This window comes from Mixophyes fleayi, chromosome 4 (genome assembly GCF_038048845.1).
Source record: "Mixophyes fleayi isolate aMixFle1 chromosome 4, aMixFle1.hap1, whole genome shotgun sequence".
NCBI lineage: Eukaryota > Metazoa > Chordata > Amphibia > Anura > Limnodynastidae > Mixophyes > Mixophyes fleayi.
In genome coordinates this window covers 147,097,695-147,241,873 of record NC_134405.1, presented here as the reverse complement: position 1 = coordinate 147,241,873, position 144,179 = coordinate 147,097,695, and the positions used below count along the sequence as shown (strand labels likewise).

Here is a 144,179-nt window from a genome sequence, read left to right as displayed (position 1 = left end):
ATACTTAAAAATAAGCTACATGAACACCAGCACTCTTCCAGAGGTGGCCAAGAAAAGAACAGAGCTGAACCCCCTGGAGTAGATGGCCTTGGCAGGTATTACTGCTCAACAAATGCCCCCACCCCCACCCCAATGATGGGCATTGGGCCCCTGCTGCTTCTTACTTTGCAGGCTGGAGGTGGGGGTGGTCTCCTTGGCTCCTCAGACAGGAAGTGCAGCGTATAACCAATCACCACACTCCCAGCGTAACTCTGGCATGGAACAGCAGCAGCCAGCTGCATAAGAACAGCAATAACAATTTATTTGAAGAGAGACGGGGGCTATTTAATTTATTAGGGGTGTCATGGTGATTCCAATTCATTTATTGGAACTATTTATTTTATGTTTGGGTGCTTTTGGGATATTAATTGAATATAAGGATGAGTTTGGGGAGAATGAGGGCTATTTATTAAATCTGAATCCTAATTATTTAATTCCTGACCAGAATGGAGGGAAATAGCTTTAATTATTAAATGTGAATGCTATTAAATTAATATTGGAGCTGTTTGGGGGTTGTGGTATATTTATTTATTACATGTGAATAACATTAATATAATATTGGGTTTTATGGGGGGTTACTTATAAATGTAAACACTTATTACTTAATCCCAAAAATTTCAAGCTGAATGGCGCTTCAAAGTGCAAATACAGTGTAAAATTATAAAATCAAATGGTTTATACTTAGTGTATGAGATGGCAGCTCCCAATAACATTCAACATCTGTCTGCAGATGTCAGCCTAATACACAAATACAAAAAGAAACGGGGCGCCAAACATAGTGCATTAAATGTATGACATAATAAGTAAATTCCACATAAAGATTAGTCCCGTACCAAAGATCCAGATATAAACAGCTTAATCAGTGCTGATAGGTCCTCTCTGGATACCATCTGTGTTGAATCCCTGGACCATAGATATAATGTAGACTCCTCACAATAGGGACTCCACAGTGACTAGAACTCAAAACATATCACAATAGTGTAACACCATCACAAATTGAAGTATGATAAAAAGATATGTTTAATAAAGGCAACAAGCCTAGATGCTGCAACTTTAGTAAAATGTTGCTCGTACATAAAATCGAATGAAAAGCAGCTTATCTGTCCTGTCCACGTGTAAGATGTAAATCTAGCAGGGCAAATTCTGGCCAGTATGTCCACGCTATCACGAGTCCAGAGACAGTCAGCAATCCACGTCCCAACGCGTTTCGTCTACTTAAAGACTTTCTCAAGGGGTAATGCTTATTACTTAATGTCGAATCTATGTGTGAGGAAAATTTAGTCAATGTGAACATCATTATTTTAATGGCAGTGCATGTTGGAGGGGGGGTTAGATCTAATTATTCACTCTGAATAAAGTTAATTTAATGGTGGGGTTGATTGGGGGATATAGATCTATTTATTGAATGTGAATGCTATCAAATCTATCTCAGTGGTAGTTGCAGCGAGGAGAGCCTAATAATTAAATGTGGATGCTACTGATTTACTGTTGGGTCTGGTTGCGTAGAGGGGAGCCGAGACTTTCCATATTTCATGTACCAATCCTTTTATCCAAACAGGGATCCAACATTTTAAGATCCAAAGAAGCAGCACCTGAGCTTTAGACATGAACAGCAGCAGGTGTTGAAAGCAGCAAGAACAGGTAGGAGAGAGCAGGATAGTTTGCTAACTGTCCTGGTGGGACAGTACTGACTTTGGGTGACTTTCCGCTCAGTCATTACTGCAAGGACAGTTGGGAGGTATCTTCCACTTCACACCGCTCTGCTTGTGAAAGGGGAGTTGCGTGGACCTAACAGTAGTGCACGCAGCATTGCCTGTGTATTTGAAGTGGATGGGAGGGGGTTGGTCATGCCCACTCTAGCAGTGAGAAACGCTTCTATAGATATCCTGTGTTTGCTCTTGAAGAGAGACGCCTCCTGTATATGATTCTGCATCAATGTCTACTGCAATTGTGAATATGTGAAAAGTCATACTGTATTTATCCTACACTTCCCGGCCAATTCACACACCTGCTCTGCCTCTTCAAGCAAAAGACGGTATAAGTGTAAGATGCAAAAAAATCTGCATATGGACATATGTCAGTGGTGGTCAACAGGCGGGCCTCCGCGCCTTCACCCGCTGCCGCCAGCTCCTTACTGCCTTGCCAGATATGTTTGTTATAACATTTGTTTATTTTACACTTAAATGCCTGCAGATGTTTTTACAGATTGTTGTCTCTTTCATTTATTAAATATATTGTTTTAACTAACTAATGAGACTAAGGGTAATGTGCAGCCCTGTTGAAGGTTAGAGTTCTGCCGCTGCGGCCCCTGATGTGGGAATGCATGTTTGGTGCTTATGAACAGTACAAGAAACATATTGGTACACCAATTATTACATGTTGCCACTGCCTACATGATGGAACAGTATCACATACTGATCACAGAGAGCTTTGCTGGATATTGGTCATCAGAAAGTTTTATTGTATACTGATCAGATGGGGCTGTATTGAAGAAGGTAGATAGTAAAAACAGAGTTACGTCATTTGTGTCAAGCACTGGCTAACTGCACTAGCATCAACTACCACTTGCAGACATATTGGTCTGCTGTGTCATCCAACTATTTCTGTGCATTAGCTTTATATTATCTTACCCTGAATCCCTAAATTCTGAACCATTTCAAGTCACCCCTGACCCTTAGCTATCTTTATAACAACTCCACACCACCCATCAGGAGCACTGATAGAGGGTGAGTACAAAGTACTGGGCGTCCCTTTGGGTCCCAGCAGTGGGAGGGATCTGGCAGATTATAGACAGGGTAAATTAACTGCCTGTCCAATAGTTTACTCCTAGGCTATACACACCGCACCTGCTTTATCCTGTGTGGTAGGAGAGAATGTGCACAACTTGGAGGGGAGGGTGGGGCGGTGGAGGTGGGAGGGGGGGGCAAGAAGCAGCTGCACCAGAGCATGAGATTACTCTTTGTGGCCATGTCTCCTAACAGTAAAGAAACTAAATCAGGAGAAAATACGCCCCACCATGATCCAACCAGGCACTACCACACTTAAAAGTGAAGTCATTCCCACATTTTAAAAAGCCACACTCTTTTCAGGGTCTGTGAATCTGGACTATTGGAAGGTAAAGGCAGATATACATAATACTGTATGCTTATCCACTTAAAACGCCAAAGATAAATTGCATATTGTTATAATTTTTCATTATATAGGTAAATGGTGAATCAGTATAAAGCGGTGTCATAGTTGTAGAGCCTCAAATGGTCCATAAATAGCCAACATAAATAAAGTTTAGTAAAATCATTCTTAATTGCATAAGGCAAGGCCACAACAGTACATAATTAAAAATGATTTGAGTATTGGTACTGATGGAAAATACTTCAAGCCTCTATGGACTTTACCACTTAGTGCACCTGTCAAAAGCGTGGAGACATCAGACTCAGTTCGAACATTGGTGGTAGAGCAGTGAATCAGTGTGGCTCAGCAGCTGGAAATATGCTTCAGGAGGAACAGTGACTATAAACTCCTTTATGATAAGGCTATGAAATATTAGTGTTATGCTATTAGCATGTTGAGCCTTCAATCCCCCTGTACTGTGTTGAAGGCTGGTCTCCTGGTAGTTATGCCCTTCATATGAGTTTTGACTTTGATATGGCATTTACACTTTTACACAGTGTTCCTCTTCAGATATTTTCACCTCTCAGCAATTCAAGCAGAGAGTAGACATGCCCTTTGAACTGTTAAGATGCACCAGTACAAAGCCAAAGTGTTTTACAATGCGCGCTCAGTGCACTTCGTAAACGAGGTTCAGTGGTGAGGATTCTCCAGAGTGCCAGAATAAAAAAAGTGATGGAAACTGTAACAAAAAATTACAAGTTTGGAACCATATTTTCAATTTCTATAATGTAAAAATCCATTTGAAATCCACCTTAAACTTAATTGTTGCTAGGTGGATAGATTTTAAAAACCACTTGGCTTATCTAGTCTGACCATTGTTTAACCTATGGTAACCTCCAACCCTATCTAATCCTTATTTCTTTTTAAGGAAATGCTTATGTCTATCCTACGCATGTTTAAACTGCTCTACTGTGTTAGACTCTGCCACCTCTGATGGGAGGCTATACTATTCTGTGAAGCAATTTTCCTCAAATTTCCTCTGAACCTACTTCCCTCCAGTTTCAGTGGTACTTCCTTCCAATGAAATTTTAAAGTGGATGTTAAATGTGGGCTTGACTTAAAATGTATTTAACATAACAGAATAAAAGAGAATACATTAAAAAATATTAATAGACATTAATAAATCATTAATCTTATTGTGGTGGATGTAACCAGATTGGCAATATTGGTTCTTTTGGACATTTCAGACCAACAACAAAATAACTGTCAGACGCCGTCCCCGCTGATTCCCTGTCAGACGGGGAACGGACGTCTGATCTCCCCGGCGGCTGCCACGGACTTCCGGATTGCGGGCGCATGCGCCCTGGCCTCAGTTCCGTTGCTAGGCAACGGGACGCTGCTGCAGATTCCGCCTCCGCTCTCCACCAATCACTTCTGTTTGGGCTCTATTTAAACCTGCCTCTGGCGCCATTAGGGTGCCAGAGTAACAGGTTCACCACCAGTGTTCCTGGCTTCCCTATTCCTCCATACTCCTGAGTATTCTGATTCCTGATTACCTGTTGTGACCCCGGCTTGGCGACCATTCTACTCTTCTGTGTGACCCATTCTCTACTGTGACTTCGGCTTGGTGACTATTCTTTGGATTACCCTTTTGTACCTGATATTCCTGATTGCTGTGACCCGGAATCGTCTGACCTCTCTACGCTACACTGGTAACTGGCTAACAGGACAGCGACCTGCGTGCTCTCTGCTGCAAAGTCCAAACCTCCTTGCGGGGGTCCCTGGTGAACACCAGGGGTACGTTAGACTCTGCGCCTGTTTGACCAGTGGCACCAATACCGGTTAGTGTCATATCATCTTCAGCCTCATAGGCCTACAGCGTGACAATAACAATCATTGTAATACTGCTTACAAAATAAGTTTATTTATGTATAGAAATGGGTACCAGTGGAAATAACTGATTGTGAAAACAAAAATAAGTATAACATATTATAGAAGAGAAGTCAAAATTGTAATGCATTTGATACAGTTTATTTGAGTTAATATAAGATTATTCAAAAAATTTAGATGTGCTTTCTAAAACCTGTAATTATTTCATTTGTATAATTTTAGACTTCACTAGTTTAAGGCTTTTCTTGATAATTTTAACAACTACAGAATAAGTTGTGTTTCTTGACCATCACTTCTTTCTTCCACTTTTTTTTCTTTTGCAATAACAATCCTTCTTAAACCAAACAGAGGACAAAATAATAATACTGTACAGTTTACCACTACTTTACACTTTTGAAGTGATTGTTCCTACTGTACATTGCTTTGTGAATGTGCAATAAAATCATAGTTTTGATTTTGCCTGTTTTCTTTTGTAAAACATATTAAAATGTGCTGCATCAGAAATCTATTTCAGTGCAGTTACATTAGTATGTTAGTCATATGCTATCATGTATTTGTTGCTCAGATGACACTCACTCTGCTTCCAGTAATTTGAGATTTTGTTTTTGAAAATCACTGCTGGAAATGAATCACTGGAACTCACAAGTATATTCAGTGACTCACCGTGTGTGTCGCAGGTTAAAAGTTGAATCAATCTTAGAGCAGGCTAGTATTAGGGCATGTGTGTCACTGTAGTGAGTGCATTTATTAATGATGAGGAATTTAAAACACAATTTTAAACTTCATAAAAAAATACAATATTATTGAGGTTAGGGGTTAATGTCCATGCCGAATAAATGTGAAATATTCTTGTCCCTTATATTACTCTTTTAAGAATCCAGCATCATCTTAGTGATAATGTATAATCTCCTTTTGTCCATTTCTCTGGTGCATATAATATGTTGTTACTTTTTTAAGCTCTAAGAAGTGAAAATAACCTCTAAATGTGAAAGGTATGGCTGTCCTTTTTTTGCCAGGAGCTAAAGTAGGATATTATTGCAGTAATTTACAGTCACTGAGTAAAGCTTAGTACCTTGTACGTCATTAGTTTTGTCCCATGGGGTTGGAAAGTCACAAATAATATGCTGCTTCCTGTAAAGAGGAATTGTAAATAGAAACAGACTCAGCAAATTTAAATAAGCATGAAAATATATATATGCCACTGATGCGATAGCAGTGAGAAAACATACACTAGAAGCAGAGACTTTTTAGTTAGAACAAGAGAAGGTTTTATTTGTTGACTCGATTCGATAAACCCTGGGTTAAATGGATAATCCATACTCACCATTGCCTTTGTGTAGTCCGTGGGTAAAAGTGATGAGAAATGGGCTGTTGCAGATGCAAATTTGAAAACTAATCTGTTTGCTGATGCTGTAGAGATGTGCCACGCTGCTGTGCCCACGAAGAGGGTGAAGAAGATGAGCCCCACTGCTGTGCCCGTGAAGAGGATGAAGGCATAAGAAATGAAAATCTTCTCTTCTCCCGCAGGTCCATGCAGCAGTGGGTGGGTTAGCCAATCAGGGTTCACCTTCCCCTGCTGGCCAATCGGCGGCCAGATGAGTGAGCCAATCCTGGCTCACCTCCGGCCATTTAAATGATTGGCACCGCTGTGAGCCAATGAGCGCTTGCAGCGGCGCCGACTGACGCCGCCATGTTCAGTTCAGTCCGCGGAGCCAGAGAGAGAGGACGTTGTGGGATGTCCGCTGCCCAGAATAAGGAAGAATACAGCGGAGGTGGCAGGGTGCCCTTGTCAGGGCAAGTAGCTAACCTGCCACAAGAAGAGAGCTCTAGAGACGTTAGTGGGGAGCCCATGTAGGGGCTAGGAGCACCCCCACCCAGAAGACAGCCACACTGAACAGTGGCTTTGCCGGCTGGGGGGTCGGGAAGACCCGGAAAAGAAGGCATCAGGAACAAGCTGAGTATCCTGCGTAGAGCAGGTAAGTATACTCTGCATAGTTAGGTCAGGCACAAGGACCGTGGGCACTGTCAGGCACTAGGCCCGTGGCTACCGTTAGTGGGCACAAGGCCCTGGTATAGATAGGCATAGGTAGGGAAGCATAAGGGTACAAAGCCCTATTTAGTTGGGCTCAGAGCCCATAGTCGGGAGGGCAAGGCCCTAGTTAATTGGGCTCAGAGCCCATAGTCAGGAGGGCACAAGGCCCTAGTTAGCTGGGCTCAGAGCCCATAGTTAGAGAGGGCACAAGGCCCTCTAGTTAGAAGGCACAAGGCCCAGTAATTAAAGAGGGGCACAAGGCCCCAGTTGAGAGACAGGGCTTCAGGCCCATGGAGTTAGAGTGGGCATGAGAGCCCTGAGTTAGAATAGCGCGCAAGTCCCAAAGAGTAGTGTGGCACGAGATACTGAGTTTCAGGTGATAGTCCTGAGGTAACAGTTGAGCAGAAGGCTCATGTTGTTTTTCTACCTAACCAGCTGGTTAGGTAGCAGAGGTAAGTGTATCCCGTTGTTAGCTTTCCAGATACAGCAGCAAAGTGTTATTGAGCCTGTGTGGTGAAATACAGTATCGTGCATTGTATTTGGTTGTGCTGTGTATGTTTATTTACAGGTGCAAGACGTCAGGCCCCCATTAAAGGTAGGCTCTTGTTTCCTTACTGTAATCCTGTGATACTCTGTGTCTGTGGGGACAAGGGGTAAATAGAGCACACACGCAGTGAGGGTTAGAACACACAGTAGTCTTCCCGTCCTGTAGATCCCCGGGGTTACAAAGGAATTCCTGAGGCAGTGCTTGGGCCCCTCACTGGCAGTGCAGCACAGCCCTTTTGAGTTCCATGGTTTTGCGTCCCGTGGTTCCAATTGGGTGTCCCAGTCTGAGTTCCGGCAGGTCTCCTGGCGGTTCCAGATTGGGGCGGTGTTCCACTAGGGTTAATGCGACCGTCTCGAGTTCCGGCAGTGGCCACTGACGGTTCCGAGCGGAAGCCACTACCCTGGTGGCGTGTTGCTCCAGTGAGCCCCGGTCATTGAGGTGGCAACTGGTCATGGGGATTTTGTGAGTGACCCCATAGTGAGAAGATAGTCTTCTCGGTACAATCTGGGTGAGGGACAGGGTCAGCCCCGGAGTAGAAGGTGAACACCGGCTGGTGTTCTCCGCAGGTAGAGGGAGGAGGTCTAGGGAGTGTACTACACCAGTACTTAGCGAAGTTGCGTACCCGACCATTAGTTGTTTGTTTTAGGGTCAGGGCGCCTGTTGTTAGCTAGTACCAGTTGTGTGGGTGGTACATTTAGCCTCACCTGTAGAGTAGAGGGAGGACGTGTTGTGTTCTGTTTTCCACATGTGACGGCGAGGAGCAGGAGAGCAGGGACCGGAAGTTGGAGTGCCCCGGGTGAGTATTGCTCTTGATTCTTTCTTCCGGTTAGGCCCTCACCGAGAGAGGTGGGTGGAGTATTTGGGGTGGGTCTGTTCCTGGTCCCAAGTACTCGTAGTCCCTGAGCAAGTTTAAATAGCTGAGGTAAGAGCAGGGACGGTCACAGGACAGAACACATAATCACAGGTTCAGAGCTCTTAAAGGGCCATGCACCTTCTGTTGTGCTAAGTATTATTATTGTGGCACAAGGTTCGGTGTCTGGAGTGGAGGGACGAATAGAGGCAGCCTGCCGGACAGCAGGTTTGAAAAATAACTGTTGGACTTCGATGTGTGACAATTTGTTTCCTATATCTGCATGCAAAATCATGTATAATTGCATAATTTTCCATCACAAATTGTGGAGCCAAGTACAAATGAAACAGACACCCTCTTCTTTCTCGACCTGATACCACCGCCTCTCCCCCAGTTCACCCAAAGGTGTAGTGCCAAGCCAAGAAGCCCAGCGCAACCACATGCCACAATGACCTCCCTACATGACCCACAGATGTCTCCACATGCCCCTTACATGCATTATGGATTGTCACAGAGTGAAACTGCTTCACACCTGTCACTGGTGACAATGATAAGTGACTAGAGATCTGATGCTGCAATGCAACTAGTCACTGATGTGGTGGCATGATTTTCACTGTTGTGGGCACCCTGCCCCCGGATCTCCCATCGGGGCTGATGATTCCCTGCCAACACAGGAGGAAACAGAAACATTTTACCTCACTGCCATCGGGATTGGCCCTGGTGAGTTCAGGCCCTTTACACCAGTAGCCCCTGTATGACTGCCTAGTCGATATCCAACTGAAATAATTTGTTCTCCTTATCTCTCTACTAGGCCAATATGTTCAGATATTTGTAACATAGTTTTGATACAGTTTATGTATATTTATGTGCTATGTAGTTTTTTTTATTTAATTTATTTTTTTTAATTTATCATGTTGGAGCCATTTTCTTTTGTCTAAACTCTGGCATATATTGATATAAACACAATTAATTTTAACAACTATTAATTAAATAACTCTGTCTTTATCTTGTGACATATATTTCACACTACCAGGAGCTATTTCATGTCAAACTTTTTGATGTACTTGTAAAGTTTGGCATTCTTCTTTTAAGACTAGCTGAAAGGCATGGAGGTTCATTCCATTATATATATATATATATATATATATATAGAGCCCACGGAGATACCTATTCCAGCACCTCGGTGTATATATATTTTATCCTGTCTTTCTTAAGATTTTTTGCCACTTTACCAGGGCTGTCCCACAGTTTATGTTCCTCCCAGAACTCATTTGTTTAGCTGAAAAAATAATTATATGTCCAGAATTTATGTGCTTTATTGAAAGGCAGAAAATAAGAGAAGGTTACATTTTTATGGTAAAATGAGACCTCTACAACTGATTTTAGGGATAACCATAATATCTACCATCCTAAAAGATTGATATAAATTAAAGAACTTATTAAAAGCAAAAATGTGGAATGGGTGGGATAGCATTTCCTTAAAAAGTATTTACAAAATAAAAAGATCCCTATTGGTTTACAGATTTTTAAATCTTTAGCATTAAATGAATGCCTTCACTTACAACAGATCCCAAAAAGATCAAACACAGGAGATAAGAAACAAAAATATTCTTGTTTGGGGGAAAGACTAAAATCAAGATTCCCCCCCAAAAAAAATTCAAAGAGGGGTTCCCAAACATTATGGGAGACTATTGTGACTAACATCTATTTTAACCCTTTTTCTTAAAAATACCAAAAAGATGAAAGGAATGAAGAGAAAAAGGGGTGGAAGTAAGCTCACCTAGAAAACTGCTTGTATAATACCCAATGGAATTTTTAATCTCTTGCCAAAACAACTTAATAAAATTCAAATATTAGTTTTAGACAAAGGGTTGAACTTCACACTAAGCACTGGCTGCATGTTTTTTTTATCTGTATGTAGAATTAAAACATTACATTAGGGATCTTTGCCAAAAGTGTTTCTTTGCTACAAAACAATAAACGGGAGAGGATTGCCTCCCCGTCATAGTAGGTGAGGCAGACAATCTGTACCTAGAGATATTGGAAACCCATTTGGAAGGTAATAACACTGGTGATAGTTCTATACAAGAGCTAAAGCCTATTTTTGATCTGAGCAAACCCCTCTCTGTATATCAATATACCCACATATCACAGTAGTGCCTCCATTTAATGTATCTATAGGCAGGGGCACCGTGGGAGCGGGGTGGAGGCACGAGCACAAATTACCTGGGCCCGGTCCTGTCTGGGGTGCCCTGGGCACTATAGTTAAAAAAATATATATATTTTTTTAAAGTACTTTTTTCTGTCTGCAGGAGGCACGAAGTGTGTAATGACAGTGTGTGTCATCACACATTATCCAGCAGCCTGCAGAGCAAGCCAGGAGCTCAAAATCTTGCGAGACTACAAAATCTTGCAAGACTAACAGCTTCCCTGCTCACTCTGCAGGAAGTTTTCTGTTAGGAGCATATGTAAGTAAAGTGAGCTGGGGGGTCTCATAATGTGTCTGGGGTGTTATAATATGTCTTGGGAGTTATAATATGTCTTGGGGGGCTATAATGTGTCAAGGAGTTATAATGTCCCTTGGGTGGGTTATAATAGGTCTTGAGGGTGTCATAATGTGTCTTGGGCAAAATGTGTCTTGGGGAGCTCTAATGTGTCTTGGAGGGGTTGTAATATGTCTTGGGACGTCATAATGTGCCTACTGGGTGGCATTATAATATAACTGGGGGTTTTGCATGATGTGTTTGGGGGGTGGCATCATGTGTCTGGTGGGTGGTGTGGTGTGTCTGGGTGGTGGCATGGTGTGATGTGGCAGGAGGTGGCATGATGCATGATGTGGCAGGGGGTGGCGTGATGCGTGATGTAGCTGTGGGGTGACGTGATGTGTGATATAGCTGAGGGGTGGCGTGATGTGGTGGTGAAGGGTTTGATAAATGTAATATTTTATTATAATGTATGCATTATATACTGTGTGATCTGTGTTATGCACGGTGTTCACTTATTGCTCGGTTTTCCATATTTACATTTTCCAACGGGTCCCAACATTCCATGCAAGAGTCCAGTACCAGGTTGTGACAGCTGCAATTACAGGTAGGTGACAGTAGCACCATTTTAATACACAAAGGGGGAATTCAATTAGCCGTGAAGTGTCTCTGGAACGTCCGTGAAACACTTTGCAGCAGAGATTTGACAGAAATCTCCCCTTTTCCTCACACATCTATGGGGTGCAAGGGAAAATGAGCAGAGATTTCTACCGCAATTGCCGGCAATCTACGCTGCGCGATGTCTGTGTGTCACATTGCCGCCAATTGTATCTTCCCTGTTATGTCATGTCTAGAAGCGCAGCCACACCCCATGTTGACCATGCCTCCCACATTATGTGGCCATGCCCCTTTTGTAGCACCACCATACAGAGGTGGCATACAGCACTCTTACTAATTGCCTGTGGAGGGGGGGGCAAAAAATTGCTGTACCGGGGCCCCAAATTCCTCTTGGCAGCCCTGTCTATAGGGCAACTATGGAAGCTTTTAAGCTTTTTTTGTCAGGAGGAGGGGGTTCATGTAAACACAATGCTAATGAGGTAGGATATCAGCTAGGCAGATAGAAGCATTGCTATCTAATAAGCTGATAAGGGTGCAGGGCAGGGCCAGATTAACCATAGGGCTAACTGGGCTACAGCCCAGGGGCCTTCGGGCATCCAGGGGGCCCTTGAAAGTGCTGAGCAGCAGTATCGATTCGATCGGGGCGGGGGGCACCCCCGGCGCGATCAATGCTGCTGAGCACTTTCACTGCGGTCCTTCCCCGACGCGCTGTAGTCTCCTTACTGAGATCTTGTGAGTCTCACTCTCACGAGATTTCCTCAGTAAAGAGCGTACAGCGCGCCGGGGAAGGACTGCAATGCAAGAAGGAGAAGGAGGTAAGTGCCTTGGAGGCGGGGCGGCTCGGCTCACCGGGGAGGGCGGCTCGGATCATGTGGGGGGGCCCTCACGGGGGAATGGAGGCCCCCTTAACCCAGGGGCCTCCATTTCCTTAATCCGGCCCTGGTGCAGGGGCGGGGTGGGAGGTGTAATTATACTCAATAATACAGATTATATTGATTGAGAGGTACAGTACAACATTCTATAAGTGCCTCTCTAAGGATTCAACAGTTACATATCAAAATTGAAATTGCTTTTGGATAGTGTCCTGACAGATGGGATCAATTGCAAGGATTTCTGGTTATTGGACACTCTAATATCCCTATTTTTTGTAACATCCCCAAAATTAACAAGTCCCTCTCATCACTTCATGAGCAGCCAATTGTCCCTGGTATGAGGTCACTTACCACAATTTTTCACAGTATGTTGATTATTTTCCTTCAGTGTCGCATTGCCTCTCTTACAGCCCACACCAGTCTAAACTTTATTAATGATTTACAGTTAGACACAATGTTACAGATTTCTAACTTCGGATGTCCAAGTGTTATGTACAAACAACCCATGCTGCAGGAGTGGAAGCCATCAAAGATTCTCTTGTGGTCGATGGTAGGGTCTTAGAGAGGCAAGCCAACTTCTATCACATTTTAGGTTTTGCACCCAGATTTTTTATTTGATTCATATATATTTCTGCAAACTCTAGGGATGGCCATGGGCACAAAGTTTGCCCCAAGTTTTGCCAATCCTAATACTGGTTATTTTGATCAAAGGTACATTTGGGATGGCCCCATTGAAGCAAACTCAGCGCTCTTTAGCCATTACATAGGTATCTTTTTTTTATCAGAAGGAGCTTTAGATTTGTATCAGTCTTTTTTGTCACATCTTAACTCTAATAACTATAACTTTTCCTTCACATTCACTTAGAGCAAGACATCACTAATTTTTTGGGGATTTGACCCTGTCGAACAGGAAACAGAAGTAATTACTGCAAAAAACGGTGGACTCTCCAAGGTTTGCTAGTAGACATTACAAACATTGGTTAACCATAGTTTCAAAGGGGGAAATTAATAGCCTTAGGATGAATTGCTTGCTAAATCTCTGTCCTATCTTGTATCAGACCTGCAGTACCTCTATGTTACCAAAGGTGCTGCTGTTATGATTTTGGGCACTTTACTACACTCGCTGGAGTAAATCTCCTTTTCCTGTTGGATCACCTGCATCTTCCCCCCCAACTATTTATTCCTCACCATGCACCTTGCTAGTTATTGATTATTGTTTTCCCTGATCATTGGGTTTCGTATCCTGTGCTTTGGACTTTCTGCTCACCATTTTGTTTTCCCATGTAGCTTTGGCTCTACCATCCACAATGCTTCCACAGTTTACATAGGATTCCTTCAGCATCTTGTTGGAGCATTTGCCTATGCCTAAGTGTTCTACTGCATTGCACGTTTTGGTTTGTGTGTTATACAAGAATCCATCATTTTCTGCAACCAATTGTAATTCTTGCAAACACCCAGTAATCATAACATTGCTCCATGGATTCTACCTTACATAACCAAACATTGGATATGATTGAAACTTTTAAGGAAAGTAGATACCCCTCCCTCTTCAGTACAACATGCACATGTGTATGTACAATCTCTCAACAGATAAAATTAGACATAAGATTAGCTTTGAGTCCAAGTTTTATGGTAAATGTCAACAAATTAAAATAATTATTGATAAAAATGATCACCCATTAGAATAAGATCCCTTTCTTAGTACTTTTATTCCTGATTGACTAAGTATTGGTTTTAAAAGTAACAAAACCTTTTAGAGTCTTCTAGCTCCAAGTTTTTTAAGACCAGCCAGTGTGAATGTTGATAATAAAGAATATAATATAAGCATTATTGAGAAACCTTATTGGAATTTTCAGCATAACAAACCCAGATACACTATGTATGCATATATGATCAACAAGCGTTACTTTCATAATTTCTCAAGAGTGCTTGCAATCACTAGTTTTTCTAATTGTTCACATGCGATTTACCTCCTACAGTGTTCCTGTCAAGTACAATATATTGGCATGACAACTAGACCTCTCAAGGTGAGATTTATGGAACACAAGAGGAACATTCTAAACAGTAGGTTGACATTTTAAGGAACAAAATAATGCAGATCCATTATTGAGCAAGGCGGAAGAAAAGGGTTCTGTTAATACAGATCCAGCAAGCCTCCTGGTTACAATCTTACTCAACAGGTTGACTGGACAGTTTTAGGATTGGCACACTGTGAGTCCCAGCATGCCCATAAATGCTATGCCTCTGCATCGCTCGTTAGTCTCCCACTTGGAACTCTGCCTTTCCAGAGCAATTCCCTCGCTGTCCCTAGTACCAGTCCACAGCTCCATGTACCTCAGTCAACAAGACAAGGTCAAGGCTATCACAATGGTCTATGGCTAGGGTACTAATCATACAAATATATAACTACAACAAAACATGCTCACAAAATTAATAGTATCCACAAATCCACAGTAGCATACAAAATCAGTATTATTTACTACTTTCTGACAAATATCATTACATGATTATTTGTTTACAGCATAGTATTATGGATTCTGAATAATAATAATAATTAAAACAATGTTGAATTTGTGGTAATTTAGAAGAGATGGTGTTTTCTTTTGGTTCTTAGTGATTATCACTTAGTGCAACAACTTACCTAGTCTCTGGGTAAGTACACCAATATTCCCACAATGCCATAGTGCATTGCTTGCTTCCTATATGAATTGGGAGAAACACGTGATTGGTTACCTGACTAGCCAAAAAGATCTGGTCACATATAAAATACAGTCTGCCCTGCAAGTAATTCACAAGTATACTGTATGCCTCCAGCTTCAGACTGTCACAACCTTCACAGGATTGCTAAAGAATGGTGAAATCCCAGGTTTAAGCATACACACTAAACTCACTCAGGCAGTAAACTAAACACAGGTGTGAATGAAATAAAATGTTTAATCAATAAGCATGAGACGGAATATATACAAATAGCAATAATGAATACGTTTATTACAGTTTAACACAGAGCAAGGAATTAATATGGAAGCACACAAACTGCAGAGTGCTGGCATACACAATAAACAGGGGCTGGGGAACAGGATAAGAGCACAAGATTAAGGGACAGGAGATAGTGAGCAAGGCAGACACTACCTGGGAATTTCAAACAGACAAGAGACTGTGATTTAATAGCAGGTTGCAGTCACACAAGTAAGTAAAAGACTTGGGAAATCACCACATCATACTGTATAAGCTGGTGTATACAATGCAAGGCCCTGAATTTCTAGACGGGTAAGAATACTTGTATGAGCAAGAAACAGGTGCAAGGAATCAGAGCTATTGGCTTGATATACAAGATGCTAAACATCATACAATCTTGATCTACCTACAGACCAGATGGGAGACTGTAAAATATGTATATGAAAGTGCTGCTACATAGAGGCAGCCACAAAAACAAGAAATACTAACACCAAACTGCCAACTCTCACAGGTCACATAATGAAGTACAACTACCACTATTTTTTAGATCAGGGAGCTTATTGTCTGAGTTAAGGCTCTGTTATGTTACCCACTCCCTAAATCTCCCTAGCACACATTACTATTATTAATAGTTATTTATATAGCACATATATATTACCCAGCACTTTACAGAGAATATGTAATCACTCACATCAGTCCCTGCCCCATCTATTATTATTGTTTATTTATAAGGTGCCACAAAGTGTCAGCAGCGCCGCATATAGAAGATACAGTAAAACAGAACATTACAATACAGGCAAAAATTACAAAAAAGGCAAACTAGCAGAATGCACAGAAAACTAATAGCCAAACAAGCAAGAAATGAAGCGCTTGGCAGGGAATTGTCTCTTACTTTGACTAAAGGAAATAGGCATAAGAAGTAAGGGATTAAATTAACACAATCTAAGCCTGTACCCAGGATTGTGGGCACAGCAAGCAGGATCAAAGGTTATGGGTAGGTGGAAAGACACAGGTGAGCTGGTGGCATGAGTAATGAGAGGAGGAGTGCATAAGGAAAGAGGGCCCTTCTCATGAGAGCTTACAATCATGCAGAAGGAACAGGTGAAGGTGGGAGTAGGGGTGAGTTAGGAATAAAGCTTGTAGGCTTTCATGAAGAAATGGGTTTTTAGAGCCAAGTTGATGTCAGGATCTGCCTGCAGCCCTCTGCACTGCATGCTGCTTTGCATTTGCAGCTCCTGCCTCCAGGACTATAGGACTTTATATTTGTGTTCATTATATAAATTCTGGCAGTACCTCTGTTCACCAGAGGTTCTGCTTTTGTGCCTATTTCCTTTGTTATTGCTAGAAGTTTACCTGTGTCACTAATTATCTCCTGCACCTGGGTGTTACCTATTTATACCTGCTTCTCTGCCTCTCTGGTTCTCCTGTGCCCTTGGACTTCACATCTCCAAACTGAATCCCTTTTCATTTAACCATTCCTCCTGTATCTGCAGTGTTCCTTGCAAATAGTATCAAGCCATCTCAGTTATTCCTGTGCAGTTTCAGCATTGTTTGGTTTGTACTATTTATCTGCATTTTGATTAATAAACACCTATATTCTTACCACATACTGGGCTCCATTGCTGTTACTTACTTTGAAGTATGACATTTGAATCCTTGAAGGGAGGTGCAGAAAGAAAGAGAAGGGACGCAGCATGGAAGAAGTCTTGGAGGTGGGAGTGAGAGGAAGTAATAAGTGAGTAGGAGAGGTGGTGTTTGCTGGCAGAACGGAGATGGTGGAAATGAGTGTGGAGGAAGACAAGGCTGAAGACTTGTGGGGGATAGGATTGAATGAGGGCTGTAGAGCTGAGAATAAGGAGTTTTAACTGGATTTTGTAATGGAAAGGAAGCCAGTGTATCATCAAGGAGATAGTGGAGGCAGATGCACAGTATCAGGAAAGAAAAACAAGACGAGCACCAGTGTTGATGATGGACTGGACTTGGGTGAGGCGAGGGGAAGGAAGGAAGGCCAGAGAGAAGGAGGTTACAGTAGTCTAGATGATAAATCACATCCTGGAGATGTTTTAAAGGTGGAAGTGACATGATTGGGAGAGGCAATGTATGCGGGCAGTGAAAGAAAGAGAATAATCATTAGAATGTATGATATAGATTTATATGACTTGTCTTCTTATTGCTTTGTTTTCATTATTTAATAGGCAAGCGAAGTGCTTGCCAAAATTTACTCTGTACTATGAATGCATTGTATTACATATGCAAACAAATGTCTTATACAAAATACTGCATATTATTTATCAGGGTTTTTGCCGGGGCGAGCTCAAACGACCCGGGTCTTGGTGCAGTATAAATGGTACAAGTCAAAAAGCCCAGGTCTAAAAACCCGGGTCTTCAACCCGGGATTTATCGAGGGGTAATGCCTGCACTATAAATGGTGCAACCCGGGTTTTTCAACCCGGGTTGCACAGAAAACAAGCTGATTGGCTGTCTGCCTGTCTCTGGAGGATGATGTTTTGCATCATCTTTATGCGTCAAAAAACCAGTCACCTTTCAATGACATCACCATTTTTCAGCCAATGAAAACTGCTCTGGTGATGACCCCCACAAATTGCCAGGGCACAGACTTGTGCAGTATGAATGGGGTCAACCCGGGAAATTCCCGGGTCCGAGGTGCAGTATGAATAGTGTTTCTGAGCTGGGACGACCCGGCTTGAAAGACCCGGGATATTGCCGGGGCGGCAGTATGAAAGCGGTATAAGCCTCATTATGCAGCTGCACAAATATGTTCAAGATAGATGCTTGTAAACAAAGTCAGTAACAAATTATTTAGAGAATGACTTTTGACATTTGTCCAAATGCAATTTAAAACCATAACTTAATCTTGGCAGGACACACAAGTTAATGAGGTAATAAATGTATTAAAATTGTAACATTTTCTCCCACTCTAGTAGTTACAGCAGTGGATCCTGTCATTCAGTCTATGTATCTGTTATTACTGTACTCAATCACTGCATCAAAGATTTGTTCTGAAGATGATCAGCACACATTTGCAGTGTTAAAAAAGCTTTTAACAATCTCTTTTTCAATTTTGCCCCACCCCCCCCAAAAAAAATAAAGTGATCTATGAACCAGTGTTAATAGCCAGGGCTGGTTGCAGGAATTGCAGGGGGATGGACAGCGTTGGGTCCCCTTGCAAAAGCCACAACTAGCACCAGGCTATTACAGGCTCGCCTAGTGATACTATAACAGGCAAATTTACAGCATCAGGTGCCCCTGTCCCACAACCCTGGCTTGTTCAGCACAGGCCTTTATTCCCTAGGGCAATTGGGCCCACTCAAAAACAAATGTGCTCCATTCCTTTGGAGAAAACAGCCCCACCCTGAAAATACTGCTGCTATTCCCAAAACCCCTGCTCAAAAGTAGTCATCCTAAAGCCAGGGGTCATGAGTCATAGAGATAGTCGTCCCAAAGCCATGGATTAGACACAGGAAGGCAGTCAGGTTACAGAATGCTGGTTCACAAGCTCAATAAAATTGACAATTTGTTGCTCACAGGAAGATGCTTATATATCCCTGAATATATGACAATAAGTCTCAGGTGCTGGCAACTCATTACTAGCAGCAGGTCATTAGGCCATTCCCGGTTACAGGTCTGCATAGATGAGATGATAATGAAAATGGCATGGTGAACTTAGCCAGTGGCTTACTGTGCAGAGGCTGTAATGCTGCAAACCAGAGTTCACAGTTTGAGTCCAGCAACACCACATTCCTGTGATTTTAAATGTTCACACAGAGAATAACTTTATCCCTTATTAATGTGCAAATAATATACAATACATTATAGAATACTAAAATTAAGATGTGCATATAAACAAAGTGTGGGTAATTGGTAAACATTACTATAGAATAATACACTGAAAAGTGTCCAAAACAGATTGAGGAAAAAATGTCCATTATGTTGTATAAGTATCAAAATGACTAACAAAAAATTCAATTTGTGTTTAAATAATGTTACTGCCTTCAATTTTTTATGAACTCTTTATAAAGAAATAATGTTATTGCTTGCATAAAAACTTTGAATAACAGAATTTATAATGAGGTCTAACTTTGCAGTCTGAAAGAGTGAATATTTCTGCACTGATTAAAAAAAATCCATGTTGTCAGCTGTATCCCGTTATAAAATAAAATAACCTTTTTATGCACTTCAGGTACAAACCTTGATAGACCTCCAGCTGAACTGCTAACCCATTTTTATCCCTGATACAATTTTGCTACCAACCCTAAAAAGATACTGTTTTGACATATGTAGGTTTAGGTGGAGATTCAATTGCTGGTGATGTGGTGCACATACATCACTGTGATACCTGGTTGTGCACATTGTCAGCCATTACAGTAGGAACCGCTGCTCATTTTTCTGCGCACATCTATGGAGTGCGAGAAAAACTGAGCGTAGAATCCTGCCATAACATTGGCGTGATGTATCTCCATGGACCTTTCTGGAGACACCTCGTGCCAAATGAAATATCTCTCTAACTGTGGCTTCATTTGTTCAGCTTGAGGGGTCACATCCTTGCTACATTTCACATTGTCTGAGAGCAGTTATATCTAACAATAAAGGGGTCTGGCTGATTGTGTAAAGAAGTAGTACCTTCATTCGAAATAAGAACATTTTTTAAATCTTTTTTATATGTCAACAACTCAGTTGTTCTGGGTACCTTCTAGGAATACATTACTTTTTGTCGATGATTTTGTCTGCTGTTCATTTTACTCATACTGCAATTTTGTCTTAATTGCACAAACTAGGAACATAGTACATTGTCCGTCCAATTGACAATTTGATGAAACTGTGAGCATTAAAGTGTTTAAATACTGTATTAGTAATTATTTTTACATTGTTGCTTCCCAGCATCAGTAGATCTACCAAAGTCAATCATCATCATCATCACCAGTTATTTATATAGCGCCACTAATTCCGCAGCGCTGTACAGATTTTAAACAAACATATGTACGATTCCAATAATTTATATTTAAACGGTTATTAAATTCAATAAGCTCAGATTTGTTGCATGCCCATATAGCTAATTAATGTAATTCCTATAAAATATGATATTCTCTAAATGGGCAGCACGGTGGCTTAGTGGATAGTACCTTATCTGTGTGGAGTGCTCCGGTTTCCTCCCACAAACATACTAGTAGGTTAATTGTCAGCTATCAAATTGACCCTAGTCTCTGTGTATATGTCTGTTAGGGAGTTTAGACTGTAGGCTTCAATGGGCTGAGTGACAAATTCTCTGTACAGCTCTGCTGAATTAGTGGCACTAAATATACTGTATAAATGATATTGATGGTGATATTGTTTGCCTGTATTTCAGTTTGTTTTGTTGTAAATGCCTAAATTGTAAAAGCAACAGTCATGCTGCTTACATTTCAGCCAATTGCAATAAATGTAATAAAACTCTTGTACACACACAAACAGTTGTTCAAATATACTGCATTGCACTACGATTCTTGCAAAATCACTATGCATAAATAATAATTTGTTTCAGAGCAGGGGTCGGAAACCTTTTTCTATCAGTGTACAGCTAAAATCTCTTCAAGCCCAGGCGTGCCAGTTGTGTGTATGTGTGTCTATATATCTATATATCTGTATCTATAGTTGTCAAAATGTTCTGTATGCAGTGGTAGGCCACACTGCCAATTCTTCTACTGCTTTGATTGTAAAACTATAAAATCCCATTCACTTACATTTTTCATACTGCCACTACTTAATTTTCACTTCAACCACTGTGTATGTACATGCATGCCGCACAATAGTGGCCCCTGTTCATATTATGCCACAGCAATGCCCCCAGTTTATATTGTGCCACAGTAATGCTCCCAATTTATTTTATGCCATACATAAGTGCTCCCAATCCATATTATACCACATAGTATTGCCCCAAAGTCATATTATTCCACATAGTATTGCTTCCAATACATATTATACCACTACAGTGCCCCCAGTTCATATTATGCCACATAGTTGTGCCCCCAATTCATTCTCACGAATATAAAGCATTGGATATTTCTGAACATCACAGCAGCTCTGAGGCTTCGACTTCATACCGAAAAACAAGATTGTTTTAGGATCTACCATCTCTGTTCAGTTTTGGGACCCACAAAGCTCAACTGTCATTGCTGTTTGTACATCTGTTCAGCTGCCCACTGAGCTCAATTGTGATTGATGTTACCATCTCTGTTTGGCTGCTGGACCCTCTACACTCAACTGTGAGCATCCTGGACTTCGTTGTGTCAAAGCTACAGAGACTGCCTACTCTGTTAACCCCAGCCAGGGGTTAACCCCTTCACCTCTTAAATTGCCCTGCACCATTTGGATAAATTGTTCATTTCCACTCTCTCATTTCCTACCCCTGCAAATACACATTCATTCACACCTCTCGCATCATGCACCTACTCAATTTATACTAGCTAATATTCACTGTCACCGCACTTCTATTCAAACTCCTCTTCTCTCTCCATCACCCTATTTCTACCTCCCTTATTATGATATCCCCTTTACTACTACCCTCTTTACTTGTCTGCACACATGAACTGTTTTGTCTCCTGCACCCACTACACTCAACAGCCATAAACAGAAATAAACCTCACACCCACAAATCCTCCTGGCATTTCCTCTTCCTCACCCTGCTCCATTTCATGGCACCTAACCCTGGACCCAGTACAATCCCTACATTCTCTGCTCGCGGTCCTCGCTACTCCCCAAATCTTTCTATCCACCATGTATTTTCAATCTCGCCAACCTTCTCCACATATCTCCACTACCCTCTCTTCACTTCTCTTGAGCACCATGGAACACCAGAATTGTTTGTAACAAACTTGCATCCATTCATGATCTATTCATTTCTAATTCCCTCAACCTCCTTGCAATTACAGAAACTTGACTCACCTCCTCTGACACTACATCCCCTACAGCTCTCTCCTAGGGGGGACTCTCCCTTAGCCATACCCCCAGCCCTGGAAACAGACAAGGTGGTGGAGTAGGCATTGTACTTTGTCCAAGTTTCATTTTGCAAGTCATGCCGTCTGAACCCTCACTTTCATTCACTTCATTTAAAGACCACACTATCAGTCTATTTTATCCTCTCCACCTTCGTGCTGCTGTCATTTATCACCCCCCAGGTCTAGTTTCCAAATTTCTTGACAACTTTGCAGCCTGGCTTATTTCCTATCCTTTGACCTGCCTACTCTCTATACTAAGCGATTTCAACATTACCATTGATAATCCAACTGTCTCTTCTACCACTAAATTTCTTTCACTTACTTTCTCCTTTGGTCTCTCCCAGTGAACCTCATCTCCCACCCATTGTGATGAACACTCTCTTGACCTTGTCTTCTCCCGCTACTGCTCGATCTCTAGTTTCACGACTTAGTATTCCTACACTCCAACCACAACCACCTTTCCTTCAGCCTTACCTTATCTCATGTCATCCCCCCTGCATCCAAATCCACAAGTACACAATGGCATCTAAATACTCTTAACCCAATCCACTTCTCATCTTCACTAAAACAACTATTTTCTCAGATGTTTGCATTGTCTTGTCCTAATCCAGCTACCTCTTTCTACAACAAAACACTCACTTCAGCTCTAGACAGTGCAGCTCCAGCCACCACATACAGTCTCCGATGATCAAATCCCCAACCAAGGAATACCAAACATACCCGCTACCTGTGAAAGTGCTCCCGCACTACAGAGCACCACTGAAGAAAATCTTGTTCCTATCCTGATTTCCTCCACTATAAACTCGTCCTTTCATCTTGCAGCACTACCCTTTCAATTGCCAAACAAACCGTCTTCAAATCTTTAATATTCACCCAGTCTTGTAACCAACGTCGCCTCTTTGCCACCTTCAACTCTCTTCTCTGCCCACGTGCACCTTCTCCTCCTGCTTCCTCCTTTACAGTCCATGATTTTGCCACATACTTCAAAGAAAAAAATCAACATATTTTGATAAGATTTTACCTCATGCCAAATTTCACCTAATCAGCCTACTCTACCTACCTTCACCTACACTCCTCAATCCACCCTTAATTCATTCTCTCCAGTAACTGAAGACAAAGTCTCTACCCTCATCTCATCATATCACTCTACAAACTGCTCTCTCAACCCTATTCCCTCCCAACTTTTCCGCTACCTCTCCTCTGTTGCATGCCCACCTCTATCTCACCTTTTCAACTTGCCTCTCTCCACTGGCACATCTCCATCCTTCTTTAAACAAGCGCTCATCTCAACAATTCTAAAGAAACCATCCCTTGACCCAGCCTCTCTCTCCAACTACCGCCCTATTTCTCTCCTTCCCATTTGCCTCAAAGCTACTTGAGCGATTAGTGTACAAATGCCTGTCTCACTTTCTCTCCTCTCATTTCATTCTCAACTCTCTGCAAGCAGGCTTCCATCCCCAATATTACACTGAAACTGCTCTCACAAAAGTGATCAATGATCTATTTACTGCAAAGTCTAAGGGTCATTTCTCCATACTCATTCTCCTGGACCACTCTGCTGCTTTTGACACTGTTGATCTCCCTCTTCTCCTACACATCCTTCACTCCATTTGTCCACACATTCCTAGTTCACTTTCTACCTATGGAATCGTTCCCTTAGTGTTTCTACCTCTGGCACATACTCCCTTCCACTTCCACTATCTGTTGGGGTCCTACAAAGACCTTTACTTTTTCATTGTACACCTCTTCTTTTGGATCACTAACTTGCTCATTCAGCCTCCAGTACAACCTCTATGATGACACCCATATCTTTTCCCCTGACTTCTCCCCTTCTGTACTATCTTGTGTAACCAACTGTCTTTCAGCTATCTCCACATGAATGTCCCAATGCTACCTAAAGCTCAACATGTCCAAAACAGAGCTTATTATCTTCCCTCATGGCAGAATCACCACCTCCCCTCAAATCCCCCTCACTGTCAATAACACCACAATTTCCTCAGTCCTCCAAGCCCGCTTCCTTGGTGTTGTCACACTTAAATCACCACTCTGCTTTATTTCTCACATCCAGACTCTCTCCCAGCCCTGTGAATTCTACCTTAAAAACATTGTCAGAATATGCCTTTTTCTTACTCAACATGCTACCAAAACTCTTTTCCATTCTCTCATCATCTCCCATCTTTATTACTGCAACCTCCTGACATCTGGCATTCCCGGAATTCCTTACCATGGAATTTCTTACCATGCCCAATCACGCTTTTCCACAGCCTACCTTATCCCTGATGACACCAATACACCCTCACAGCTGTCCCAATCTCTACTCTAAGCCACACTCACTCCTCTTGTTGCAGCTGTGTCCTCTTCCACTTAGAACGTAAGCTCTCTAATGAGTAGGGTCCTCCATACCCTTTGTTTTCATGTCTGCATTTATTTTGTCTGCCTTGTATGTCCTTGTTTTATGTATATCCTGTTTTCCCTACTGTACGGTGCTGCCGAGCACTGTGGTACCTTACAATTCTACGATGATAATAATAATAATAATAATAATAAAGGCTATCTTTCTGCTTTCACAATACTTGCTACTTCTTTTTCAAATTACACTGGCTTCCTTTTCCTTGTGGTTTTCCTAACACTTATGATACTAAGGTCTGTTGCTTTTAGTATTGCACTTTTTAATTTTTCCCACCTCTCCTGCACTCCTTTCAAGTTTCCCCACTTTGCCAAAGATTCGCTTACACATTTTCCCATCTCTACAAAGTCAGGGTTCATAAAATCAAACACCTTTGTGTTTGTGTGTTAAAAGTCAGTCTCGGTCTTTATATTGAAACAAAGTGCTTGATTGTCACTGGACCCTAGGTTCTCACCCACTTTTGTCAGATATTCTGTATTCCAAAATTGCGTCTTTAGGAGTGGGCTCTCTCACCAATTGCTTGAGAGATGTTCCCTGAAAGGAGTTCAGAATGTCCCTACTTCTAGTGGAACTAGCAAAAGGGCGCTCACATTTCACATCGGGTAAATTAAAGTGTCCCGAGATTAATATCTCTTCTTTTAATGCCATTTTAATGATGGCCTTCAGTAGGTTCCTTTCCAGTTCCTCTTGCTGACCTGGTGGTCTATAGATCACCCCAGTACGAAGAGTAGCCTTCTCCCCTGTTTCTGTGGTCACCCAAAGGGCCTCAGTATTTTTCTTCAATACTTTGTATTAAAGTAGTATTTATTCTTTTTTCTCACATACATTGCTAGCCATCCTCCAATTCTTCCTACTCTGTCCTTCCTAAATATAAGTATATCCCGGTATAGCTATGTCCCAGTCATGATTTTCATTGCACCATGACACTGTACTAGCCACAATATCCAGAACATTCCTTGTCATTATGCAATTAATTCTGGGATTTTATTTCCTAAGCTCCTAGTATTTGCATTTGCACACATAGCTCTAAGTGTTTTGTTTGTGCATCTCCTATTCCTAGCTATGTTCATCTTTCTGCCAATGTTAATTTTGTTTTGATCTGCATTGTATTCTGTTGCTGTGGATATGTTTCCTGTTCCATTAGCCTGCAGAAACAATACCTCTTGGATGGCGCAGCACATTGCTTTATTCCTATTTAGTTTATGGCCCCTGTCTGTTAGTATAAATAGTCCCTGATCAAGCTTCCAAACTGCTCACTTAGTGTCCTGGTTCCCATCAAAGATGGGTGCAGGCCGTCACTTTTGTATAAGCCCCTATCTTGCCAAATGGGATGACTATGGCTCTAGTGACAATGACAACCTCCAAAAACAAGGACCCAAAATTTTGCAATAATTCCTACTTACATGCCTTTCTCTGATCCAGTAAAAGCTCTTAACCAAGACATATGCTGCAAGTCCATAACACATTTAGCCCATTTGTCTAGTGAAGTCTGCTAATATCATAGTAAAACAGGTAACTTGATAATTTCACCTACATAGGTAATCTGAATACTTCCCCACAAATACACTTGCTTAAGATTTTTTTGGAAAAACACTTTTCTTTTTAGCTACATCTCAGTGCCAAGTCTAACATAGCGTGGAGAGTGTCACATTACTGAGTATAGTATAGTATACTGTATATTCTGATTTTAGGGACACATGATTTTACTATGAAGGTTAGCCGCTATAAAGCATCACATGGTTCCCAGCTATATATTCAGCCAGCAGACTTCTAATATTCTCATAAGCTACAGTAAAGTATATCCTTTATATAAACAATTACTTTTTTGTCTTTAATCGTGTTCGTGTGTGTCATTGTATTTTGATTTTCAGTGCAAAACAGTTTTAACTATAAATTAGCTTAACAAAATGTGTTATATTTATCTTTATCCATATTTTTTAGCGACCAGCCACAACATTAAGACCACCTGCTTAATATTGTTTAGGTCCTCGTCGTGCCTCCAAAACAGCTGTGACGTGTTGAGGTATAGACTCCACAAGACCTTCGAAGATGTCCTGTGGTATCTGGAAACAAAACATTAGCAGCAGAATGTTTAAGTTCAAGTTGAGAGGTGAGGCCTCCATGGCACGGATTTGTTTTACTAGCACATCTCACAGATGTTCAATAAGATTGAAATCTGGGGAATGTTCTGATCTAACCATCTAACCATCACAATTTGGTCCAAAGTTGCTCAGATTCTTACACATGCCCATTTTTCCTGCTTCCAACACATCAACTTCAAGAACTGACTGTTCACTTGCTGCCTAATATATCCCACCCCTTGACAGGTGCCATTGTAATAAGATAATCAATGTTATTCACATCACTTGTCACTGGTTTTCATGTTGTGGCTAAACGATGTGTGTGCGTGTGTGTGTGTGTGTGTGTGTGTGTATATATGTGTGTGTGTGTGTGTGTGTGTGTGTGTGTGTGTGTATTATAATGGCACAGTCGTGCCCTTATATTAAGGTTACATCTAAAAAAACGACATTCTGCCATTGGAAATCTTTGAGGGGGGTATGGTGTTTGAGGGTCTACATTTTAAAAAGTATTAAAGCTATTAAAATTTGGCATGCGAATGAAGAACTGTCCACAGGTGCTGCATGCTAAATTTCAGAAAAAAAGAATAAAAAATGACAATTTAGGAATAATCTAAAATTCAAAATCTCGCTGTTTTTTTTATCCACTTCCTGTTTTGCAAAAGTCACCGTTTTTCTGGGGTTTTTTGGGAGAGCGTGTACAGGAGGTCTAAAGACTTTGGGTTTGTTTTACAAGAAATCTATTAGGGCTGAGGAGTGCCTTTGAGGGTTTAAAATTTTGAGAAAGTTATAGTTTTTTTACAATTTGGTAAAATATGCCCCATTTTAAAGATAGGGGATTTCATAATGTTGCACATGACAGTTAGAGGTTTGTGCTGGGTGTACTTAGACTGGCTTCACTTGAGAGCACAACCATGGCTGTGGCTAAGGGATTTTCATCTCTGAGCTGAAGAAATTACCCACATTTTCTAGCCACATGGGGGCTGGTTAGTGTTTTGGGGGTATGGGAGGGGCACCCTGTAGTACTATTAGCCCAGGCACTGATCTCAATTGAGAGTTTAATCTCTCCCTGAGACAGCTGTTAGTGAATCCATTGTAAACCTCCCGCCCCTCAGTGACATCAGTTAATTTATTCAAAAGTGCTTTGTGGTACTTGTACTGATCACACTCAGTGGTAATCACAGCGGGGAGTAGATGTGAGGTATCTGGACATTAGCATCTGACATGTCCCTCTTTACAAGTGACATGTACTGGAGAGAAGCTGCAGATAATCTATATACACCCACTTATCATTGCCTGCTGTGTTTTACTCATTGGTTTACTCATGGTTTTTCTGTCAGAATCTCCGTAAAAGTCTGTCTGCTTTCACTGGTGACAGCATCAACAAGGACTCAAGTTTAAGGACTGGGGAAGTGATTACAGTGCTGCAGGTGCTGGTGGGAAGCACATAAGCACAATGTGGTACATACTGCACCCAGGCCCGGCGCTCCCATTAGGCAAGGTTAGGCACTTGCCTAGGGCGCCGGGCTCTGGAGGGCGCCTGGAGGCGCCACAGAATGAACATTACTTTAAAACTGTGCGACGACCGCTGACCATACCTGTCACGGCCGCCGCACAGCATGCAGATACATCCACAGGGAGGGGGGAAGAGGCTATTGCTCACCACTGCCGCCTCTCTGCTCCATCTCCTCCCCTCCACTCACTGACTGTCGGGCCGTGACATCATCATCACAGCCCGACAGTGTCAGTGAGTGGAGGGGAGGAGACGGAGCAGAGAGGCGGCGGTGGTGATTCAAGGTAAGGAAAGACAGGGTGAGGGGGGAGGAGGGCGCCGATTTTTGCAGGGGGGGGGGCGCCGATTTTTACAAAATGCCTAGGGCGCCATGCACCCTAGCACCGGCACTGACTGCACCACATTTCTGACTGCCAGAACATGCATACATACACTTCACTTTACAAAAAGCCATGAAAATCCATAGACAAAAAACTTTACGGTTTAACATGTCCAATTAAGGTTCCTTATACACAATCTACAATGTAAGAAATGATTGAAACTTTTCAACTCAAACTGCAAAAAGCAATGAAATTACGACGATTAAGGCAGAAACCTTAATGGACGTGTTCCTTGAGCAATACATACATGGTATGCATCACATCCTGTGGTTAGCTGCAGATTCAGCACTATCATGGAGTGAGATTGCTGTCACTCACACAATACAGTCATGTTATGCCATCACATCCTGTGGTTAGCTGCAGATTCAGCACTATCATGGAGTGAGATTGCTGTCACTCACACAATACAGTCATGTTATGCCATCACATCCTGTGGTTAGCTGCAGATTCAGCACTATCATGGAGTGAGATTGCTGTCACTCACACAATACAGTCATGTTATGCCATCACATCCTGTGGTTAGCTGCAGATTCAGCACTATCATGGAGTGAGATTGCTGTCACTCACACAATACAGTCATGTTATGCCATCACATCCTGCGGTTAGCTGCAGATTCAGCACTATCATGGAGTGAGATTGCTGTCACTCACAAAATGGTGGAGCTGCTAATTCACAGATTTGTGTGTTCACTGGAATACACACATACAGTAGTAGTACATTTTCTTAGTTTACCTTTATCGTAGTTTAGGGTCTCTGTGAAAGGGACAATAGAATAACTTCATAAAAAGCTACAAAATAATATATTTGAAATACATTTAAATTGTAGAGAAGCCTCTGCTTAGTTTGGTTATCAGTGAGCAAAGTTTGCCATTACATTCCCTTACAAGGCCTAAGCTGACTTTAACAACAATTCAAGGATACATAAAGCCAACAAGACTTAACTAATAAAAATTTTCCCGGTAAACTACTCAGTAGTGTAAACTGAACGCACAGAGAACAAAGATGCAAGGGGTATATACATAAAATAAGAATATGTTCCCTCAGCAAAATCAAAATAAAAACTAGTTAATAGTATAATAATAAAGGAAATGGATTGCCAACAATACAAAGTATTTTAAACGTGCAGCGTGTGCTCAAATCAGCATATACAGATAGACACGGATGTTATAATTGCTCAGAGAAAATTAAGGAATCAAAATTAGTCCAGCTGTGGTAAAAATGAAAGGTCCTCAATTGGATAAGGTCTTATTGCAGAAGTAACCAGCTGGTTTACCAAATCCTCAGTTAATAAGAGCACTGATGCTCAAATTTCAGTTATGCACTAGTAAATACTAAATCCTCAATATGAGGTTCTGTTCAGCCAACTCTCGGTACATTCACAAACCAGGCTCTAGTATGTAGCTCCAAACTTGCATACACACTTATATAAATTACCATCCATAAATCAGGACTAAGAGGGATGGCTGTGGGGACTATCACTTACTTGCCAACTCCCGGAAACAACTTTACGGGAGAGGGGGCGTGACTGGAGGGCGGGGCGAGGCAAATCTCGTCATTTTGTCTCCGCCCCCCGCTGAAACGTAATTTACATCACGGGGGCGGGGCCAAAATGACCCGATTGGCCTCGTCCCGCCCCCTCCCGCCCTCCAAAATGGCGTGATTCACAGAGAATCGATTCTCGGTGATATCCAGGATCCAGGAGAAATGTCAGCTCGGAGAGACTGACCCGAATTTCGAGAGTCTCCCGGACTTTCCGGGAGAGTTGGCAAGTATGGACTATCATCTGTGTATTCCAGTGAACACACAATTCTGTGAATTAGCAGCTCCACCATTTTGTGAGTGACGGCAATCTCACTCCATGATAGTGCTAAATCTGCAGCTAACCGGAGGATGTGATGGCATAACATGTCTGTATTGCGCAAGGAACACGTCCATTAAGGTTTCTGCCTTAAGCGTCGTAATTTCATTGCTTTTTGCAGTTTGAGTTGAAGAGTTTCAATTGTTTTCTTACATTGTAGATTGTGTATAAGGAACCTTAATTGGACATGTTAAACCGTAAGGTTTTTTGTCTATGGAATATGTATATATGTGTGTATATGTGTATATATGTATCTAATATATAAATGTCTAGTGGCGTCTGTGTGTGGAAAAAATAAAACCAAGCTGTAGCGCCACCTGCTGGGTGGAGTTATACACTGACCTACTAAATTCTTAGTGTGTGTGGAAAAAAAAATTCAGAAAGGGCTGAAATTTGGTATACTAAGATGTTTTTAATTTGTTAATTTAATTTGTTAATTCTTAAAAGTGTTTATAAAGATTTAAAATATATATATATATTTCTTGAAGGAGAAGTGACAGTTGGGAGTGGTTGGTGGTTGCCCGGGGTGACAGTGGGGAGTTTTTAACACCTTAAGTAGCTTGATTTGACTAGAATGCATGAGTATCATGCACGGGTTAACTGACCTACTAAATTCTTAGTGTGTGTGGAAAAAAACCCTCAAAAAGGGCTGAAATTTGGTATACTGACATTATTGACGAGTTGAGGGGTCAAACTCATTTTCGTGAGGTAATTTTACCTCATGAACACACATGTGTACAGTGGCGGATCCCAGCTTCCCCTGCCTCTTGTATCGTTCCCCTTCCATTACTCCTCCCTTCACTTTATCTCTTTTCATAGCTTATTGCATGTTGTAACTGAAATAGCAAGAGATTCACACTAATAATAACTGCAACCACTGAGCTGAGGAGCATCCACTTTACCGTAGACCAGCTCCCTTCTCCTTCCTGAATGTTTTTACAATTTTTTCTGCTTGGCATGATTCACTAGAGCTAGACTCACTAAATTATAGATGTCCTTTCATTCACTTTCTTGTACCTTTTTTTTTCACTTTATGCTGTTCGATATCTAAAGTAAAAGAATTTCAAACAAGCACCTTTAGTGCCATATTTGTATATGTAAAGCCGGAGTAAGGGGGTAGCACATGGGGAATGTGCCCCATCTCTCAAGGGGCCACCCCGGTACCTAAGTCCTGCTGCCAGAGACAGTTATTAGTCACATGTATTTTTAAATGCATGAAACTAATAACTGTCTCCGGCAGCCCCACAGTGCTGTGCTCAGGGAGGGAGTGTAATCACCTCCTGTATGAACAGCGGAGCTGCAGGACAGCGTCAGTGGTCACAATGAAAGTTTAGTGACACGCAATGAATGAGGCTACTATGAGACCTATCGGGGGGATGTACAATGAGACATATGGGTAGTAGGCTACAATTTGCCCTATGGGTGGTAGGCTACAATGAGACCTATGATGGGGACTACAATGAGATCTATGGGAGGTGGAGGTTACAGTGAGACCTATGTGGCGGTGCCCACAATTAGACCTATGGGGGGCTACTGTGAGACTTATGAGGGGGGCTATAATGAGACCAATAAGGGGGAACTGCAATGAGAGAGACGGAGAGGACTGTAATGAGAGAGATGAGGACTACAATGAGAGAGCCATGGAGGGTGTAGCAAGGATAAAGGCATGGTGAGGGTTATGAGAGAGACATGGAGAGTGCAGCAATGAGAGAGGCACAGCAGGAGCTGCAATGAGAGAGGCATGGAGGGGGCAGCAATGAGAGAGGCATGGAGGGGGCAGCAATGAGAGAGGCACAGCAGGAGCTGCAATGAGAGAGGCATGGAGGGGGCAGCAATGAGAGAGGCACAGCAGGAGCTGCAATGAGAGAGACACGGAGGGGGCTTCAATGGGAGAGACACGGTGGGGAAATGAGAGAGGCATGGAGGGTAAATGATATGAGTGTAACAATAACAGTTTTTCTCTCCTGTGAATGATGACACTATTCCCTTAATTTTAAACAATAGGGGCCCCCTTGTCCTAAGTGCTCTGGGCCCCCCAAGGTCTTAATCGACGTCTGGCTATATGTAACAAAAAACATTCATATCAGAATGTGTCCCAGGTTTGATACCCATCACCCCGTTCCCTCCATCCAGGGCCATCTTTTCCATTGGGCACGGTGGGCAGGTGCCCGGGGGCCCCACGGGCAAGGGGGCCCCATATGCAGGGCTCTTAATTAGAATAAATAATCCTGCAAAAGAAAAAACCTGCAAAAAAAACCTTCAAGGGTCACTGAGCAAGTACATCTATCTATCTCTATCTCTATATATCTATATCTGTATCTGTATCTCTATACATCTATAGCTATATATATATCTATATATGTAGGTGCCCCGGTGCGCTGCTTTGCCCGGGGGCCCATAATGTTGTTAAGATGGCCCTGCCTCCATCCCCTCAATGATAGCCCTAGTAAAACTTGGTGATTGAATAGGTTTTACAATGGTGTAAACGGTGTGCAAAATGTATTATTTTTCTCTCACTTTTCAGTAGAAGATAGGAGAAAAGTTGGGCTAGGACTCACCAAGGCCATGATCTGTACAGTACAGTAAAAAGGAAATACATAAAGGAATAAATGTCTTTTCCAGCCTCATCTGATACTGCAAGTTATCAGAGGGTAGTGACTATCTGTTCACTGAAATTGGACTGGAATGTATCACCTGTCCTAAGCTCTTCATCATCATCATCATTTTTATCATCAGCTCTGTGGCTGCTCTGGGAGGAGAGATGTTAAGCACTTACAGAGGCTCTAGCAAACTCACTAACAACCTGATACCCAACTCTTTTATCAATGGCAGCTGTACCCATGGAAAACTGGTGCACTGAAGCTCAACAAATTCGTTTTTAAAAGTAGTTGTTTACTTTGCCCTTGATTGGAATGAATTATTCTGGCGATAAGCATTGAGTAAAAATCTTTTTATTTATATTTCAAATTGGTCATTGAGTCTCATGACATCTATATAACTTAGTCAGGACCAATATAAGAAACAATAGAGAAACAAGCATTTTAAAAATGGCATCAATCACTGTTATACATTGCGAGATGTTTGAGGGCTGGCAAGTGGGGAAGTGTGGTGGGTATGTAAAGGGCATGTGTTGTGGTCTAAAGGGCATGTAATGGGCATGTTGGAAGATCTGAGGGGCATGTAAGGAGCACGTAAGGAGGTCGTGGGGACATGTGGGTCGGTCTGATGGTATGTAAAGGACATTGCTGAGGCCTCACAGACATGAAAGGTGCAATAAACACTTCTATTTGCAGGATGTGCCGCTTAAAATGTGTCCTTGGACAAAACAAAGGAGAGAGGGAAAGTTCAGTTGGTATTGCGGGGACGGGCACAGCCTGTTTAATTTTTCATTTGTACTGGGCCCCACCATTTCTGACTGCTTCGGTGCCAGTATATAATGCTGTATAGAGTTTACATATAAACCATTTTCTCAGTCATTTGCTCATTGCTGCCCTCTGGTGGTGAATGACCTAATAATCTGTAAACGGCTAATAATTTTTAGAGGAAAGCTGAAATTTATTGTCTGAAAGTGCGCTTATCCTCTTCTTTGTTTATTAATAATAAACCTTACATTTCTAATGTTTTCCTATGTTAGTTTTTTGCATCTGCTTTCTCAATATCTTCTTTCATGAAACAACTTTTAATGGCCAATTAATACTATGTATATATTATGTCTTTCCTCCCTCCAGACTCCCCTCCCACCACAATCTCTCTATCGTTGTTAATAACATAACCATCTCCTCTGTCACCCAACTCCGCTGCCTGGGTGTCACCCTTGACTCCCTTTCTCTCTTTTGCCCCCCACGTTCACTCCCTTGCCCAAGCCTGTCGCTTCCAACTGCGCAACATCGCCCACATCTGACCCTTCCTCTCACAAGATGCCACCAAAACCATCATCCATGCACTCATCATCTCCCGCCTTGACTACTGCAACCTTCTCCTCACTGGCCTCCCCCTCTCCCACCTCGACCCCTCCGCTCTGTACTCAATGCGGCGGCTAGACTCATCTTTCTCTCACGCCGCTCCTCCTCTGCCTCCCCTCTTTGCCATGCCTTAAACTGGCTCCCTTTCCCCTACAGAGTCCTCTTTAAACTCCTTACCACCATCTACAAAGTTCTCTCCCAGTCTACTGCCCCCTATATCTCTAACCTCCTCACCATCCACACTCCTGCCCGCTCCCTATGCTCGGCAAATGACAGTCGCCTCTCCTCCACTCTAATTACCTCTTCCCACTCCAGAATCCAAGACTTCTCCCGTGCTGCCCCCCTTCACTGGAATGATCTCCCTTGCTCCATCCGTCTCGCTTCCAATCTGTACTCCTTCAAACGAGCACTCAAAACTCACCTGTTCCTCAAAGCCTACCAACCTTCCACCTTACCCCCTCATCTCCTCCGCTTGTTCTCCCCTCTCTCCCCTGGTCCCCTTTTCTCTCCCACTTGCATCACTGCCTCCCTTTCGTGCCTGTTTCATCCACTCTCCCTTAGGATGTAAGCTCGAATGAGCAGGACCCCTCTCCCCTCCTGTCTCCACACCCATTCTTCTGCTCCGTATTTACTCCATTTGTCTACCCGGAGCTTCTGAAGTATTGGTACTTTATGTTTAGTGTTCTGTACGGTTTCACCCTGTATGGTCTACTGTTTGTACTATGTACGGCGCTGCAGACACCTTGTGGCGCCTAACAAATATAGGATAATAATAATAATATATTAGTCTATGAATGATGGCAAAGTGGAATCTGCTGTTATCTGGTTGACAATCATCATCATCATCAGCTATTTATATACCAATGTAGTATTCTGACCCTTTATATATGCTTCTTTGAATAGAAACTAATTTTAATAGAATATTTTTGGCCTAGTGCAGAAACACTTTTGTTACCATGTTGTTCCTTGAGCCTAACAGGGCAAAGCAGCAACAGAGTGCATTTATACAGGATGCATAATTCCTAGGTGACTACAGATGTTTTCAGAACTTGACACTTATATATTGATATAATTTCTATATTGAAAAAGGTTTTGTTTTTTTGAGGAGAGGGGCAAATGTTATTTGATTTCTTTCGAACTGTCTTAAATATTGGCCCATATCCAGCAAATTTTTTAACTTGAAGGAGGAACATTGATTTGTTCTGTTTATGCACTTAGGCTTTCTTATTTTAAACCTGTTTACCTGCTTTCAGTTTTTTCACACCTTATATTAGTTTCTGCTGCACTTTTCATCTGTCCACAACTGTTCTGTTGTTTTTTTTTACATGTAGCTTTGTCTAAAAGATTTAAAGAACATCTACATTCAAGCATTCTGTTATGACAAATTTGTATAAGTGAGATGGTATTTCTTTAATTTCCTAGTATTCAGTCTTTTTTTTCTTGTAGGATCACATTGTCTCCTTCATATATAAAAAATGTCATTGGCAAGGTGCTAGTCACAGGGAATGGATTTTATATCAAATTCTTCCATACCAAGGTTTGCTTTTACATGGATAAAATTCTATTGCTTGGGTAAAAAGATTTTCTAATACATTGTAAATGTGTTTTATAAGAATGATCTGTGGTCGTGCACATAATATTCATGTCTATTTACCATGATGTCAAAATCTGATTGGCTGGTTAATTTGGCTTATCAGCATGTTGCCATCTGCAGTTACTGGACCCTGTGTGTTCCAGTTGCTCCACCAAAGAGCCGAGCATAACTACCCCATCCATTGGACGTCCATTTGGTTGGAGAATATTGGTTCCATGACTGTTCGTTCAGCACTCACACCAAGTGACCAGTGTATGGATTGCTTAAGAATATTGTCATGTAGAAATAATGTACATGGAGCGAGAGCATAAAAATGGAATCTTTGAAGCTCACTGTCCCATTATGTATTTAAGACCATCTTTCTTCATTCCTTCTGAACCTAACAAATTAGCTACTTTCATTCACTTGGCTAGCATATACATGCTATATGCCTATTCATTTATACATGCACTTATAAAAAATATTCTATATTATATACTGTATATAATGCACACCAATTTAGCAAGATCAATATTGTTCATATATAGTAATTCCAAATATACTTTATTGGTCCAGTTATATATACACTACTTTTCTATAAAAAGTTATGTTCAGACTTTATGTTGCTGATTACCAATCTACCATTTCTCCATATCTCCTTTGTCTATTTGTCAAGTTGAACCATTGCTGGAAACCTCTTCAGAGTTCTCGCTGTCTTTCTCCCAAAAAGGTTTTGAACTTGTGGTAGAAGACTTGGCAGCTGTAGCCCTGACTAGGTGCAGTGCGAATATGATCCAATAGGGATGGGATGCTGGGGAATCTGTGACAGCAGACAGCACAGCCTTATCCATTCCTTTCTGGCATCAAAGCAGCACAGACCCTAAGGATGTCCTGACTGCTAATCTTGACCTTGTCCTTAGCAATTGGGATGTTTGGAACAAAACTTTGCTGTCTTACAGGAGAGCAACATAAGTTATAGCGCTCTTCTTCTAGTTTTTGTCTTTTTACTCGTCCCACAGGATAATTCTTGGGCTTTTTATATTTTTGGCAAGTCTCTCTATTACAGTATGAATAAGAGTTGTCAGTTGAAGGAGGAGGACAGCATAAGCAATTATATGAAATATTCTGATTTTCAGCGCTGGAACAGCGTCTACCTGTAAAAGGAAAAAGGTTAAGAATAGCGCAGATAAGTTGGCAATGATATATGTTACAACTTAGCTATCCTGTCAACATTGACAATATCTTCCAAAAAACACAGATTTTTGAGACATAGGCAGACTTAGTAAATAACAAAGAAAATACAACACATGCTGTGATATCCCAGTCTATATTATTGCAGTGCGTGGTCCAAAAAAGGCTGTGATCCCAATAATAAGCAAATGAAAATTGATTGGATTATTATAATGTATGCTGGTTATTGCAGTCAGACGATGGACACAGGTAACCACTATTGGTGCTGTATGAACTGTCATCTTCTGACTGCACTATCAGGCCCCAAGGCTTCTGGAATTGATGTGGCTTGAAGTGATCGGCTTGCTAGGCTTTCTGAATAAATATGATTGTATATGCATAAATAAAATAATTAAAACATATGCTCTTGGGGACATTTGAGGGGAGAGGGCAGAGAAACTTTTTCTAACCTAATCATTTTAAGTTACTGCTCATTAATGTCCCGTATTATCTAAGCCAGTTTCTTTTTTCCACTATAAATGTTGACCTCAATTCTTTTTGTAGGGTTCTGTAGAAAGAAGTTAGGGACAGAGGCTCATCTTTTTCCGGTGCGTTGTTTTGTGAAATTGCATTGGTTATCTTTTTAGGGAGAGTCTTTTGGGTACTTTTTTTTTTAGAGATAAACGCATCAGTTAAGCTTGTACTCAGTATCCTATTTGCTTGTAGGTTTATTCTTTTTATTGCGTCAGGTGCCATCCCAGCTCTCTTCCCTTGTAGTGGGGACAGACATCTTCTCTCCTGGTGGTACACATGCTGTTGCCTAGCAACCTCCGTGCCTCGGCAGCCAGCAGTGTAGGAAGTGTCCCAGTGGCCTAAGAACTTTCAAAAAACCTGCTGTCGGCGGTCAGTGTGACATCAGTGACTGCCGTAAATGTTTTTATACAATCTATTTAAGTTAGACTCTGGCACTGATCACCCCTTGGTCTGTTCCAGGTTCTTATCTGCATCTTTGATTCCATATATTGGACTTTCTGTTGCCAACTTGCGTTTTCCTGACCATCCTTTGTTCTGTTTGGACTCCTGACTTGACCTTGGCTACTCTGACTATTCTTTTGCTTAACGTTTCTGGCTTTACTTGGCTCTCCTAGTACTGACCTGGCTAGTACACTACGGGCCTGATTCATTACTGAACTTAGGCAAGAAATTTATTACTTAAGTCTCTTGGACAAAACCATGTTAAATTGAAAGGGGTGAAAATTAGTTCTCTATTTTGCACATAAGTTAAATACTGTCTATTTTTTAATGTAGCACACAAATACTTGATAGCTTATTTATACACTGAAATTTAAAGTTGATATGTGCAAGATAGAAAACTAATTTTCACCCCTTGCATTTTAATATGGTTTTGTCCAAGAGACTTAAGTAAGAAATTTCTTGCCTAAGTTTCTTAATGAATCAGGCCTTACGTCTGTCCGTGACTCCAGTTACCTCACTAGTGACTAGCTCTGAGGGCTGCGACCTTAAGGCCCCATGTAGCTAAGACTAAACCTCCATGCAGGGGTCCCTGGTGAACACTGGGTGCATGTTAAACTCTGCACCACTTTGCTCAGTAGCATCAATTGTTAGTAGGTGTACATCCCAGTGTGATATGTGACACATTGGTTTCTTGCTCTCTGACATACTGTATATTGCAAAGTGTATATAGCTGTCACTTTATATGCTGAAAATGTCTATAGCCCACAGTGTTTGTGGCTCTTTTGCAGAATATCTATAGCTCTTGATGTTTATAGCTTGTAGTAAGGTTTGTGGCGGGCAGCTTTGTTATGTTTATAGCTGGCAATGTGTGTCATACAATGTTTTGTAACACTGTAAACCTCCAACAGACCCTATCTTGCAGGACTAGAAACCCCTGACCCCTCTGTTCAGACAACAACCACCACTACATGCTTTCCACTCATAAGCACATACAGTCCAGAAACCCACTTTGTTAATAACAGTTCTTGTGAGCAAGATGATTACTTGTGGGTGGTTCGCTGCATCAGATTGAGGATTCATCAATTGGAAAAAGTCTTTGACAATTAGTAGTTTGTCAATTGGACATATTTTTAGATAAGTGACTGCAGCTATGGCCTTTGTTGAAGCACCTGAGAAAATACAAAGCTATGCGTTTTGCTGCAATGAGTGATGTAGAGGTGTAACAATGTAGAACTTGGACTTATTCTATGAATTGTAGGGAATCTTTTCACATCTCCCATTCTTGTTGTTTTCCTAACAGTCATGGTGCATCAGTGTCTCGTGAATCTGCATAGAGCTCGCTGTGTCAAGACTTCCATTGTACTGGAGCTACAAAAACAGTGGGTCATAGACACTGTTCACTGTTGACAGGAAACCTCTTTGGTAGTATCATTTCTCTTCGATTAACACCTGGAATGTAAAAGCATCTGTCTCTAGATCCCAACTTATCCCTAGGCTACGTTGAATAGGTAGAGTATCAACACCTAGATCTAAGTTCTTCTTTTACATGATCTTCTGAGTCAAATGCCTTCATAACTTGAGAACTATTTGAGACTCCTTTGTGCAAATTAGTAACGTTTAACATCGCATGAGCACTTTTGAGTAGTTCTGTAGCTTCATCATCTATGGGCAGCAATTTGAGTCCATCATCCACATAAAAGTCACTTTCAATGAATTGCCTGGTATCATCAAGGTATTCCATTTCTCCTTCTTCGGCTGTTCTTCTGAATTCATAAGTAGCCATTGCAGGTGAAGGACTGTTACCAAAAACATGTACTTTCATCCAGTACTCAGCAATGTCACCATGTACATCATTATTGTGGTACCACAAGAAGCTCAAATAGTTTATATTGTCTTCTCTAACAATAAAGCATTAAAATATCTTGTTGGATATCGGCTTCTATAGAAGTGAATTAACACTCCCAGGAGGTTGTTTGTAAGGTCTAATCTAATGTGGAGGATGTTTTTTAACAAGCACTTGAAATGTAGCATTTGAGTTCAAACACCACCCTTATCTGACCTGACTTTGGTATACTTCAAAGATTGGACGATACCAACATTCTTCATCATTCTTTAATGGAGGAGTTTTTTCTATATGTCCATTGTCAAATAAGTTTTTCATAAAGGATGTAAAATTTATACCTGCTCTTTATTGTTGGGAAGACAACATCTAGGTGAACAAATGGGAGTGAGGCTACCCACTAACTATTTTATTTGTCTTAGAAGAATTCTTTATCCATAATTATTAATTCTTTGCCTTCCATTGAAAGGGCAGTTTATTGTCATCTTTCATTGACTGAAATACAGTATGGTCAAGATCACCCTTCTTATACGTATGTGGGAAGGTCTTTGCCAGTCTAAATCACGTGACTTCAATGCACTCCTCTGTTGGGCTCTCTTTTACAAATAAGTGACTCAGGCATGACTCAAACAGGGATGCACAACCATTTTATGTCATGATCGTGTTAAAGGCATAGCCATTTTCTGGTCTGCGCACCTTGTCAATACAAACATCACCCACTATTACGCATCCGAAGTCAAACTTTTGGGCTTTTGTGGGGTTGTTGTGTTGCTGACTAACCTTAGCTAATGATCTATTAATTTGGTTGTCTAAAATGGCATACATTTTTATAGATTTCTTGGAATGCCCTTTGGGGTGTACCTTCACTAGGTATACTTTAGAAAATAGATCATCCACTATTGCCCTTTATGCAACCTCTGTACATGTAGATGTGACTGAAGTTTATATCTTCTCTTCCACCTTCAGCTCACCAGAATGAGTGTTGAGTGAAGCAGATTTGAATGTGTCTGAGTGTTAAACAGTCACGTGTTTCTTACTGTCACACTCCGTGATGTATGTGGGGTGAGACGTATGTGTGTGTTTTCTGCACTAAGTGGGTTTTCTCACAAAGTGTATGAAAATGCACAGTAAGACAACACTGCAACACAGCAGCTAACCATCATCCTTCTCTTCTCTTTTCATCTCCAGGTATGTCCTATCCATGCTTCTGCTATTCTGAACTACATTAATCTGTGTATCACATCCCTGCAACTATATGTTTAAAAGTATGTCCATCCATGCTTCTGCTATTTTTAACATTAATCTGTGTATCTCATCCCTGCAACTGTGTGTTTAAAAGTATGTTATAGGAATTTGTTATCTGTTTAAACTTAGATTGGCCTAGTCTTTTACTGATGCCTAATTTATGATAGGTATCTGGCCTCCTCTAGCCTATTTGACAAATGTTCTTTTCCTTTGATTATCTGACCAATTAGCACAGCTGTAGTGTATTCCTAAATTAGTCTGACTACATATTAGCTTCAGTCTATGGGGTGACGTACGTGGGGTGAAACGTATGTGTGTGTTTTTTCCACTAAGTGGGTTTTCTCACAATGTGTATGAAAATGCAGTTAGACAAACATTGGACAACATTTGATTACTTCCAGGAATAAACTACATCTGTCACAGCCTATTTCTGCATTACTAGTCACAATGTTTAACAAACTGCTTTTCTTGGTCTCTTTTCATGCCATTATCTTTAGGACTGTATCATCTTTCACCCCTCCACCAACACAAACATTTGTCCACATTGCATCTTCATTACTCCACTCTAGTTAACACCCATGAACTGTTGTCCTATTTATTATAGCTTACAAGTATAGCCTCCACCTGTCACCAGAAAATAAAAGGTCACACATCTTACAATCCCCTTACCTATCTTTCTCTCACTCTGCTTCTATTAGCTGGTGATATATCACCTAACCCAGGTCCCCCACACTCCTGACACACACATACATCAGAGCACTACCGCTCTATAGCAAACCTCAAACACATCACCTGTTTCCCCTCTCTTCCAAAATCCTTTAAATGTGCCCTTTGGAATGCACGCTCTGTTTGTAACAAACTTACCTCCATACATCTCTTCTTCTCAAAAAACCTCAACCTTCTGGCAATAACAGAAACATGGCTCATGCAATCAGACACTGCCTTACCTGCAGCACTTTCACATGGTGGCTTCCATTTCACCCACACCCCCGACCTGAAGGCAGACAAGGAGGCGGGGTTGGACTACTACTCTCCCCACAGTGCACGTTCACAGTTCTACCAAATGTCCGATCACTCACGTTCACATCTTTTGAAGTACATGCTATTTGCATTTTTAATCCATTTCTCTACATGTTGCTGTGATCTATTGTCCCCCTGGAGCACACCAACAATTTATTGAGGATTTCTCTGCATGGCTCCCTCACTTCTTATCTTCAGACATTCCACTCTCATCCTGGGTGATTTTAACATCCACATTGATAATCCACCTTCCAAAGCTGCTTCCAAACTACTCTCTCTAACCTCCTCACTTGACCTCTCCCAGTGGATTGAATCATCTACTCATCAGGATGGCCGCTGCCTTGATCTTGTTTTCTCTAGACTATGCTCAGTTTCTAATTTCCTTAACACACCCTTCCCCCTCTCAGATCATCATCTTATCAGCTACACGCTCACCCCTACTGCTCTAACCTCTCTACTGTCTCACTCTACCAAGCCTCCTCATACCCACAGAAATCTTAATTCTATTAATCTTCAACAATTTTTCACCTCTGTCCAACACCTTCTCTCCCCTATCTCTACATCTCAACGGCCCTTGACCAAGTGGCTCCAGCGACACTACATACTACACGTCGATTTCGATGTCAGCCGTGGCACACTACAGCAACGCAAAGTCTTCAAAAACTTTCCCGTAAAGCAGAACGTCACTGGCGTAAATCTCGCACCTCTAATGACTTCTTCACATATACTTCTATCTACCGCTCCTATCAAAAGCTCTGGACACTGCAAAACAAATATACTTCCAATCTCTTATCTATACTCAGACTTCTAACCCCAAATGCCTTTTTAACACATTTAAATCTCTTCTCAATCCTCCCTCCCCGAACCCTCCATCTACTATCAGTGCCCAGGATCTTGCTTCCTACTTCAAGGACAAAATTGATAAAATCAGACTAGAAATGGTATCCTCTTCCTTGAAAAGCACTTAGCTCAATTCTTCCTTCTCACTACCCACTGACACGCTCTCTTCATTTGACCCCACAAAAGAGGACATTTCTGCTCTCTTCTTATCTTCCTACTCTACCTCCTGTCCTCTTGATCCTATTCCCTTGCAAATTGGTAGATCCCTGTCTCCTGTTCTCATTTCACCTCTAACTAAAATCTGTAATCTCTCGCTCTCTACTGGCATCTTTCCATCACTATACAAGCACGCAGTGATTACGCTTATTCTAAAAAAACAAGATTCTGCCCAAACTCTCTCTCAAATTAGCGTCCCATCTCTCAGCTCCCGTGCCCCTCCAAGCTCCTAGAGAGACTTGCCTACACTCGTCTCACACGCTTCCTTTCTGCAAACAACCTGCTGGATCCTCTTCTGTCTGGCTTTCGTTCTCAACATTCCACAGAGACTGCGTTGTCTAAGGTTGTCAATGATCTGATCACTGCTAAAACTAAATGCCATTACTCTCTCCTAATTCTCCTGGATCTCTCGGTTGCATTTGACACCGTTGACCACTCTCTTCTTATACAAACGCTGCAATCCATAGGTCTTCAAGACACTGTTCTATCCTGGTTCTCATCCTACCTTTCTAATTTCTCTTTCACTGTTAATTTCTCTGGGGCCACCTCTGCTCCGCTTCCTTTATCAGTTAGAGTACCGCAAGGCTCAGTGCTAGGTCCTCTGCTGTTCTCTATCTATACCGCTTGGAAATCTAATAAGCTCCTTTGGATTTCAGTATCATCTCTATGTGGATGATACCCAAATTTATCTATCCTCTCCTGATCTCTCGACATCTGTGTTGTCCCGTCAAACTGACTGTCTTTCTGCCATTTCATCTTGGATGTCCTCTCGCCAACTCAAACTTCATATTTGTAAAACAGAGTTAATAATATTCCCACCCGCCAACAAGAGCATACCTGACATTTCTATTTCTGTTGATAACATGACCATAAATCCCACCCCACAAGCTCGCTGCCTAGGTGTAATCATCAACTCACACCTATCCTTTGTTCCCCACGTTGACTCTATATCTAAATCATGTTATATACATCTAAAAAACATTTCCAGAATTTGCACATATATCACACTGCAAAAACCTTAATTAATGCACTTATCTCCCGCAATGACTATTGCAATTCCCTCCTTACTGGTCATCCCCAAAACAGACTCAAACCCCTAAAATCTATTTTGCACGCAGCGGCAAAATTGATTTTCCTTGCAAACCGTTATTCCTCTGCTGAATCACTCTGTCTGTCTCTACACTGGTTGCCTGTTTGCTACAGAATCCAATATAAAATACTTTTACTAACCTACAAGGCCATCAACAAAGCTGCACCAACATACATCTCCTCTCTTGTCTCAAAATATCTCCCAACTCGGCAACTCCGTTCTACACAAGATCTGCATCTCTCATCCACCATCATTACATCCTCCCATTCCCGGTTACAGGACTTTTTTCGGGCTGCACTCATTCTATGGAATTCTCTCCTTCGCACAATAAGACTCTTATCTGGTCTACAAACTTTCAAGCGTTCTCTGAAAACCCACCTCTTCAGACAAGCTAATAATATTCCTCAACTACCCTCTTAGCCTCACTACATTACCCTATTACCATCCGTTACACAATTTCCCACAAGACAACTACCCCCTGACCAACATTGTTGTGTGACAGGATCATTTAGCTTATGAGTCACTTTTACCTTTGCAGTCTGGCTGGGCCGAAATGCAACATGTAGACTTAACCTCATGTATCAAACTCCCATTGTCCCATAGATTGTAAGCTTGCAAGCAGGGCCTTCTAACCTCTTTGTCTGTTTTACCCAGTTCGTTTATTAGTTTACTGTGTTTTTCCCCAATTGTAAAACGTTACGGAATATGTTGGCGCTATATAAATAAATGATGATGATGATGCTTTATAGTCTCTAGATAGGTGATTTGTAAAAGAACTGCATACGAAAGCGATTTCAATGTTTTTAAGCATACTCTTGTGCTCTTCTAAAGGTTTCTCCCTGAAATCACAACACTTCTTAAAAGAGTTAGGTGTAATGTGCAGAGAGAATTGCCTATTTGGAGGTTCTACTTTCTTAACCGTCGTAAAAGGATAATTTGGAAGCATGTTCACCTCTGTCTTGTGTACCGATATAGGTATTCTGGGGTTGCCGTACTTTTTTGCAGTTTTTTCACTCTTTGGATTGGCTATGGTTAAGGCATAGAAAATGAAGCTAGGGTCATGATTCATATTTGCTAGGCTATAAATTAACTGTGAAAAGAATGAGAAGGGAGGGAATGCAGCTTGATTTTCTTCTTTGAAACTTGGAAAATCCATCTTTTTTGTATGCTGTATGGAAGATTCTCGACAATGGGTTTCACTACTTGAGCAGTATCTAAGTGTTAGGCGCCATCCTCGCTCACTTTCCCTGCCGCAGGGATGAATGCCTTCTGATCCCAGCACTGCCCGGTTGTTGCCTAGCAATTGGACATGACTTCCAGGTGCTTTGTCGGTCAGACTGATCATTTACGCTTGTTGCTAGATGCATCTTTTAGTTCTCTTAACGGTGTTCAGTCAGTGCATAATGTCACTGACCATCAGAATTTTAATTAACCTGCCTATTTAAATAAAGAGAACATATCAAAATGGTGAATGCCCTCTCTATCTTGAATATATACTAGCTTTTGTGAAAATGGCGTTATTGTGTTGGTACTCACTTTTACGATGCTGGATATCCCGACACTACTTACCCTAGCAAGATTACAGCGAAGACCACATCGCCGACTCACTGGAAACACAGGCAGCTTGAAAGGCAGACTTCAGTAAATTACGGCAGCTGAAGAGCCCGACAGTGTCGGATGACGTCAGAATGAAGAGAAAACCACTGTGATCTGAGCTCTTAAGGTACTAATTTAAGGAGGCGACGCCTGTACAACCTTGTACAAGCGGCGCCATCGTAAATTAGCACCTTAAGAGCTCGGATGACAGTGTGTCTCTTCATTCTGACGTCATAGGATGCTGCGTGCCTCTTCAGCTGTCGCAAGTTAGTGATGTCTGCCTGTGTTTTCAGTGAGTCTGCAATGCAGTCTTTGCTGCAGTCCTGTCAGGGTAAGTAGTGTCGAGATATCCAGCATCGTAAAATACTACCACAGTTATTGTGGAGCACCCCAGAGGATATATTCTTGAAGGGATAGATAGAAATAGTGAGAGAGAGATGTAACAAAGGGAGGCATTTAGCTGGCAAAATGTAGAGAAAACATACAAGCAGCAATGCATCTAGTTTAAAGATAAAGACTTATGTGTGACAAATAATAGTTTAAAGTGTGGTTTAACTTACATAGTTTGAAATGTCCCTCCCCACAACAAACAGACAGGGTGTGTCTGTGTGAGGCCAAACAGAACCTCTGACGGGAGTTTCCTCTTAAAGGGAAGGTGGGTGTGTCAGCTGCCCATCAAGCTAGGGCTGTGGGAGGAGTGTTATGTATAAAACCTTGCTTGTTTAATTGTTCAGGGAGACCAACATAGGGAAGCTGCCTGGACTTTAGAAAGCTGGGGGTAAATGTATCATAGTCCGGGTTGTACAAGTCGCCCGGAAATCGGCGAGATGACAGCTTAAATTTAAAGCGACTTGTACAACCCGGACTATGATACATTTACCCCCTGGTCTTTGTCTAGCTAGCGTTTAGGGTCTCAAGAAACGGAGTGAAATCTGTATGGTGTCAAATATATTTACCATCCTGACATTACAACTGGATAAAAAGGAAGCTAAACAACTTGTATTGATGGTTACACGCTTGGGAAAACCCAAGAAAATTCTCACAGACCAGGGCACCCCGTTCATGTCCAAACTGATGAAGTACCATTCTCAAACAGACGGCTTGGTAGAACGCTTTAACCGCACATTACAGCACATGCTCAGGAAAGCCATGGCTCAAGAGAAAAAAGATATGGGACACTTTTATTCTCTATTTGATGTTTGCCATCAAGCTTCGGGAGATGCCTGGCAACCAGACGCGCTAGGAAGAGAAGCAGGCGGCCGTCCCGAAGAGAAAGCGGGACAGCGCCTGACATATACACACACACACACACACACACACTAATATATATATATATATATATATATATATATATATATATATATATATACACACATATACATACACACACACACACACACACACATGCCGTTCAGCCACAACAAAAAACATCCAGTAAGCAGTTGTTCAGTGGGCAGACATGCCTCGCTAATGAGAAAGGTCAGGGAAGAATGGTCAGACTGGATTCAAGCTGACAGGATGGTGACATTAATTCAAAATTGCGTTACAAGAATGATATGCAGAATAGTATTTCTCAACACAAAGCACATCAAACCTTGAAGTGGATAGGCTACAGCAGCAGAAGACTACACCAGGTTCCACGTCTGTCAGCTAAAAACAAGAAACAGAGGTTACAGTGGGCACAGGCTCACCAAAACTGTTGAACAGTTGAAGATTGAAAAAATTTTGACTGATCTGATAAATTTTGATTTCTGCTGTGACATGCAGAAGTCAGAGTCTGGCATAAACAACATGAATTCATGGATACAACCTGCCGATGCAGGTTGGTAGTATAATGGTGTGGAGTTTTGTCTTTGGAGTTTAGGCTCCTCCCCATCAGGATTATTATATCTTATTAATAAGGCACCACAACTGGTCTACAGCAGAGTACATAGGGGGCAAACAGATACATTTACAGTAATAGCTATGAAAAACGCATTATTACTCTATACATAGTTATACAAATACCAGTCGACTATGAATTAACAGAGAACATAGAATTGTAGATTTAAAAAATGTATGACTAGACAGTTAGCATAAGTGATAAGTAATACTCATGTGACATAGGCCTGTGCCCAGGAGCATGAGCTTGAGAAACTGGGCTGGGGTAGCAGGCCTAGAGATGAAGAGGACTGGGCAGAAGGTGTAATGGTGGAGGGAAAACACATGGAAAGAGGGTCCTGCTCATGAGAACTTACATCCTAGAAGGATTAAAAAGAGGAGTGACCACACCAGAGCCGGATTTAGACCTCATAGGGCCCTAGGCAAGATACTGGTTTAGTGCCCCCCTCCGTGAAACAATATTAACTTTTAATAGGTACTAAAAAAGATAGTGCAGACAATGTTATACCAATAAATAATAGCTTTTAATTAAATCCTTACATAAAACAGAGTGCAAATAATGTTGTATATAGCTTTAAATGCTAAGAATTCTTACCCCAAGCTTTTTTTGTAACTATACACTTGACATAAAACACAATGCAAACAATCTTCTATTCAAATTTTGTCGTTTTTCTACAGAATAAGAAAAGTTAATAGCAATTGTATTACCTATGCGATACCTTACATTCTATTTTCCTGCTGAGAATGTCATCATTGTGCATTAAGCTACATCCAAACAAAAACAGAAAAGTCAATAATCCTACACAATTGCCCCCAAATAAAATTGGCATGGCAACATTCATTCCTAAATATACAAGAAATTACATACTGAAGGTTTTTGGACAACACTAATCAACTATGTTAAACATATCATTTCCAAAATCAGTTCTGCACTTTCTCTACCAGCTGACTGCAGCTGTTGACTAACTACAAGCCCCTAAAAAAGACCAATCACCACCTTGAAACATAAATACATTATTTGTTCTTTCACATACAGATTTCTCTACAGATACAGAAATACATATAATCGTAAAAAAGGACTATGAACCATATCCAAACTGAAGGAAGCTCTGCCACATAGGTCTATTTATAACCTACTGTCTTTCCCATGCAGAAAAAGCAATAAGCATATGGACATGTTTGAACCTCCCATTTGTGTTTGCATATTCTTGTAGTATCCATCATGTCACGTGTCAATACTTTAATGTATGGTAGAATTTTATCCATTTGCATGTGATATTTATACAAGATTTAACCCAGTAGGTGTAAAGTCAGTGATCATATCACATGCAGAGGTCAGCAACCTTATACACACTTAACCAAATCATTTGCATGTGATTGTAAATATAATTTACTACTGTGTGTAACACACACTCCCAGAGAAGACATGCTCCCCCTATGATTTTGCACTATATAAAGACTTGTAATGTAATCAGGGGAACAGGTACTATCTCCTTGGTCAACAGCAGCAGTAACCACTCAAGTCCAGACATTTCAGGATAACAACCACAGCCAGTTTATTCACCAGCTTGTAAACAAAACAAAATATATACAATATCCTAGCCATCTGGCTACTAGATAATACATTTAGCAAGACCCTCTCTCAGAGCTACAACATATTATTGCTCACTACAGCAGAGTGTCTGAGGAGGCAACTCATCTCCTTCCCAGGTCTGAGACACTGGTTGCATATCCCAGCTCCCTTTTCACAGGCACCTCCCAGGTGCATCTCTTGATCAGTCTGATTAAAATTACAAACGACAGGAACCTGGGACTTATGTACCTGCCATTTACCATTTGCCCAGAGCTTCTGTCACAGACTGAAGAGTGGACATTATTACAATAGAGATAATTACAGCATTTATAATGATTACTTTTCATTACTCACATTTGCTGATGAAAAGAAAGGTTATTTCAGTCCCTGCAGGTTGATATTATTGGTCCAACTCTGCGCACTGTACCTTGATCCTCCGTATGATGTCACTTCAGTCCCTGCACGCCCAGTCCAAGCACACTGGGCCTGCGCAAGCTCTCCCAGCTCCCTCCTACAAAAAATGTATTTTGCCAAATAAGTTAAAGTACAGAAGAGAAAAAAATATCCCCAACACATCACTTTTGCTCCTCCTTCACACTGTTTACCATTTAGTACATTGTACCCCCTTCATCATCACACTGTGCCCTCCATCATGCTTTTGCCCTTTTATCATCACACTGTGCACCCTTCACCATCACACTGTGCCCTCCATATTTTTGCACCCCTTGTTTATTTCACTTCACACTGCCTGTTCCACATTTCTGTCATCATGCCCCTCTCTGCCCTTAATGCCTATTCCATATTTGTCATCATGCAACTCTGTTCCATATTTGTCATCATGCCCCTTTTACACATTTGTCATCATAGCCGTTTTACACATTTGTCATCATAGCCCTTTTACACATTTGTCATCATGCCCCTTTTACACATTTGTCATCATGCCCCTTTTACACATTTGTCATCATGCCCCTTTTACACATTTATCATCATGCCCCTTTTACATAGCTGTCATCATGCCCCTTTTACATAGCTGTCATCATGCCGCTTTTACATTTGTCATCATGCCCCTTTTACATAGCTGTCATCATGCCCCTTTTACATTTGTCATCATGCCCCTTTTACATAGCTGTCATCATGCCCCTTTTACATAGCTGTCAACATGCCCCTTTTACATAGCTGTCAACATGCCCCTTTTACATTTGTCATCATGCCCCTTTTACATAGCTGTCATCATGCCCCTTTTACATTTGTCATCATGCTTCTTTTACATTTGTCATCATGCCCCTTTTACATAGCTGTCATCATGCCCCTTTTACATAGCTGTCAACATGCCCCTTTTACATAGCTGTCAACATGCCCCTTTTACATAGCTGTCAAAATGCCCCTTTTACATAGCTGTCATCATGCCCCTTTTACATAGCCGTCAACATGCCCCTTTTACATAGCTGTCATCATGCCCCTTTTACATAGCTGTCATCATGCCCCTTTTACATAGCTGTCAACATGCCCCTTTTACATTTGTCATCATGCCCCTTTTACATAGCTGTCAACATGCCCCTTTTACATAGCTGTCAACATGCCCCTTTTACATAGCTATCAAAATGCCCCTTTTACATAGCTGTCAACATGCCCCTTTTACATAGCTGTCATCATGCCCCTTTTACATAGCTGTCATCATGCCCCTTTTACATAGCTGTCAACATGCCCCTTTTACATAGCTGTCAACATGCCCCTTTTACATAGCTATCAAAATGCCCCTTTTACATAGCTGTCAACATGCCCCTTTTACATAGCTGTCAACATGCCCCTTTTACATAGCTGTCAACATGCCCCTTTTACATAGCTGTCAACATGCCCCTTTTACATAGCTGTCAACATGCCCCTCTGTGTCCTTAATGCCTGGCTGTTCCACATTTCTCGTGCCCCTCACTGAACAAGCATGGGCCCTCAGTTAGTTAACTTACCTTTTAATTGCCTGTTCTGTTCTTGTTTTCTTCTTTTTTCGATGGCGCGCTGCCGCTGCTCCTCCTCCTCTGGTCCGGCTGTGCTCCTCGCCGAATTCTCACTGAAAATGACGGTGGGCGTGATGATGTCATCACGCCCGCCGTCATTTTCAGTGGGAGACGAGAGGAGACTGCCGGGACCCGACGCGCGGTCAGCTGAATTTTTTTTTTTCTTTGATGTTGCATCCATTTGAAGCCTCTATTGTGCCTGCGGCCAGAGGGGGATGGCAGGCGGAGGGGAGCGCCCCTCTGCCTTGCCTACCCCGCTCACCGATGGCTCTGGCAGGGCCCCCTGGGTACCGCTGGCCCTAGGCAGTTGCCTAGGATGCCTAGCGGGAAATCCGGCCCTGGACCACACCTATGGGCAACTAGGATAGGACTTACACAGCTAACAGATGAGCTGATTAGAGGGCTTATTGAGGTCATTGTATGCTTGGCAAAAAAAAGCTGCAGGAGAATCTGCAGAGACAGAGTAGAAAGTAGCCTAGCTGCCCACTGCCTAAAGCGGTGGCAAGAAGTTAGTCACCCCCTTAATGAGGGCTAGGGTCAGTGCCTGCCCTATTGGAGCTTAGTCTAAATTCCCAAACATACACACACACAGACAGAGAGAGAGACTAGGGTCAATTTGATATCAGCCAATTAACCTACCGGTATGTTTTTAGAGTGTGGGAGGAAACCGGAGCACCCGGAGGAAAGCCATGCAAGCACAGGGAGAACATAGAAACTCCACACTGCTAAGGCCATGGTCGGGAATCAAACTCATTACCCCAATGCTGTAAGGTAGAAGTGCTAGTCACTAAGCCACCGTGCTGCTCATATGTGTATACATACAGCTGAAAATCGAGTCTCCCATGGCTCTATCGCCTGCAGCACCGTTCTTGTTCTGCTGATGGTAGGAGCTCATCATTCATCTAGTTCTCCCCAAATCCATTAACCATATTATTTTGGGTCTACCCTTGCTAAGGACACATTCTCAGTTCGATTAGCATCATGCTCAGGTTACCTCCTGGGGTTCTGCTTGTAAGTCTAGCTGTTTGACAACTATCATTCCCGGTAATACAGTCATTTCCTCTTGGGCTTCGTCCTCCTGTGATCTTCTCCCTAAGGTCTACTCCGAATTCCTAAATTTTTTAGCAAAGACGCTGCAGAATCATTTCCTCCTCCTCATCCTTGGGACTGTCCCATTGACCTGGTGCCAGGCAAGAGCATACCCCGGGGCAGGGTATTTCCTTTATTCGTACCGGAGACCCAGGCTATTGCCGTTAATGTTTCTGTAAATCTGAAACGAGGTTTTATTCGCAAATCATCTTCTCCTACCGACGCAGGTTTTTTTTTTGTACGGAAGGATTTGTCCCTTAGACCATGCATTGACTATTGCAAGCTAAATGCCATAAAAAACGGTATCCTCTTCCCCTCTTCCCTGAGCTGTTCGATCAGATCCGTGGAGCTCAGATCTTCATGAAATTGGACCTCAGGGCGCCTATTGTTATAAGCCGCGGCAGTATGCCGCATCCTGGCATGAGGTAGCAGCCGAGCATGTGCATTAGTTTCAATGCACTGTTATATTTGTGGAGGTTGTAGGGACATCCTCCAACTCCAGGGGGAGCTCTCGCATGATTTTATTTGTCATTCATACATGTTCCTGGTTGTGATATGACCTATCCTAGTTCCCAGCTAGTAATTAATCAGCAGCCTCCTGAGGCTGATTATCAGCCCTGTCCTCCTCCTTTCTGATTTGCCCATCATAGTATTTAAGGCAGTGAGGACTGGGCCTCACTGCTGGTTATAGTTCCTGTTTCAGTGCTCTAGCCTGCTCTCTGTACCTGCTTGCCTTTGTACCTGTTTATTGTTGCCGACCCTTGCCTGGATATCTGACTACGTTTGACTGCCTGTGTCCCTTGATCTATTGCCTGGACTCTTACGCTGCTGTTTTGCCTGTGACCTCTGACCTCGGCTTGTTTACTTAGTACGCTGTCTGCTGCCAGCCCTCGACCCTTGCTTTGGATTTCACTCTGCTGTTTGCTCCTATACTCTATCGCTGGGTTCTCCCCAGTCAGTGCACATCTCACGACCCTCTGTTTGTCTGCGGCCAAGTCTGTCCCCACCACTAGGGGCTCCAGTGAACACCAGACTTTCAGAGCAGACTCTGGGTTTTGATGCACTGGCTGGAGGGGTTCCTAACACCTATAACCTAATCAAGATTAAGAAAGGAGCCGAATGGAAGACAGCATTCAATACCAGAGACGGTCATTACGAGTACCTTGTTATGCCCTTTGGGCTATGTAATGCTCCAGCTGTATTCCAAGAATTTGTCAACGAGGTCTTCCGAGATCTGTTATATCAGTCAGTGATGGTCTATCTAGACAATATTTTGATATTTTCACAGGACTTACCTTCCCACCATGCCAATGTCAAAGAAGTGCTTCTTCGATTACGGGAGATTCACTTATATTGTAAAATGGAAAAGTGCCTCTTTGATCAATCCCAGGTCTGCTTTCTGGCATACATTGTGTCCGGATCTGGCCTCCAAATGGACCCAAAGTGAAAGCCATCCTTGACTGGCCCCAGCCGGTAGGCCTAAAATCTACAAAACGCTTAATCTGCTTCACAAATGACTATTGGCAATCTATTCAGGGATTCTCTACCCTTATTACAACTATTACCTCGCTTACTCATAAGGGAGGCCAAGTCAAGTCGTGGTCTAATGACACAGTCCTGGCCTTTAAGGCTATCAAAGAAGCTTTTTCATCAGCTCCAATCTTGACCCTGCCTGATCTACATAAAACCTTCTTTCTGTAGGCGTAGGGGCTGTCCTGTCCCAAAAGAATTCCTCCGGTACTCTGACCCTGTGGTTTTTTCTCCCAAAAATGTTCTTCCACTGAATATAATTACGGTATTGGAGACAAGGAACTCCTAGCTATTAAACTCGCATTGGAAGAATGGCGCTACTTACTGGAGGGTGACCGCTTTCCGGTCACTGTATTCAAGGATCATAAAAACCTCATTTATTTACAATCCGCTCAATGTCTTAATTCCCGTCAAGCTCGTTGGTCTCTTTCCTTCAGTCGGTTCCATCTCATTCTGACCTTTCAGCCGAGTTCCAAGACATTTAGTGCCAATACCCTCTCACGATCCTTCAATCCCTCTGACTCTAAGACTTCCATGCCTGCCAAACTGATCATGAATCCTGTGAACATTTTGGGTTTGACACAATTTTCCATTAAAACTCCTCCTATTGGACGTTTGCGCAGCAAACTGTTAAATTGGGCACATAGTTCCAAAATCGCAGGACACGCTGGTGTTAAGAAAACGGTAGCACTTCTCTCCCATTTGTACTGGTGGCCCTTCTTGATTCCTGATGTACAGAAGTTTGTTCAGGCCTGTGAAGTATGTGCCAGACATAAAACTCCTAGAAAATCCCCTGCGGGACTCCTGCTCCCGCTTCTTGTTGCAGAACATCTCTGTTCCAGCATGAGTATGGACTTTATTACCAACCTCCCTAGCAGTCATGGTGACACTTGCATATGAGTAATTGTTGACCGATTCTCAAAATTCGCTCATTTCGTCCCTCTCAAGGGTCTACCCTCTGCATCAGAATTGGCATCCTTATTCATTCTTCACATCTTTCGTCTGCATGGTTGTCCTCAGGAGATCATCCCTGATGGTGGAGTGCAGCTTGTTTCTAATTTTTGGAGGGCCTTCTGCAAACTTCTGGGCATTGACTTAAAATTCTCCTCTGGATATCATCCCCAGATGAATGGCCAAACTGAGCAGGTCAACCAGGATTTGGAGTCCTATATCCAATGTTTTTGTTCTGAAAAACAATCTGCATGAAGTAAGGTTCTTCCGTGGGCAGAATTCTCCCACAAATAATCACCTGCATGAATGCACGAGCACGTTTACCTTTTCTACTCTATTCGGGAGACACACGATTTTGCCTACCTTCTCGGACCTACCTGACTCCACGGTAGCGGCAGCTCAAGATTTGGTTCACAACTTTTCCTTAATCTGGTCCAAGGTGCAAACCAATTTACAACAGACTAAGGATCGTATAAGCACTTTGCAGATTGCCATTGTAAGAACATCCCTGTACTCCGCATTAGGGATAAGGTATGGTTTTCTACTCGAAATCTTAAACTCAAAGTGCCGTCCATGAAATTTGCACCTCGTTACATCGGACCTTATTCTATTGTTCAAGTGTAGAATGCCGTTACTTACAAATTCTAGTTACCCCCTTCCCCCATCTTAAACCTCTTGTTATTAATGAATTCTCCAAGAGATAACCTCCTCCCGTCAAGACCAAGTCTGGTGAAGAGTTTGAAGTTGAACGCATTCTAAAGATGTATACTCTCCGAGGCAAATCACAATTTCTGGTCCATTGGAAGGGATACGGTCCTGAGGAGAGATCCTGGGTCAACAAGAATGATCTTCATGCTGCTCGTCTTCTGGCCTAGTTTATGAGAGAAGATGCATCCAATTCAGAGAGAGGGGAGGAGAGTGCTGTCAGACGCCGTCCCCGCCTGTCTCTCTTACTGAGCCAGCAACAGGGCGTACTTCCAGCTACGCTGTGCGCGCATGCGCAGTAGGTTCACGTCCCGTTGCCAGGCAACGGGACGTTTCTTTTGCCGGCTAGTTTGCGGTCAGGTGCATCTGACCACCAAAATCACACTCACCTATCAGGGCCCACATAAAACTATATAAGGCACCTCCTCCCTACAGTCTGTGCCAGAGTATTGGTTCTCCAGTATCCAGTGTCCTTGTTTCTGTTTACTGTCTATCATTCATGACTTTTGGCTTGTTTTCTGACCACCCCTTGGCTTTGTGATTCGGTACCTTATTGTCCAGCAGGTTCTGACCTCGGCTTTCTCTGACCATTCTTCTGGAATTTACCCTTGTACCTCGCCTCTGGTGTCTTGCACTCGCTAATCTTGCCATCCTGTGTACACTCCATTGCACTGATGACTAGTTGGGGGAACCACAATCTGTGCACCTCACGCAGCCATGCCTATACCTCCTTGCAGGGTGCCTGGTGAATACCGGGTGTGAGTTAGACTCCGCGCCTCTCAATCTAGTTGTGTCTATACCAGTCAGTGGCTACTTCAGTACTACAAACGTGACACCTACTTTTCCCTTTTCTTAATTCTACGTGATTATCTGATGCATATATTCTTTGTCTATGATATATATTACTATTTGAAAATTGCTTGCTGTGTTTTATGTGTATCTACTATGTTTTTTTGTGTTTGAAAATGCAAATTAAACTTTTTGAAACAAAAAAAGTGAACTGGTGGGGTCCTGACAGTAAAAACAGGGGGGGGGGTGTTACTGTCCACTGGGGCTTACTCTATGCCCATATATACAGAAGCATAAAGGACAGAGGCGCAGAGCATAACAAAACATGGGGATGCTGTATATGGTAATATTATTTGCAGGATATAATGATTTTGGTTGAAGTAGTTTATTTAATATGTGGGAAAAAGAGTTTTTTTTCTTTGGGGAGAATTATATTTATCCTGCTGAGTTGCGCATAAGAGCGTCTCAGTCTGTGTCTGCAAGTTATTTGTAGTTGCTGATAGTATTTAAGACATAACCTGACACTAAGGTAGGAGTTATCAATATAGACATGAAAAGAGTAATGCTTGAATAATTATCTTATGGTAGAATTATTCATGTGGAGTATTCACTTTCATCCCAACATTCCCAACGCTGACTTTCTTAGCCACATTTTAATATGCATTTCATTGCCCAGTCACTTCAACACTACTTGCCAGAACAAAAGAGAATCAATGGATACTCTGATATAAAAGAAACTAAAAGCTGAGTCTGCAGACATTCTAGCTGCTATAACATAACTTTATGATAGGCAACCTGATACACCTCAGGTTGCCCGGCACCCTAGGCAAAGCTTAAGCCCCCCCCCCAAATAAAAAAAAATTCTAATTTCCCAGCCACTAACACACTTAAAAATAATAACTCTTACCTCCTCTTGGCTGGCTACAATGCAGTCCAGATGTCTGACGCAGCACTGATGTCTGATACAGAATGCTGTCCAGGCTTCACTGCTACCCAAGAGCAAACACAGGATATCTAGAGGGGAGGCTCCAAATGCTAGACTTCAGAACAAAACAAATGAAAGAAAAGAAAACATGACATCACTCACCTGTTACACACTGACATGTACCCCGCTGCCCACCAACTTCACTCACACATGCCCATCTGCCCACTAGCTGTTCTCACATATGTCACCCCTTGCCCATCAGCTTGTGTCACATATGCTAGCCACATAACACCAGCTTTACTCACATGCCCCCTGCCCACTACTTGGCTTTTTTTTTGGGGTATTTGGCCACTACTTGGCTCTCCTCTGTTGCTGTCTATTAATGTATTCTGTAGATGATATATTAAATATACTAACACATGCAAATAAATAGAGAAAGGTAATCTAAATGACAGATAATCCAGACCGTTCTATTTTATTTGCATTTGTTAATGTACTCTGCAGATGTAAAATTAATTATACTAATAGAGGGCAACAAAGGAGAGCCAAATAGAGGGCAAATACTAATACACATAAATGGTTCCTTAACTATCCTAGAGTAGCCCCAGCAAGGTGAATTAAAGCTGTGCTTCATTATGCATCGCTGCATTTTGTCACGGCACTATTTTAGTATAAAGACCCCATAGTCTCTAACTCAAGGACATTTCTAAGTGTAATCCCCCGTCTCCCTATTTTCTCCAGCCTCCTCCTCCCCCCCCCCAATTTTCTGTAGCATCCATTCTCCCCCCTTTCTGTAGCCTCCATTCCCCCCCTTTGTATAGCATCCATTCTCCCCACTTTGTATAGCTTCCATTAACCCCCTTTGTTTAGCCTCCATTCTCCCCTTTTCTATAGCCTCCATTCTCCCCCCTTTGTATAGCCTCCATTCTCCCCCTTTGTATAGCCTCCATTCTCCCCCCTTTGTATAGCCTCCATTCTCCCCCCTTTGTATAGCCTCCATTCTCCCCCCTTTGTATAGCCTCCATTAACCCCCTTTGTATAGCCTCCATTCTCCCCCTGTGTATAGCCTCCATTCTCCCCCTTTCTATAGCCTCCATTCTCCCCCTTTGTATAGCCTCCATTCTCCCCCCTTTGTATAGCCTCCATTCTCCCCCTTTGTATAGCCTCCATTCTCCCACCTTTGTATAGCCTCCATTCTCCCCCCTTTGTATAGCCTCCATTCTCCCCCTTTGTATAGCCTCCATTCTCCCACCTTTGTATAGCCTCCATTCTCCCCCCTTTGTATAGCCTCCATTCTCCCCCCTTTGTATAGCCTCCATTCTCCCCCTTTGTATAGCCTCCATTCTCCCCCCTTTGTATAGCCTCCATTCCCCCCCCTTTGTATAGCCTCCATTCTCCCCCCTTTGTATAGCCTCCATTCTCCCCCCTTTGTATAGCCTCCATTCTCCCTCCTTACTGTAGCTTCCATTCCCTTCTTTCTGTAGCTTCCGTTCTCCCCCTATGTATAGCATCCGTCCCCCGTCCCCTCCTGTTATCTGTAGCCTCCTCTTTCCTGTACTCACCTTAACTTCTTCATTTTCCTTCCTTTCTCTTCTTCCTCGCTTCTGTCTTCTTTCTCTGTCTCCTCTACACTGGCAGCGTCGTGCGTCGTGACGTCACGACGCTGCCAGGCGCGGGGTAAATTTTAAACTGCGGTGCTGCTACAGTGCAGCACCGCATTATAGCGATCAAGCGGGCGGGCAAGTGGGCGGGCGGGCGGGAGCATTTATTTAATTATCACTGGGTCCCCCACTTCAGTGCCGCCCTCCAGAGCCCGGCGCCCTAGGCAACTGCCTAACGTTGCCTAATGGGAGCGCCGGGCCTGGCCAAACATTACCCTTAATTTCAGCAAAAGTTAAAATAATGCATTTAATAAAAAAGACACCGCTCTGCAATAAAGTATCAGCAAGTATTTTATTGTACGATAAACAAGTGTTGCAATCTATGTCAAACAAATCTGACAGTAAAGCAGGAAGGACATACCTCCCAATATTCTGACGGGGCAAATCCCTTGAATCGGGGCAGTTGGGAGGTATGTTGCTTATTTCGGGTCCTCTCCTTTAACAGACTCAGATCAACATGACAGCCAACTAAGACAACCCCGTATTTCACCAACACCAAACTTACAGAGCATCTTAACAACATTATGGGCCCCCGGGCAAAGCAGTGCACCGGGGCCCCTACATATATAGATAGATATATATATATATATATATATATATATAGATATATAGAGATAGATGTATAGAGATACAGATATAGATATATAGAGATAGATAGATGTACTTGCTCAGTGATCCTTGAAGGTTTTTTTGCAGGTGTTTTCTTTTGCAGGATTATTTATTCTAATTAAGAGCCCTGCCTATGGGGCCCCCGGGCACCTGCCCATCGTGCCCAATGGAAAAGATGGCCCTGCAAACTTACACTCACAAACAAATATATATCTATACTCAGTGGATGAAGTGAAAATTTAAAAGTGGCGGTATGGAATTTTAGAAGTAACGGTATGAAAATTGTAATGGGAATGTAGGTAAATACAATTTGATAGTATTACAATGAAGGCAGTAGGAGAAGACAGGGCCGTCTCTTCCATTGGGCACGATGGGCAGGTGCCCGGGGGCCCTGCAGGCAAGGGGGGCCCGTCCAAATCATAAAAAAAAATATATATATATTTTTTTTAAATACTTACCTTGCAGTCACATCAGCGGTGATCCGGCTCCCTCCCTGGTCCCCTCTTCCGTGCTGTGCTCACAGTGAATGCTGGGCGTGATGTCACGCCCAGCATTCACTGCAACCACAGCACGGAAGAGGGCAGAAGAGACTCAGCAGCGTGGAAAAAAGAAGAGGATCGGACTTAAGGTAAGTTAAGGGGGCCCCTATATATATATATATATATATATATATATATATATATATATATATTATTTTTTTAGGGGCCCGGTACACTGCATTGCCCGGGGGCCCATAAAGTTGTTAAGGTGGCCCTGGGAGAAGAGAGGGTATGGCATGCCACCATATACACCCCCACTTCGACCACTGTCTATACTACAAAGCCTGCCTGGATACAATTTAATGCTTATTTACTGGCATTGCACAAATGGGGAGCTAAGCTATAGCAAGCAACCCATCAGACATTTGCTTTCATTATCTAATTTGCGCTAGTCAGATAAATGCTAATTACGGATTAGTTGCTATAGTATTAGATTATGTTTGGTATAGTTTATTAGCAGTAAGGTTTGTTACAGATTTGACCTTTGTGCAATGTTTACTCAAGCTCAACTGTCAGTAGCAAGAATGGATTTTGGATGGGGCATTCACTGACATTACAAAGATACTCCATATGCTGCGGCCCTGCGTGTACTGGGAGCCACCACCGTCTCCCCCTAGGTCAGCGTTATGTGCAGCCTGGCCAGCAGGGGAGGGCGGGAGCTACTGTCACTGAGTAAGTGACTACGGCCTGGCACACACGTCACGTGTTTACCGTGCGGAGGGCGTGGCCTGATCTCACGTTAGCGTTCCTGAGGAAATCATCCCTGTGTGCCGGGCATGGCTGTGCTGACAGCTTCCCATGTGATCTCATCGGCTGACACTACAACGTACCGCATTCTTCAGTCTTCGTGTATGAGGTCAGCGGCAGACAGTTCCCGCCCCACCCGCTGTAGGTGCCTGTGTCTTTAAGTACCGGGCCCCGCCCCCTACCTTCCTGCTGACAAGATGGCGGCGGAGTGCAGAGTGTTGTGTTATACCGTGTACAAGTGGAGTTCTTTCTCCTCCAGCTATCTCCCTGAGTGAGTACACCGCCGCCCGGGCACACCGGCCTCCCACACAGAAAACCCTGTACATTATATCGATATATATAATTATATAAATAATATGAGCAGGCCTCCCGCTGGTGGTACTCATACTCTCATCTGATTGCACATATATATGTATAAGCATTCAAGAGGGAACCTGACTGCATGCTCTGTGTAACATACATACATACAGCGCAGTGTGTATCTCATACTGAGAACTCCTGTAAAGTGCTTTGTAAGCTGTATTAGTAGCTCTAGTCCTGGTCCTTTCACTCAGTGTTACTTCCAATATAATAATGTGCCTGGTTAATGGCTGTCAGTTGTGTGCAAAACCCAAAAAAACATGTGGCTGGTTTGATAGTTTGTATGTTCGTGGGTTTATACCAGCTGAAAAGTGCAGGTTCAAGATATTTACTTGATAAAAGAGCAACTGGTACCAGAGAACAGTAGAAGTCGTAGAACTTTCTTTTGTGGCCCATTATGTTGCAGTGGAATCTTCTAAATATTTATCAACTTCGTAATTGGAAAACAACGAAAATTCTTAGTTTGTTTACTAAAAGAATACCAGTGTTGATTCCACATGTGTTTGACATGTTTTTTCACTTCTGGGGGTATATTTACTAAACTGCAGGTTTGAAGAAGTGGAGATGTTGCCTATAGCAACCAATCAGATTATAGCTGTCATTTTGTAGAACTAAATAAACTAGAATCTGGTTGCTATAGGCAACTCCACTTTTTCAAACCAACAGTTTAGTAAATATGCACCCTGGTCTGAAATGTTAAACCTGGACCTGACTCTGTGTACACATTTAGCTATCTGTCTCATAGGAAATAAATGTATATGCTTGTTCTGTCTTTGCCAGTACGCTGTGCTTAGTTTTACCTCCAAAATCTGAAATAAGTAACAGTTGTTGCAAAGGAAACACGTAGTACCAATTTACTCTGAACTTTCAATTCTAAAAAGATCCAGAATAGTTTAGATCATTATATCAATGTTTTAAACTTTGATTTTCCTTTAAGTCCCCTCTGACTCAGAATGTATCTTGGGATCTAGGTGGTAGTTGTGTCTAGTGTAAAATGCAGGGCTGGTGTGTACAATTTTTGGATTTATTCCCTGACCATTTAAACAGCAGTTTACCAGGCCTGATTAGCTGTTGTCCTCAAGTAGACATACCTGCTCACCTTTGCGTGAAATGATTTTCAAAATGCCATCACAACACTCTAGAGTACCTGTCTTGACAAAATATGGCTAGACACTTTTGAGGTAAACACAGGTTGTTATAGCATAACGTTTTAACTTATTTTTCAACAGAGTAGAATTACTTTATCATCTTTCTTTTTTTTTTTTTTGCTGCAATTTGCTATATGCTGTTACAAAATGCTGTCCTCATTATCAGTGTATGTATGTTCTCACTAAAAATATAAAATAACTGTTAGGATGTATGAGGCTATACAGAGTAAAAAAGTCACAGATTTCCTTGCTAGTGAAGAAAATGCACTCTTGGCCGCTCAGTAGTATCCCATTAATAAAGCTGGCAGTAACCCAGACTTGACCTTGTCTGAAAGAACAAGGGTTAAATGAACTAGAATGGCTTTTAAGGTAAATAGGATTTGCAAACAGAAAAGGTTACAATGTCTATTTGCAGGACAGTTTTTTTCTGCTAGTTTCTGCATCACATTTTGGGAGTGTGACTGCATGATCAGCATATTGAAAGGTTGTTTCTAGAGGATTCAAATAAAGAGGTGTTCACGTTAAATACTATAATTATGTTTTGGCCAACTGCAGCAGTATATTGTTTCCAGCATGAAGAGCAGTAAGTGAAAACATATCAACCTGGTGCTATGATCAGTAATCAACAGCTTGTCATATTTCTAGGGCGGTTCAGAAATGGAACAACACACCCATGAGGTGGTTGCCTACTGTTGTTTTCTTTTTTTTTTACATTAAATGTCATCCAATCCATCCAGTAGAAGGCCCGGAACAGGTTTCACGGGTCAAAGTTCTATCCAGCATACACCAACGGGAGGTCTGACCGGGAACCTAACCCCCCCCCCTAAAACCTGGCCAGGATACAACTCGACCACATTGCGTTGGTTACATCCCAATCGGGATATACGGGTGAAGTTGGTGGGTGGGGGTGACAAAGGTACAGGTGGTACTACAGGGAATATCAGTGTGCATATGGAAGGAAACTCCACCTTGGATTCTGAGCCTGAGGGATTTTAAGAGCTCGGCGGGCTTTTGGCAACAGAGAAAGTTGAGATGTCTTAATCAGTAGAGGATTGTCCTTTATTCTGAGAGTCAATAAAAATCCATGACGCCCACACCTGATTGAAAAGCACATAATGATGCTAGATAATTGAATGTATTTAAGTTGGCGTTAAGGAGGGCATGTACTAGCCAATACATTTATTTGAAGTTGGACCACCCAGTCAATAATTGTAATATGACCTCTTTAAATCACCTACTACATTTGTGCACTTGATATTTAAGCATGGTTCTTCAACGCTATTTGTCTGGGAAGAAAGAGCGCACAGCTTACTACTCTTGCTGGTTACTTAATCATTTTAATCCCTTTTTTAATTTTTAATTTTTTCATTATACTGAGAGGTTATGTGGTCTATGACTGACCTCAAATCTGTTTTGCTCCTGCACATAATGCCCCCATTAATTTATATATATATATATATCACCAATCAGACTTTGTTAAAATTCTTCATGTGTATTTATGTTACAGCGCACATTAAAGCTTACCTATTTGGATTGCATTATGTACTAGTTGCTTAGTTACTAATTCATGGAATATCTTTTGTATCCCAAAGAGGTATGACATGTTTTGGATTCCAAATAAGAACATAACCTACTTCAGTTATTTTGGGACGCAGAGTCTAGATTGGGTTTCCTATTTTATATTCCATGTTTTATTTCAAACATTTGCTTTAATGGGTATTCATTGCAGAGGTTTTCAAAATATTTTAAAAAAACCTTTTTGAAGGATTGGCATTACTACACACTCCAGTCAGTATTTTAACGGTTCAAATAGCAATGTATGTAAAATCTATAGAATTTTCAGTATGAAATCACTGAGGCGGGAGATTCAATTTAATTATGGTATCTGACATCACCTTGATCTCTGTCCTTGTACATTGCATGCTATTACGGTAAGGAATCTCCGCTCATTTTTCTGCGCAGAAAGTGCAAGGAAATAGGAGCTGAGATTTCAGCCTGAACATTGCATCGCTGTGTCTCTGCAAACTGTTCTGGAGACGCATCGTGTTGAATTGAATCTCGCCGTCCTAAGGGGTAGATTTATCAAATTTACTAAAATGGAAAGGTGGATATGTTGCCCATAGCAACAAATCAGATTCTTGCTATCATTTTCTAGACTACTAGATAAATGATGGCTACTATCTGATTGCTATAGGAAACACCTCCACTTCTCCTTTTTTGTTTTTTTCTTTCCAGAAGGTTTGATAACTCCTTAGTTTTCTTTCTTTGCTTTCATATTCCCTAAAAGTTGCAGCCACCACCCAATCCTCTATTATGCCTTCTGTGTCGCACAGTAATGCATTCACATGACTCATCGTTAACGTCAATGAAAACTTTATTTTTATTTTTTTCTAGGAACATTTTAGTTGACAAACCCAATGATCAGTCTTCACGGTGGTCATCAGAGAGCAACTATCCTCCTCAGGTAACTGTTACTAGTTTATGAAGATGTTATGATCAGTATGTTTTATTATCCATCCCATTGTTTGGATACCTAAAGTGTTCAAATAAAATGTTAAGAGAAAAATATAGCTTTAATTGAGCTAGAAAATACTGTAGTTCATGTTGCTGGTCAGCAGTATTATGTATGCGAATATTGAGTAGAAAGTGTATACTTTCCTAAATATTTGTTTTATTGCTTTACAATGCTTTCTCACCATATAGTATCTCATATTGAAAGTGGAAAGGCCAGCCATTGTCCAAAGCATCACGTTTGGAAAATATGAAAAGACACACGTCTGTAATTTGAAGAAGTTCAAGGTCTTTGGTGGGATGAATGAAGAAAACATGACAGAGCTTTTATCTAGGTAAATAGAAAAATATTTCATTTAACTTTTGGCTTGACTGTAGAGGAGAGAAATAAAGCACAAAAATATCTAATGTTTCCAAATAAGAGAGACCTTGTATAAGGTGTTTACCATGGCTACCTAACCTCTAATATGGCATGTAAATTCAAACCAGCTTTTCACCACTATGTGTACTGGTAGGAACAATAAAACTCACTGGATATCATTGCCTAATATTGACCTTTTGAAAAGAAGTACAACTATTAGCCCATGCACTGTGTTGCTAAATGCTCCGACCCTTGTCCTAAATAAATATGATAAGAAACTCGTATGTAATTTATTTGTGGCTGAATAGATCAATGACTATCTGGCTAATTCAATAAATGACAGCTTTATAAATACATGAAAACATGAGCAATTGATATGCATCTTCAACAATAAACTTGACTTTCATATGTTGTAGAATGTTTGTTTGGTTCCGGACTTCTATCGACATTTATTTATATAGTTCCAGCAAATTCCATAGCGTTTTACAATTGGGACCAAACACAGTGGTAAAACAATACTGGGTAGTACAGACAGAGGTAAGAGGGCCTTGCTCACAAGCTTACAATCTAAAGGACTTCTAGCTACAGAGTGCTAGAGTAACACAATCTACAGCTATCCATTGGTGCACCCACCTTGAACTGTGATGCTTGTTTTCAATAAGAAACCTTGGTATAGGGCATGTAGCCCCTATACATTTCCTCTCCCAACTGCCCCTCATTTTTTTGTAACAACTTTGCATTAGAGTATATTGTTTTCTTTACCCATGTATATTATGCGGCATAGCAGTGTTCAGCTTTCCTTTCTATGTCACCTATGATATTGAACAACTTCATAAAAAAAAAAGTTAACAAAAAACATTGTATTAACAAGATATTGTAACAGACCAGCAGGTGAATCTAGCCATTCAAAATACAGGGGGTTCCAGGGGGTCCATAGGTGTGGAAAGAACACCATTTCAAAATGGAATGAGCAATCCACTGTCTACACACATGATCTGGGTGTAGTGGAAAACTTTTTAGGGTATATGGCCATCTTGAAATCAGCCACTTTGGATGCAACTCTAATTTTTTTAAATGGGAAGGTAGTCAGAGGTATGTTCGAAAGCCTCTCTGCTCATACATGATGTGATTGTGGTTGCCATGGTAGTCCAGGAACATTAATCATTTATAGCAGACAGAACAAAAAGACCAAGAAAATTGGTAAATACAGCATTCTTTTTATAGCCTGCCACATTGATTTGTTAAATAAAAAAAAAGGCCTTTGTGATGTTCCAAGAACTATACCTATTCCCCATTTGCACCAGGTATAATAGCAGGGACATTTTCAGAAATGGACTTTACCTTTAAATCAACAAGCATTGAATCTGTTTAATTATTTGAATTATCTGGTTCTAAATTCAATCTTCCTTTACTGCAATGCACAATAAGCCATTGTATGTATTTTCTCTTCTAGCGGTCTGAAGAATGATTACAACAAAGAAACATTTACATTGAAGCATAAAATCGATGAGCAGATGTTCCCATGCCGTTTTATTAAAATAGGTATGTAGATAATTTGTGCTGTGAGCGCTTGAGTATTCTTTTCCATATCACTCTGATATATTTTATTTGGGCATTTAAATAATTTTTTTTTACATTTGACTGGTTAAGGCAACTAAAAAATAATACATATTTGTTTGAAAAAATTGTTGACATTAAAGATGGCTTCTTCTAAGTGACTATGGGAGAATATGGTGTTTAGAAAACACTTTTCTATTGTGCTCTTACATTTGGACTATGTACAATACGTTCTCATAACTGCTCACTATCCTAACTGCAGTTGAGTGCTGGGTGGAATGATTGTGAATTTCTGTGGTGTTATACTTTGATAAATGTCTTATGTTTAGCATGTTTGGAGGGAGTCTGGTGGTTGTTGGGATGTTGGTCCTATTTCTCTGGTCTAGGTCTGGTAGGATATCACTGAGTGATGTGGTAAGGAATTGTCTCTAGGTTCTGGTGATAATTGAGTCTTGGGGTATGGTTGTGAAGGTGTGAGCAAAGTTTATAGGGACAGTTTGGACTGTAGCACTCCTAGAATGGGTAATAGGTGAGAGGGGTGTCTGAATGCAACTGGTTGGTGGTGGATGTGGAAAATGAAAGCATGTGGGCAGAATAATTGTTATTAATGGATATGTGTGTAGATGGTGAAACTGAAAATTGGATAAATATTAGATAGTAGAATGTGTGGAGGGTGATAATATAGTTAGGGTGTAGGTGGTGGTGATTTGTAATTGGATGCATGGAGAGAAACCGTAGATGTTGTGATGAGATGAAGGCTAATAGAATAATGCTATATATATATATATATATATTTAGGGAGATACGTGTTGGAGAAGAAATTAATAAATGCAGTATTGAATTAAAGCCAAAGTAAATGTTAAACTATATAATATCTATATATAAAAAAAATATGCCAAATATTTGAAAGAATTCACACTAAATAGCAATATCTAATTGTGTTGGACCTGTGCTGAATTTAATGTTACATAACTCTTTTGGAAATTAACTACAAGACGATGGGGTGAAAGAGAGTGGGATATGAATTACCATGGAGCGACAGGGTGGGAAATGTACGATTAGGACCTAATCATTTTATAGACCTGAACGTTAAGTCAGTTCATGAAGTGATCCGGATAAGCTTGATTTCTGTTCTTTTTTTTGTTTGTTTTTAAAGTACCTTTGTTGTCTTGGGGGCCAAGTTTTAACTTCAGCATTTGGTTTGTTGAAATCAATGGCATTGACGAGCCAGATGTGGTGCAGCCCTGCCTCCATTGGTACAGCAAGGTAGGTGTGCATTTTAATTAATTATCAACTTGTGATTTTAAAACTTAATTGAACATGCAATGTAACCACATTCATCTGGTAATAATGACTATGTATGAGTGTTTATTCTGCTCTTCAGATTGATTCCTTTGAGAAGCTGTCCTATCTTCCAATAATTGACTTCCCTTGTCGATATTTATTTGACATCAATGTAACGTATGATGCTTTATGAGTGAAAAATGCTGTCCTACTTTTGTTTCATTGTAGGAGATGTCATGTTATTGAATATGCAATAGTATGAGCAATAATAATCATAATAAGAATTTGTGGTATATGTAAGCAGGGCAGTGTCATCTGTAGAGTTTGCATGAGTTTGTTCTCCAGTTATATGCAACATTTTAGTTTGGAGATTAGTTTATTGACTTCTGCCTGTTCTTTTGATGGATTGCCAGATTTTGAAGTCTGTAACATTTGTTTTAATATATCCAAATAACCTGTGTTAGAAAACTTATTATCAACACTACAAGCCTGGTTGCTTTTATTTGGTATACTCTAGTGCAGGCCTGTCCAACCTGCGGCCCTCCAGATGTTGTGAAACTACAAGTCCCAGCATGCCCTTTCAGCTATCAACTGGTTGTCTACCAGCAAAGCATGCTGGGGATTGTAGTTTCACAACATCTGGAGGGCCGCAGGTTGGACAGGCCTGCTCTAGTGTATGATGAACGGTTTAAAATGTATCCTGCTAATCCCAGTCCCAACATAGCTGATCCATTCTTTCCAGGTTGTCTGATTTGCTCTCCAGGGTAGATCAACGGTTGGTAGAAGTTCCCTTTTGTCCTCCTCTTATGTTATCCCATAAGCAATTCACTAAGGAGGAAAGCTTGCGTGTCTACTGCCAGAAAGATTTCTCTGTTAATTTCCCTCAAATCCAGAAACCCATCATTTTGCTCTTCTCCAAACTTTGAAAGCTTTTATCTTCCAGGAGTTGGTGGTTTCAGTACCATCAAAAGAAATATTTTAAGTTGGAAACCCTGCACTCAGTGCTGGTGCCCTCGGAGCTAGCTGATTTTCTCTTCTCCCCTGATATCAAGGATGCTTTCTTTCATGCTCCTATCTGCTTAATGCATTATCCGTTCCTTTGAAATGTGGTCCTGGATCAGCTGCCTATGGCTTCAAGGGTGTTTTTAAAGGTGGTAATTATCCTTTACCTAGATGACCTTTTAATCAAGGAACTAGAATGCTTCCAAGCTTATACCTAGCCTTACCCACCCTATAGACCTTTGGCTGGTTAATCAACTGGCAACAATCTTCCCTGATTTCTGGGTAGGCGATGGCCTTCCTGGATCTTATATTGTCTTTAGGATCGGCTGTCAGCAGCTGATTGTTGGTGCATTCTGCCAGCACTGGTGTTTATGCAGCTCCTGCTACTGGTGATGACCATAGAGATGGTACCATTTCCCAGTTACTAGTATTTACTTTATCACTGAATCCAATGTTAGCTTCTCATACAAGCCATTAACAAAACTGCACCAACATGCATCTCTTCACTTGTCTCAACATATTTCTCCACTCTAACCCTTCCACTTACAATTATTCTCCTTCTATACTCAAACAATCCTCTCTCTCTGTGTATCAAAGCACTATTTCTGTGTGACTAGCTAATATAACTCCACTAAGCACTCTTTCCCAATGCAATCTGGCTGGACCAGTAGGCAATTTGTAGCACTTGGGCATCTATCAAACTCCTTTTTCCCATATCTGTTGTAAACTTGCAAGAAGGAACCATTTGCCTCTTTGTCTATTTATATCCAGTCTTGTTTTATTCTTGTGTTTCCAATTGCGCTGCAGCCATGTTTTTATTCTGCTCAGCGCATTATCTGTTCAGAATTTGTATATTTCCCCTTTGTTCACGTGGCTTTTTTTGGGTGCTCCAATTTCCTCCTGTAGTCCAAAAACGTTGGATAATGTTAGTCTGTGTGTGATTGTGTGCCTAGAATTTAGACTGTAAGCTCCACAAAGGTACAAACTGATGTGAATGATTAAAACCTCAAAATCAGTGTTTACACTTATTAGATATTCCACTGCTGACATGGAGGGTCACCTCAGTCAATGGCCACCACCTCAGTCAGGAAGGGGTCCTTTTCTTGTTTTCCTCCGAACCCGGCTGGTTCACATGTTCTCATTTCACCTTAATCTGGTTATAGTCCTTTCTTCCTTTTCCCTCTCTGCATTGGACCTTCTGAAGAAACTCTCTTCACTAAGGAGGCAAAGATAAAACAGCCCCAAAACAGCCATTGCCTTATTATTACCCTAACTTTTTCATGTTTCACAAAGTTTTATAATACCCATTCAGTGACATGAGTAGACTTGGAGGAATTTAGTTTACATTGTCTCTTTTCTTCTCACCCTTTTGTTTCCTGTGAACTGCTTTGGGACTTCCCACTTTTCCTGTGTTCTAAAGTTAATTACACTAGAATAGGATTTAACATAAGTGCAAAAGTTCTGTTTGCTCTGCACCTACTCCAAACTATATTCTCCCCGTAACTTGCAGTCACTGGGGACACTCTGTACTTTATAGATCTTCATGCACAAACTATTATTGGGATGTATTCACAGATCACACTTTTATGACTTTCTGTATGCATGTAGGTATCATGGAACTGTTTCTCCATAGAGATCAATAAATACAGTCCCCAATTGTACTGTTCACATGTCAAAAGGAAAGGGGGCCTGATTGTATGAAGCTACAAGTGGTCCCGCTTCCCATATGTATAGTGGCAGGTATATGTAATGTGTTTAAATTAGTGTCCCGAAATGAATATCAATCGCTTAAAATTAGATTTTTGTCTCAACTTATGTAATACACTACATAGTACATAGCAAGAAGATGTTTGTTTTTATCTTTTATTGCTTTCAACTCTTTAAATATCAAAAAGATGACTTTCTGGAAAGATGAGTATCGCTCTTAAAATAAGTTCCATCTCGCTTCCCTTTTCCCATTTAAGGGAAATATGAATGACACTAGAAGGCAGCTATCTTTTATTTATGGATTTAAGGGTTTCACATGCTTGTGACAATTATTGGTGTAATTTGTACCTATGGAATATGAGCCCACGACACACATCTTATAGTAAATGCAGGTATTTGCTATAATTTGTTTTGTATATTTTCATTCTATTTTTCATAGGAATTGATCATTTTATTGTCTTTATCTTAAGTGGAAAAATGCTGGTGTGCCATACCTGTTGGCAATATGATGGATTAAATTATTTGGCTTCATACACATGGCTGTTAATTTTACACATTTGCTATGCATTCCTAAAGGCTATTAAACACAATTTGATGCTGCTAGACAAAATAATGTAACCAAATGGACTTGTGTGTATACAATGTCCCTTCAGCAGACTATGGGGTCAATCGAGCGATAAACAACCGTACGGCTCAATATCGCATTAGTATATATACTTAAACGATGAACGAGCATCGTTCCAAAGTATCGATCGTTGTTTCATTTGATTGCTCAGCAGAGCTATAAATCTCGTTCCAATGTCATTCCAATCCTGCAGTGTGTGTGTACTCACAATCAGGATGTTCATAGAGTTTAGAGTCATGATCTTTTCAGCCGATGGTTATGACAGATGAAGAGCACAGATCTGAGATTAAATCTTTTAAATTGTGTATAGTGTGTGTGTGCGCATGAATCTGCATGCTGATTGGGACTTTTTTTTTTTTTTTTTCTCCCCAGAAATTCAATGATTGTTGGTACAATCATTGTAGATAACACATTGGCCAAAAAATGTGGTAGTGTGCCTAAACTTACACTTCACATGCATTTTAACATTGAATGCAACAATATATTGGAGTTCTATTGAAGCATCAACACTATGCTGTAGGCAGACTTTGAAAATGCACTTCTAGTACTTTTTAAAAAGCTTTAACTAGCCTTTTTTAACACCCTACTCTGGAAATTATTATATTCTGCACAGTCTGATTATCACAAATGCTTGTATTTAAATTGCATTTTAATTTTTATCTACATTTTTAAGTTGAATAAAAATTGTTTCCATTCTGATAGCAGTGTTTACAATATATACATCATGTATTGTGTTCTATCAGAACATTCAGACTGCACAAACCTACATTTCATCTAAGAATTGTATGTTTCTTCCACTGTCTAATGTCACATCTTTAATGCAGTTGTTCAATATTTACACATGCAAAAAAGTTTTGTAGAGTGGATTTTTACCTGGTTAACTTACTCTTTTGTTCTGTCTTGACTAATAGTTTTGCATGGTAAGTGTTAGACTACTAATTAATGCACAAGACCCAGACGCATTGTATTCTTAAGCTGATGTTAGTCCCTACAGATCATGTTGGTTCTGTGGATTCTCATTAATCACATGTAATGCATAGCTTACAGCAGGCATAGACCAACTACTTGTTGATTACATTTTTCATATTTGACCTTCAGTCTAGCCAAGAGACTGAATGTTAAGGATGAGGTTGCTTACATGTGATGTGTTAGAATCAGACGGGTTTTCTATAAACGCTTTCTAATTTGTTTTTATTTAGATTATTATACAGTAATACACTGGGTAGTTTATGTATAAAAAAGAATAACTTATATCAGAAAGTGCAGTATCTTGAATCCAAAGGTTTGAAACAGAATTAACTTTTCCTCATCATTAGTCTAGTTGTCAGTTTTCTGCTACTTGAGGTTTTTTGGCATGTGTTGTGCTTACTATACCATAACTTTAAAGGAAAAAAGTGTCATATTTAGTTATAGTTCTGTTCATATGCATCAATGATTTTTTCTGGAAGTAGCATCCATTGTAGTTTCGGGTGGTCTTTTTAGTAAATTTGCTCATCCTTCACCTTGTGTTCCAGTAGTACCGTGAACAAGAAGCCATTCGTCTTTGTCTCAAGCACTTTCGCCAGCACAACTACACAGAAGCTTTTGAATCCTTACAGAAGAAAACTAAAATTGCCTTAGAACACCCGATGTTAACGGAGCTGCATGACAAGCTAGTACTGAAAGGAGACTTTGATGGCAGTGAGGAATTGATTGAAAAGGCCGTAAATGGTAGTAATGATCACTTCTACGAGTTGCTTATAGTACTGTTTATATTCATTCAATAGATGCTTTTTGTGAATTTCAGGGTATTTTATATTATGTTTAGGACAATGTACGTGGCTCCACCCCATAGCTTTATGTAACTTCTTTAAACTTAAATGGTTGAAATTAGGTGTTAAAATCAGGGAAGGCCTACCCTTATGGTAGAGGTATTCAACTTTTATTTTTATTTTTTTACTATTGTGTCATGGCCACTGGCACATGGTTCAAGTAATGAATTTGACACACCAATGTTAAATATGTATTTAAAAAATTATTAACAAATAGGTAAATATAAAGATAAATTTATAAAAATCCCAGTGACTTTACAATATCGTCAGTGGGACTTCAAAGTGCTGCTGCCCACATAAGGTCAGGAAAGACAGTCTATCTGTTCTACTATATAAACACAATTATTGCTCACTCACCTTTGGAATAATGAGACCGATATCAGTTTTTTTATCTTTTTTGTTTATTTTATACTGGCGCTTGAAACAAAGTGCAATATAAAAGAACAAAAATTTGTCCAGCTCACCTATATAGGTATCCTAATCAAATTATGTGTGAGATAAAAGATCACTTGTTTCTTTAGAAATAAATAAGAACTGAAACAAAATTGGTACAACCATTAAAAAAACCTAAAGAAATGTCCCAAGTCCAACTTTATAATCACACTTTATCCACATCTAATCCCATTTATCCTCTATGGCCCACAGTGCACACTAATGGTAAGTAAAATGAATGTAAAAGCTAAAGTAAAAATATAAATTAAAAACATGGATTATAAAAACAAAATGTCCCTGTCATCCATCCAACTACTTTACCAGCCCCATGAAACTTGGCAACCCATCCTGCGTGACTTGAAAGCATTTTGTATTGGTGTGTCTCATTTGTGCAATCATGCAAAATTATCAGACTTGTATATTACCACAAACCCACAGAAACTCTACCCCCCCCCCCCCCTGTCCTTATGCCTACAAATTGTTGCACATCGGTGCATTGCAGATGTAGTATACCATAAGGAGAAAAATGTTTGTACTTAAATTTTTACTTTAGAACTTAAATAATGTACATGTAAAGTGCTGTTGTTTTTTTTTCTTTTTTGACTGCTTTCCCCTAGGTAATGCTTACAAAAGAAAATAAACATTGTCTGTCCCAGAAAATAACAATATAAAAATGTGATTTGAGTATACTAAGAAATAAAAAATAAAAAAATTATCATTAAAACAGAATAATCTCAAAAGTGAAATTTGGTCTTGCAATGAAGGGATAAAAGACTTCCAGTCACCTAATGGTTAAACTTATTTGTAAATTAATGTAAATTCCTGTACTAAATCCAGCCTCTTATTGCGAAATGCAAATGTGTTCCGCTGTGTTATGGGGACACCAAACTCACATTTTAGCTGTAATTGCCGTGGTTTAGTTTTCAAAAGTCAGGATTTAATTTGGTGACCTGACTGCTCTCTTCATTTTTAGTGGGAGGAAAATGTGTGAAATTTGTGCACCATAAATACCGTATTGAAGCACAATTTCTTTTTTTTAAAAAATATACAAAATTAAGAAAACGGTCTTTCTCGTGTGGAGTTTGTTTTTTATATTTCAAAATGGTATTCAGATGATGGGGCACCAAGTTTGAAGTTAAACAATAAGTGCATGTGCCTACATGGAATGACTCAAATTACACACTGTGCAATCCATTAATGCTGCTTCTAAAAGCTGAATAATTTTGAAATGCTTAATATTTTAAGTTATTTGCTTTTTTGTTATTTAAATAAGTGTTTGTAAAAATAAAACCACCTACCATTGGTTCCCCTTATTGTAAACTATGTTTGGGATTCTACTAGGTGGACACATGGCAGAATTTTGCCTAGACATAATGTCACAATGTGAACAAGCAGTAGCTTCCTTTCTCTTAGTTGAAGTGTAATGAACACAAATAATAGGTGATTGGAATTATTTTAGCCACTGATTTAGCATTTTCAGAATCATAGCCATTCCAAATGTGGGACTATTACAGATAATTTATTTCCTGATTTATAAGCCCAATTGGTATGGTTTTCCTCAAGGTTTGGTTTCTCAGCCTGCCATTGTCTAATATTGGAGGCAAATTAATACAATAACCTCTTCCTTCAATCTCCTCTTTAAAATATGATCTTTCACTTCATCTAAGAATCGCATGAAATGTGATTGCTACACACAGGACCAGGCAGGAATCCAATGGCAACCTTCCTTGTGTTATCCCTGGGTGCTTTCTCATTTATCACCACAAATCTTCTGATGTCACTAAGGATTTTTCTACAGCACTGTAGCCCTGGTTAAACCTAATCAGTCATTCCATGCAAAACAGCACTCACAAATATATTTCATGCCCTGTAGAGTGGATTAGCATGGTTGCATGGTGCTTGCTATGGTTCTACAATTACTTGTATGGAATCCCTGATTTAATAGTATTAAGTATGTTATTTCATACTAGAATACAATCTATATTTGATTATCAAGTTCCTTCCATAGTCTTTATATGTATATATGGACATTGGTGTAATGATAAACTAATTTCATTTTGTGTTTTCACAGATGGTCTATTCAGTCAGTACATCAGTCAACAAGAATATAAACCACAGTGGAACCAGATAATTCCTAAAAGCACTAAAGGTAACAATGACAGATATGTGTGTTTTTTATTTTTAATGTGTGTTTCCATAGAAGAATTATGATTTTTGAAATATGATAATGAAAGTTATTGTGAACTTTTTTTTCTCATATCTTGTTTAGATCAATAATTTAAAAGGACAACTTTATTAACCCTTTATTTTGCATTATTGATCTCAAGCATAATGAATTTTGCATTACTCTTATGTAATAACTTTTTATATTTGTATCCTTTCCTTGACAGAGGTGCTCTCAAGCAACATCTAAATGTGTTTACAGTAGTTGTTCTAGAAGTTCCAATATTGATCATTTGATGGTGTATGATTACAGTGCTAGATTGTGTATGATTTCAGTGCTTGCAAAATAAAGGGTTAAAGTGTGTAGCCAGTGTATTATAAAACATTTAAGGATAAATTAATAACCAACTTGCCATAGGTTTCTATATATTCTAATATACCTCCTGTACAGAGGTCCTTCTGTTTTTTAATTTAGTGGCCACTGAGTAGGAAACATTTTCTTTAATTTCTTTTTATGTCTTTTTCGTTTGTTATTTTACTAGCTGTGTTCTCTTGGAGAACACTGCAGATCTGAGTGGGGGTGGCACCATTGTGACCATGCATGCCAGCTTACAGGGATGCAGTGTGGTGACACTGAACCTCCTATTTCATGGGCTTTGGTCGCAGGAGGAAGCCGGCCTTTTCCCAAAATTATCAGGAAGACTTGCATAGGCTGGTGTGATAGATGTGGTGCTTTCACCTCCTCTTTTAGACTGGCTCGCTTCTTGTCCTTCTTACAGGATGGCCTGGACAGGGGACTGAGATTGGCTTCACTCAAACTTCAGATATGGGCATGATACATAGTCTTCCAAAGAAGACTAGCTGTTTTGTCTGAGAGCCAATCCTTTCTTCAGGGGGTGCTTTATATGTAACCGCCCTTTGTTCCATCAGTTGCACCGTGGGATCTGAACTTGGTCCTTTTTTTGGCGCTACGAATGTCGCCTTTCGAAACTTTAAAATCTGTTTATTTCAAATTTCTTACCTGGAAGTTGTCATTTTTGCTCGCCATAACTTACACAAGACAAGTATCTGAATTGGCTGCCCTGGTTTGCAAGTTGTCTTTTCTTGTATTTCACTCTTGATAAAGCTGTTCTGTGCACCAGGGTTTTTTCCAGCTGAGTCACTGTGCTGCCTGCTTTTAATTTCCTTTAAAAATGGGCTGCTTAGTTGAGTCTTGCCCCCTGGGCTAAAACTTGCCTGCCCTCCCAGGTGGGGCGCTGTCAGTTTAAAAAAAACATGCGACCTCTCTATAGAGAGGACCTAGAGGGGAGAGAGAATTCAAGACAACTTTTTAGTCTTTTGGTGCCTTAAATAATACCAGCACAGTGCCTTCTATGCCCCATGGTAAGCAGAGGCCCCATGGATTCAAAGAAATGTATTTTGTGGTGAGTCCAAAAATCCTCTTATTGTCACTAGTCAGTATTGGGCTTCAAAATTATCGGCCATTTAATTATGCCAGTGATGTAGATTGCCATAAATATTGTTTCAGCCTACAAAATTGCTGACCTCAGTGTGTGAGGGTGTAAGTGCTATTTAGTCATTTTGTTGCATGTACCAGCTTTAATGGAATAACAGACACATGTGAAATGACCAAGCATAGCTAAAGAAATATCTATTGAGTTATTATTATTATTATCCTTTATTTGTTGGGCGCCACAAGGTTTCCGCAGCGCTGTACACAGTACAAACAGTAGTACAAAACAGGGTGACAAAGTACAGAACAATAAACACAAAGTACCAATGCTTCAAGAACTCCAGGAAGACATATGGAGTAAAGACAGAGCAGAAGAACCGGTATGGAGACAGGAGGGGAGGGGGGGCCCTGCTCATAAGAGCTTACATCCTAAGGGAGGGTGAAACAAAAACAGGCACGAAAGGGAACCAAAAGCAGGGGGAGAGAAGAAAGGGGCCGGCGGAGAAAGGGAGAACGAAAAGAGTGGATGAGGGTTAGGTGGCTGGTTGGTAGGCTTTAAGGAACAGGTGGGTTTTAAGTGCCCGTTTGAAGGAGTACAGGTTGGGAGAGAGACGGATGGAACGAGGGAGGTCATTCCAGTGTAAGGGTGCGGCTCGGGAGAAGTCCTGGATTCTAGAGTGGGAAGAGGTGATCAGAGTGGAGGAGAGGCGAGGGTCATTGGCCGAGCGCAGGGAGCGGACCGGAGTGTAGGTGGTGAGGAGGTTAGAGATATAGGGGGCAGTAGACTGGGAGAGAGCTTTGTAAGTGGTGGTGAGGAGTTTGAACAAGATCCTGTAGGGAAAGGGGAGCCAGTGAAGGGCGTGGTAGAGAGGGGAGGTAGAGGAGGAGCGGCGTGAGAGAAAGATGAGTCGAGCAGCCGCATTGAGAACGGAGCGGAGGGGGGCAAGGTGGGAGAGGGGGAGGCCAGTGAGGAGAAGGTTGCAGTAATCGAGGCGGGAGATGATGACAGAGTGGATGATTGTTTTGGTGGCATCTTGAGAGAGGAAGGGCCGGATGCGGGCGATGTTGCGCAGTTGGAAGCGACAGGCTTGGGCAAGGGATTGGATGTGGGGGGCGAAGGAGAGAGAGGAGTCAAGAGTGACACCTAGGCATCGGAGTTGGGTGACAGAGGAGATGGTAGTGTTATTGACAACGATAGAGAGGTTGTGATGAGAGGGGAGTCTGGCGGGAGGGAAGACAATAAGTTCAGTTTTAGAGGTATTGATGTTAAGAAAGCGCGAGGACATCCAGGAGGAGATGGCGGAGAGGCAGTCAGATACACGAGAGAGGAGAGTGGAAGAGAGATCAGGAGAAGAAATGTAGAGTTGGATGTCGTCAGCATAAAGGTGATACTGAAGACTAAAGGAGGTGATAAGAGCACCGAGGGAGGAAGTGTAGAGAGAAAAGAGAAAGGGGCCGAGAACAGAGCCCTGGGGGACGCCGAGAGGGGAGGGGGTAGAAGAGGAGCCAGACATGGAGACAGAGAAGGTGCGGTTAGCGAGGTAAGAGCAGAACCAGGCATGGACTGAGCCAGAGAGGCCGAGAGATAGAAGAGTTTGCAGAAGGAGAGGGTGATCAACGGTATCAAAGGCCGCGGAGAGGTCAAGGAGGATGAGTATGGAGAAGTGACCCTTGGATTTGGCTAATAGGAGGTCATTGGTAACTTTGGCCAGGGCAGTTTCAGTGGAGTGGAGGGGGCGGTAACCAGATTGGAGAGGGTCAAGGAGGGAATAGTCAGAGAGGTATTTGGTGAGACGACAGCAGACTAAGCGCTCAAGTAATTTGGAGGCGTAGGGGAGAAGTGAGATGGGGCGATAATTGGCAAGGGAGGTGGGGTCAAGATTGGGTTTTTTGAGGATAGGAGAGATAAGAGCGTGTTTAAAGGTGGAGGGTACTACACCAGAGGAGAGTGATAGGTTGAAAAGGTAAGCAAGGTAGGAGCAGGCAGTGGGAGAGAGAGAGCGAAGGAGGTTAGAGGGGATAGGATTGAGAGGACAGGTAGAGGGTGGGGAGGAGAGAATGAGGCTTTGAACTTCTTTGCCAGAAGTAGGACAGAAGGAGCACCAGAGTTGTTTGTTGGAGGTGGGAGGAGGGATGGGGCAGTTGGAAAAGGGGTGGAGGAGGAAATGTTGAGTCTGATGGCCCCAATTTTGGAAGAGAAAAAAGTGGCGAAGTCTGCAGCGGAGAGGGAAAGTGGGACTGGAGGGGGGGGACGACAAAGGAGGGAGTTGAAGATGGCAAAAAGGCGACTGGGATTAGAGGACTGAGAAGAAATAAGGGACTTGAAGAAGGTTTGTTTAGCAAGGGATAGAGCAGAGCAGAATGAGGAGAGGATAAATTTAAAGTGAAGGAAGTCAGCCAGGGAGCGAGATTTCCTCCAGAGGCGTTCCGCCGTGCGAGAGCACTTTTGGAGGAAGCGGGTCAGTTTGGAGTGCCAAGGTTGGGGAATGAGGCGGCGTTGGCGGATAGGAGAGGAAGGGGCGACAGCATCCAAGGCATGAGTGAGGGAGAGGTTGTTGAGAGAGGCCGCTAGGTTAGGGCAGGCCAGGGAGGGAAGGGGGAAAAGGAGAGAATCAAGAGAGGAGGAGAAAGAGATGGGGTCGATCGCTTCAAGGTCACGTCTGGTGAGGGTAGATTTCGGTGGGAGGGGAGCAGGGGAGGAGGACAGAGTGAAGGAGAGGAGATGGTGGTCAGAGAGTGGGAAGGGGGCGATAGAGAAATCAGAGAGATCACAGTGATGGGAGAAGACAAGGTCAAGGGAGTGGCCAAGACGGTGGGTGGGGGAGGAGGTCCACTGGGTGAGGCCTAGGGAGGTGGAGAGGGTGAGAAGTTTTATGGTGGCAGGGTCAGAGCAGTTGTCAACAGGGATGTTGAAGTCGCCAAGTATGATGGAGGGGAGGTCAGAGGAAAGATAGTGGGGGAGCCAGGCGGCAAAGTTGTCTAGGAAAAGGGAGATGGGGCCAGGGGGACGGTAAATGACAGAGACACGGAGGTGGATGGGGGAGAAGAGACGGATGGAGTTAACTTCGAAGGAGGAGAAAGAGAGGGAAGGTAAAGTGGGAATGACCTGAAAAGTACAGCAGGGGGATAAGAGGAGAGGCCCACACCACCACCAGGACGGTCTTCCGGTCGGGTGGAGTGGGTGAAGAAGAGGCCACCATAGGAGAGAGCGGCGGGTGAGGCGGTATCATAAGGAGTGAGCCAGGTTTCAGTGATGGCAAGAAGGTTAAGCGAGTTGGAGATGAAGAGGTTGTGGATGGAGGTCAGTTTGTTACGGATGGACCTTGAGTTCCAGAGGGCACATGAGAAAGGGAGGGAAGGATGTGGATGAGATTGTTCGGGTTGATAGAGCGAGGGGGAGAGAAGGGACCATGAGATAAAGGTCATTGAGGGTGGGCCGGGGAGAGGATGGGTATGGGACAGCAGTGGGGTGGCATAGTGAGAGATGGGGGACAGGAGCAGGAGAGGTGTGTGGCAGTGGCTGGAGGAGGGTAGTTGAAAAAGGACTAATGGAGCAAAAACAGTGAGTGGGATAATGAAGGCTTGTGGAATAGGGCAGAGGGGCAGTGGCAAAACAATGAAGACAAATAAGGTGGAGGAGAGCAGTGGCAAGGAATGTAGACAATGTACAGTGGAGAAATAAGATAAGTCTAGACAATAAAATAACAGTCTGAACAATATAAACCACGTGTAGTGGAGGACAATATGGGCTAGAGAGGCAACCTAAAATGGAGGCCAGAAGCTGGGGACACTGAGGCAATCTAAGATGGAGGCCAGAACCTGGGGACACTGAGGCAGCCTAAGAAGGAGGCTGGTGCTGAGGGGCCACAGAGTCACGGATGGTGTTGAGGGAGTTAAGACACATTCTGACCTTTCTGTTATCTGTAAATTTGAGCTATATGACTTTGTGCACTGTGCTATGCAGTTACTTCAGTTTTAAGCATATTTGATGTGTTTGATTCATTTTGTTATAATGATATTATTATTTTATAGTTTGTCTATTTATACACATCTGTAACTAGATCATCATCATCATCACCATTTATTTATATAGCGCCACTGATTCCGCAGCGCTGTACAGAGAACTCATTCACATCAGTCCCTGTCCCATTGGAGCTTACAGTCTAAATTCCCTAACACACACACAACACACTAGGGTAAATTTTTGATAGCAGCCAATTAACCTACTATTATGTTTCTGGAGTGTGGGAGGAAACCCACGCAAACACAGGGAGAACATACAAACTCCACACAGATAAGGCCATGGTCAGGAATTGAACTCATGACCCCCCAGTGCTGTGAGGCAGAAGTGCTAACCACTTAGCCACCGTGCTGCCTAGATATTTGTATTGATATATTAATGTAATTCACTTGTTTATCAGTTATTTAATGTCACATTGCTATGAAAGGGTTTTTTAGTATGTATTTTCATATTATATTGGAACATGAAAATATGGTCCTATTTGAGGTACTTAAGCCTTAAGCCTTTTGCAGATCATAGCTCTTGACACATGTCTGGTTTCATGTAATGAAATAGTTTTTAGTATGTTCTTTTTCTTTCTATGAAATATTTGTATGGATTCTCTTATTTGGAAACCAGTTATGTGAAAATTGTGAATTGGAAAGAGGGGGGGGGGGGCGGGGGAAACTACTGCATTTCGGTGATTTTTCCATATGCTGAGACATGATCACAAAGTGTTTCTTCCTATAGTACCCATAAGAAGATCTGCTAAACAGTTTAATTTGGAACTTCATGCTATGGAAAGTGTGGGGAAAAATTGGGAATTTTAAATATAATTTACTCTATTTTAGGCAAGGTGCTGCAAATCATGTTCAAGCATTCTGGATAATAGATGTTATACTTGTAGTTGTTCCTTTTATATAATTTGTTGCATTAATTTTTTTTTATTTTTTTTACTGTAGGGGATGGAGAGGACAGCAGACCAGGAATGAGGGGAGGACATCAGATGGTCATTGATGTACAATCTGGTAAATAGATTTGGACATGCTATTGTAACAATAAAAAGGGAATGTGGAGGTATCTCTCATTTTAAAGAAAAAATGGACAATGGAGGAAACCTGCATTTGATTAATCGGACTGCTGTTTCCAGGATTCTACCTGTGCCTCATTATGTACTGTATGAAGCACTCTAGAGTACAGTGTGTTGTCACATATAGCATATAGTCCCGAAGCATGGACAAGCCCACCAAACTGTTAGCAGCAAGATTCACACATTCCTATTTCACAAAATGGCTATTACTTGATTGCAGATATAGGTTAGCATGTGGACATAATTCTGTAAGCATATGAAGCACTACAATGTATGGAAGTGGAAGAAAATAATTATAATGGCAGTTACTAGAATCAGAATAAACTCATAAGTGCAGGCTGTAGAAGCAGCCTTTGTGTGATATGTGCACAGATTCATAAAAGAAAAAATAGGAAGTGTTTTTTTTAGGGAGCAGAAATCTCAACAGCTTATTACTATTACTTAAACAGATTGGATGAAAAACTACTCAAAAATTAAAACAATGCAGTGTGACCATTCCCATTCATCATACAATGCATAATTTTCAAGGGTGGCGAGCGGAACGGAATGTCTGTTAATTATAATAATAATAATAATAAATAAATTGTGGGTTTCTTCCTTGGAGTTTACAAGCCTTCATGTCCCCATGCATGCTGTTGTTTTGAAAAACAGTTTGGCTGTTTTGGATATTGCAAAAAACCTGTTGATATCAAGCAACATCTGGTGTAAATCATTTACCTATCGAGTTTAAAGACTAGACATGGTCAAACGTTAACTTCATCTGTTAGTGCTTGCAGCTATTGTCCAATTCTGCTAATGGTGGTTCTACTCTTGCATATTTGGCCATAGAAAGATATAATCCCTTTTATGGGCACTTTTACAAGTCTAGGTTAAATAAGCATGAAAATGCACACAACCCCTCTATCTCCATTGAATCTTAGAAATAACCACATTTTATTTGGGATGTTTAAGGTTCATAAAATCAACTGTGCTGAAAATTGGCTATCTCTAAATTAAGGCCAGTGTATCCTTCCAATGCCTCTTGATTAGATATTGGAACTGACAGATTTGATTCTGGCATAGAGATTTTCTATAAGAATACCACAGCAAATATTTAATGTAGGAGGTAATATCTTACACTGCTGCCTTTTAGATTATATATTGAGTCTGTCACTCAATATATGAAATTATTTCTGGGAGGACTATAGGAGATCCAACTGATAGGGAATTCATGATGTTCCCTTATGGCCGGCAGATTGTGTTATAGTAGATTTGTAAAGTGCCACAGTGATCTGCAGCACCATACAGTAGGGAAAAGAGGAAATACATAAAAGTGAAACATATAAGGTAGACATAATAAATGGAGATTTTAAAAGAAAGGGTATGGAGGGCCCTGCTCTTGAGAGCTCCCATTGTAAGTGGAAGAGGGCCCAGATGAAACAAGAGGAGCGGTTGTGGTTCAGAGTGGAGATTGGCACAGTTGTGAGGGCGCATTAGTGTGAATAGTATCATCGGGGATAAGGTAAACGCTAATAAAGAGAGATGGGTTTTCAGGGAGCTAACAATTTGAAGGCTGTGGGAAAGTCTGATTGGGCATGGTAGGGAGTTTCATAGGTGGGTACAAGCTCAGGAGAAGCCTAATAGATCGGAGTGAGAGGTGGTTACTAGAGACTAGACATGGTGCAGGTCAGAGGTAAGAGGAGAGTATTTTGATATGAGATTTGAGATGTATGAAGGGGTGGTGTTGAGGACTTAAGTAAGGGTGAGTAATTTGAAATGGATTCTGGAGGGCATGGCGCCATTGTAGGGATTTGTAAAGTGGTGCGGCAGATGTGTAGCAGTGAGAGAGGAAGATCAGGCTTGCAACGGTATTTAGGATGGATTGTAGTGGGGATACATTGGTGAGGAGAATGGAATATTGCAGGAGGTTGCAGTATTCAAGATCAGATATAATGAGTTGGGTAAAAGTTTTGCTAGCATGTTGGATAAGAAAAGGGTATATTCTGGCAGTGTTTCTATGGTGAAATCGATAGGACTGGAAGAGGAGACGGCTGTGGCAAGGTTAGCCAAGGCAACTACTATACTAAGCGATTGGCTTTTTGGGAAGCTATTCAATCCCTCCTTTCTTCCGGAGTGATTATTCCGGTACCAGATTCTCAAAGAGGTTTGAGATTTTATTCCAACCTTTTTCTCGTGCCAAAACTAGACTGCTCTTCCGAGGCGATCCAGTTTGCTCAGTTTCATGCACGGCAGTTCCAGTTGAAACTTTTGTCGCAATGTAATAAATCCCACCTGAATCTGGCGGGCCAGGTATTCCGCCTGTCTCCACAGATGCGTTGGTCGCTTCTTTGGTGGTTACACAATCATCTAGGCTTAAGTGCTGGCAATGGACTGTTTACATGTACTCGGAACAGGCATAAAATAAAAGTAGCCTCAGTAGAGTCTCTTTATATTTTCCATTGCATACACAATTCCCAGAAGCTATACCTATAAGGAACAAATTCTTACACACTAGACCATGATGGTCTAACCACTGGGAAATCCCATATTAAAGGGTACCCTCATGTGGGGAACATTTAAATCAAATGCTATTTCGAACTCAGTACTGCAGGGTGAATAAGAAGGCAAAGTATGATATAGTTATCTGGCTAATCGCCAGTATCCAATTATGTTTTTAACACCTTTTGACAATTATTGCTCAGATCAGGGATTAGTCTCCAACTAGCATACATTGTAATAGTGTACTGGCTTAGACCTCATCAAGACTCCATAGAATGTAGTGGTAAGCTTGACCACATTTCATCTGTGAACAAAACCTCATCAAGTGAGAGATTATAAATGGTAGGGAGAATACAAATTAATCCAGTGTGTGGACCTTTCTTTGTGAACTGTTTAATGATGGTTATTTCTTAACAAATTTTTGGGTAATTACTGCTGAATACAACAAAATGTTTTCTAATTAAATTTGTGCTTGTAAACCTACAATTCTAGTTATGGATATGCATACAATTTGACTTGAATATAAAGCCACTTATTGCAGTTTCACTCATGAGGTTCTTCATTAGAAGTATAACGTTATTATATTTTAAGGGGTGGATTCAATTCTGTGACGCTCCTTTGCGCTGTTTTCTGGGTACTGCGGTATCCGGAGCATCATTGATTTTCCTGCCCACCTTTGTGGGGTGAGAGGAAAACTAAGCAAAGATACATAGCTCCCAAATGCCTTCACGGCCCGTTCTGGTGGCACTTCCCAACACATTTGAGAATTGAATACATCCTAAAGGGTTTAAGATTCAAGTAAAATATAATCTTGGCAAAGCATGCGTACATAAAAAATAAGAAAGCAAACATTGATTGAACAGTAAATTTTAAATTTTATTGATCTTATAGGAAAGTAATTATTTTCCTGATATTTACAGGTTTATATCCCTTTCTGTTTTTCTATCCTGAAATGGGCACAGTGATTATTTTCATACCTGTTTACATGAAATAAATAATCGTAACGGAACCTGGAAGTGGCGGCTGGCATTGGCGATGAACGCCATTATGATCAGCTTAAGTTAGTGGCTTTACACCTAGTATTTCCAAAGGGGAAGCCTGGTGTTACCCCAAACTCAGGATCTTGTGTGATTGTGCGGTCAGATTTTCAATCGATAGACTGATATGATTAGGGTCTAGTAAAGACTGGCAATTTAGGAGAGGCTCCATACACCAGATGCATGTAGCTCCTGTCAGAGAGAGGAGATGAACTGAACTTGGATATGTTGCACTGGGCAAGTTTGAAGAGATATTGACAATAATAAATGATGTTGTGAAATGGGAAGGATTATAACCGGTTACCCAGCAGGCAACATGTAAATATAAGCAAACAGCTCTCCCCATGACAAAAGGCATAGCTAGTTGTGCATGCATGTAATTCTCTTCAAAATAAGAATATCCTGAGTCCTAGACACTTACTAGGTAGCTAACCTGAGAACGAACGGGGGGTCTGCTATCCAATCCAACCACAAGTATATATGTAATATGCAGTGATTATAAATATTGGCTATTGTACCATATACAATACGTGAGGTACACAATCTTAGTGCATTTGGTGGGTGGATAGAATACACAGGAAGTACCTCTCTGTGTAATATTTAGCTACTGAAGAGTTATTAGTTTTTTAATTCATCACACATTCATGTTTTTTTTTTGTTTTTTTATTGAGATTTTGGTTACAACATACATATAACACAATAACATCCTATCTAACTAACCCCATTCCCTAACTGTGTCACTAGAGCATTAATCCGAGACATTGTGTGGAGCCTTCACTACAAGGTGATTCTAAGAACACTAGAAAATATTTATACATTCACAGAATAAATAACATTAATCCAATGTAGTTTCAAATAAAGTGAATTTTTAACATAGAACAAACAATTTCAGTGGACTGGAGTGCCTCTCTTCTTTGTTCTTTTTGACGATTATGATGGCTAAATTAGATCTAATTTTTAACCATTCTTTAGGAGTCGGGGTCTCCCCCGTATCCCACTCCCAGGCTATTTCATGGGGATCTTTATCTGGTAGATTGCAATTATTAATTAGTTGGTACAGAGTAGACGATAGGCCTCTTGTAGCGGGGGAATTGCAGCACAGATTGTAGAGCTGAGCGTTGGTCCAGTGTCTGTAAGGAACGGTAAAAATGTCTGATTTAGAGATATTGATAGAATATTTTTTTGTGGGAAATTGCGTTTGGGGATCTGAGAATGTAGGGAAAAATTTCATCCTGGCTAGATCCCATACAAAAAGTAAATTATGTGAAGTCCAATGGTGAAACATTTTAAAGTCCAGGCCTGGCGCAAAGTTTTCATTGTTCTATAGTGGTACTAATAACAGGTATTTAGATCGTAATTTATAGGTCCGGGTTACCTGGTCCTATATGGAAATGGGAAATCGTGCTGTGGGGATTTGAGCTAAGCGTCTGGTCCTGTGATGGGGCGGGGTCCAGAGCGGTGAATACGAAGAGCATAGTGGTAGCATATCTGACTCAATAAGTGTTCAAACACTGCGATAGGAAGGTGAGTGGCAAAGAATGCACTGGGACATGTGCGTTGCTTGATAGTATTTTAATATGTTTGGGAGGCCTAGACCTCCGGCCCATTGTTTAGAAAGAATTTGCATTCATACCCTAGGTCTACGTCCCACCCAAATAAATTTGGAAAGCGCTTGTTGTAGGTGTCTAAGTTTGTGTGAGGAAACTTGAGTTGAAAGTGTTTGAAACAAGTAACGTAGGCTCGGCAAGATGAGGCTCGGCAAGATAAGGCTCGGCAAGATATTCATTTTAAGAGAGGCCAATCCAGAAGATAAGAAGTTTATTCCATTGTGTTGAATCAGATTTTATTGTATTGATGAGTCTAGGAAAGTTGGCCGAATAAAGTTAAGAATAATTCTTTGTTAGGTAAACACTGGGATACTTGACGATTTTGTGTTGCCAACGAAAACTATAATTAGCTTTGAGAGATTGTGTCTGGGGAATATTGAATATTTATCTGAGTTTATTTTATAGTTTGATAGAGAACTCTAGTCAGATATTTATTTAAAGAGGTTAGGTAGATGTATGCAGTTTAGATACTGTTACTATAACATCTTCGCATATAGAGCGATCTTATGATCTCTTGAGCTTGTGGGGATGCCTGTGATCATATGACATTATGTTCATAGTCATTACCATTTTCTTTCACCAGTTTTTACTTGGTTCCAAGTTAAGCCAAAAACATATAGAACCCGTTCATGCTTAATACACAACAATGCACATAGCTGGGTCTGGGCCTAATTACTAAAAACCTTTACACACAAGGTGGTAAGTCGTGTCCACAGAACTAAGGCTGACTATCTTATTTATCAGGTTTGTAAGTGGGTTAATACGCCTTCAGTCGCGGTACTTCAAAAGACCACTTGTGTGTGGCATTTACCAGCACATTAAGGGGGAATTCAATTGGCCGCATTAAAAAAGTAACGCGGCCTGCGCACTATTACCATTATTACGGTAATAGTGCTCGTAAATTCCGTTATTACGGTAGTTTGAACGCTGGCTTTTTGGAGCTGGGAGCAGAAAGCCAGTTTAAACTTGCCGTAATAACGGTAATGGCTTTAACGCTGTGGTACTTTGGGGGGAAATATATATTGAAGTGTTCATATCATGTCCATTATATTGTATACACTAATGTAAAGATTTCATGTGAATGTATGTACCAGAATATAACATTTTTTGCTTATACATGTGCACAGGATAATTCTTTCTTGTATATATCACTTGTTTTTCTGAAATGAAAGAACATGTCAATAGCTATTTGGTCACCAGAGCATTTCCCGAGTTTCAACGTTTTCATGGTGTAATATAATAGTCTCCAAAGTGAAACAACTAAATAGAACATCGTTTCTGGTTGCTTATTTTCACCTTTTGGAGATTAGTCAGAGAAAATTAACAAAAGTATATGGTGTAGTTTTTTTTTTTGAGACAATTGTTCAAAATGTGTGTTATTAATCTGTAAAGTTCTAACTTGCATGGTTAATAAATGACAATTTAAGTCATGAAGTAGTGGTGTGTACTGCTATGACTTCCCTAGCTGGTTATGATCAATAGGAAATGGATGGGGGGAAGCTGCAAATTAATCTAAATTCATTTTGTGCTGTTCAAAAATGACTCTGTAAACTACACTATAGTTTTATTGAGAGGTTTTAACAGTATTTTTCTTGGCAGAGACCGTGTATTTATTTGGAGGCTGGGACGGGACACAGGACTTAGCAGACTTCTGGGCATATAGTGTGCGAGAGAACCAATGGATTTGTATATCTAGAGATACAGAGAAAGAGGCAAGTGATCATGTTTTTATTGGAGTTGGGAGAGGAGTAAATGCTTAACTATGATTTTTCACTCCTCTAACACTCATATCTAAAAGAATTGTATCAATAGCTGAGTGATCAAAATTTGCAAACTTGGATGATTCTGAACAATCCTTTTGGTTAAGATTTTCTTTGTAGCGTGTAAAAGCTTATAGCTCTTATGGACTGCGCTAATGACCATTTAATTATTTTTATATCTAATCTCAATTGGCAAGAGTAGTCTCCAGTTTAACCTGAGAAATACATTTCCTGTTCTCTATCAGACGTATGTATCACTGTATACTATGCATAACATGCTGGGCTTATAATCATATACACAATACATAGTTTTCTTTCAGCCACTTATACACAGATTCTGTTATACACACATTCACTTACATTTTCCATATTACCACATCTCAATATTCACTTTGACTACTCCACTTCAATCTTTCTGTGTCTGTATATTGTTTCCATATTACAATATATAACAGTGTCCTATATGTTATATGACAATGTAAATCACAACGCCATGGTGTCTCATCAGTCATGTTAATATATTTACTCAGCTGTCATCCCTTTTTTGCATTGCCAAAGCCCTGGGGTCTGCTACATGCAAACTTTTTCATCTGGACTTTGATTCTAGAAAAAGCTAACAAACTGTAATTGGAAAGGAGGTTGTAAATGGAAGGATCAATCATAAGCATAATATTTAGGTTATTGAACTGGCCTTTAAAATGGTCCTCTTGAAATATTTCTGGACAGACAAGCCCATGTGACTCCAGTTGGGAGGAGGGAGCACCTTAGTATTCTCTTTTTACTGTGTGGCAGTGCAGCTTTCAGGAAATGGCTGGAAGAAAGTAAAACCTATGTCTCTTCTTTAAATAAAATATTTAGAAAAATATATATTTCTCTGTCCTCAGATTGGGTGATTCCAGACAATGGGGTATTGAGTGTAGTATAGGAGTATTGTAGCTCCTCCCCTTCCCCTCCATACCTCGTGCCTGCTGGAGCATTAAGCAGTTTTTTGTTTTGTTTATTTAAAGTGCCTTTAGTGCGGGGGATTTTAAATAGCTGTTCCAGCAGCTTTTAGCCCCTCCCTCCCGGCCATAGTGGTGAAATGCCTGGAGGGGGCGTTGGAAGCAACAACAATGCATTACACAGCACGGATGGCTGTGCGATGCTGAAGCAGAGGTGCTTTCGTGCCTCTAATGCCACCGCCTTCCTGCTCAGAATGAGGCAGTTACACAACAAGATAGCAGCCTAAGGTAGATAAGTTCTATCACAGCGTAGTGCTCGGAGGGAGATTGTAAATAAAAGCCGTGGTGATACTCCGGTACTAGGAACTGTTTTTATTTTGTTTTTTAAAGTGTATTAATGATATTAAAACAGTAGTTCATTAGTTGGGACCAAGTCAGGTAGTGGTTACTATGACAGTAAGCCCCTGCTAGGCATTAATTTGGTTAAAGGGGTGTTCCTTTGGGACGGCAGCCTTCTTGGTGTTGGGCCTGAGTGGAGAGGTGGATCCTTAGGCCCTCGTCCTAGACATGCACTTTCAGTGTGATTGAGGCAGGCCAGTAGTAGCAGTCTATTTATTTTCCCAAGCTCTGCTCTCCCCTTCTATACCAGCTAGTGTTGTGTGTAGAATTTGGGGTGGTTATGAGAGAAGTTTAACTCTGTTTACGGCTTGGGTCTGTTATACAGGTTCACTTCTTTTGTTAAGTGTTCTGTTTTTTCATACTCTCTCTGCTATGTCTGACAAGGGGAGTTCTTCCAGAGCAAAAGCTGTAAAAATGACTCTTACATGTTAATGCCATTTTAAGTTACCTTTGGGGCAGTCAGACTCCGGAGCCGCTAATGCTCACAATAAAAGTTTTAGAATTGCAAGCAGTGTCTCTCTAGTCAATGCGGAACATTTGCTGCTGGGAGCATCTGAAAATATACAGTCGTACAATGCCACGGCCATGGAGGGACAAGAAGTTATCCCAGCATGTGCAAGACCAGCAGGATTTTACAGTGGGCAGATTGGGGAGTGTCCAGGCCATCATGGCAGTCTTCATGACAGGAGTAAACAACTGGGAGGAAGACTTCCTGAGCAGGCAGACTGTTCACCCAGGAGCATGGTTTCTTTCACCATATTGTGAGCAGATGTCATCAATATTATGGTGTCACGGTTCAACTCCAAAGTGGACCTGTTTTGTTCAAGGGTAAGAGACTCAAGGGAAGTCTTAGTAGATGCCATGTCAGTCTCTTGACAGTTTCACCAAATTTGCATATTTTCCACCTGTAGCAATGTCTGCAAGGATCCTGAAAAAGATGGAGAGAGGAGGTTCGGGGGTCATCCTGGTAGCTCCGGATTGGCCATGAAGATCCTGGTACACAGACGTCCTCACCATATCAGCGCGTCAGTCATGGTGTCTCCCTCTCAGAGCAGACATGTTAAGTCAAGGGCCATTTCCGCACTATGATTTACAGCGGCTAGCTTTGACAGAGTGGCTGTTGAAGCCTTGATTCTGAGAGCAAAGGTTTATCATATAATGTAATCCAAACCATGCTCAAGGCAGGGAAACAGATTTTGGTCAGAAAATACCACAATGTGTGGAGACTTTATATTGCCTGGAGTGAGAGGAAGGGGTTTCCCCACTTCTTCTTTTTCAAGCGCCCAGGCTCCATATACTTTTGCTGGATGCCAGGCTGAGCCTTAGCTCCCTGAAGGTTCAGGTATCTGCTCCTTCTGTCTTTTTTCAAATAAGACTGGATTTATTTCTAGAAGTAAAGACATTTTTACAGGGATTTTGCATATCCATCACCCTTACATTTTTCCTTTGACTCCATGGGATCTAAATTTGGTGTTTGATGCTTTACACCATTCACCATTTGAACCTTTTGGATGAGGTTCAAATGGTCAGAAATTAAAATTCCTGACTTGGAAAACTGGTTTCCGTTTAGCCATATCAACAGCGAGAAGCGTTTCAGACCTGGTAGCTTTGTCCCCTCTTATTTTCCATTGGGATAGGGACGGTCCTTTGGGCCAGGCTTTTCAGCCCAAGATGATTTCTAGATTTCACTATAACCGGATATAGTGATTCTGGCTTTGGTCCACGGTAGGTTTCTAGGATAAGAGGGAGCTCTTCAGTATCTGAATATTGTCAGGGTTTTGAAGACCTATGCTCAGAGGACTCTCGATATTCCCAAGACAGAAAGTCTTTTGGACTGTATGAGGCCCATAAGAAGGGTTGACTAGCATCCAAGGTATCTATTGCAAGATGGATTGCGTTAATAATTCATCAACCTTACAGGGGGAGCAGAGCAACGTGTTTCAGAAATTCTGCCAGGTCGGTGGAGCCTTTTGGGTGGCACGGCATGGGACCTCAGCTGAGCAGCTGTCAGGCTGCCACCTGATCCTCAATTCACACATTTACCAAGTTTTATAGGTTAAAGTGTTTTCAAATGTATTGTCTGGACACACCTGGTTGAACCGACGTAAATGACCCAAGTATAAAATGTTATTTTCACTGTCCTCCAATTGCGTGACCCCGGACATTGGTGAAAATAGTTTAATACATTGAAAAATCTTTATTTCGGAAACTATAGATCAGACAGTTGAGCTAATTTGCAGAAATTGTTTTTTTGGGCATCCTATTAAAAAATTTTTTGTTAAAATCTGAGATGGGTGGTGGACATTGCAATTTTTTTTTTTGTGTGATCTGATGTGGAATGACCCACTTGCGTTTAATCCTTTTTTTTTCTTAGTCCATTGGGTGACACCGGATGGTTATGTGTTTGATTCTCCTCTCCTTGTTTTTGTTGTGTTCCTACTCTGTCCTGTGGGGCTTAGTTAAAGGATAACTGGTTATTGCTCCAACAGGAGCAGGGTATTTGCGGGGGAAGTGGAGGATTTACAACTAAATGTTTAAACTTAAAGTGGCCTTGCTCCTATACTACACTCAGTACTCAAATGTCAAATGTCCCCCAATGGACCAAGAGAAAAGGATTTAACATAACTATAAAATCTAATTGCCTCATTTTATCACCAATATGCGGGAACTATAAAATCAACATATGAAGAGTACAACTGTCCATTTCTTGTTGTCTTTATAAAATGCACCAGTATGTGAGCAATAAGTATAAGTGGCTGTTGGCCAAATATACACCTTTATTGTACTCTTCTTTTATTAAGCCATTGAAGTTTGGTATATTTATCTTGTTGGGAAGGATTTAGGCATTTCCATCTGGCTTAGAATTTGTCAAGGTGCATTTCTGTTGGTCACTTGCATTTCTTTAAATACAGAGATACGTTTTTGGGGGTGACTTATGTCTTTCTAATGTGTTAGATGGCGGTATTATAATCAGTTCTTACAAAATTCTATCCACCTTTTCGGGCTTTGAAATTTTTGATATATATGATCTATTTTATTTTTTTCTTTGTAATATAAGATATCACTGACTGTGGAGGACCCTCTAATCCTGCTGAAAGTATAATTGATGGATGCTCCCAGTAAAATTAATGCTTCCTGAACCCACAATATTTTAATAAGATATTAATCTCTGTACACTGCATTCATTTCTCACATTTTTGTCATAGCTGCATTAAAACACCAGTTACCTTCTGGTTTAGAATTAAAAATTTCTCATAAGCCTGCAATTACATACAGAATAGAGTTGAATCGTATAATTAAATCCCCTTTTTTGCAGAATAATACTGTAAAATAATTTGTAATCATATAATGATTTGGTAGTAGAATAAAACATTTAAGCATTACCCTTTGCATTAGCATTTAGCTTAGTATGCCTGATTTAACGTTCGTGCTTACATGTCAGCCTTGTTGATCCTGTGACGCTATTGCTTTGCGATTGACATTTTTTATAATTCATTCTACCACTGAGTGGCACTGTTACATTGTAGTATGTGAAGCAGAAAGAGAAGCACAGCAGTTTGATATTTGCCAGAAAATCTGCAATGTATAGATTTTTTTTTAACAGAAGCGTGGCTTGTACATTGTATTAACAAATACAAAATGGCCTACCCACAACACATTAAGTTCATGAAAAAAGTCTATATTCTGCATATTACATTGTATATTCTGGCTGTACTTGCCTATAATACAGTTAATTTTCAGACATCTCTCCTGGATTTTGCCATTTTGAATCTGTGTGAATGAATATTTTGTTTTTCCATGTAAATGCAGAAAAATGGGATTGTCAATTTTATGACTTATTTATGACTGATCACAATGCTTTAGAGTTCATGCAGATGTTAATGTAGGATTCAGATGTGGTTTTATTTGTGCTGCATCTCAATTAAAACAAAGCATCCTTTGCTATGAATTTGAACCTTTTATAAAGAATGTATATGCCTTTCTAACTATTTTAATTGTGCTCTGTTCCCTCAGGGTGGTCCCAGTGCAAGATCATGTCACAAGATGTGTATTGACACTCAGCGCAGGCAGATTTATACTTTAGGCAGGTATCTGGACTCTTCAGTGAGAAACAGCAAGTCTCTAAAAAGTGACTTCTATCGCTATGACATTGACACAAACACCTGGTCTTTGCTGAGTGAGGATACTTCTTCTAATGGAGGACCAAAGTTAGTGTTTGATCACCAGGTATGTATTCCTTTGAAAAGGTTAAATGACTTCAAATAATCATTTGAATGTTGGTAAATAAAGAAATCTTCACTGTCTGCCTCTCTCAGCAGAAGTTTTGTGCTTTTATTTTTATTCAGGATATTCTGGTTTCAGTTTGTTTTGTAATTTGTCTTTTGTGTGTATTTGTAGATGTGTATGGATTCAGAAAAGCATATGATCTACACCTTTGGAGGACGGATTCTGACTTGTAATGGTAATGTGGATGACAGCAGGGCAAGTGAGCCCCAGTTCAGTGGCCTTTTTGCATTTGATTGTCAGACACAGACTTGGAAACTACTCAGAGAGGACTCGTGCAATGCTGGACCTGAAGATATACAATCCAGAATAGGGCACTGCATGCTCTTCCACTCAGTAAGAATATATTATATTTTATTACATTTTGTTTTAAAAATAAATGTTTTAATTGTATTTTCTGCTTCAGATACTGTTTGTTTTTAGTGAATGTAATGGCACATATGATGCTCCCTGCTATTCAAACTGCCAGGGTTGGAGGAGCTGAACACTTGAAAGATGTCTTTCTTAGACTCAACAGTCATGCATTTTATATATATATATATATATATATATATATATATATATATATATATATATATATATATATATATATATATATATATATATATTATATCTATCTACCCACCCATAGTTCATTCTCTGTCAGACAATACTGTCTGTGGGATAATGTGATACTATCTGTGCAGCATTCCCCATGACAAATTTGAATTGGATAAAATCATATTGTTATAAGAGTTTAAAGTGGTTGTTTACCTTTTGGGCAACCCCTGATACTTGGTTCTGCCCTTGTTCTCTCCCCTACCATATCCTCTTAACTTCCTAATAAGTGCTGGAACCAGATTGCAGCTTTACACTGTCAGGGGAGTAGAGAGCTCAATCAGCACTGGCAATGACTTTGGGTAGGGAAGGGTTACATGGGACTGTGTTCTTGCTATATTACTACAACAGATCATAATACTCGGCCAATAGTAATATTGCTAATGGCATTATTGCTATTGGTTTTCGTATTACTGGGCATATTCATGGTTATGGTACAACTTTTATGTATTGTGTAAATAGCGTGCATGTATTGTTGATGCTCATCAGCACTGTTTTTGTTTTTTATAGCAGAAATGTTATTTTTGGTATGAAATATCCGTTACTAGATTTTTCTATTCTGAAATGGTAGATAAATTACGTAAATTTCCTTTTATGCACCATCAGTCATTTTGCCAATCTTCACAGAAAAATCGCTGCTTGTATGTGTTTGGTGGACAAAGATCAAAGACCTACTTGAATGACTTTTTTAGCTATGATGTGGACAGTGATCATGTGGAAATTATATCTGATGGCACCAAGAAAGATTCTGGCATGGGTAAGTCATTTTGATAGGTGAAGTGTGAGTCATTTGGGCTTCATTAATTTGCTTTTCTTATCCTAACTGTATAGTGCCCTTTTGGCTCTGCTGTCAGACCGAACAGCAGGATGCAATGTACTTGGCCCACTTTAGGCATTGTCTAACAAAACAGTATTTTACAGTTCAAGGCTTTTAAGTAGCTACACAATTCCTTACCACACCTAACAGGATTCGTCAGGCTTTCAAATTTTTAAATGCTCTCTGAAAACCTGTCTCTTTACTAGAGCCAACCCTACTCCCACCTATACTAGTCACACTAGTACATTGTTGCTGCTGTCCCTGTATTGGTGCTACACGTTTTACATTTGACTGTAAAACTGCTTCCTTCTAAACTCTTGTTTTCATTTCTGCATTTATTTTGTTTCTTGTATGTCCCTGTTTCTGACTTTCCATTGTGTAAGGATGCAGAGCACAGTCACACATTACAAATCTGGAGCAATAACTGTCATTACTTTTTCAAAAGGGGACATAAACCATTGAATGTGTTGTAATTTGCCAGTACACCTAAGTTAAAAATATTTTTATTTGTGTCTCCTTCCTAGAAAGTTCTCTCTACTCCTTAGTGATGCAGGACTCTTTCTTAATTTTATTTTTCCACTTAGTCCTGTTTGGCTAATCAGAAGTACAACATTGAACAGCTGACAGTGTCCATTGCCTATGCCTCTTGTGGTCTATAGACAAAAAGGAAAGGGGGGGGGGGGGCGCGGTGGAAACAAGATGTTTTGTGATGTAGTCCTGTGGTAATGTAATTATGCCCCATTTTTATTACTTGTATTACTGCAGGACTATGGTTAACGATTAGTGACATTTAACCTGTTAAGTAAGTTCTATACTTTTGGAAGTAGTCCACTGCTTTCTTTGCCTTAAAATACTACCTCGTATCTGTGCTCCCAGGTTTCTCTTTCTGTTAATGCTTGCAATTGATCTGCTTAATCATTTTATCTGTTTGTGTGTAGCTTTTGTCTTGTGTGGTGTTTTACATGAGATGATTTTAGGTTTAACGGTTCATATATCCAAATGGTGCAAATAGTACAATTGGATTGTTTCCCATAGAGGCATAATGACTCTGTTTTAACTTGCACTCGCCCAGGTTTTCTTGAATCCATTCCTCATGTAAACCCAATAGGTCATGCATTCCGTATTTCCATGATCAAAGTGTGGACTTTTTATTTGCCAATAAACTAGGCTGAATAAAACCACATTGTCAATTTAGTAGATATAAGAGTGTGCTTACCTAACCTTTGGTTAGATGCAATCTCCAACAGAGATGGCATTACCTGAAGCTACAGACTGCAGGGAAAGGGATTGCATGCATTCCACTGCATACACCTGTCTGCCTCCAAAATGTGATCTAGCAGATTTCAGTAGGTTTGGAATAACTAGCACAAAAAATGATCGAATGTGATCTTAAACCCACTACCATAATATATTTGGTGCAGACATGCAAGCCAGGTCTTTGCATAGGACTGCATACCTTCCTTCTCTCACTGAAGAGAAGCTTCTTCATCTGCAGGTAACATTAGATATTTTGCTACAGGAAAAGTTAGGCAGGTACTTCTACTACTTATAAACATAGACCTATTGGGTCTGTTAACGTGGAGCTGAAGCAGAAAAAAATACTTTGATATCTATGAAAGGGGTAAACTTTATTATACCTTTTCTTATGTAGCAGAACAGCCCTTGTTAATCAGAAAATGAATTATGACTAAGAAATAGCATTGAATTTAAGTTTCCTGAAATATAGTATCCTTTTACATCTTATTACAATATTTGTTTACAAATGATACAAGTTTTTGTTTATTGAAACGTACATTATCTCCACTTTAAATAGAAAAACATAAGTCTTTAAAATTATATATGCATTTGCATGATTTGGGTTTTTCACATTGGCCATGATGAGATATTACTTCAACATTCTCCAATGTCCTGTACGCCATATTGTCCAAATTGTTTGTTTTTCATTTTTTAGAATGTAATATGTGAAGCTATACAAGCTTGCTATAGTGTTTCACAACATATGAATACTTTAGACTTAATGGGAACATTTAACTCCAAAAAGCAGGAGTATATAAGCATAGTGTACCTTTAACTTGTTTTTTTTGCAGTTCCAATGACTGGCTTCACTCAGAGAGCTACCATTGACCCAGAGCTGAATGAAATCCACGTTTTGTCAGGTCTAAGTAAAGATAAAGAAAAACGCGAGGAGAACGTCAGGAATTCCTTCTGGATTTATGACATTGTTCGCAATAGCTGGTATGTTCAGCATTTTTGTAAAAAGGTATATTCACCTTTTAAACTTGTTTACCTGTTGTGTTATATTTGACTGTTGTGATTAAATAACTCTACATTTGTTGCATCCAAAAGCAACTGATCATATAGTAACTTTGACTACAGTAGACTGATTTGGTACCATCTAATCTTTCATGTTTTCAAATCTTCCTGGCCTTTCATGCCCACAGAGATGTCATGGTCACTATCTACCACAGCACTGTCCTTTTATTGCGAGCTATTATCAAGGAGCAGGGTGCCACCTTCTGAAAGCCAGGACATAAATCTACAGTTAGTAAATGGGCAGGCTCCTCTATTTAAAGCATAGATCTACAGCTAGCAGGGAGAAAAATGTTAAACACATTTTGGTGATGTTTAGTGTAATTTGTATTATATGCATTAAAAGTACTGTTGCATGTGTTTTTACCTTGTGTCAGTACTTGGTATAGTAAGCGTTCTGGCTCACATGAGCAGCAGTGCAGGAAAGCATACTGATTGTTTGCCATGCGGTAATCCCTCCTCTTTGGCTAAGGCAAAAGCAGTCATCCCTTATAAATAAAGAATAATAATGGCAGGTTTAAATTATTTGTCATTTTGCTATGACTAGACCAACCAGCTAGACCACAGGAGAACCAGTATACGTTCACAAAAATTATTGCACACGAGCCTGGACAAATGTATGCAAACTTATTTAAACTTTTTAGGGATTTGGTATATGTTGGCAAGTAATATTTCATCATAGCAGTGATGAGCATATATTTTTGTGGCTTGAGCCTGTTATTGCATTGGAAAGATGGCTGAATACATAAACCTGATTACTTTACATTAGAGATGAGCGGGCTCGGATTCCGCTAATCCGAGCCCACCCGAACAGTGCGGATCTGAACGGGATCCGAGCACTGTTCGGATATTTCCGGCGGGCAAAAAATTGAAAACGAGGCTCTGTCGTCCAAGTCTCGCGTCGAATCTCGCGAGGGGTGGGAGGGAGGGCCCAGAACAATTCCATCTTGTACCTCTTGGCAATAGGTGTACCAACCTTTTGGCCTAAAAACAACATTGTGAGGTGTTCAGAATAGACTGGAAATTAGTGGAAATGATTGTTATTGAATGTTATTGAGGTTAATAATAGCGTAGGAGTGAAAAAAAACCCCACAAAACTGGTTTTTAGCACTTTTTATGTTTTTTTCAAAATAAATCCAAATCCAAAACCTTGAATCCGAACCAAAACCTTTCGTCAGGTGTTTTGCGAAACAAATCCGAAGCCAAAACCTCAAGCAAATCCGAATACAAAACATGAGACGCCAAAAGTGGCCGGTGCACATCCCTACTTTACATATTATGATCGCATTTGCCAGCGTGATTAGTAAATGATCTGATCGATTTCTGTCAGCTCGCGAATTGGTTCGACATATGCTGCGATGTCATGTAAATTGCCTGATATCAGCTATTATATTACATCGTTTGTGATGAGCCTTTAAGGTTATATGAGACACCTGATAACTCACAATTAAACTATTGTGACGGAGGAATTGTGATAGATAAAGAAATATGCACATTGTGTTTTCTCTGCTGTTCATTTGATAGATACTGGACCTACTTCCCCTGGTCTAGTGGAACCCCTCCCCCTTCCTAATAGATTAAAGGAAAAGGATTTTAGAAAGTATAAAAATTCCTTTTATAGTTTGATTTTGCAGTTTTATTGATAAAACAATTCAATGTATGTTACTGTGTTTTAAGATTTTGCTGTCAAGTTGTATTTAGGTTTACCATACTTATCAATGCCCAAATGAAGTAATGACAAATCATTGTAATGGGGCTCAGAATTATACAAAGGTTGTAAGGTTCAAAGCTATCTTTTACAGTTTGCTTTTAATATACTTTACTAAGGAGTGTTCTGTGCTAGCACCTTCAGTTTGCTGAACTGCCAAATGATATTTTAGTGTATATACTGTACTTTAATGTTTGCTGCAATAGAAGCAGTGTTCATGATTGTATTCATTGGTTGTTTACAAGTACTGGGAGATGCAAATTGTTTAAAATGACTACTGCACCATAAATAAGTTAATCAGTGGGATCGATTTTCGCTAATTTATTTAATATTTATTGTAAGTATAATTTGGAGTGCTTTTCCGTTAATAATCATTTGGAATGAATGTGTGTATGTATATGTTATACAATTTTTAGATGGTGTTCATTATTCGTTGTGCATTCAAACTGGGTTTTTGTTCGTAAAACAGTGTGTATATAGCAAAACCATTGTGCTTTTTGTTTGTACTAATATTTTCTTAATCTGTAAGTGTTCTTACAAAGAAACTGTAAGGGTACAATTTTCTTGATTTTAATTGTTAGTGGAGAACTCTTTCTGTGAAAACATGGCTCGTATGAGTTTTTTAGGTTTATTTTTTTTGTAAAGAGACCTTAATCTTTTATGAAATTGCAGGCAGTCAGATAAGACTAGATTTGCAGATCTCACTAGTTTAAAGAGCAAGTAATGCTGCTATTTGAAATAGTCATCAATGCTGCTCTGCAGCACAGGCCAGTTGGGAAAACAGGACGGATAAAAAACAGAAATACAAGGTAGACCGTATAAATGCAGACACGAAAACAAAGGTTGAATTGAATGGCCTTGGTCATGAGTTGGTGGCTATACAGGAGAAGTCTTCATTGACGTGAATGAGGAGTAGTTACCGAAGGAAGATGCAGATCAGCGGTAGATTTGAGAGAAGGAAAAATTTTAAGGTGTAATTGATGTAATTTAATTCTGGAGGACATGGTGAGCCAGTATAGGGATTTTCATAGCGGTGCAGCAGTTGTGGACCTGAGTGAAAGGGAGAATCAGTCGTGCTGCGCCATTTAAGATGAATTGAAGCGGAGATAGATGGGTAAGGGGAATGCCAAATAGGTGGAGGTTCCAGTAGTCAAGGCGGGAAATGAGCAAGAGTGGGTAAGAGTTTGGGCAACATCTTGGGTAATAAAAGGGCATATTCTGGCAATATTTCCATGGTCGTCATGACAGGATATGAGAGAGACCGGATGTGAGGAATAAAGCAGCAGGTGAAGTGTGGCAACAAGACAGTGGGCTTGGAAGACTGAAGAAAGTGTTATGAATGATTAGGGAGATTTGAGGGTAGGTGGTGATTCTGAGAAGAAGGAAGATGAAAGCTCTGTTTTAGAAATGTTGAGCTTCGGGTAGCATTGGGACATTAATTCTTTTACCAATCTTGTTGGTAAAAACCTATGGGGCATATTCAATTATGTCCTGGGATTGTGGTAACACCTTGGAGTGGGGCGCGAAGGTAATCTGTGACACCGCAATACGGCTGATTTTTCCTTCTCGCCCTATAGCGTTTTCAAAGGAAAATCCTCATTGTTGTACTTATTACCTTCGGTCATGCGCACTCCACGCATTACCGCGATCCGGGACCTAATTTAATATGCCCCTATGAGTTTGATACATTCATAAAGTCCCCAGTACGGTAATTAAGAGTACTGGGGCGCTCAAATCTCATGCTGCAGAAATGAACCAGAGGTTGAAGGTAGATATGAATGATTAGCTCTGTGGGTGGCCAATTTCTTAAGGTGTCCTCCCAACACAGAAAAGTTGGGTGATTTAGCGTTCGGAGAACATTTGGCAATGTTGAATTGTTATCTTAAAATATATATTTTTAAGTTTTCCTTTATATGCATAGATTTGCAATTGTAATCTTCCTTCTTGGCTAAATCAAATCTACACACCATACAGTATGTCAAATATTTTAACTGTAACCACACTTATTTTTAGGTCATGTGTGTACAAGAATGATCAAGCATCAAAAGAAAACACAAATAAAAGCCTTCAAGAGGAGGAACCTTGCCCAAGATTTGCACACCAACTAGTTTATGATGAGCTGCACAAGGTACACCTCACTTATCAACAATTTTAACAATGTACTTATGATCCTTGTGACTAAAGTGTGAAATGTACTCTGTGTTTGTGTTGTCTTGTAGCAGTCTAGTAGCCATACCCTGCTAAAACAATTAACTGAATACCAGAGGTGTGTTTATTCAAATTTATGACACTCGCTTGTGAAAACTTGAATTCAGTATGGTAATTTAACGTTTTATATCCCTAAAATAAAGATCCCTTAAATATTTGACACAATCGCACTACATGGCATTATATTGCGATTACATGTAAGCAAATGAATTCTTGTTTTTATACTATTTTTTGACTAGTCTTCATGCAGTATATCCTTGAAAAGAAATACTTGGTTTGCAGTACCTTATGCTTGATATCTAGTTTATGTGACACCAATATTTGTGTTCTCCAACAAGGACACACGGTCTGAGATGTTTTTGTTTAGTACAGGAGCCCAGATGGATCAAAAACCTGGTATCCCAATGAATTCATTGGAAGATATGCTTAATAATGGATAATTCCACCTATTGGGTGAACATTTTAAAACTTCATCTTACTCGAGCTGGGGGGGGGGGGAGATATTGAGGGTGGTGCTGTCCCTCCTTTGAGATCCTCATGCTCTGCACTTTTGTGTTCCCTGAATACATTGGGCCCCACAATAGTCATATTTGGAGTATGGTGCAGCAGATCGTCTAGTCCAGCCTGTCTCTTGCCCCCATCATGACATTGATTTAGACAATGGTAACAGGGCAGTAACATTCCGTGCCGGGACTTTAAATGTTTTCAGCTGACAGTGATGTGAGGATCGAGATCTGCTGCGGTCTCAAATCATGCCCTCTTCTCTGGGGACCCAGTTTCTTCATGGTCCACTAATGGCACCTAGCAATGTGAGGCCAGAATGAGTTCTTTTGTTGTACCAATTCTTTTAAAAAAGGGGGCTCTCACCTTTCATCTAGCTGTACTTTGAGCTTCTGAGTTACTGTGCTTTTTGTTAACTGTACCGTGCTGTCTCACCCTGTATCGCGTCTCTGTATGTCCCTGTACGGCGCCACGGATACCTAGTGGCGCCTTATAAATAAAAATTAATAATAATAATAATAATAATAATCTCAAAAGCAAACAATTAGTGTTTGCAGTTTGAAAGCAGGTGACAGTGTAGCTTGAAAATCTGATTAGCATCCCTGAGGAGGTGAGTTTTCAAGGACCACTTTCAAGGTAAGTGGGCAGTGTGATGGAACGAAGGAAAGTGTCCTATGAAATAGGTGCAGAACGAGAGAAGTCTGGAAGGTCGAAATGGGAGGTGATAAGGAAGAAAAGTTTGCAAAAGATATTACTATATGCTTTTTTGGCATAAATTGAAAAATGATAAATATTTGCAAATCACCTTTTTGTCAACTGGGTATATTTAAAAGTACTTCATTTAAGTATTCCAAGCAGCATGTCATCACTTTAGGGGGTCATTAGTTTATAGGTTTTGTTACATATATAGCTAGCAAAATGATTATCTCTGCCCACAAGATTCCTCTACAGTGTAAATTCGAGCTGTCAAACCACTTTGGTATGGAGTGCCACACCTTTAGTGAGCTTACATTGTGGATAAATAAAAAAAAAAAAAAAGTAAAGGTGGTACAGGTAAAAACAAAGTATTGTGCCTGCATTGCACAGCAAAATGTAAAAAAAAGTGTACAATCATATAGTGTTATATCTAAGTTTTTACCAATCAGTCTGAAGTTGGTCATAAGCCAAAGATCTCCTTTGTTCAGGCATGCAAGCATGGGTACAGCATTCTGTCAAGAATCTTACCAACAAATAATGCAGTTAGTCTTATATACCTTTATTGCTACTGGGCAGTTTTAGTAACACACCCTGTTGAACAGACTATTTTCCCCTTCAGGATATTACCTTGTATTAAGTACTTAAAGTGTGTGTGTGTATGCAGGGTCGGACTGGGCCACCGGGGGACCGGCCCTGACCCTGATCGCTCCCCTCTTCTTTGGTGGGGGGAGCAGATAATTTACCCCCCCCCCCCCCCCCCCCCCCCAAAGAATACTCGTGACCGCTGCGCTCCGCGAAACCTCTCTGCTCTGTTCGCACTGAATGTCGGACGTGATGTCGCGCCTGGCGTTCAGTGAGGAGCGCCGCAGAAGAGTCGGGAAGACAGAAGACAAGAAAGAAGCTGAAAGAAAAGGTAAGTGAAGGAACGGTTTCAAGGGGGGGAGCGCGGCAGAGTGTATTTGTATATTTATTACTTGAATTCATCAAGGTTCCATTAAATTTATAACTGCTTGAATCTCTGCATAGAAGTCTATTGCCCCTCAGTATTCGCACAAAACAAAATGCCTTACTTGTTTGCAGTCAGGCATAGCAAGAAAATAATTGTGAGGAGAAATAAACAGTTTTAAATGTAAAAAAAAAATGTATTCAAGAAAACCACAGGGTAGTGACAACATAAGACAGTGTGTATCCAAACATTTCAGTGCCAAGTGGCACAAAGAAAAAGACAATTCTAAAGAGTAGGAGTGAAGACACATGAAAACAGGAGGGTGTTCATCCAGAGTGTTATTAACAGCAGGTTTTGAACCAATGTTTCAGCAGGAGAATGATAGGAAAAGTAGGAAACAGAGTTATGGTGAGATATAGGAAGAAGAGTGGTGTGACGGGCCATTAAAGAAGAGAGATCAATAAGTGGAAAAGAAAGATGTAGGAAGGATGGAGGAACAGGGACCCGGAGGATCAGGACGAAGAGATCGGCTAGTTATAATGAGAAGGAGAGTTGGACATAGAAGTAGGAGGCCCACGGTGCCCATACTTTATTAAACGACTTACAAGTGTTGCAAAAAAATTCTAGTCATATATTCCATTTTATATGTATACCAGATTCTGCCAATGGTCGTTTGTATCATAGGAGCTAAGGGCTTCTTCCAGTCTGTGGCTATTTGACAGAGGGCGACAAACTGTGTCTGAACATTTTCATCTGATGGTAGCAGAGGAGATCCCGAGCCGCAGGAGGAAGTGCCTGGGGTTGAGGGAGACGTCAATTTGTAATTTGGGATGCCAAATTTTGGAGGCCTGACCAGAATTGGGTTAGTTTAGGACATTGCCACCCTATATGTAGGAAAGATCTGTCAGATGGACAACCTTGCCAAACCTGCTGGACAAATCATGGAAACTTTTTTTTGTAATTTGGTAGGACAAAGTACCACCAATATAAAAGCTTATAAGCATTTTCTATCGGTTTTACATAAGTAGAGCTGGAGGCAGTGTTGATTCTCATTTCTTCTCAATCGTCGTCCAACGTTTCCCCTAGCCTACCCCCCATACCCACTTATGCGAGTCCCTGTTCCCCATGTCGGGGGCTTTCAGTTCCCAATATAAAAGTGATATAAGGCCTTTAGTTGAAGACTGCCTAAGGGAAAGTGACTCGAAGCGCGTCACCAGTCTGGCAGTTGTGTGTCTTGGTAGTGGAATAAAAGTTTTGTAATTGGAGATATTGAAGAAAAAAATTGTTGGGAATGCAAATGTAGTTTTCAGGTCATCAAATGAAGAGAAGGAGGTATCCTAAATGACATGGTCAAGGTACCGAATTCCGGCCTTTCTCCAGGGTTCAAATGACATGGAAATACATTCAGGCGGGTGTTTTGGGTTGTCGTAGAGTGGTATGATCGGGCTCAGGGTTAGAAACAATTTAAACTTTAGATTTTTATGGTCCCAGACAGAGAGCATGTGAGCCTCAATGGGGTGACGAGTAGCGGAGTGCGGACGGCTAAGCCAAGGGAGCCACAGGAGAGAGGAGATGGAGGAGTTGCCCTGACTTTCCGCTTAGACTAGTGCCCAGATTCTAGTGGAGCTAGTAGTGTTCCATTAAACATTTTGAGAGAGTTGCATTGCTAGATAATTCTTAAAGTTGGGGACTCTGAGGTCTCCACTGTGCGTTTGATCTTTGCAGGACAGGGAGTTTGACTTTGGGGCATTTCTTGCAGCATATAAATTGTGAGGTATAGTGTAAATGGTATAATGTAAATACATAAGGAGGATGCGAATCGACAGAGCTTGGAAAAGAAAAGAAATTGTGGTAATATATTTTTACTGAATTTATATGCCTGATCCAGGAGATAAGTTCTGATTGCAGTATTAATGTAATTTAAATTGCACATTTTACTTGTGATCGGTAAAAAATCTTAATTATGCTTGGATAATATGCTTGAAGCACTGACTTGTTTACAGCTTTGGGCTGATTTTAGTTTTAGGGTTTGGCTTGGCAGATTTGCTTTACAGAAATGTACTGTGTGGATTGGTGGTTGTATGCATAGTGGCAGAGCCAGTGAGTACGCCACATGTTGGTTTCCACTTTTTTGATCGATCTTATAACCCATTAGGGAACTCTGGGGAGGGATGCAGTAGAATTACGCTGAATTGTATTTTGTCTTTACATTTTAGCAGTGCATTTAACCTTTATATCTGAAAATGTAAATTTTTTTGTTTGGTCCTTTTAATGTGGATCATTGGCATCATAAGTGTTGTAGCAGCTTCTCCAGGGTCCTGGTTCCCTCTGCGGAGTTTGCGGTCAGCAGAGAGATTAATGCTGTGTGACCGCTGACACCGCAAGTGATTTAAAGGCCCTGAATGATGTGTGATCAAACCTCTAAAACGCCCAAATTATATATTCCTCAGGGGGGAAGGGAACTTTAATATTCCCTTCAACTCTGAGCGTGAAGTGTAGAACAGCGGTGGATGTGGTCTGCTATTACTGATAGTGAGGGATGGACAGCTGTGTCTCTACCTTGAAACATTGGGGACCCTGTGCTATGTGGGAAATATTCATGGCTGAATATTAATATTTGTTTAAATTACTTTTTAATGTAAATGACAGGTTCATTACCTTTTTGGAGGAAATCCAGGAAAATCCTGCTCTCCGAAAATGCGGTTGGATGACTTCTGGTCATTGAAGTTATGCCGGCCTTCTAAAGAGTACTTGTTGAGGCACTGTAAATACCTTATTCGAAAACACAGGTAGGTACAAATAAGCTAGTTTACAACTGTTTGTAAATGATGAACAAACTTCACAGTTTTGCTTCTTTGTATGCAATATTGAAATGTTTTGATGAGGGAGGCTGTAAACCAACCTGTAGTGTCAGCCATGAAAGATCAGTGCCACTGCTTTGCTGTGATCTTTTACTGATGTAATTACAGTGCAATCTGAGTGCAATATTTAATGTAAGGCACATCCTTATTCCGTCTTACACTGAGAGGCTCTTCATTATTATTGTTTCTACAGCTGCATCTGATTTGATTATTTTTTTTGTTTGTTTTGTTTTTTTCATTTATACTAGTTTACAATTTGAATGGAGCTATAAAATCAGAAGTCATATCATTCTATGAGAATATTGGAAACTTGTCATTTTGTTTAATACACATTTAATATTTTTGGGTTATAAGAGATTGCAAACTATTATCTTGCAAGCTAATTCCAAGAAGATTTTCAAGAAGCCCAAGGTTGAAAAGTCTGTCCAACTGGAAAGTTATTACAGCATACGAGAGCAGAAGTTATTATTTAGATCTGTAAAGATGCTCGTGCATTAATTTACCCATTTAGCAAATTGCCAGTTCTTTTTAGTCTATTTTTTTTTCTCATTTTTAGTGTGTATATATTAACAGAGCTTTGATATGTTACAGGTTTGAAGAGCGTGCTCAGACTGAGCCCCTTACTGCATTGAAATACCTGCAGAATGATTTATTTGTTACTGTGGATCACTCAGACCCCGAAGAAACAAAGGAGGTGTGATGGTATTCAATATGTTAAACACAAGCTGAAGTGTGCCTCATCAGCCCATCCACAAACACACACACTAAGGATTGCAAACACCATTTATTTATATAGCGCCACTAATTCCGCAGTGCTGTACTGAGAACTCGCTCACAACAGTCCCTGCCCCATTGGGGATTACAGTCTAAATTCCCTAACACACACTAGGGTCAATTTGTTAGCAGCCAATTAACCTACTACTATGTTTTTGGAGTGTGGGAGGAAACCGGAGCACCCGGAAGAAACCCATGCAAACACGGGGAGAACATACAAACTCCACACAGATAAGGCCATGGTCGGGAATTGAACTCATGACCCCAGTGCTGGAAGGCAGAAGTGCTAACCACTACACCACCGTGCTGCCCACAAAAATAGAGGATGGAATTTTATGCTGTGCAGATGTTTGATATGGGGTTAACTAAATAATTAAGTAAAGGTAATATTTTTTTTAGACTGTCTCTCATTACAGTAATATACTGTCTGCCCACTTTGATTTTTAAGTATAGTTACTGTCTATAAGTATTGCTGGTGCACATGACAGTTCATGAAAGCTATATTGCAAAGAGATTACATAGTACTCCAATACACTTTTTATTTGTGTCTTTCAGTTTCAGCTTCTTCCATCTGCACTTTTCAAATCCAGCAAAGATTTCACCCCTCTCGGTAAGTCAAGTAAAAAAAAAAAAAAAAGTGCTCCTTTTGGGCGAGGGAAAAAAAATGTTGCATCTGTATAATGACTGTCACATTATAAGTGATTTAATGTTCGAGGAAAAAATATGGTCATTGGTTGAGATTACATGCATAATGAAATGAGCAGTGTGGTGCTCCACCTTTTAAATTATTATCTGTATTGGATGTGCAGGATTTTGTATTAAGTAAATAAGCCATTCACCCATTTCTCAACAATTGAGATACAGAAAAACATCCTACAGCAAGGAATTGTAGATAGAGGCATGTTAATGAGTGCTATGTGCTACTACTTTTATCTTTACCGTATAGGACCAGAACAGAGGCATCATTCCAACTTCAGATAGCAAAGTTTTTTGTTAGTAAAATCTTTAGGTTGCCTATGCGGCTGAGTTTGAGGTTGGATTACAGCAACGGTGCATACTAGCAAAGGAGGTTTGTAGAATATAATTGTAATATCTGCATAGCTAACGAACAAAGGGCTGTGGGGTCTACAATTTTGAGGATCTTGCAGAATCTGACCATGTTGCATTGACTTATATAACCTAGTTATCTAGTTTATTCTATTGTGGTCTTGATTTTCTTGATTTCTGTACTCTGTAATTTCCCAATGCTTCTGCATTACATGTGCACATTACTCAGTTAAGACACAAATTAGAATGGTGTAACCTAATTAATGTTTTCATGTGACATAACTAAGGAATTGTTAGACGACAGTCCAGTAAGGTGCAAAGGGTACAGGGATCAATGTCAAATGAATCGGTCACAATCTGCCCTAATGTAAAACACATCCATTAGTAACATTAGATTTATTAATGCTAAACCTATCATTTTCACATTTCTCAAATTAGAGGGAACTGTACCTACAGACACCATATAGATGCATATCCTACCTAATGCTTTTGGTAGTCTGTGCAAAATATATGCCCCAGTTAATAAATAAACCTCGATCCACAGCTGTTGTGAGAAATCATTGCTAAATTTGAAACAGTTCTCTTGTTTTATGTGGACATTAATAACTGATGTTTTCCAATTTTTAGTTGTAAATAATACGTTCTTTTTCTTTTCTATTTATACAGGGTTCTCTGATGTCGACCACACTTATGCTCAGAGATCACAGCTCTTTGATACACTTGTCAACTTCTTCCCAGACAGTATGACCCCACCAAAAGGCAACCTGGTCGACCTCATTACACACTGAATAACTCAAGGAGTAGAACAAAAACTGTTTATTGGCTCTTGTGTTATATGTATAATTGGAACTGAAGCTGGAATGCAGTATGTGCACAGAGTGAACTTAGTGTAGTGCTTAATTGGGAAATACTCGTATAGGGTGAGGCTTCATACCTCTCGCTGCCAGAGATCAGTCTGGACATCGAAGGTTCCTCTTTTTACTTTTTCCCCTCCCTCATTTGGAAACCTCTTGTACATGCCTAAATGGGCGTTACTTTCTTCTGTTTAAAATAGAGCATATCCTTAAAGTCTATCCTATATTTGTGGGCGAAAAGTTGGTGTATTCATATGAACAATAAGAGTATAGCCCCCTATATAATATATTTTTTTTATGTTCAGCGAGATTAATTGGGGCTGTAGGTGTATGTTACAGTAACACATAGAAATGAAGCATAGTCAAGAATGACAGGGAATACTAGGAGAAGGAAGAACCAGGATAATGAGTGACCTTCTGTACAGCTACTGTATTTTCTGTATAAAGAATGTGAAATATAAATACTTTTTTTTATTTTGCGTTTTACACAGCTTGTACTTTGAATATGAAGTTGTGGGATGTAAGAAGTTGATGTACAAGCCAAATGTAATGAGTAATTGTATAGTAATTTGAGTTGCAGAAATTAATGCTTATTTATTTATAATCAATGCTTATTGAACACATACCTTCCTGGTGCTTCACTTGAAACAGCCAAAGGAAGGACAGGTTGTTATGTAATTGACATACATGGCTTATTTGTCAGCACCATTTAGTCATGCATTATTACACTGCAATTGCATGAAACTTTGGAAATCATAAGCGAAGATGCTGCATCTTAAAGAAACATTAAAGCTTAAATAATTTTACCAGAATGAAAACACAATAATACTAACTTAAGGGTTAATTTTTTGTATATATGTATACATGCAATAATACACTTAATGTGATTTGAGTCAGTATCTGCTGCACGAAGGCAAATAGGCCCAGGGAGCAGTATTATTTTTGAGAGCTGATTTCCCTGAGACTGGTGTAAGACAGTCACTTATAAACACTGGTTTTACAGCTAAGAAAAATGGATGTTCAAAACCGTTTTAACTCGAATGGAAACACTAGATTGATGTCCGATGTGAGCATCCTCAGTATGAGATGCTGCACTTCTTCAGTGTGAAGACTCTTTTGTCATGATTCCAGCGTTTTGCTTTAAGTACAACATGCAGTAAAGGCATATCTGGAAAACCTTTGAATGCCATGTTTTAGTGGCTGAAAAAATTCAGTGTTTAGAAGTACCTTTCATACACCAGCCATAAGCTGCATTCCTTTTAAGTTTTTTTTGGTTTTTTTTGAGCCAGTTGTATTTGATGCAATGTATGATCAGTGATCGTTTCACCTAGAAGGAACTTGTCTCAGACTTTTGTAAGGAAATTAAGTCTGCAAGACATTTCTGGCTGTACATCATAAGCTCTTTATCTTTTAATAAACAACAGTGTTTTAGTAAGTGCTTAATTTTGGGTTGACTGTTCCTTAAATATAAACAAAATTTCCATGTGTAAACCAGAGCTGCAGCCATGAGTTACAGTGCACAATGTCCGTTATGTCACAAGTTTCCTCACCAGCTCTTGTCTTCCATCGTAGTTTAAATTAATGGAGAATAATAGATTCAGATATTATCATATATTGTGCTCTCTGGGACTTGTAAATTGAACTTTAGATCATATCAAAGGAGATAATTGATGTAAAAAAAAAAAAAATTTGGTAAAATTGTTTATGCTTGAACACAGTCATGTGAAACAATTAGTCGCATGAAGTGGCAGTACATATAATACAGGATTGCATATACCATACAACGTATCTGTGCTTTGTAATTTAGTTTCACCAAGCATTTCAAACTCTTCTCAAATTTTATCTTTCTCTTGCAGTGCACATCAAAATAAGAATATTACGTGAGATTATCCACTAGCAATGATATAGATAAATATTTATCTGAATATGTAAATGTTTCCATGCATTGTATTTAAATTTGAAATCCAGTGGTATATTCCCCAAGATGTTTCAAACGAGAGCGTGAACTAGAAAGCAATTTATTGGGTTTTGACAACTATTACATCAATGACAGAAAAGGATGCTGCACTGTATTATATTCCTCTTAAAATGATGTATCGCATACTATTGAAATGTCTACTATTACTTGGAACCACTTATGATATGAAATTCAGAAAATATCTGCTCTTTTAAATATTGTTCCACTTGTCACCTTTTTTTCATTTTCAAACACGTTGAATATTGTTAAAACTGATGTTAGTGTGTGAAAGTGTGTAGCAGAACTTACACTGCCTGGGACTGCCAATATTGGGCTCAATGTGGTGAACAGGGGTCTAGTAGCAGAATTTCAACAGGTTTTAAATTTGAATTGAGGGGCTAGCACGCTCCTTGCAAAGTGCTGTAGGTGGTGCTTTTATGCCTGTCTTTATGGCTGATGCTTTTCCAAATTCTAGCAGCATGAGGAATTGCCTCTTGTTATGCTGTCCTTCATGATGTGTGTAGAATTTTGTGACTTATTTTAATAGATGAATGTAGAATGCAAACCTATAGCAGTGCTACAAAACAACCAAATTTCTATAAAACCAAAGCTCTTCTTCAAACTAGTATTTGAGATACATATGCAGTACCCTAACATGACTTCTAATAAGGGTATTATGTCAGGAATTTTCATGTCATGCCTCTTAAATGAAGGTGTGCTACTTTCCCCAGCCTCCTTCCACGAACCTGTATTTTGATGGTGTCTACCCTGGACCTTAACCGTGTACTTATTTCATCAGAATTACCAGTACTTGTGTTCAGTGGAGATCTTTAGTTAGTCAGTTGCAGTAATCATTTCCTGAGTTCCAGATGGAGGGTGGACTTGATGCTTACATCCAATCAGGAGCTAGCTTTCCACTCGGACCACTTCCTCTGGTCTTTATGATTTCCCAAAGATGCCAGCAAAATAGTGGCACACTACTGAATTGAATAGCCAGCAGAAATCTCAGTGGTATGAAAGAGACTTTAAAATAATGCTAGTAAATCCCTTTAAAGAGTGATAAGTGTTTCCATTTATATATTTTGTTATATGGCAATGTGTGTTGAACAGTAGTTCAATATCACTGTTTAATTCATTACTTTGCAAATGTACATTTTTAGGACGCACAATCTTAAAAAAAAATTACTAACATTACAATCCCTCAAATATGCACCACCTTTTAGAGATTTTTGCTATGCAGGGTAATGACACAATATTTAGGCACTTGTTTGTCCACAATCATTTTCCTTTAGAATAACTGCTCACAGAACAATACTAAGTGGATGTTTTGTACTCTTTTATGAGGGTTTTATAAAACCTATTTCAGCACACAGATGGGTCCTGTATTTGTTGATGAATACGTTTTGTGCATTTTCAATCTCTTCCGTACCGGTGAGTCACCAAGATTAGACAAATCTTTTAAAGGTGTAATTGGTTCTTAATATATTTATTAGTCGTCATGCCCTACTGACAGTGTTGATATTTTTACAAGAGAAACTTGAAGCTATTAAATCCATTCCCTTCATCCACTTTTGTGCATGATAGAAATGCTTTACAACTTGAGCCAATTGATCTATTTTTGAGGTATGTGTAATACTGGAGGGGGAAACCATTTTTGTGTATCAGTAACTTTTCTTAAATTAATTGAATGCATAGTCTGGCATGCTCCGGTATGCTAAAATTATAGGTGAACTACATGTTGGTTTTTTTCTGTTTTAATAAACAATAACTTTACTTTGATAGCTTTCTGAAATGGTACATATTAATACTTCAAGCACCACCTTATTGTGTTCTCTCTCTCTCTCTCTCTCTCTCTCTCTATATATATATATATATATATATATATATATATATCTATATATATTTAGCATTCTGCGTAGAAGATGCACTAAAATCTGTTAAGGATATTAATTTGCCCTACTAGACTACAAGTAGACAATGTGATTCTCAATGCCTCAAGTGATATATGGAAATGTTTACATATGTGAATATTACGAAAGGTAATTCAGAACGGTAGCAAGTTTTAAATTGGACCTGTTTCCTACACAAGGTGGAGGCAAACATTTTGTAACCTGAACGTTTCATGTTCTTAGTGAATTGATAGGCTGGGTTCTCATTAATACACAAAATAGATGCCTTCTCCCATTGAAGGAGATTGGTAGACTTTAAATATAGCTTACTTTAACTTGTATAGGTAGGCCAACTTGTGTGAAATGCTATCAAATTAAGCATCAGTTTCATGCTATTTCTGATTCTATTGTAGGATGGAATGATGCCAAGTGCTATTGTTCAAATTATCATCCTGTATGAATGCTGTAGCTTATGTACTATGTGTTTCACTGCTTTATCAAAATGCTTGGTACTGTACATTGAACATAATTTATAAACCACCGTATGATTTTCTTCCAGCTTGTACTGAACTTGTGCGCAAAATAAACAATGTAAATAATTTTCAGATGACTTTTGCTGCTCTTATGTGCTTGAACTCAAGTCACTCTTGATGAATGTAGACTTCGTAAATATTTGTTGGTTTGTTGCTGTAAGATCTTGATATGGTCTTTTGCTGATCCATCTTTAATATGTCGTCTTACAAATATCTTCACATTTCTTCTCCTTGGAGAAATCCTCAAATGTAGATAAGAAACACCAGTCCTAGCGCATTACCCTTTAGTTTATTTTCAACAAAACAGAGAAAATGTACTTTGACGCACTTGTTGGGGATTTATAGGCACATTTTGAAAGTTTGTGTCGAATACTTGTAGCAGATGAGTAAATTCAAGAACACCCCTATATTTTATTATTATTTTATTATTAATTTTTATTTATAGGGCGCCACAAAGTATCCGTAGTGCCGTACAAGGACAAACAATGGCACAGTACAAGTAACAGTAAGCAATATAACTCTGGGGGCTCAGGCACAGCATGAAAGAGAGGGAGGGAGGGGAAAAGTGAGTATAGGCAGGTAGCTATGGCCCAAGAGGGAGGGCACGGATGACCGGTTGAGAGTCACTGAGGGGAGCGGAGAGGAGACAGAGTGCACACACACTCGTAACTACCCTTTTATTCAGACACAGGGCTTCCTAAATCAAATGATAAATCTTCTATATCCTGAATATTCCACCTACCGGGGTATTTTCTTAATCTGTAAATATAGATTAGTACAACTAATATTCAGTGAATGTCTCTGAAGTCATTGTGCTGCATAATGCTTTACAGACAGCACAGTTCTTAATACTGCATATTAATGGTAGGGAAGTAAAAAAATAAACTTGTATTTAGAATGTTGCTGCCTATTAATTTAGAGACAGACTAAACATCTAAAAGTGAAAAGACTGTTGCATTTTGCAGCTTACACGATAACACATTCATTAATGAACACCAAAATGTATGTGCTGCTTATAGTTGTCCTAACCGACGAGATCTCCAATCAACATAGCTATTTCCACTATATAACCCATGGTTTTTGTTAATCTTAAAGGAATGTAACACTTGTTAATTGTTGAATACAAAATCAAAAATGATGATATAAAATATTTACTGTATCCTATAGCAACAAACACAATACCTTATATTCATCAACAGGTTCCATATGCAAATTATTTTAACAATGAACACAAATACAAATCTACTTCTAAAGAAGCATCCATTTGCTGCTTACAGCTATTTGTGTAAACGTCTGTTGTAGCTAGCTGTACTATTGTCCTGGCCACAGAGGCCACTTCAATCAGCAATACACTACCTCCACTGTCACGTCCATAGTGTGGAACAGAGGATGATCTAACATATTACTTCTAACTAACTTATGAATATGTAATGTATGATATGTATCAGATATACTTGGGTTGTGAAATCTTTCTTGCATTGAAAGGTTGATGATTTAACTTATAATGTTAGTACCTTATTTTGAGGACAATATGCTTGCCATATATTGTATATCAATACCTTATGGACAAAATCCCCAGTCATGCATATCCATAAAACATAGTCTAATTATCTGTATACATGTGTGTGGGATCCTATACAAAGAAGAAACAAGAAAAATAGATCCAAAGTTAATACAAAATCTGTATTTGGCTAAAAGGTTTTTGTGACTGGATCACTTGTAAATAACTTATGGTATAAATTTATTTAAAGGAAATGGCGCAGGGCGCTTATTTCTATAATTGCAAATCTACTTATTTTTAAAAAATGTGTATGTTGGAAAAGGAAATATTTTTATTTCATCCATCTGGGGGACACTATTAACCATGGGGTAGGGTAGCGAGGAGTCTGGCACCCAAATAGTTAATCTTTTGCTGCTGACAGACATATACCCCCCCTTCCCCACAGAACTCAGTTTGAAGTATGTGCCCTAGGAGTATGGGCTGAAGTTTGGAGAGCTGCACAGTGAACAGAGTTCACTGGGTTTAGGCTTTTTTGTTTTTAGCTGTTGACACAGTGCACGAGTGGCTCTGTGAGACAGAGTGCACTCGTGAGCAGAGAAGGACTGTACAGCGGGGGGAGCCGCGGCACCCGCTGACAGGTTGGAAACAGTGAGACTTCTCGCAGTGTGAGATGCGCTCTCACACTGCTAGCAGAGTGAGGTGCTGCCACAGGCAATAAGCGCCGGTGATCTTGCCGTCCCCGGGGCCATGGAATATACCAAGTCCCCCCTCAAGGAAAGAGGAGGGGTAACTTGAGCTAATGGTCGCGCTATTCAGCGCTTTGCAGAGTTGAACAGAGGAGCGGATAGCAGCGATTCCACTCACAGGAAGTGTGGAAATTGCTGTCAGTCTGCACAGGAGAGCCAGGGAGGGGGAAGTTAGAAAACCTCCCCCCTCCCCCGCTGAGTGAGCAGGTGGAAGATTAGCCAAATTACAAAGGAAGGGAAGGACACAGCAGCCATTTGGAGGAGGCACAGCTGCTGGCAAACATCTCCCTGCTAAGTATCATTTATTTTCTCTATATTGCATGGATAGAGAAGTATAATTGTTATGGGCATATATATTAAGTAGAGCCTGTATAAAGCAACAAAATTTGGTTTTCCTGTGTTGATTCAGAAATGCTGTAATGTGTTAAGACATAATTAGTATTTCTGATAACTATTGAGTGTGCTTGTCTGGTTGTTTGTGGCTTTGTTTTTTCTCCCAATAATGTCTGATAAAAGTAAAGTAACACGTGCCAAACATATGATCTGTTCAAAGTGTAATGTTAAATTAACAAGTGAACGTCTGGATCAGGGGCTTTGTGCTGGTTGTGCTGTGACACCTGTAATATTGCAGCCTAAAGACAGCCCTATTCAGGGGACAGAGCCTCCAGAGTGGATGGCAACCTTTTCACAGGCGGTTAATACCCTTGTGAACATGTTATCTAAACCAGCATAGATCCCAGTGGTGGCTATTAGACTTCCATCTACCTCTGAGATACAACCCCCAGTGAAGTTAGGAGGGGAAATGAGTAGTTCATTACCTCCAGAGGTTGTACAATTTCCTTTCCCGGCACTGCAAGAGTCACCCCACAGTGAGGAGGCGGGATGGTCGGCAGTGGCTAGAGGTCTTGACCGACTAAACTAATTGCTGGAAAATCCTAGACACATTCGTAGTTATAAAAGACATAGATCAGCTAATACGCTGTTGTCTCTGATTCAGAGGGATCCTCGGTGGAGGAAGGTGAATTGTTGGAGGATTCTGATCTTTCATTAATAGAATCAGAAGGAAGCTCCAGGCACCAGGGTATGGACGATCTGGTAAAAGCAGTACGTCAGACCTTGGGGGTTATTGAAATAGAGGAGACGAGGTCCTTGGACCGGTCTCTCTTTAAGAAGGCTTCTAAACAGGTGGTCAGGTTCCCTCCCTCAGCAGAGCTGAGAGAGATTGCAGAGGCCTCTTGGAAGCATCCAAACAAGAGGTTCACTGTGCCTAGAAAATTTGGTTTATATCCTTTACAAGAGGAGGACATGAACAGATGGGAACAGGTGGCAAGAGTAGATGCGCCAGTGGCGAGACTGGTTCGCCAGACCACGCTACCCGTACCAGGAACGGCAGCCCTACAGGATTCGACCGATCGTAAGTTGGAAACTTTTTTGGAATCTGTCTTTACGGCTGCTGGTACAAACTTCAGACCAGCATTATCTTCGGCCTGGGTAGCAAGGGCTATGGAAGCCTGGGCTGGGCAGTTAGAGTCCGCATTACAGGATTTGGAACTGCTCCCCCTGGCCATGCACCTTAAGGAGGCGGCAGTGTGTGTGTATGTATGTGTATATATATATATATATATAGTATATATGAGGCGGCCCAGAATTCAGCCTCCATATCATCTATTTCTGCTACAGCAGTAGCAGCAAAAAGAATATTATGGTTAAGAGCCTGGGATGCGGATTTGGAGTCAAAAAGATCATTAGAATCCATTTCGTATACTAGTGAGATGCTATTTGGTCCAGAGTTGGACTCCTGGATCTCACAGACCTTGGGGGGTAGGAGTAAGTCCTTGCCTGTGAATGCTCCTAGACCCAGAGTTCCAAGGCTTCGTTCTTTTAGACAGCTTTTTCGCTGTGGCGCGTCTGGCAGAGGCCAGTCAGGTCAAGGGCTGCTGGAGGTAGGAGACAGTCGCTTAGAGGAATGGCATCTTTTTCCTCAACGGCAGCAAGGTCCTCTTCCGCCAAGCTGCTGGATAGACCGACAGCATGACTACCACCCTCCTCTGATAACGAAGGGGGGAGTGGGAGGACGGCTGCTGGGGTTTGCCCAGCAGTGGACAGAGTCCTCAGCGGACAGGTGGGTTCAGGGGATCATGAGAAGGGGTTACATGATAGAGTTGGTGGAGCCTGCTCCACACAGGTTTTTTGTAACCAGTTTACCCTGCTGTCCTCAAAAAAGACAGGCAATGCTCTCTTCTGTCGATTTGCTTCTTTTAAAGAAGGTTATTGTACAGGTTCCGGAGTACCAAAGAAGGGAGGGGTTTTACTTAAACCTATTCTTGGTACAGAAACTGGATGGTTCATTCAGACCAGTGCTGAACCTCAAGCAGCTAAATCTGCATCTGAGTAGATTCTTTCAGTATGGAATCCCTAAGATCTGTCAGATGGCCTGGAGGCAGGCCAGTTCATGGCATCAATAGACATCAGGGATGCCTAGCTTCATGTGCCGATCTGGGAGGGGCATCAGCCGCTTCTCAGATTCACGGTAGGCTCAGCTCACTATCAGTTCAGAGCTCTTCCGTTCGGGCTTGCCACAGCCCCAAGAGTATTCAAAAAGATTATGGCAGCACTCCTTCCCTCCAAAGGTACCTTATTTGTACGATCTTCTAATCAAGGCGTCAACGGTTCAGTTGTTGGAACAACATCTTCGCCTTACGGTGAGGGTGCTGGAACAGAACGGTTGGCTCCTGAATGTAACAAAGTCACAAATGATCCCTTGTCAGAGAATGACATTTTTGGGACTAATAATGGACACTGCAGACAGCAGAGTTTTTCTTCCAGAGGACAAGATAAGGTTCTTGATGGAGTGGACAGACAGGGTTCTGTCACACAGGAGGCTGTCAGTACTCATGTGTATGAAGCTGCTAGGAAAGATGGTGGCATCTTTCGAGACGCTGCCATACGGAAGGATCCACTCCAGATGTCTTCAATGGGATATTCTGAGGAAGTGGTCGGGGTCCTTCCTCTGTTGGATCGCCAGTGGATGAGGTTATCTCTAGAGACGAGAAAATCCCTCAGCTTGTGGTTGTTAAAGGACAACCTAATAAAGGGCAGATCCTTTGCCCCGTGGGCCTGGATCTTCGTATCCACAGACGCCAGTCTGAGTGGTTGGGGGGCAGTGGTCATTCACCTAAGGATGCAGGGTCTGTGGTCAGAGAGACAGTCGGTTCTTCCCATAAATGTGCTGGAACTTATGGCCATCCTGAAAGCTCTGCAGAGGGCTCAGGGTGTGTTACAAGGAAGGCCGGTTCGCATCCAGTCCGACAATGCCACGGCAGTGTCATACATAAACAGACAAGGGGGCACCAGGAGTGCAAGAGCGATGAGGGTCACGTTTCAGATTTTTGCCTGGGCAGAAAGAAACGTGCCTGCGCTGTCAGCGGTGTTTATCCCAGGGAAATAGGATGTACAAGCAGACTATCTAAGTCGGCACGAAATTCTACCAGGGGAGTGGGCTCTGCATCCGGAAGTATTCCAGTTGCTGGTGGACAAATGGGGACTTCTGGATCGAGACCTGATGGCGTCAAGAGTCAACAGGAAAGTCCCAGTGTGTTGCGCAAGAACAAGGGACCCACTGGCTGTGGCAGTGGGCGTCCTAACAATGCCTTGGGGACTTCAGGTTAGGATACCTGTTTCCCCCCCCCCCCCCCCCCCCCCATATCAATGATTCCCAGGGTCCTCCGAAGGGTCAGGCAGGGAGATCGACCAGTCATTCTGGTAGCTCCAGCCTGGCCACGAAGGGTATGGTTCCCAGAGATTCTTCTGGTAGCAGTAGGTCAAGGGGTTCGGTTGCCACTTCGAAGAGATCTGCTGACCCATGGACCATTCTTACATCAGGGTCTAGACTGGCTGAATTTAATGGCATGGCTTTTGAATCCAGTCTGTGGAGAGCCAGAGGGTTTTCTGTGAGTGTAGTAGACTCTCCTAAGAGCCAGGAAGCCAGTTTCGGCTAGGATTTATCACCGCATCTGGCATGTGTTTATAAGGTGGTGTAAAAAGAAATCTTACAATTCAAAATCCTTTTGTCTGGCTAGATTTTTAGCTTTTTTTGCAGGGTGGCTTGGATGCGGGTCTCCGGTTTGGAACCTTAAAGGTTCAGGTGTCAGCATTGTCAGTATATTTTCACAGACGGCTGGCGGAGATTCCGGATGTTAGAACTTTCTTGCAGGGAGTGCTTCACATCCAGCCACCCTACGTGCATCCTACGGATCCTTGGGATCTTAATTTAGTCCTGGACATGTTGCAGGAGCCTCCATTCGAACCACTTCGCTCAGCAGAATTGCGGTTCTTGACTTGGAAGGCAGTTTCCCTGCTGGCTATTGCCTCAGGTAGGAGGGTCTCTGAGCTGGGGACCTTATCTTATAAGGAACCTTTTTTGGTCTTTCATGAGGATAGGGCAGTTTTAAGGACTATTCCATCCTTCCTCCCCAAGGTGGTGTCGGGTTTCCATATTAATCAGGAAATAGTAGTTCCGGTATTCAGAGAGGATCCTCAGATTACTGGAACAAAAGGAAGTAAATGTTTAGATGTCGTTAGGGCGTTGCAGATATATGTTAAGAGAACTGCAAAGATACGTAAGACAGATTCTCTATTTGTGTTGTTTGATTTCGCTAGACGAGGATGGCCAGCGTCTAAGCAGTCAATTGCTAGGTGGCTTACCCTAACAATTAGGGAGGCTTATGTCCGTACTAAGCGTCCTGTGCCGAAGCGTATTGTTGCCCGTTCTACCCGTTCGGTTGGGGCGTCTTGGGCAGCGCGAAACGGGGCCTCAGCGGACCAGCTAGGCAGGGCAGCTACCTGCTCCTCGGTCCATACTTTCACGAAATTCTACCAATTTAATGTTTTTGGGCTGAGGACGCCTCATTTGGCCGTAGTGCTCTACGTGCGGGGCGATCAGAGGGATTGCTTTAGTAGGTCCCCATGGTTAACAGTGTCCCCCAGATGGAATTAGAGAAACCGATTTATCGTAAGTATAAATTCTCTTTTTTTGAGACCAGAGGAGGAAATTCGTTTTTTGTTTTAACTTTGCTAGAGGAAATGCATTATTTCTGAGGTATATACCTGATGCAATGAGCCTTTGAGCCTTTGTTGAGGAAGGCTTTTGTGTATTTTGGAGTAGGGAAATGAATGGTTTGGGGTTTTGTAGCTCTTCTTTGGGAATGTGTATTCTGCAACTGTCTGAAGAAAGGATCAATGTTAATCTCATGTTAGACCTTTTGATGTGTGAGGGTCCAGCACCTGAAGGCACAGGAAGGTTTAATTAGACTTGCTGTTAGATTTTGAGTGTCTAAAACAAGATGTTGGAAATCACAGCAAGTTTTAGGATATCACAGATAACTGTAAATATTGTTAGCTTTGCATTGCATGTAAATTAATGTTTAGGTAAACACATTGCATCCATATTCTAAAAGTAGCTCTCACCTTAGGGTGCTGGCTTACCCTGTGAGTCTGTGTCCAAAGACTGTATAAAAAAACACTTTTTGTATTAAAAATTGTTCTTGTTTCATCTAACCTGCTCCCTGATACCTTCATCCAGGGTGAGCAAATAAACATCAATTGATTCAAAGTCCTGCTTGGAAACTTCTCTATCCCTGTGACCTAGAGATTAGACCCAACTCTAATCCGTTCCCGACTGTTTCCGAGGTTTGGACCCAGCTTTCTGGTATCACCGCTCTGCCAGTGTGATAGACCAGGGATGATCCATCCACAGCAACCCTGATCCATAGGAAGAGGTCAGGGGTCCCAGCCCAGGTACACCAGTAACGGGGTACACTAGCAACGTCAGTTACGCAGAAAAAAACAATACTGGATGCTGGTAAGGAGTCCAGTGGTGGCAGCATTTGTAAGCCCCTTCTACTGTGGTTAGAGGGTGCATTTGGGATAACGAAAAGGAGCGGTGGCAAAGTAAGCCCAGACGGTTCCCAGCAACCGCAGACAGGGTGGCATAGGCGGTCCATCCTGTCGGCTTTCTGGTGGCAAGCGGTGGGATAACCCCAAGTGCCTTTTCATGCACCAGTCAGGAGAGCAGAGTTATTCAGGAGAGGAATAACTGCAGCCAGGAGAACGCATAGGATGTCTAAGTACAGTAAAATGTCCAAGACAGACCTCGAGATACTGTGCCAAGCAAAGAAGTTAGAAGTTCCTTACACAACGACAAGGAGCGAAATGAAAAAGACACTTAAGGCCTGGGATGTGCAGTTCGGATCAGTAGATGAGGAAGCTGATTGCAACAGTAACTAGGAGGAGACGTTAACTCCAAACCTAGAGGTACCTGCAGTAACATCCCAGAACACAGCACCTGTTTCCAGCGACAGTGACTCCCCCACAAATTGAACCAGTGGTGCAAGTTCAACAGTGTGATGAGGGTAACTTTTCTGTACTAATCCTCATCATCATTTATTTATATAGCGCCAGCAAATTCTGTGGCGCTTTACAATTGGGAACAAACATTAATAAAACAATACTGGGTAATACAGACAGAGGTAATGCTAATGCAGCAGCTGGGTGTTAGCAGTTGTGGCGGCCGCGGGCACCGCCGCGACTCTCACCTCTGCAGCAGTCCCGGCCGTCGCTATGACGACCGGAATGTCATTTCCGGGGTCTTCGTCCCGGTTGCCTGGGCAACAACCAGGACGCTGTAGTTCTCCTGCCGCCGCGCACGGCCAGCTGTGAAACAGCCGGGCGCGCTCGCGCAGGTCTGTGTAGATTCAGCTGCTCAGCATTTGTCATTAGCAGCAACTCTCTTCCCTCATTGGTTTGCGGGGCTTTTTATTAATTAGGCTGCTCCTGGGGATTCTGGAGGGCCCTTCCCTGATTGGTTACTTGGACTATTTAAGGCAGTGAGAACTGAGCCTCACTGCCGGTTATAGCGTCCTGTGCCAGTTCTGCTGCCTGCTTCTCTGTTCCTGTGATTGGTGTTAACCTGTGATTGGTAACCCGTGTATGACCTTTGCCTGTTTCTGGACCTTGAACCTCTGCTTCTGACCCTGACCTATTGCTTGAACCTGGACCTTGTATCCCTGTCTGTCACCCCGATCTTACGCCTGTCCTTGGACTCTGAACCTGTGCCTGTGACCCCTAACCTTGGTTTGTTCCTTGGAAACATTTGTCTGCTACCGGCTGACCCTTGCCTGGACCCCACACTGCCGCCTGCCATAACACACTCTCCCTGGGTTCTCCTTTGCCGGTACACATCTCACGACCCTCTGTTGTCTGCAGCCAAGTCTGTCCCCACCACTAGGGGCAACAGTGAATACCAGACTTCAGAGCAGACTCCGGGTTTTGCTGTACAGGCTGGAGGAGTTCCTAACATTGGGGTCCCTGGGAGACAAAATAACAGGCGGAGCGGTTGCTTATCAAGTTGTGGGGCAATTGGGCACCGCCAGTGAACAGTCATCTGCTGCACCCAGATTAGGCGCTCTCCACTTTACCAAATTTGATGGCACTGTTGGAGCTATTAATGGACATTTGGAGGTGTTTGAAATGTCTTGTAGCCTCCATGACTTGCCCAAACCGGAGTGTGTAAAGTATATGGTTCCCATGCTACAAGGTCGTGCAGTGAAAGCCTATCACGGAGTGGCCTCAGAGGACTGTGTAAACTGCGACGTGGTAAAACGGTCCCTCAAGCGCAATGTTATTACCCCGGAGACCTACCGGCAGAAGTTTCCGGATTTGGCTAAAAGCACCCATATCAGCCGTGAGGAATTTGCCAACCAGTTGCGGCAGTTGGCAATAAAATGGATTCATGGATCTGATGCCAAGTCCTGGGAGGAATTAATGGACGGATCAGTATGCGGCAGTGAGGACACACTGGCAGAAGAACCAGGTGTAAACCTCATCTTGTGGGGGTGCCCGGGGATGCTCCTGTCCTTAGCAGTATGCCAGCTCCAGCAGGGAGTATAGCTGACTACAGGGGACACCCTTTGACTGACCCTAGTTATCCCTACCTAAACCCCCCCTGCAGCGTATCCTGACTTGGCCGCAGGGCAGCTCAGCTCTCTGATTCCTCACTGAAAGGCAGCCTATCAGCAATGGAGGTGGGGAGTGTGACCTGGAGTAAAGGGTTTTTGTACCATGTAGCTTGGAAGGTAGATAGGGATAGACCAGTCCGGGAACAAGTTCAACTGGTGGTACCACAGAGCTTTCGCCCGCAACTGATGTCCATTGCCCACAAAATCCCTATAGCGGGACACCAGAGAAGAGACCTGACACAGAACTTTTCTGGCCGGGAATGTTGGTTGACGTCCGTGCCTACTGTAAGTCCTATGTTGTGTCAGCATCTTGGGTGCCCCAGTACTCGTGCTCCCTTCAGGTCCTAGCCAATAGTTTTCAGTGAGTGGCTGTGGACATAGTAGGGCCCCTGTCTTTGCCCAGTAGATCAGGAAAGAGATACAGCCTCACTGTGGTGGACTATATGCCACCTTTATTTTTGTTCCCCACTGTACACTGTCTACACTGCTTGATCGTGATTTCATTCTCCTCCACTTCACATTGTTATTGCTCTGCCACTGCTCTTCTCCTTTTACATTGTCCACATTGCTTTCATTGGTTTCACTGCTTTGTCTCCGCTTCTAATTTGATCTGTTCCACTTCGGACTCCCTTCTGCTGCCCTCCTCTCTGTACTTCTCCCCCTCACCTCCCTGCTTCCTCCGGCCGTTCTCTTATTCCCCTGTCTCTCATCATGCCACCTCGCTCCTTTCCCATACCCATCCTCTCCCCCAGCCCCCGCCAAGGGCCCATATCTCTCTATCCTATCTCTCACCCCCCCCTCGCTCCATCAACCCTGACAATCTCATCCATATCTCCTCTTCTTCATCCCTCCCTTTTTCGTGTGCCCTCTGGAACTCCAGGTCTGTCCATAACAAACTGTCCTCCATCCACGACCTCTTCATCTCTAACTCTCTTAATCTTCTTGCCATAACTGAAACCTGGCTTACTTCTTCTGATACTGCCTCCCCTGCTGCTCTCTCCTATGGGGGCCTCTCTTTCACCCACTCCACCAGACCAGACGAGCGTCCAGGTGGGGGAGTGGGCCTCCTCCTATCCCCTAACTGCACTTTTCGGGTCATACCCACTCTACCTTCCCTCTCCTTCTCCTCCTTTGAAGTCCACTCCATTCGGCTCTTCTCCACCATCCACCTCCGTGTCTCCGTCATCTACCGTCCCCCTGGCCCTGCCTCTCTTTTTCTCGACAACTTTGCCGCCTGGCTCCCCCACTATCTTTCCTCTGACCTGCCCTCCCTTATACTGGGCGACTTTAACATCCCTGTTGACAACTGTTCTGACCCTGCCACCATCAAACTTCTCACTCTTACTTACCTCCTCCCTTGGCCTCACTCAGTGGACCTCCTTACCCTACCCACTGTCTTGGTCACTCCCTCGACCTTGTCTTCTCTCACCTCTGTGATCTCTCTGACTTCTCCAACTCTCCCTTCCCACTCTCCGACCACCATCTCCTCTCCTCTCTGTCCTCCTCCCCTTCTCCCACCTCGCCTAAAGCCACCCTCACCAGGCGCAACCTTGATGCCATTGACCCCATCTCCTCCGCCTCTCTTGAAACTCTCCTATCACCCCTTCCCTCTCTGGCCTGCCCTGATCAGGCATCCTCTCTCTACAACCAATCCCTCACTACTGCCCTGGACACCATCACCCCGGCCTCTTCTATTCGCCGTCGTCGCCTTACTCCCCAACCCTGGCACTCCAAACTCACCCGCTCCCTCCAAAAGTGCTCTCGCACAGCTGAACACCTCTGGAGGAAATCTCGTTCCCTGGCTGACTTCCTTCACTTCAAATTCATCCTCTCCTCTTTCTGCTCTGCCCTGTCCCTCGCTAAACAATCCTTCTTTAAGTCCCTTATCTCTTCTCAGTCCTCCAACCCCTGCCGCCTCTTTGCCACATTCAACTCCCTCCTCTCCCCCCCCCCTCCCACTGTACCGCCTTCCCTCTCGGCGTCTGACTTCACCTCCTTTTTATCCTCCAAAATTGAAGCCATTAGACACAACATCTCCTCCTCCCACCCCTCTCCCCCCACTCCCACCGCTTCACCTCCCGCCATCAACCAGCTGTGGTCCTCCTTCATCCCCACATCAGGTGAAGAAGTTCGCTCCCTTATTCTTTCCTCTCCACCCTCTACGTGTCCTCTTGATCCCTTCCCCTCCCACTTCCTTCGCTCTCTCTCTCCTACTGCCTGCTCCTACCTCGCACACCTCTTCAACCTATCACTCTCCTCTGGTGTTGTCCCATCCTCATTCAAACACGCTCTTATCTCCCCTATCCTTAAGAAACCCAATCTCGACCCCACCTCTCTTGCTAACTTCCGCCCTATCTCTCTTCTCCCATATGCCTCCAAATTACTCGAGCGGATTGTCTGCAGCCGCCTCACCAGCCACCTCTCTGACAACTCCCTCCTTGACCCTCTCCAATCCGGCTACTGCCCCCTCCACTCCACTGAAACAGCCCTGGCTAAAGTTACCGATGATCTCCTATCAGCCAAATCTAAGGGTCACTACTCCATACTCATCCTCCTTGACCTCTCCGCGGCCTTCGACATCGTGGACCACCCCCTCCTACTGCAAACTCTTCTCTCACTCGGCCTTTCTGGCTCTGTCCATGCCTGGTTCACCTCATACCTTGCTAATCGCTCCTTCTCCGTATCCACGTCTGGTTCTTCCTCCACCCCCTCCCCTCTCCCTGTTGGAGTACCTCAGGGCTCTGTTCTTGGGCCTTTACTCTTTTCGCTCTATACTTCCTCCCTTGGGGCTCTCATGTCCTCTTTCGGTCTTCAGTATCACCTATATGCTGATGATATTCAACTCTACATCTCTTCTCCTGATCTTTCCTCCTCCCTCTCTCGTGTAACTGACTGCCTCTCAGCCATCTCATCCTGGATGTCCTCTCGCTTTCTTAAAATTAACATCTCCAAAACCGAACTCATTGTCTTTCCCCCACCCAGGCTCCCTTCCCACCATGACCTCTCTATAGTTGTTAACAACTCCACTATCTCCTCTGTCACCCAACTCCGCTGCCTAGGTGTCACTCTCGACTCCTCTCTCTCTTTTGCCCCCTACATTCAATCCCTTGCCCAAGCCTGTCGCTTCCAACTCCGTAACATTGCCCGCATCCGTCCCTTCCTCTCTCAAGATGCCACCAAAACTATCATCCATGCTCTCATCATCTCCCGTCTCGACTACTGCAACCTCCTCCTTACTGGCCTCCCCTGCTCCCGCCTTGCCCCCCTCCGCTTTATACTCAATGCAGCTGCGAGACTCATCTTCCTCTCACGCCGCTCCTCCTCTGCCTCCCCTCTCACTGTCTTTGCTTACACTGGCTTCCCTTCCCCTACAGAATCCTTTTCAAACTCCTCATCACCACTTACAAGGCTCTCTCTGTCTACTGCCCCTTACATCTCTAACCTCCTCTCCATTCACACTCCCGCCCGCTCCCTGCGCTCAGCCAATGATCGCCGCCTCTCCTCCACTCTGATCACCTCTTCCCACTCCAGAATCCAAGACTTCTTCCGTGCTGCCCCCCTTCACTGGAACGACCTCCCTCGCTCCATTCGACTCTCACCCAATCTGTGCTCCTTCAAGCGGGCTCTTAAAACTCACCTGTTCCTTAAGGCCTACCAACCATCCACTTAACCTCTCACCTCTTCTAGTTCTCCCCTGCCCCTTTCTCTCTCCCCGTTGCTTCACTGGCTCCCTTATGTACCTGATTCTGTTTACCCTCCCTTGGGATGTAAGCTCGTATGAGCAGGGCCCATCTTCCCTCCTGTCTCCATACCTGTTCTTCCACTCCGTCTCTACTGTATCTGCCTGCCTGGAGTTTCTGAAGTACTGGTACTTTGTGTTTATTGTTCTGTAGTCTTACCCTGTATAGTCTACTATTTGTACCATGTACGGCGCTGCAGAAACCATGTGGCGCCTAACAAATAAACGATAATAATAATAATACCTGGTATTCAGATGCTGTAGCTCTGTGCTCCATAACTGCGAAAATGGTAGCGGACGTGCTGCTAGGAGTATTTAGCAGAGTAGTGTTCCCTAGTGAGATCCTAACCAATCAAGGGAACACAGTTCATGAGTGAACTGGTCCAGTGTCTTTTGGTGGAGTGCGGGAACATTACTGCCCTCTACTCAGACTAACAGATTGTGCGAGCGGTTCAGTGGCACTCTGAAGCACATGCTACGGACATTTGTAACTTCGGAGGGGGGAAACTGGGAACGCTACCTGTCGCACCTTCTGGTTGCTTATTAGGAGGTGCCGCACGAGTCTACCGGTTTCTCCTCCTTTGAACTACTATATGGCCGCATAATCCGTGGACCTCTTAAACTGTTTTGGGAGTCTCGAAGGGGAGCTACCCACCCAGAATGTCTATGTGGTGGAGTATGTGTTGAAGCTCAGAAATTGGATAGATCTCATGGGGCTCGCACAGGCAAAACAGAAGACTTGGTATGACCAGGGCGCGCGTGCCAGAGTGTTTGAGACCGGGTAGAAGGTCCTTGTTCTGATGCCCAAGCTCCAGGCTGCCGGGCTGCACCATACACTGTCTCAAAAGGCCTGAGTGACATTACCTACGTTGTCATTTCATAGCGACGAGAGGCGGCAGCGGACCTACCATGTAAATATGTTGAAGGCGTACCACGAGCATGTGGAGTCTGTAGCAGCGGTGTGCTGCATACCGGACTGAGGAACCACTATCTGACCTCACAGATGATGCCGGAGAGGAAGGTGGTGTAGAGGAAGTGGGCTGGGATGAGCAGTTGAGTGCCCGCAGCAGGGAGCAGTTTTAGGCAGTGCTGTGGCCCTTTGCAAATCAGTTCAGTAGGATGCCCAGTTAGACTTCATGGGTGATGCACCATGTGGACACTGGTGAGCATAGTCCAGTTACGCAACCCGCTTATCAGGTCTCACCAGAGGCCAACGAAAGTATATACAAGGAGGTACAGGAAATGCTTGAGCTAATGGTGATCAAGCTATCGCATAGTCCATTGGCGTCCTCCATTGCATTGGTTCCCTCGAAGGACAAGGCAACGCGGTTTTGCGTTGACTATCGCCGGTTGAACGTTATGACCGTGTCTGATGCCTATCCACTGCCCCGAATTGACACTCTGTTAGACGAGTTAGCTGGGGCAAAGTATATTTCCACCTTTGACTTGAGCAAGGGGTATTGACAGATACCACTGACCCCCGAAGCTCAGGAATGATCGTCATTCATCACCCTATTTGGCCTGTTCGAGTTTAAGTCCATGCCATTTGGGATGAAGAATGCGTCGGTCACCTTCCTCGTGTGGTTTATTACCTGCTGGAAGGGTGTAAGGGCTCTGCTCAGGCTTACTTCTGGCCTTCTTAGGGACCTCGGTACTACAGATATTTTTTCCCAGTCTATAGTACTGTAGCGAAGCCCCTGACAGATTTCGCTGAGAAGAAACTCCCCAAAGTAGTTGACTTGACACCCTTCTTGTGATCTAGCATTTTAGTCGTTAAGTGAAGCCTTGGTTCGTGCTCCAGTACTGTTAGCACCCAATTATGATAAGGACTTTATTGTGCAAACTGACACATATGGAGGGCCGCAGGGAAGAGTGAAGGGCAGCTCAGCTCTCTGATCCCTCACTAGAAGGCATGAGGACTGTCACAGTATGGACTGGGCGCAGTACTTAGCCGGTAGCCTCCTGTAATGTGAAATGCAAAATCCCTCTAAATATGCTTCCAGAATCCATAGTATCTCTAAAATGTGCCTTTCTATTATATTATAATTTTTTAGGGGAAACACAGAGATCCTTGGGAGAAGGCATCAGTGGAATAAACGTATCAGGGAGGGGCATAAGAAGTCTACGCGATCGTTCTTGAACCCCCTGCAAGGAGAACTATCAATACAACAAGAAGCATCGGGGCAAATGAACGAATCCTTACAGATAATTAATTTATCAGACAAAATTTTAAATGAGTCACATAGACTATTAGGTCGTGGTTTGACCTTTCCACCAACAAGTAATTTTGACCGATTCAGATGGGAGAAAGACCTTCATCTCTTTATGAGAAAACTGTTTGAATAAATTCTTTAGCAAAAATGAGTCTACAAACTTACAAGAAATTACTCCAGACACTCCATTGTCAATTATGAATACCAGGGAAGACATTGATAGATCTTTATGTACTCTGACACCTATTTTGGAAGAATTTACCGCTAATGAAATGGATACCAACTTGGCAATACCAGCAGTGGATATGAATCTAGAGGAAAAAGATAATATAACCTTATCTACCCTAGAACATCTTTTGGACGAACAAATTGGCATGAGAACAATACCTGTTAAAACATCTAGACCTATCTGTAAAAGGAGATCTACTTTTTGCCCTAATGATAACATCAGTCCACAAATAAAAGTGTTTGAGGACATGGTATCACGTGATTTAGATATCCTTATATTGAAATCTATGGATTAAAAGAGTAGGAAATTTGATAATCTGAGGAAAAATGAGCAATCCAAGAGATACAGTCCTGGCAAGATGTCGTTATCAAACCATCTGATGAGGGTGGAAATATAGTAATATGGCCTATCATTATGTATAAGGAAGAAATGCATAAACAACTAGGAGATAAAAAAATGTTATCGATTGCTCTTCTCTAACCCCCTAAATGATTATAAATTATTATATGATCAAATGAGCTTTTGACAATGGGGTGATCTCAAAATCAGAATTTGAATTTCTACATATTAAAAAAATCCCGAAACACCAACTATATACCTACTACCCAAAATCCACAAAAATGCTATGAAACCACCCAGAAAACCAATTCTTTCAGGAATAGGAGGTTTGACTGAACAAGCAAGCATCTTTGTGGATTTGCATTTGCGTGATTATGTAACCTCATTACCCTCTTATGTAAGAGATACTACAGACATCCTTAAACTTTTGGATGACCTTACTTTGGAACAACATGTTTGGCTCATAACAATGGATGTAGAGTCACTCTATACCAGCATCCAACATGAAGTGGGCATTAATGCGGTAAAATTCTTCCTACAGGCTAGTGACAACCCTACACTCAGCCTTTTTTTGATTGAACTTCTGGAATTCATATTAAAGAGGAACATTTTAGTTTTGACAGTAAATTTTATCTACAAGTATGAGGAACGGCAATGGAGACAGCTTGTGCCCCCATTTTTGCCAAACTCTATCTGGGCAGGTGGGAAAGGGAAACTGTTTTCTGTGATGAGTTAAGCAAATACACGGACAATATAATTATTTGGATGTGTTATATCAATGATTCTTATAATGTGGAATGGTAATCAGGAAACCTTTGTAGAGTTTGTGAAGACTCTTAATGACAATCCAAATATTCTACGCTTAACATTTGAAATGCATCAGAAACATGTCAACTTTCTAGACTTGACCATCAGGAAGATGCGAGATGGTAGAATAATCACCGACTTATTCCGTTAAAAACGGCAACCAACAACATACTTCACAGTGAAAGCTCTCACTTTCCACCTGTAATAAACAATATCCCCAAGGGAGAATTTTTGAGACTAAAACGAAATTGTTCCAGTATATCTGACTTTAGGAAGAGATCTGAAGAATTGAGTATGAGACTTGTACAACGAGAATATAGTAAAAGACTCATTAAAAGAGCCAATCAGGCAAATATGAAGATAGAAGTGAATTAATGTATGGCAAGATCAAACCCAAAAGTGATAATAAAATTAGAATTGTAGGGGACTTTTGCCAAGAATGGAAAGAGATACAAAATATAGTACAACGGCATTGACCTATTCTTCTATTAGATATGGATCTGTCACAAAACTTGGGTGCAAGACCTGACTGGCGTAGGTTACCTAATTTAGGAGATAAATTGGTGAGAAGCCATTTCTCCATGAACAGTACAACTCTATCAGTAAAATAATCTTACAAATGTGGTCATTGTAAGGCATGTTCACACATGGAAAAAACTATAGCCTTTTTTGACAAATATGGCAATAAACATCAAATTGAACAATTCATTAACTGTACTACCAAATGTGTGATATATGCTCTTACATGCCCCTGTAATATGATCTATGTAGGCATGACTAGCAGAATGCGTAAGAATAGATTATTAGAACACATCGGTTCAATCAGAAATGCGATTACAGACAAAAGCAAATTCAGACAATTAACATCAGTGGCACGGCATTTCCTACATAAACAGGGAGGAAACCCACATGATATAAAAGCTTTTGGTATTGAACAGATCAAGATGGGTATTATTGGAGGTGATGTCATCAAACAGCTGCTACAGAGAGGAAGTAGATGGATATTCCTATTGAATTCCATAATACCATTTGGTTTGAATGAGAATACCAGTTATGTTAGCTTTTTGTAGTATGACCTACAAAAACACCAACCGGCTCAATGGATAAGTACAATGTATTCGAATCCTATAAGATCATGGACCTGCCCTACAATATAATGGAGATTCAATCGAATCTACCATCTGAGTGTGTTTAGGATCTTTAATATGGGGCAAAATGTATCTATAAGTGAGAAAGGTTCAATATACTACAATAAGTTATTTTGAATTACCAGTACTATCCATATCTGGTAGCCTTCGGGTCTATCTCATACCTATTATTATATACCTTTAGATTTACATACATACTGGTCTATCTCATACTTATTATATACGCTTATGTTTGTATACATATGCAATACATCAATCACTTTGCAATACATCCACCAATGGGGTTCATTATGTAAATGTTTTGTAAGTCTGGATCATTGTTAATCCAATCCAATGGTTATAAAATCTATAGATACTGATGTACTATGTTTCCAGGCTCTGCCTTATTTCACCTCAATGCTTTTACATGTGAGTCACTTATGTCAATTATTAGTTTTTTCACTTTTTCTTATTGTTAACACTTTATAGACCAATTTAATGGTCCTTAATCTTATTTGTGTGTACTTTCACTTTTATTATTCACTTTGGGTTTTTCCATATAATCAATCATATTGTCTCATGCCAATATACACAATTTTTGCATTTGACTAATTTAATAATATTGGTCCTTTGAGAGGACTCCCTTTTTAACAATATAAAAAGACACTCAATTAAGCACTAGCAGAGTTTGCCAAATTACAATCCTTTCTACTTATATACTTACCTGATTCATAATGAGTATAACCTTATAAATAATGAGCAGAAATAACAACACAAATAATGACCATAAACTTTATAGCTCTATTGAATTTTATTTTTTACACATCTCTGCAGTGTACTTGCCTGAGTCATGATATATAAATAATGATTATAATATTTCCAATAATCAACATAAAATAAACAGAAATGAGTATTAATAAAATAATAAAAAAAAATAAACAATAAAATAAATAAGAAATAGAAATACATACCGTATTTCCCCATGTATAAGACGCACCCTTTCCCCCAAAATTTTGGGTCTAAAAACTGGGTGCGTCTTATACAGGGGTAGTAGCACTTACCCTGTCAGATGATTCCTCTGTCCGGTAAAGTCTTCTTTCTTCTGTCCGTCTGATCCTGATGCTGGAAAGTCGCTTACCGTCCTCTTCGCGATGACCGGATGTGGTGCTTGAACCGCAGTTGGAATGCACATTTCCAGGGTCTGCATTTGGTGTTTTTACAATCAGGACCTTGTTAAGGTCCTGAAAGGACATCCGGTCATTGCGAAGAGGACCTTAAGCATTTTTCAAGCATCAGGACCAGAATGGACAGAAGAAAGAAGACTTTACTGGACAGAGGAAGCATCTGACAGGGTAAGGCAGAATTGACTATAGCGTTGTCTCTCCTCTGTATATTCTGCACAATTACTCTGTGAAAAAATTGAGTATAATGTTTATCCTCAATTTTTCACATGATTTATATAGGTGCGTCTTATACAGTGGAGCGTCATATACATGGGGAAATACGGTATATTAAAAAACTATATAAAAAATAAAATAAAGCAGAATAATGAATGATAAATAACAAATAACAATAAAATAAATAAAAATCAAAACATTAAATAATGAAAAGTAAAATATAACAACATAATTATATGGAATATGTGACAACCAATATGTGTGTGTGTGTGTGTGTGTGTGTATATATGTGTATATATATATATATATATATATATATATATATACTTGGTGTGTAAAAAAGTGAACATCATCTTAATATTGTTATATTCCCCATTTTAAATTGATCAATAATGTGTTTGTATCTAAAGTGTTTAGATTACAGTGTAAGATCAATATAAACACTTAAACATATGTATTACAAAGGTTAATAATAGGATATAATGATATCTGGAATCAATACAATTAACCTTGAATACAATGCAAGAACTGCAATTGCATAAACTGTCATGCTATGTACTACTATAGTAGATCCGATGTAGTTTGATGCACACATCATAGAAGCTGAAGTACGCTGATTGGTTCAAAGCAGTATAAAGCTGATTCCCTGCTAGTAGCCCAGTAATTCCCATGATTAAGCTTGTTAGCGAAATGTACGTCGGGCTGACGTCACGCTAGGTGACGTCAGACCCGGAAGTGGGCTGAGCCGATCGCGGCTCTCTGCCGCTGAACTAACTAGCAACCACTGATAGTGACAGTCTCTTTCCTTTATAACATATGCCAGTGCTATAATACCTATTACCTATCTAACCACTTCAATAGTGGATTATACATGGAGGCATATCTCATGCACCTCAGCGTTATCTAGACAGGAAGGGCTTGAAAACGAGTGGTCCCTGAACACTTATTACAAAAATGTTAACAAACACTGATAGCGAGAGTCTCTTTCCTTTATAATATATGCCAGCGCTGTAATATCTAGTACCTTCCTAACCACACCAATAGTGGATTATATATATTATATGCACGCCAAATTAAGAACATCATTAAAAAGAATTCTGTGATGCTTGAGACCGATAATTTGATAGGTCCGTTGATACGCCAGGGGAATAATGTCATCTTTAGACGAGCTTGTAATTTGAAGGAACACTTGGCATCAAGTTTCTTTAGATATAAGAAATCTGTCAATCCATCAGAGGACATATTAACTAATAATTGGCTAATGACTAAACCTAAGGGTTTTTACAAATGTGGCAGAACAAGATGCCTTACCTGTAGCTCTGTAGAACATAGGTGCATGTCATTTGTATCCCTCTATTTTATGGTGATAGGTTTGCCATTGAACAGTTTTTGAATTGCCAGTCTAATTTTGTTATTTATCTTATTAACTGTGGTTGCGGACTACACTGAACATCGTAGGAATATTTAAAAAAAATAATAATCTGAAATCACATAACCTGTCTGCTCATGTGAATTCGTGCAAGATAGGTGGTCTAGGTAAACTTCGAGTAAAAGCAATTGAACAAGTGTACGCTACCCCACGAGGAGGTGATAGATTCGACCTTCTCTTTCGTAGGGAGGCTTACTGGATTTTTAGATTGAACACCCTTGTACCTCATGGTCTTTATGAGAGTATTGAACTAAATACTATTTGATGTTCCCTCATTCAGATAGACCAGTGATGGCTAACATGTGACACTCCAGGTGTTGTGAAACTACAAGCCACAGCCTGCTTTGCCAGCTATTAGCTAGTTATCTACTGGCAAAGCATGCTGGGGCTTGTAGTTTCACAACACCTGGAGTGTCACAGGTTAGCCATCACTGGGATATCCTGATAAGACGTCTCACTATAGTAAGAACAACCTTTTGGAATCTACTTTAGACATAGTTACGTGTATCCACACGTGCTTTGTTATTCTAATAATTTAATATTATTTTATAGGATTATCTGTATATTTTTGCTAATGTGACCTGTTTACTTATTTTATTTTTATTTGTGCAAACTTATTATTTTTATCAATTAATACTCTTTATTTATTTATTTGGTTTTTTAGGTAATTATGTTTTTTATTGCTTTGATTGCTTTGATGTTATGGTTGGTTGTTAAGCTTTGAATGTGGCTATAAGTTATGATTTTCCAGGCATTGGAATTAATTCACATTATTACTGAACGCTTGATTCAAACTAGCCATACTTAAGTGAGAACGATCTGGATCACATCTTGATATGCTAATTACGGCCATGTGACTTTGGCTATAAATAAACTTTTTACTATTCCTCTGACAAAGCCGTATTGAACGGAGAAACGCGTCAGGTTTGGCTGACGTTGAAATCAGCTGACTAGCCGACTCCGTCCTGCCTTACCCCTGCCTTACCCCGGGGTATTGTGCGACTGACTGTTTGGATTATCTCCTCGTGGTACATACACATCTAATAATTGCCGTACAGCAAGTCCGAACTATGGATGATCAGCAAAACTAAGTCACCGTTTGTTCATAATAAGCATTGATGCAAATTCAAGCTGCCTACTTGGCAAATTTGTTTATACTTCTATAAGTATGGATAAGCTGCATACGAATGGCTCTACTTAATTGGTTATCTGAGGTGGGTGACTGCATGCTCTAAGTGCCGAAAAATCCGGATTCATCTGCTGGATTATATACAGATTTCTTTACCAGTGGTCCGACAACTGCTATAGAGATTTATAGACCCAAACTGATAACCGATGATCGGTTTGTTGAACTGTACCTGCAATTTGGCACCAGATGCCTATATTCATGCATGTGCACTGACTATATTTTAGCCGGCTCCATTTGCATGATTACTAGTGCTACAACTGGAAAGACACTTATGAATGAGTTTGTATGCATCTTTTTACAGACGAGTAGTTTTTCAGCAGCAATGCGCTTATTATGTTAATTGACTCTCGATAGAGTCCGGGTGTCCCTATATCTGTATAGGAGACTTGTTATGGTTTACATCATCACCTGTTCTATTGGCTGTATTTGTGTGGTCCGGACCACTGTGTGATTATCAGCCACTATTACACACTTAATGCTGATATTGAGTGATATAAATTAATCTATACTGGGATACCAGTTCATTTTATTACAAGTTGCCAATTCTACTGGTGATTTAATTTTGATTTTCAATTTTGTTTTTTTATTTTATTGTGCGGGCATTTAGTCAGCATTGAATTTTATATGTTTATTGCCTATATCAGGCTATTTACTGTTTATATTGATTAAATTGAATTATAGTTGTACCAGCGCTCCCTTATTATTTTCTACTATAGATTATATATGGAGGCATATTTCATGCACCTCAGCGTTATCTAGACAGGAAGGGTTTGAAAACGAGTGGTCCCTGAATACTTATTACACAAAAAAATGTAATTTAACAACTAGTGCCTATGAACACTAATGGGCAACAATAACTTGAGAGTAAAAATCTTGGATATTTTACTTTTTTTTTTATTTAAGTGTATACCATGTAAGGACACCATCAGCTATGGCTCATTAATGTAAGCAGACACAATATATGAGAACATGAGACAACTATATGCCCTAAACATAAAAGATATATCATAGAAGATGAATCACACAGAAGTGCTTTAATATATAAAGGCATGTGTATCTCTTTGTTACATATTAAGATATACCTTATTGTGGAGGAGTACTCTCCAGTGGATTAACATTGTGGAGAAATATAATATTCACTGCTGCCCTCTAGAGTCCATATATATATATATATATATATAATGGAATTATAAAGTTTAATGGAAAGTGAAACACTGTTACTAGTTACATAATAGGATGCACAAAATTCCATTAGTATCCTACCTACCATATATGGACTAATTAATAGCAGCATTCCACTTATCTATATGAATTTTGACCATGACATAGGCTATTAATCCTGTGTTATATATTTACAAGGGGTTCACTATCAGTAGGTCTTCTTTTTCGAAGCATTATATATCATCATCATCATCCTCATTTATTTATATGCGCCAACATATTCTGTAGCGCTTTACAATTGGGGACAAACATAGTAAACTAATAAACAAACTGGGTAAAACAGACAAAGAGGTGAGAAGGCCCTGCTCGCAAGCTTACAATCTATTGGACAATGGGAGTTTGACACATGAGGTTAAGTCTACATTTGCAGTCGGCCCAGCCAGACTGCAAAGGTAAAAGTGACTCATAAGCTAAATGATCCTGTCACAGAACAATGTTGGTCATGGGGTAGTTGTATAACGGGTAGTAATAGGGTAATGTAGTGAGGTTAAGAGGGTGGTTGAGGAATATTATAAGCTTGTCTGAATAGGTGGGTTTTCAGAGAACGCTTGAAAGCTTGTAAACCAGAGGAGAGTCTTAATGTGCGAGGGAGAGAATTCCATAGAGTGGGTGCAGTCCGAAAAAAGTCCTGTAACCGGGAATGGGAGGATGTCATGAGTGTGGATGAGAGACGCAGAACGGAGTTGCCGAGTTGGGAGATATTTTGAGACAAGAGAGGAGATGTATGTTGGTGCAGCTTTGTTGATATATATGTGAGATCGGCTCCACCACGGGGTCATCTAATTTTTAAACTCTATTCTTTTCAACACTATTATTTTAATAATTAGCTTTTTTAATTTGGTTGTATATCTCTATAAGCCAATTTTAATGCATGCCAATAAAACTTAATGTATTAAATTAATTATCCATTCATACCTGGAGTGCTATTTAGGTCATTACCCTTGCTCTCCTTTGGATTCACATATTTAATTTCTACCAAGTTTACAGGATTTCATACTATTTCAGGAATAGTTCAACGCAGTAGTACCAGTGTTCAGCTCTAACTAGTTATGGTAACATTTCAAGATGTTTACTACGCACCTACATTTAAGTAGTGGGTGTTTGTTTTTCTTTCTCAAGGGCACTAATCTTACAGTGTAATGAATGGATATGTGCAGTAATTGACATATCTGTGTTAATAGAACATACGTCCTAACCCTCCTGATCTGAGGGTTCTGTCCTGCATCCCGATTGGGACAACTTTGTCCCAAGTGATGGGATGAATGGGGGAGATTCTGTGCTCTGCATGGCACTATTATGTATAGATTACTTAGCTTAGATGGATTAGTGTGCTAATGTTTGTGACAGGCATGACATTAATTCCACGTTCTTAACAGCAAAAGGATTAAGTCCCAATTGTGCTATAGTGTTTTCAAATGTGATCTACTGTTTTGGAGACCTAAACCACTGGTCACACAGATGCTTAGTTAGTAGTGCAGATCCTCAGATGGTGCACATCTCTTTACAGTGGCAAGTGCAGAATTTGACTGGGAGTATTCCAATTATGTCTTTTACCTTGTGTCCTATTGCTTTATCAAATTTTAGCCAACTTTTCAGTTGTTGGACAGGAAGCCTCACATTGTTCTACTACAGTTTTGCCAAAAAGAGGTGTTTATGATGGACTCAATGGACCTGGTTCATTAAGGAAAGTAAAACAAAAAAATGAGTAACTTTACACCTTGGTAAAACCCTATTACATTGAAGGGCAGGTTAAATTTAAAATGCGTGGACAGATTTATAGCAGGGCATGTTCTAGATCAACCTCATATTTCCGTGTAAAATTAAAGCTATTAAGTATTTGTGTGCTACATGAAAAAACAGCCAGTATTTAACGTATATGCAAAATAATAAACTAATTTCCACCCCTTGCATTGTAACATGGTTTGTCCAGGAGAAAAAAATTACTCCTTTTTGCCTTACTTTCCTTAATGAATCAGGCCCAATGATTGCAAGGCATCCTGACCATGTGTTTTATAAACAACCCCAAATCATCACCTCTCCGCCATCGAGCTTGGTGATGATGTGAAGTTCTTCTGGTTGTATTCTGTTTTTGTTATTTGATAAACAAACTGAACTCTTCTACTTTGGTCTTTTTTGTCCAGAGGACAATTTTTCGGAGGTCTTCTATTTCTCTTCTTTGTATACTTTATATGTATACTCCTCTTCTTTCTCCATCATTCTATTCCTCCCTCCCTGATTATGATTTCCCTTTTACTACTTTTCTCCTCGTTGGTCTGTACACATGAAATGCTTTGTCTTCTGCACCCACTGCACTCACCAGCCTACATAAACAGAAATATAGCTCACACCCACAAATCCTCCTCGAATGTCCTCTTTCTTACCTTGCTCCTCCTCATGGCTGCTAGTGATATCTCATGTAACCCTGGGCCCCATACATCCCTATTATCTGCTCACTCTTTTCCCCAAACCTTTCCATCCATCCCGTACTTTCAATCCCGACAAGCTTATCCACATATCTTTACTACCCTCCCTTCCCTTTTCCTGTGCACTATGGATCATCAGATCTGTTTATAACAAACTTACATCCATCCATGATCTATTCATTTTTAAAACCCTTAACCTTCTTGCTATTACAGAAACTTGGCTCACTTCCTCTGACACTACATCCTCTGCAGCTCTCTCCTATGTGGGATTCTCTCTATAACTACCGCCCTATTTCTCTCCACCCCTTTGCCTCCAAACTACTTAAATGATTACAATGCCTGTCTCACCTTCTCTCCTCTCATTCCGTTCTCGACTCTCTGCAACCAGGCTTCCGCCACCAATATTTCATTGAAACTGCTCTCACAAAAGTGATCAATGATCTACTTACTGCAAAGTCTAAAGGTCATTTCTCCATACTCATTCTCCTGGACCTCTCTACTGCTTTTGACACTGTTGATCACCTTCTTCTCCTACACATTCTTCACTGCATTGTTCTTTGTTACACAGTTTTTTTGCTTCCTATCTATCAAACCGCTGCTTTAGTGTTTCTACCTCTGACACATTCTTCCTCACTGTCAATAGCACCAGAATTTCCTCAGTATCCCAAGCCCGCTTTCTTGGTGTAGCACTTGACTCAGCCTTCTGCTTTGTTCCTAACATCCAGACTGTCTTCCAGTCCTGTTGACGTCACCTTAAAAACATTGTGAGAATATGCCGTTTTCTTACTCAACATGCTACCAAAACTCTTATTCATTCTCTCATCATCTACCGTCTTGACAATTGCAACCTCCTGCTATCTGGCATTCCTGACACCTATATATCCACACTTGAATCCATCTTAAATACTGATGCAAGACGGATCTTCCTCTCTCTCTCTCACTGTTCCACACCTGCTGTACCACTTTGCAAATCCCTACACTGGCTTCCTGTGTCCTCCAGAATCAAATTCAGATTACTCACCTTTACCTACAAAGCCCTCAACAACACTACCCCTGCATACATCTAAAATCTCATGTTAAAATACTCTCCCTCCCACCCTCTTAGATCCACCTCTGACCTGCGTCTTGTCTATTCTCTATCATTTAGTCACTCTCGCCTACAAGACTTCTCCCCGCTTATGTAATTCCCAAATACGGACAAGCAGACTTTTCCACAGCCTTCAAATCTTTAGATGCTCTTTGAAAACCCATCTCTTTTTTTTTTTTTAGAGGTGACCTAATCCCCGATAACACTGTTCACACTAATCCACCCTCACAAATGTCCCAATCTCCACTCTGAGCCACATTTGCTCCTCTTGTTTCCGTGGTGCCCTCTTGCACTTAGAATGTAAGCTCTTTTATGAGCAGGGTCCTTCATACCCTTTGTATGTCTGCATTTATTTTGTCTACTTTTGTATGTCCCTGTTTTATGTATATACTGTTTTTCCTACTGTACTGCGCTGCGGAGCACTGTGACGCCTTACAAATCTACGCTAATATTTCATTCTTATGCAGCTTTGCAAACTTAAGCGATTCTGAAATATTGGAGAGAAGTGGCTACCTTTTCAGTCTATTTCTGATGGTAGACTCAAGGGGCCTGATTCATTAAGGATCTTAAATTAAGAAGTTTATTATTTAAGTCTCCTGGACAAAACCATGTTACAATGCAAGGGGTGACAATTAGTTTTCTGTTTTGCACATAAGTTAAATACTGACTTTTTTTTCATGTAGCACACAAATACTTGATAGCTTATTTGTACACTGAAATTTAAAGTTGATTTTTGTGTGCTACATGAAAAAAACATTTCCCATGTTGATAGAGGTCTTTAGATCCCTGGATGTAGCTTTTGGGTTGTGATTTCTAAGAGTATCATACAATCCGAATTTGCTGGGACACCCACTTCTGGGAAGATTGACATCTGTCTTCTTTGGTAAACAACAAATGAATGTAGAATGATTGGTGTCAAATTATTTGAAAATAACATTACAACCCTTTTCTGACTGATGAGCAGCAACAATTACTTCTCTGAGACATTACAAATGTCTTTTTTTTTTTTTTCCTTGACAAGTGGTCAACACAAACTTGGATCCTCTAGATAGAATTGAGAGTTTTTCTTTTATATAGAGGTGGTAGCTCTTTCTGATAGTTAAATAATGAAGTATATTTGATTACTAGTGGCTAGCTGAAATTAGCTTTATTCATATGAAAGCAGAAGGTTGTTCTTTTTTTTTTTTTTTTTTTTTTTTTTTTTAAATTCATCCAGTTGGCTTAATTTTTGTTCAGTATCTAACAAAGCAAAATCTGTTATGTGACAAATCTATTTCATGTGACAGTTTACAACGTAATCACTCTTAATCATGTCTGACTCTGTAAATACACATATTTGAAAGAGGGTGTATTTACTGTTTCACATGAGTGTATGAAATATTATACATACTTTCTGCTCTGGAGAAGCCTACAAATCACACTGCCCTGTGAAAAGAAGTCAATGTAAGGGCTTGTTTGTGTGCTCTAAATGGCAACAGTATCTCTTCATATTTTAATTATTATGTCTGATTCAGAAAGGGGGGGCGGTGATGTACAGGCATCTGTTAACCTCTCCTCCCTTACCTAACTATGATTTCAATGTATTTTACCAAATATACATTTAAAAAACACACGCTCAAACAAACCCAGATCAGAAGTTTATTATCAGTTTACATAGCTGTCAAAATATAATTTTGTCGGAAACTAATATAACAATCCAGTTTAGTCATTTCCAGTGTGTAACAGACCCCTGTTCCTATAATAATACAACATTAATCAGTTTGCAAATATTCTTGAAAAACATTCCACATGTTTCTAAATACTGCATTCATCTATATTACAACATCTTTCTCGAATCCATCACATGTAT

General features: G+C 41.0%; 1 protein-coding gene and 1 long non-coding RNA gene across 3 annotated transcripts; one reads left to right on the top strand and one right to left on the bottom strand.

Annotated features, from left to right (window-relative positions):
* Positions 1 to 36,732: 36,732 nt before the first annotated feature.
* Positions 36,733 to 61,229, bottom strand: LOC142152190 (uncharacterized). Its single transcript, XR_012691301.1, has 3 exons — positions 61,117 to 61,229; positions 47,744 to 47,792; positions 36,733 to 37,311 (listed from the first exon to the last, which is right to left on the bottom strand). It is a non-coding gene; the product is annotated as an uncharacterized LOC142152190 (long non-coding RNA).
* Positions 61,189 to 114,940, top strand: MKLN1 (muskelin 1). Of its 2 annotated transcripts, XM_075208552.1 has the most exons (18): positions 61,189 to 61,431; positions 65,063 to 65,132; positions 65,372 to 65,514; positions 66,994 to 67,082; positions 68,254 to 68,363; positions 73,233 to 73,425; positions 76,030 to 76,107; positions 82,537 to 82,602; positions 89,386 to 89,498; positions 94,901 to 95,113; positions 95,285 to 95,506; positions 96,395 to 96,524; positions 98,672 to 98,819; positions 102,616 to 102,730; positions 107,603 to 107,742; positions 108,406 to 108,508; positions 109,144 to 109,198; positions 110,302 to 114,940. In XM_075208552.1, exons 1-18 carry the CDS (start codon positions 61,358 to 61,360, stop codon positions 110,421 to 110,423), a joined length of 2,184 nt encoding a protein of 727 aa, XP_075064653.1. In that variant the 5' UTR covers positions 61,189 to 61,357; the 3' UTR covers positions 110,424 to 114,940. The 2 variants fall into 2 exon arrangements, with proteins under 2 accessions (XP_075064653.1, XP_075064654.1); XM_075208553.1 differs by lacking the exons at positions 61,189 to 61,431; positions 65,063 to 65,132; positions 65,372 to 65,514; positions 66,994 to 67,082 and having other exon boundaries at positions 68,273 to 68,363; positions 73,230 to 73,425.
* Positions 114,941 to 144,179: the final 29,239 nt, after the last annotated feature.

Bases quoted from the DNA above. Each gene is read 5' to 3' on its own strand.
- MKLN1 (XM_075208552.1), top strand. From the start codon at position 61,358: ATGGCGGCGGAGTGCAGAGTGTTGTGTTATACCGTGTACAAGTGGAGT. The intron at 76,108-82,536 runs GTAACAATGACA...TTTTTACTGTAG, and splicing joins AATTCCTAAAAGCACTAAAG to GGGATGGAGAGGACAGCAGA. The intron at 108,509-109,143 runs GTGTGATGGTAT...TGTGTCTTTCAG, and splicing joins ACCCCGAAGAAACAAAGGAG to TTTCAGCTTCTTCCATCTGC.